A 144,179-nucleotide genomic window follows, 5' to 3' on the forward strand; every position below is an offset into this window, starting at 1 on the left:
AAGCGCGAGGATGTTCGCGTGAGGATGTTCTGCATTTCCGCGTCCCCCAGCTAGTTGCTAGGAGACGCGTGAGGTTTCAAGGGAGCATAATGGAGCACAATGGGCATGCACAAGGCCCGTCGTCAAGCTGGCACGTACCCGCGTCTCTATGTTGCTAAGAGACGCGGGAAATCAAATACATGTGTCAGCGTTTCCGTCTTTTCATTTTCTCTTTTTTTTTTTATGAACAAGAGAAGCGCTTCTAAGCTTTTAGGGGTCCTCACTCAAGAGGTCTTCTCTCGATGCTTAGAAAGTGCTCAAATCAGTTACACAAGTCACTGTTAAAAAATATTAAAATACTTACCATGAATTAATTTCTCCTGATCTCATAAAGCAAACAGGAATGAAAGGCTAATCCCGACCATAAATTGGACTGGGAATGATATCTACAATGATGTTAAATTAAACAATATTAAAACAGACTCTAAAATAAATTGAAGTAAATAAGTAAACATTAGTTGTCTAATAGTAGTAGAGCCATAAAATACATCTAAAACATACCAAAATATCTATAAATAAAGTCAAGATGGTATGCTAGAAAAACTAGTACTTATCTGTGTCAGAGCAGCGAACAAAAGAGGAAGATAGGAGCCTGCTCAGCAGAGTTATTATGTTGTTAAAGTTCAATTTTATTGTGATGTAATGATATTCTTTAAAGGGCTGCATGTTTGGGCAGCAAATAAAAGTATTTGCATAATGGTAGCCTCCGGTCTTGTAATGAAAATGCCATGACCAGCGTTGCCGATTGGATGCGGTCCAGCTGCCTGAAGCTGACACGACAGAAGTGCTCATCTTTGGAAACAAATACCTCACCTTGGGATGAAACCTTGTGGCCCACCACACTCGGACCTACTCCCACTCCGCCAGACCACGCTCGCAACCTCAGCATCATCATTGAGAACCAACTCACCGTCAAGCGACAGATCAATGCAGTGTCCTCCTCTTGTGTCCACATCCTCTGCATGCTATGAAAGATTTTCAGTCTCATCCTAGACCTTCCCAAATGGACCAGCATCACCCGTCAACTAAGAACCCTCCACTGGCTCCCCATGCAAAAGAAATGCCAGCTCAAGGTAATGGCAGTCGCATACAAAGCCCTCCACAACATCAGAGCCAACCACATCAACCACCGCCTGACTTTTCACCATCCAGCCAGAGAAGTCTGCTCAACTTTCTTCACCCTCGCACACATTCCACGCAATTGAGGAAATTGCTGTTTAGGTTGTTCCTTCTCCTACCTCACTGTCAAGTCCAGGAACAACCTCCTCCTTCACCTGCGAACCACGTTCAGGAAAGTGGTTCCAGGAACTTTAGTGCATTCACTAATATAGTATTTCACAAGCTGGTGGAGGCTTCTAAGGACTTTAGGTATCACCAGTAATGTAAGTAGCATGCACTTAATAGTATTCCCCTGTAAGAAATCTAGATGGAATGCGAGGAACGCTGTACACGTTTTGTGATTTTGACAACCACGTAATGATTAAAAAAAGATGAATAAACTCATCTGAGACCCATTTTAGCTGACCCCCTCCCGCGGTAAATTCTCTGGTTCATTCATGCATTGAAGAAGTTGTTTTTATAACGCTCAAGTGCCACTTTCAGGCGCTGAAAATTATTGCCTGCCAGAACGTACATTGCATGCGGTAAGGTACAAGCGTTATTGAAATGAAAACAGCTGAAAGCAGATGTGTAAGACAACTGCTTGAAGGAGATGGCCTGTCTCATTTCGTTGTCACTAGAAACAATAGTGCCCCTGATTGACATAAAAATTCTGAAATTAAAGTCACTTTCGCGGGCTCGAATGTTCGGACGAGTTGACGGCTCCCTGCTGACATCTGCTGTGCCCAATAAAAAGGTGCCGACAGACAATCTGCCAAATAAAAAGGTGTCAAACAACAATCAGAGTATTGCGTGTGTTAATTAGACCCCCGCTATCACTTTAAGTCTGGCCTGTGAGACAGCTTTAACTGTCTCACCAGACTATTTTTTTTAGATACTTATATAATACAGATGAATACAGGGCCTTTTTAGGTCTCGCCTCTCAATGCGCATGCGCATTGAGCGAGACTATAGGGCCTTAAACAAGGTTTACCTAGACTGGCGATTTGATGCTGTGCCCGTGCGCTTTTAGGTCAATCCTCAAGCGCATTGACCTAAAATGCGCGTGCACATCATCAAATCGCCATCTGTTCCCCAGCAGCACTCCTCCCACTCCTTTGAAGTGAACATTAGCTTCACTTCAAAGGCCCCTGCTGCTTCACACTCGCCGCTCTCCCCGTTCCGCCCGTGTCGCATTTCTCCTCCCCCCTCCCCACAGCAATGCCCTCCGTCTTGTTTCCCTTTGCTGTTTTATCTAGCATAAACTCGATACAGAGGTGGGCGCTTTACATAAGCATCAGTTACATTACAGGAAGGCACATTCAGCCACATATAAGCTTGGCATGCATTCCTTACATTCTACAGAGGTAGAGTTTGGAAAGTGAGTGTAGGTATGTTATGCAAGTATGTCTCATGCCCACCCCTTTTTTCCCCTGATCCAACGAAAAACAAGCATTTGCAATGCAATAGGTCTCGCATTTATGCGAGCTTGAGCTATTGACATTACAAATGAACGTTCCCTTTTATTTATGTTTTGAAAACGAAAACAAAAATAAAAGGCATTGTCATTTGCAATGTCAGTAGCTCAAACTCGCATAAATGCGAGACCTATTGCATTGCAAATGCTTGTTCATGGTGCCTCCAGAAAGAGAGAGAAGTCGTGAGAAGCAAAGTTAGAGAAAGTTTGCCAGTTTGTATGCATTCATTGCCCCTAAAGAAACTTTGATAGTGGAACCATTCTATTGGCCTTAACTTGTCACCAACAGACTGAATTTTAATATAAGTTATTTATAACTTGACTAGAGTGGGCGCACGGCCTTCCGCCTCCCCCCGCCTTCCCCCTCCCTCGCACATGACACCCAGGGGAAGGACCTGCTTGCCTCAGTCGTGCAGGGATGGGCGGAGTAAACGTGTTTCACAGCCTGGGACTGCGGCGGCCAAAGCTGTGGAGTGGGCGGCACTGATCCCCTCTCCACAATCACACCACCCGTCACTGCCCTCCGATTGGAGAGGGGAAGGTGGCCAGGTGGGCAAAGCAGGGGCGGAGATGGGGTCGCATTGAGCAATCTTTGAGAGACTCAAAAACATGAACGGTGAGATAAGCGCCACATTGATGGAAAGTACCTATAGAGAGTCAAAGTTACACTGTACAAATGTTTGTGGTGCGAAGTTTTGTTCACAATTTCTGGCACTGATCATAGCACCTCCAAGCACCACCTCTGAACCGTACCCACACAGCGCTACACCCGTGAAATGAAAGCTACATTGAAGAATCAGGCTGTAGTGACAACAAATGGGCCCAGTGATGGAACAGAGTTAGAAAACAAATACTCTCAGACTCGTCAGAGGACCACTGTCCAAGAGCAGAGCTTCCTGTGTCTTCGGTCCATTTGGCCAACTCCTTACAAAGCTCCATGGCACATTTGACTGTTAATATTGTCTTAATTTTAACTACTGGCAGACTGGGAAGGTTCCTGCCTTATTGGGTTCTGGAACAATGGGACACTTTATAGATCAAGAATCCACCTGAAAACTAGAAGTTCTCTGTATTAAGAAAGTTCTTCCTTAGCCTGATAAGGCAGTGATGGCTCTGCCCTAATGTCAGGACCTGTGCACTAGTATACTGAAGTCATAGTTATAAAAGTAGGTAAGGGACATCTCAAACTCATCTAATTTGACCTTATTGATGCACGACAATTTAAACTCCTCTGGGGGACACCATTACATAATACTTTAGTATATTGGGCCTTTCGCTCATATGTCCAGTTATAAGCAAAGTTCTGTAACAAAAATTGTATGGTATTGTATCGTAATTGCATTTATATAGCGCTTACTACCCAATAAGAGGCGTTGAAGCGCTTTTCTGGCAAGTAGCAGGCTACTCCGGAACCCATAAAGGATTAGTGGTGAATTAGTATAGTGAAAATATCAAAGTAATTTGAGTGGTGGATAGGTTAGTCAGATATTTGGATTGAGAAGGATAGCAGAGGGATAGAAGAGGGAAAAAGGTTTGCATTTATATAGCACTTGCTACCCTTGATGGGGTGTTGAAGCGCTTCTCCGGCAAGTAGTACGCTACTTCGGAACCCATAAAGGATTAGTGGTAAATTAGTATAGTGAAATATGGAAGTAAATTGAGTGGTGGATATGTTAGTCAGTTATTTGGCTTGAAAATGATAGCGGAGGGATAGAAGGGAAGGATTGAGAATTTCTTTTTTTTGCCTCTCTGGAATTGCTTTGTCCAATCAGACTCAAGGTCCAGTAAAATTGCTTAGACATAAAGGGGCAGATGTAGGTAAATTTTATTTTACCACCTCTTAAATACCGCATCATACCGACTCGGTATTTCAGAGGTGGTAAAATAAAAGTACCGAGATGTAGGTAAATGCAGATGTGCAATTACCGAATCGGAAACTGTCGGTATTTTCCGATGCGGTAAATACCGACCAGTTAATGCCCATTCATTCCTATGGGCTTTGAAGCCCATAGGATTGATTGAGCATTTACCGGTCGGTATTTACCGCATCGGAAAATACCGACTGTTACAAGGGTGCAGGGGGTGTCACTTTGACACCCTCTGGCACCCCCAAAACAGGCTCGGGTGCCATGTGGCAGGCATACCTGCCCTAAGGGCAGGTCTGCCTGTCATATGGCACAGGTGTGCATGCACACATGTGCATGCACACCAGAACCGGTATTTTACCATCAAATAGTATTTGATGGTAAAATACCGATTTTGTAATGCTTGTGGGACTCAGAAGAGTCCCACCTACATACCAATTTTCCGGAATCCGTAATGATACCGACTCGGTATTTTACATACTCGGTAAATTTACCTATCGGTAAATTTACCGAGTCTGTAAAATACAGGGACCTACATATCAAATTGCTTTTACCGGTCGGTAACGGCCGAATTCGGCCGTTACCACCCGGTAAACGCCTACCTACATCTGGCCCAAAGTGTGCATGATCAGGTATGTTGTGTTGTAGCCTTACCACAATTTTATGCAGATAAGCAGGCTGTTTTTGATCAGCAAATGGCTACTAAGCTTCTGCCACATCACAATTAGGACTGCAGCACAGATTTACTACCAGGACCATCACGCCCTCTTCGCCAGTGATCCGAGGCGCAGCAATAACAAACTTCAAATGGCTCAGAATGCAGCAGCAAGAATACCGTTGGGCATCCCTAAATTGGCTTCAGTCTCCACAGCGTTAGTCTGTACCTGTAGCCAAGAGGATTCAATTTAAATCATTATGTATTGCTTTCAAATCTCTTAAAAACCCAGGCCTACACAGCTGATGAAATTTCTAAAGCCATACACTCCAGCCAGAGCACTCAGATCTGCCAAGCTGGGAAATTTAATTGTTCCTAGAGTGAACAAGGTTGGATGGGGGAGGCAAGAGTTTCTCGGCTACAACTGCCAGCCTTTGGAACACTTTGCCAACCATGCTGAAGAAATAATCCAATCTCCTCAAATTTAGAAACAGCCTAAAAAAGTGGTTGTTTACATCAGTGTTTCACCCCTTTGTTCCACTCTCTTCAGTATTTATCAAAGGCAGCGGCTAGACACCCCAGGGTATTTGTCGCGCTTTACAAATTTCTCATCATCATCATCATGAGCATCCGTCCCAGATAGCGCAGTTGGGCATAGGTGGCAACACTTCTGTGCATTGGACGACAGATTAGTGCATCTGTTACCTTTGCTGGTTGAAACATGTCCTAGTAGGTACCTGGCAAATTGCAAGCCCTAGTTACTACCAGGCCTGAGCAAAGACAGTGGTAAACAGGTGTTTACCACTATTTTGGACAGTTACAGTCTAGAAATTAGAGGAGAACCAAGAATTGAGAAAGGATTTGGGTATTGTATGTGGAGAAGTAGCAGATTTGTCACAAAACGGGAAGGCACAATCTGCTAGGGGAGTTACACTAAAACCCTGCACCCAATCCAACCTCCTCCAATTGTCTGGTCGGGGAATTCAACTACTGCTTGACCAATTTCAGGATCCTGTATTACCCCAGAGGGGCGCTGATTTTCTAGTCAATCCCGCGCACTCTCCAGTGTAAGTGTTAGCTCCAAATCACATGATTCAATTACCACAAATAACGTTAGCTGCCCACAAACACTTCACAATCTATCAACCATTGTAAATTACATTTACTGTGTAAACCAGCAGCATTTCCAAATGAGCAAATCAAGACAGCCGTTTTGTCTTATTTGGGAAGGAACACTGCTGTCAGGAAGCCAGTAAACATCTCGGTGAGGACACCTAAAATCCCTCCATACCCTCACTATTCATGAGCTGTCCTATGCATTGTTGGTAGCACTATCTGCTGAAAGGAGTGCTTATGCATCCCCTCCAGAACAAGCCCAACTGACTGCTACTCCTGAGAAGTTACAGTTATCATGTGACTGGCAGCTATTTCAGGCATAGGCAAACTATAAAAGGCCACACCCAACTCACTGCTGTACTCATACGAAAGGCTTGGCAGGAGAAGAAGCTCTGTGTCAAACCCTTATAGATCCTAACACCACACTTGCTAGAAAATCTTTACTGCATGACTCATCTGTTTTATTTGCAGATCCTAGATTCTCCTCAGTGAATTTGGTTGAAAAACCTGTAAGAAAAAAAGAATACAAAAGGAACTTGTAATCCCTTGCAGAAGGTAAGGCGCAGGTGCCCATTTGCATGTTCACTTAATACCAAGATTGTCATGTTACCGTCAAAGTCCTCCAAAAGGATCGCAGGTTCCAGGAGGTCTGTGGAAAGAAAAGACATGTGTGGTATCTTGATTTGTTTCAATGCATCCTCTCCTTGGTTTCCAGTTCCCTGCTGCTCAGTAAGTGTGAGTGTGATGTAATAGAATGTTGATGAGTGCCTGGTGGGAATGAATGTCAGTTGCTGTAAGTGGACTGAGTAGCAAGGATGATACTCCTGTTAGGGCTATGCATCTACCCTACCTGCAACCCAATATTATCCTCTACATTAAATCATACCTTTATTTTCTATATTACTGGTTGCATGATTACATGTTTACTAGTGATTATCTTTCGTTATTACACTGGAGGCGATCAGGAATTGTAACCACATGTGAGGAAAAAGGTGCAAGGTTATGGAAATCATGAATCTGCTGAAGAAACTTGGAGGAAAACTCTGAGGAAAAGAAATTAAAGCTTCAAGGGATCAGAAATGCTCTGGGAGCCCCACCATGTTGGATTGCATTTTAATGGTGTTCCCTGGATTGAAACGTGCATTTCTATAAGTTGGATTGCCACTCATTGTATGAGGAGTTCATGTGCTGCCTGGAGCTATGGGGGCATTTCTTGAAGTTGACCTACATGCTCAATGTTTTGGTGCATGCACTGTCTTACCATTTGCTAACTTTTGTGACAGGATGGTGCGCGGCGACCATTTGACAGCAGCACAGTACTTCCACTTGGATGTGCCTCCATGATACGTGGGGTCACTTGGTCTGGTTTGTGCTTTGTTACCTTTCTTTACTGAGTTTTTCTCATTGGTTGTAATTAACCGAGTAGCTCATTGGACCAAGCAATGAGCATTTCTATTGGATACACAAGGAAGAAGAAGGAGCAACACGTCCCTCAGCGTCGCCCAGTTTGCGGCATCAGTGAGCAATTTTGATCATTTGGGCACATTGCATTATTATGCTGCTGGAAGCTAGAGCATTCTAATTCTGGATTAGTTTATTACCAGTGACAGAACAAGAACGGTACTACATGAGAGACTTGAAAACACCACCTCTGTGCACCTTGGTCACTCTTTGTCTCACTGCCATTGGAACCAGAGATTTTTGCTTCACCCTTTTCAAGTCATCCAGCTTCCAGCAGAAAATATCTAGACTGCTTATTTGTTGTTTCAAAAGGAGTTTATTGAAATAAAGATTGCAATACATAAACTTATAATATGCTTAATACAAAAAGAAAAGCAATCAAGTCAAAGAAATAATAAACTGCAATATAGGGGGAAGAAAAAAGAGAAGAAAAAGAAGGGAAAAGAAAAAGAAGGAAAAAGAAAAAGAGGGAGAAACGGGAGAGGGAGAAATTAAAGAACAAACTTCTTATAAAAAATGCAGTAAGAGCATAAAACATGGAGGGATTCTACATAAACTGTCATAGAATAAAAAAGAAAACAGTCATGTAATATAGTAAACTGAAGGATATAACCAAATCATGGGGGTTTAGAGACTTGTTCACGAGAAGGGGTATGTAATAATAATAAAGGAGTTTGTAGAGCGCATGGGGACGCCATCCCGGCGTGTCCCCGCGCTGTGGAGAGAGAGGAAGCCGTGACCTGGGGACCAACTATAGGGTGAACAGATAGGTCTTTAACATTTTCTAAACTTAGTTTCAGTGTCCGCTAACCTGATGTTCACTAGAAGGGAGTTCCATTTGTTGGCCGCTAACACTCTGAAAGAGCGGCCTCCCATTCTGGCTTTTTTTACACAAGGAGTTATAAGTAGACCAGTTCCTCTAGAGCGGAGTGTTCTGCTAGGCTCATAGGAGAGGGCTAGGTCCGCCAAATAGAGAGGGGCTTTGTGCGATGTAATCCTGTAGCACATTAAGAGTGCTTTGAATAAGATCCTTTTTTTTATAGGTAACCAATGTAGAGCAGCCAGAGTTGGTTTGGAAGCTGCTCTTTTGGGTAGTCTAAGGACCAGTCATGCTGCAGTATTTTGGAGAACCTGTAGTCGCTTGATGTTTTTTTCCGTAGCTCCTAGGAATAGCACATTGCCGTAATCTATACGGGAAGTCACTAAGGCTTGGGTCATGGTTCGTCTGGCCTCTAAGGGTAGAAGGTCCAAGGTGCGATTGAGAGTCTTCAGTACCCCGAAGCATTTCCCCACTACTTTATGAATGTGGCCATCAAAAGATAGTTTGGGATCAATCCAGATACCCAAGTTCTTCGCTTCCTTACAGGGAGTAGGTAGAGGGCCAAGACAAGTTGGCCACCATTCTCTTGTCCAGCTTGCATCATTTCCTCCTATCACTAATACCTCCGTTTTGGAGCCATTAAGCTTCAGGCAGTGTTGATTCATCCAGCCAGCTAGATCCTGCAAACAGGCTTTAAAGTTGGCAGCTGCCGTGGTAGGATCTTGGGATAGGGAGATGAGCAGTTGGGTATCGTCGGCGTAGGATACTAGTTCAACACCGTACGATTGGACCACATCTGCCAGAGGGGCCATGTATAAGTTGAACAAAGTGGGGCTCAGGGCAGAGCCCTGAGGCACCCCCTGTTCTAAGGCTATGCTGTCTGAGGAGTAGGTTCCCCTCTGTACCTGAAAGCTACGGTCAGTAAGGAACGCTTTCAGCCAGCCCAGTGCCGATTTAGTGACCCCGGCTTTGTTTAGGCACTGTAGCAAGATGGAATGTGCTATAGTGTCAAACGCGGCACTGAGGACCAGCATAATGAGTGCCATAGTGTGACCCGCATCTGCTCCTAATCGTAGGGTTTCAGTCGCTCTCAGAAGGGCAGTCTCCGTGGAGTAACCCGACCGAAAGCCAGACTGAGAGTTGTGAAGAAGATTGTTGGTTTCCAGATGGGCCACTAGCTGATTGTTGGCTATTTTCTCCGCCACCTTCGCTAGATAGGGTAGCAGAGAAATGGGGCGTAGGTTTTCAAGGGTATCTTGGCTCACATTAGGTTTCTTTTTTATAGGGAGGACAATTGCTTTCTTCCATACTTCCGGAAGTCTGGCCGAGGCATAGGAGACTTGGAGCACATGTCTAAAGAATGGTTCCAGTACTGTCAGGCTCTCTCCTAGTACCTTAGGGGGAGCCGGATCACGGGGGGAACCTGACTTGATGTTTTTACATATGCTATTGAGTATTTCTGGAGAGGGGACCGAGAAACATTGTAAGCATGTCTCTGTGGAGCTAACTCCTTCCCTTTCTACAAAATCATGGCCAGATGTCATGTTACCAGAGAAAGTGGAGTAAATATCTTTTATCTTACCAGAAAAGTAGTTAGCGATTTATTACATGTTTCCACAGAATCAGTAATGGGTGAGAATGATGTGGAAAAGTAAATTTTGCCATGTTGTATGTGCCTACGTGTTCCACATCCTATGTTATGTGTGCATGATCGATATGCATGTATTCCCCTCTGATCGATTAAAGATGCAATTACAGTTGTGTCCATCTCTAGTATGCCAGTTTCCAGTCTTCGTGAAAACAACGAATATTAGGCCTATGTAAACCTACGTTACCACATTTCACAGTGTGCACGTTAATTTAGAATAATGTCCCCGTTTCTAGGCCTCAAAAGGGCCCGGACTCAGATTCAGCTCCTGTCTCCTGAACCCTCTTCGAGGAGCGATACAGCCCCCACCTGCATCCCTGACCCTTCGCTTACTTCATGCCTCGCAGTGCCCGGCCCGGCCTGGCTCTGCCTCCCAGTCTGCCAAGAGTATGTTATGCTTCTAGTTATCAGTCCAGCCCTCCTTCTCTGCATTCCTGAGCTACTGAATCGCATCAATAGTTTCCGTCATGGTCTAGCCTTTATGTCTCCATGTAAGAGAAATACTGTATTAATATTCATAGAATATTCCTCGCACACGCAATACATGTAGAATACTGCATGCACCAGCCTTAGAGTCAAGTAGCCTTTACCCTGATAACATTTGGATTCTATCAACATGTTCTCCAAACACCAGATACCAGATATGCCTTAGGTACATGTCGCTCTGACTCCGCAGACTTTAGTCTCCTCTTTTAGCGCAGAAGTCATAGCCCCCAGTTCTCCCTGGTAACACGTCATTGCCCGTTTGCGCGCACCACTAGGTTAGAGGTCCCGGCTGCTCAGGTAGCCCCCCTCCATGTTTCCGCCCCATTTATGACACTTCTGTTACGTTTACATCACATGTCTATGTACACGCCCTGTACACGCCTCTTGTTACACCTACTTTATGCCTTATCTTTCGCGACTGCTAATAGTCACGCCTACTGCTACGCCTACTGTATTGAATGTAATGCAATTGCTTTGATATATATATCATGTACTGTTAATGTGATGTTAGCGCTCATCCCTTATTCCCAGATCCGGCCCCCGGCAGCTGCCATCCGTTTGTCCCCATACAGGCTGTCCTGTTCCTGTCCCTTATGCCTGATTAAAGCCTGAAGACTCAAGATACCTCGAATCCTGACTCTTATTTATTGAGCTATCTGTTTATATGAGTATCCTGAAAAATAGTACTGGTAATTAATTATTTATTTACCACATAATGGCGCCCGAATAGGGACTTGCCCTTTCCCCACGCGCCGGAGAAGCCACGCAGGCCCCCTGATCCTCTGCAGCCGTGACGGAACCATACCGTGCACGTGCAGATATTTCTGCTTCAAGTATCCCTCAGGCCCACGGAGGAGACGGAGGTTGCGGTCCAGCGTCCAGACGAGGCGGTGGAGGAACGCGGCGAGTCCCGACCAGAGCCCAAGCCGAGAGTCCAAGGTCCGAGGTATCCGGAGGCCCACCTGTAACTGAAGTCCGAAATTCGTAGTCCGTCGTCGTAGCAGTCCAGTCCAGTCCGAGGCCTTCCGTTCTTGCTGCCCGGTGAGTACCGTTGCTGGGGTAGTATCTAGACAGGGTCAATTAATTTGTCTCTGGTCCGTGGGTTTGGGTACACAGATCCAACACGAAGTGTCCACCTAGGTGGATGCGGGTCCTGACGTGTCTCTTTATGGGACCGGTAAGTTTCGTACTGTTTTAGCAGTGCATCTAGTCATTCCAGTAAGTTCTGTTCTCGAGAAATTCATGTGTTCTCAGTACTCCAGGTAATATTCTGTCCGAACTGTTATTTTAAATGTTATTTCATGTGTTTTCAATGTCGTGGTATGAGTGATTTGTTTTTCAAGTTATTATTGTGTTTATTGTGTATTATATTGTGTCCAGATTCCAGCCTAAGTCATGCCTCTATTCTCGAAATTACGTCAGTTAAAAACCAGAAAAGGATTGCTAGAGGAAGCAGTTCCTGTCCCGCCTAGGGACAGTCCAGGACATTTTATGTATCATAAGCATGGCTTAAGTGCCATATTGTACTTAGACTTATGGGTCGAGTATACTAAAGATCTAGAAGAGAAATATAGATGGCCCGTATCAGGTACATGGGATGCCGAGTGCATCATGCGAGTAGAAGAAGCATTATGGAAAAAGAAATCCAGACAGTCCCAGAAAGATGCCATCGAGTTATGGCGCAAAGAATCTCATAAAAGAACCGAAAAAGAAATCAGAAAACCAGAATTAAGTAGGGAATCCTCAGAAAGAGCCCAAGAAAGGGAATTAATCGAAGTAGGTGAACGAGTTAAAGTCGAACAGTCAGACAGACAGAGAAATGCCCTTATTAAGGGTATGTATCCTCTTCTTGCCGAGGGCTTGCCAAAAGCAACCCCGGAAGCATCCAGTAATTTTCCGCCATCATTAGTTCCGATTAAGCTACGTCACAAACCGACCGCAGCTGATATTTTTCTCTCGTCCTATTTGGACGACACAGTCCCAGAATACGCCAATCCTGTTCCGCCAGCTCCCGTAAATAATGTAATTCCTGTTCCTCCAGCCACCGGGGCACCTGTTACGGCACCCCTGGTCCAGCCTACAGTACATGTGCCCGCTACATCAGTCACTCTCCCAGCCCGTACAATACCCGTCGACGATTCTAGTCAAGGGGCCTCGGGGGGAAGTCCTCCTGGAACCCCGCCTCAGCACAGACGTGTGACATTAATCGAGCTACATGCCCGAGCGTTACAGCGTTCGCCCAAGCATCAGTCGGTTGCCGATATCAAGCGAGCTCTTACTGAATGCCGTTATGATCCAGTCCCAGGTGATGATAATATGGTCATATATTCACTGCGTGTAAGACGGGTGACGAATATTTGGACACCCTGCCGAATATGAAAGGTTATCTAGACAGAATATATCGTTTCATCCGTACAGGAGCAGACCCAGGAAGTATTGGCGAGGCCCTGACTCAACGAAAAGTCGAGACTCAGCTCATGCTTTTAAAGTTCTTAATTAACTGTTTAATAAGAGAACAAGATTATCCAGGAAAAGATCCAGAAGAAATGAAAGTCCTGACCAGGTGGAGTGATCATATAGCCGAGGGAAGACACAAGACACAGAACTGTATAGAGAGTATGTACAAGAAAATCCGTAGGGAAATAATAAAGTTACACGAGAAACGAGAAGCAGCACAAGTTACCGAGAAAGAAGACGACTCTTCTACTGAAGAGGTAGACGACGAGAATCCCTCCAGAATAGCGTATGTAGGTAGAACTAGACTTCCCGACCGACATTCACGCCCAGAACACAAGAAAGTTTTCCCTCCTCCAGCACCAGAACAAGGTTCTCTCGAACAAGTATTTCAAGCTACCGATCACATTCTGAAATCACGAATCGGTTATAGTGAACTTAGTACCATGCATGAACAAGAACTAGTCCGATCAGCAGTTCGATGGACTACTGACTCTACCACTTTTCCAGACGAAAAAGTGGCACAAATGTTTCTGAAACTGCCCCCAGCCGAGCAGCGACTGATGGGTATGTATATGATCCAGCACCTCATTACACTGTATGAGGGACAACATTCTGATCCAGGTCCGTTACATGATGTTCTGAACGAGTTACTCCAGTATAGATGGAGAGGTCTAGGTACCGATTTAATTAGTGTCATTCTAGAACAGCGCCACAAATACCGAACGTTTCTGAATCCGCATTTTGTTCATGTCTCACCTCCAGAAAGAAAATCATTCTACATAGATAGACAGCATCCGTTACGAGAAGTACACCCAGTTAGAGGAACGGGTGGTGATCTAGAACGAGTATTTGTTTACACCCCTATTACAAAGATGGAACTCTTAGAGATGAAGAAGTTAATTCCCTGTCACGACAAAGATCCAGCAGGGTTCCATCGAGAATTAAAAGACATGCTCCGTATGGGAGAATACACGTATCCTGATATCATTAAAATGTTAAAGGTTCTGTTGCCCGCAGGGGTATATGAAAAACTCAAGGAAAAAGAATGGGAGGTGGGAGAGAAAAAGATAGATTGGACAGCTCTAGAAGCTGAAGATAATTCACGAGTACCAGGTACCGGTCTAGGGGGTAAAGTTAAAGAATTGCCAGAGTTATTGATACAGGTTTTGCCAAGATTACTAGTCATGAAAAAGGAAGATTGGGATGCCATCTCAGCTTGTAAACAGAAACTAGACGAAGACACTAGTGATTTCTATTCTAGATTTGAAAAATGTTTTATTATTAACAGTGGTCTGAAGACAGGTAGTGAATCGTACCCTCATCTTTTTGTTACCAAATTAGTCGAGAATTCAAGTCCACAAGTTAAAAATCGAGTTTTGAAAGTCGAAAGTAGTTGGCAAGCTAATACCCCGTCACAAATGTTACAGATGCTCCAGTATCACCAGAACAGAATCAGGGAAGAGCAAGAACACGAGAGGAGACGTATGAAAGACACGAAAATGAAAGTATTAGTTGCACAATCTGTTCCACAAGACAGTCAGAAGAGGGGTCCGAATCAAGCCAGTCATCCTGCAGCTCCCGTTAAAGGGGCTTGCAATTACTGTAAACAGCCAGGTCATTTTATAAACGAGTGTGCAGTTCTGAAACACAACATAGCTACTGGTAAGACTAAAGAAAGACCACGTCCGCCTAGACAAGAACAAGTTTCACAGACTTCTCAGTCACCACAGAATGCACAACAGACAGTTCCAGTGCCGCAGCCTATCGCTGCAACACAGCATGTTACACAGCAGATGTACCAGTATGCCCAGTCAGAGTATCCAGATTATCAACAGTATTCATGAAACAGCCTAGAGAGGGAGGTAGGCTTGCCTCTCATCGAGATACCTGTAGATCAAGAGGGTCCCTATGTACACAGTCAAGTATTAGGGAAAGACAGAAAGTTTTTGATTGATACAGGGGCAAGTAGGACTACTATCAGTCATGACGAGGTTCCAGGGGCTCCGCTCTCAGGCTCTAGAAATGTTTCCCTTGGATTTTCAGGAAAGCCGATTGTTAATGAAATTTCGAAAGCAGTTACTCTAGAAGTTGGTCCATTGTCCCGAACTACTGATTTGTTACTTACAAAATCTTGTCCAGAAAACTTGTTAGGCATTAAAACATTAAAAGAATTAGGTGCAGTGATATGTTATTCCCCAGAGGGGGTCCGATTGTTCCTTAGAGACTTTAAAGGTCATTATGTATTACGTGATTTTGATCCCAGGTTATTGAATGTACCACAGCATTTATGGGCGCAAGGTCCAACTGATGTAGGTTGTATGCAGATCACACCCCATCGTGTGACTCTAAAGCAAGGTGTAGTTTTGCCACGAATCAGACAGTACAAATTGCCACCTGAGGCTGTAGCAGCCTTATCCAAAATTATTGACGAGCTCATTGCTCAAGGAGTGGTTGTAGAAACTGACTCCAATGTATGTAATTCTCCTATCATTCCAATTCTGAAACGTACTGATCCTAATGCACCTCCAGTATATCGATTAGTGATTGATCTTCGAGAACTTAATAAATGTATTATTCCTCAGTACCCAGTAGTCCCAGATATTTCATCCCTACTGACAGCCATTGATTCTGAAGCTACGTTCTTCACTGTTATCGATCTCAAGAACGCATTTTTCAGTGTCCCCATTCATCCAGACAGCCAGTACCTTTTCGGTTTCTGTTTAAATGGAAGAAGCTATAAATTCACACGAGCTCCTCAAGGTTTCACAGAAAGTCCTAGCATTTACAGTCAAGCACTTAAGAGACAACTAGACAATATTCACATGCCAACTGACACTGCCCTGCTCCAGTATGTCGATGATCTACTGATCACAGCCCGTTCTGAACGTGACTGCGAGCGAGCGTCACTTACTGTTCTGTATTTTCTGGCCGAGCAGGGGCACAAGGTGTCTCCTTCCAAATTACAATTCTGTGTCCAGCAAGTGGTATACTTAGGACACTTACTGTCCAAGTGGGGTAGGCAGTTGACACCAGACCGTATCCAGCTAATAGCGAGTCTTCCACAGCCCAAGACACAGAAGGAGGTACGAGCTTTTATCGGCCTTACTTCTTACTGCAGACAATGGATTCCTCAGTATGCATTTCTAGCCAAGCCACTGATACAGTTAACGACACAGGAGGCAGCCGTATCGACTGTCCTCCCTTGGACCCAGGAACATACACTTGTTTTTAATGAATTAAAGAAAGCCTTATGCCAAGCATCTGCTGTTCTAGCAACACCGAACTATAGTAAGCCTTTTACACTTTTTGTCACAGAACGTGATGGTACTGCATTATCTGTTCTCACACAAGATCAAGCAGGACAATACAAGCCTTGTGCTTATTTTTCGAGCACATTAGATCCAGTAGCCCAGGCTTTGCCTGCGTGCCTCAAGTCAGTTGCAGCCACAGCTCTAGCTATCAGACAAAGTGATTCCATAGTGTTGGGACACTCCCTGACAGTACAAGTTCCACACTCCGTGGAAGTTCTTTTAAACCGTACACAGACTCAGTACTTGACAATTGCACGTTTAACAGGTTATGAACTGACACTATTCCAGCCACACATAGAAATCAGACGCTGCAACATTCTAAATCCCGCTACACTGTTACCGTCAGTTACTTCAAATCCTGCCACACATGACTGTGTGGAAGTAGTTAACACTATGACCAAGCCAAGACAAGACCTGACAGACATTGCATTACCTAATCCCGACCTGACACTTTATGTGGATGGTTCATGTATGAGAACAAGTACAGGAGAACTAGTAGCCGCGTATGCAGTGACTACTGAAACTGAAGTTATAGAAACACATCGTATTGACACCCTGTCTGCTCAAGCAGCAGAGCTAGTCGCTCTGACCCAAGCCTGCATACGTGCCAAGAACCTGAAGGTAAACATATATACAGATTCACGTTACGCATTCGGAGTCGTACACGACTTTGGAGTGCTCTGGCAGGAGAGAGGTTTTATGACTTCTCATGGAACCAAGATTCAGCATGGTCTCCTTATTCAGGCTCTGTTAGTTGCAATACATTTACCGACAGCTATCGCTATCATGAAGTGCAAGGCACATACGAAAGTTACTGACATTATTTCCCAAGGTAACGATCTAGCAGATCGAACAGCCAAGCTTACAGCTCAGACCCCAGACATTCCAGTTAACATGACACAGACACTCACTCCAGATCCGACTACTTGTATGACAGTTAAGGACCCTACACAAGATGTCATAGACATACAGTCACATGCTACTCCCGAAGAGATCAAGAAATGGTCCGAACAAGGAGGGGTCCAGACAGATCAAGGATGGTTGACGAAGGGAAAAGCCACATGGTTTCTCCCCGACTCTATGGTTCAAGTCATTATCAATACCGCACATAGTCCAGCACATCTAGGAGAAAAAGCTATGTTAGACAGTATTCAGAACCTTTGGTTCAACAAGCATTTACGAGCTGCAGCCAAGCAGAAAGTCCGCACCTGTATGATATGTTGTCAGTTCAATCCAGGTAAAAGTGTCCCGGTGGAACAAGGGGGATTCCAACCTCCTGACCACCCTTTTGAAGTCCTCCAGATGGATTACATTCAGATGGAGCGATGTCGAGGTTTCAAGTATGTCCTCGTAGTTGTATGCGCTTTGTCCAGGTGGACAGAAGCATATCCAGTCCCAGATTACACAGCCGCGACCACTGCCAGGCAGTTGGTTCGTGAATTCTTTCCCCGCTATGGACTCCCTAGGGTCGTGTATTCAGATAACGGCCAGCCATTCTCATCTGAGCTTATGAAGCATGTTTCCCTTCTATTGGGGTACCAGTGGAAGTTCCATTGTGTACGCCATCCTGAAGCAGCCGGTCTCGTAGAGAGACATAATCAGACGTTGAAAATCCGCCTTGCAAAAATATGTAAAGAGAAAGGTGTAGACTGGCTAGTTGCCCTGCCAGTTGCTTTATTTTACATGAGGATGGTTGCACATTCCAGATCAGGTCTGTCCCTGTATGAGGTCGTATTCGGCCGCCCCCCAAACATGTGGGGTACACCTAGACCCCGCAGTATTACAGATGTTTCCAGTAATATGCTGACAGATTACCTAGCTTCCTTGATGTCTGCCCTACACTCTTGTCGTTCACAGGTTGCTGCCGCATTTCCAGACAACACCGAGGTGAAACCGCATGAAGTCATTCCAGGAAGCCTGGTGTTTTGATGCGGAATTTTGATCGTTCAAGTCCGCTGGAGCCCCGCTGGAAGGAGCCCCGCCTGGTGTTGCTAACAACAAGGACCGCAGTCAAGCTAGAGGGAAGAAAAGGATGGGTCCATCTGAGCCATATAAAGAAGTTCCATGGACTACGTGAAAAGACATTTGTTAAGGAAAAGACTTTTCCTAAAGACTGCCTAAAAACAGACTCTGAATTTAAAGTTCCCCTGTTAGAGAAAACTCCGCAACAGGAGTATAAAAAGAAACTCCGGTCTAGTAAAATAAGTCAGCCAGTTTAATTGTCTAAGTCCCTCTCGGGTGAAACGGTTAGACAGGTTCCTGACATGTATGAGATAGACCCCCATAGTGAGAGAGTTAGTCAAAACTCTAAAATATGTATTATTGTTCTAAGTTTTTTGTTGTTTTTGAGTCTAATGGATACCTGCACAAGTTATGCTTTATATTTATGTTTTCCAATTCCACATGTAAATATGTTTTCTAATGCTACAGTAGAGCACACATTTAGTGATCTGCCTCCTCACGAGTTATCCTATCGTCTTGCTATGCGTAATAACACATTTATCCGAATGTTACACTATTCACACCAGACCAGCAATGCCACTAATTGTTGGGTGTGTGGTCGACTCCCCCCTTTCCAGACACCGAAGGGAGTTCTGCCACTCTTTCCTTATCCGTTTTCACATAATGGTTCATGTGGAGCATGGTCCACGTTAACGTCATCTTCAACTGATATGTCCCTTCTTAATAGAACATGTTTCCCAGACAAGCAAGGTCTTTCCTATAGAACAGGGTTAGATCTAGAAAATGAAGTATATGATTTAGGTAATTATTCTTCGAATTTTATGGTCCTGAATGTTCAGTCCGATACTACTCCAGATTTGCCTGCTATTTCAGTACTACCAGTCAAAGGCGAATTATGTGTCAGAAAGAATGGTTCCGCACATGTAGGACATAGTGATTGTACTACTATGGTCGAGTATAGTGACAGTGGGAAGTCTATTTTTAAAGCCTCACGTCATTCGTATTTTGTGTGTGGTCAGACCGCATATGTACGTCTGCCCCAAGATTGGGATGGAACATGTTATATTGCCTTCCTACTGCCACCAGTTTTCCTAGCCCCATCTGATTATCATAGAAACACACATTTAGTACACGTTAGACATAGAAGGGAGATCGAGTCCCCGATTGTCGATCAAACTGAAACTACTCTAGAACAATATCAAGATTTCAATAAAGGTTTCTTCTTCTTTATAGGACCTATCCAGAATAGTAAGTTAATACGTAGACTTACCAGAACCCTTGAAGCAGTAGTGAATGAGACTACTTCTGCTCTAGGTAACCTAACTGAAGAGCAATCCGCTATGAGATTTGTCGTGCTCCAAAATCGTCTCGTCCTTGACGTCATACTGGCCGATAGAGGAGGAGCATGTAGAGTCATCGGATCTAGTTGTTGCATTTTCATTCCTAATAACGGGCCATCTGTTTATTCAGCTATAACCAGACTTCATAAAATTGCCCATCAGTTACACCAGAATCCAGGCACCTGGACATGGTCCGGTTGGCTCTGGAGTATCATATCTGCCTGGGAATGGAAAGTATTGTCATTCCTAGGTATTGCAGTAATGATCATATTCAGTTGCTGCCTCTGTATACAATGTGGCCCTGCGATTTGCGGCATTTGTGCTACCTCTTGTATTCCTAGTCCTAAATCCCATTCCAAGACAATTCGAGACGAGCAAATGATGCTATATGAAATGATAGATGGTATCATGAATATTGATGTTTCCTGATGGAAACGTAGGGCACAAGGAGGGAATGTGGAAAAGTAAATTTTGCCATGTTGTATGTGCCTACGTGTTTCACATCCTATGTTATGTGTGCATGATCGATATGCATGTATTCCCCTCTGATCGATTAAAGATGCAATTACAGTTGTGTCCATCTCTAGTATGCCAGTTTCCAGTCTTCGTGAAAACAACGAATATCAGGCCTATGTAAACCTACGTTACCACATTTCACAGTGTGCACGTTAATTTAGAATAATGTCCCCGTTTCTAGGCCTCAAAAGGGCCCGGACTCAGATTCAGCTCCTGTCTCCTGAACCCTCTTCGAGGAGCGATACAGCCCCCACCTGCATCCCTGACCCTTCGCTTACTTCATGCCTCGCAGTGCCCGGCCCGGCCTGGCTCTGCCTCCCAGTCTGCCAAGAGTATGTTATGCTTCTAGTTATCAGTCCAGCCCTCCTTCTCTGCATTCCTGAGCTACTGAATCGCATCAATAGTTTCCGTCATGGTCTAGCCTTTATGTCTCCATGTAAGAGAAATACTGTATTAATATTCATAGAATATTCCTCGCACACGCAATACATGTAGAATACTGCATGCACCAGCCTTAGAGTCAAGTAGCCTTTACCCTGATAACATTTGGATTCTATCAACATGTTCTCCAAACACCAGATACCAGATATGCCTTAGGTACATGTCGCTCTGACTCCGCAGACTTTAGTCTCCTCTTCTAGCACAGAAGTCATAGCCCCCAGTTCTCCCTGGTAACACGTCATTGCCCGTTTGCGCGCACCACTAGGTTAGAGGTCCCGGCTGCTCAGGTAGCCCCCCTCCATGTTTCCGCCCCATTTATGACACTTCTGTTACGTTTACATCACATGTCTATGTACACGCCCTGTACACGCCTCTTGTTACACCTACTTTATGCCTTATCTTTCGCGACTGCTAATAGTCACGCCTACTGCTACGCCTACTGTATTGAATGTAATGCAATTGCTTTGATATATATATCATGTACTGTTAATGTGATGTTAGCGCTCATCCCTTATTCCCAGATCCGGCCCCCGGCAGCTGCCATCCGTTTGTCCCCATACAGGCTGTCCTGTTCCTGTCCCTTATGCCTGATTAAAGCCTGAAGACTCAAGATACCTCAAATCCTGACTCTTATTTATTGAGCTATCTGTTTATATGAGTATCCTGAAAAATAGTACCGGTAATTAATTATTTATTTACCACAATGAGCAGATACATCTAAAAACTCAGTAACTGGTAAACATACTAAATCTCGTTTGATAGCAATTTGAACGGGATATACATATGCTCTGTCAAGTCTATGATTGTAGCAGACACCATACCACCAAGCTTGAAAAGAGACATTTGATGCATTCTTCCATGACTTAGTGATCTGCTGAAAAGCCACCGCTAAAAGAAGGTCAATAATGGGAATATTGGAAGTGTGGGAAGACCATATGTCAGATAAACTACCTAGAAAAATGTGGGTATGGAAAAACGGAAAATGAGTAGAAAAAATAGAATTAATTTGTTCCCAAACTTTGGACCAAAAAAGATGAATCAAAGGACATGTGAAAAGCATGTGTTTGAGATCAGCGTGTGTATGAGGACAGGACCAACAGGTTGAGGGGATAGATGGATCGATAATATGTAATTTGGAAGGGGTGATAAGAATTCTGTTATAAACAAAAAATAACGTTTGGGTGGTATTGGCTGCTCTAGAGGATTTCCTTAGTTTATTCCATATATTGTGCCATAAAGGGATATCGAAAGAAACGTCTAAATCAGATTCCCAATCTTGTTCTGTTTTAGATTTATCACGAAGAGGAGAAACAGTCTGCAATTGTGTATAGATTTGAGAGGCTGAAGAAGAAGATATGAAAGAGGGAATAGTAAGAGAGGAAGGTAAATTAGGGGTAGAAGAAGTAGAAAAAGAGTTATAACTAGATTGAATAGCCACACACAATAGGTTGTATTTGGGAAGAAAGGAGTCAGGAAGAAAGAAACGAGATTGGAGAGACGAAAAAGGAAGACAAAGACCATCCTGAAGGAATTGATGAATCCAAAAGAGACCAAGAGAGTGCCAATCTTTCCAGAAAATCTTTTTATTGTTCATCTTATCAGCGGATTGTACCAAATGGGAGATTGTAAAAAACGAGTTCGGTCATTAAGACCATTGAGAAAAAGAGAAAGAAAGAGTCTCCTAGACTTTTTAAAAATAGGAAGAGACAACTTCGGAGGAATATGTGGCAAAGAGATAAATTCCTTAAAGGTAGAGGGTTGAAAGAAAGAGGATTCAATTGCAACCCATAAAGGAAAAGAGGAAATATCAGCAGTAGAGTTTAGTAAAAAGGAAACGGAATGAGAAAGAAAAAATGAAGTATGAGAAGAAGAAAAATCTGGAAAATTAACTCCACCTAAAATTTAGGACGTTTGAGTTTGGCAAAGGACATCCTAGCTTTTTTGTTTTGCCAAAGACTTTTGAAAGGATAGAGTAAATGGATTTATAACAAGATTTAGGAAGATTAACAGGAAGATTAGAAAGGAAAAATAAAATTATTGGAACCAACATCATTTTGATAGAGTCTAATCTACCCCACCATGATAGAAATAAAGGGTGCCATCTAGTAGTGGATTCTGTTAAAGTGGTCTGCAGATTTTTAATATTTAATACAACCGAGTCTTTAATGGAAGGAGTAAACCAGAGACCTAAGTATTTTATTTTAGAGGGACTCCAGTGAAATGATGAAATCATAAAATCAGCATGAAAACAATAATTAATAAGAGGGAGAATTTCACACTTAAGTTTATAGCCGGAAACTGCTGCATAGGAAGATACTTCGGATAAAAAGGCTGGGACAGAGGTTTGAGGCTGGGAGATAAATAAAAGAATATCATCTGCGTAAGCAGACAACTTTAAATGGTTTTCCCCATACGGAAAACCAGATATATCATTGTTTAATCCAATCCGAGACAAAAATGGTTCTCAAGCTAAAATAAAAAGAAGAGGAGAAAGAGGACAACCCTGCCGGACTCCTCCAAGAGGAGGGAAGGAGGAAGAGACAAGACCGTTAGCAAAAATGAAAGACCTAGGAAAGGAATACAATAAAGATATATAAGAAAGGAATTTGGGACCAAAACCAAACCAAGATAAAGTAGAAAGCATAAAAGACCAGTTGACTCTATCGAAAGCTTTCTCAGCATCTAGTGCGATAGCAGCTAAGGAGTGAGAGAAGGAAGGGGATTTCCTGAGAACATTAAAGAAAAGGCGAGTATTGTCCGAAAGATGGCGACCCTTTATGAAACCACATTGTTCTCGACCAATGAGTTGGGGAAGAATTTTATCTAAACGTAAAGCTAAAATTTTGGCAAAAATTTTATAATCTAAGTTGATTAAAGAAATAGGCCTATAGTTTTTGCATAAAGTGTGATCTTTATTATCTTTGGGAAGAAGACAGATTAATGCTTCTTGAAACGAACCTTCGGATTTCTGTGAGGATATAAAATACGAAAATAACTGATAAAGTTTAGGGACTAGAAAAGAAGAGAAACAGGAATAAAATTCGATCAAAACTCCGTCCGGGCCAGGGGCCTTGCCTCTTTTAAGAACTTGGATGGCCTCTAAGATGTGTTTAGGAAGAATATCTTTGTCTAGGGGTGAAAAGTCTACATCTGACACTGAGGGGGGAGGGATAGAGGAGAGGTAAGTATCAATGTGAGAAGGTAAGGGAGGAGATTCAGGGGTATAAAGATTTTGATAGAAGTTAGTAAATTCTTCTAAAATATCTTCATCTTTATGGAGAATGATATTACAAGAAGACAGAATTGAATCAATTTTCGTACGCTCTTTTTTAACATTAAGATAATTAGCAAGAACATTACCTGCCTTATTTTGCGAAGAATAGAACTTAGCACTAGATTTAAGTAAGACTAAGTTGGCAGAATTAGTACATAATTTATTAAATTAAAGTTTTGCGTTAATGAGTTGAGTAAGGACAGAAGGCGATTTGGATGAAAAATAAGAATGTTCAAGTTGTTTAATTTGAGAAGTTAAAGAGGATAACGATTTGTGAGCAAGACGGCATTTCTTGGCAACATAGGAAATAATGAAATCTCTAGAAGCAGCTTTGAAAGTGTCCCAAATTAATTGAAGAGATGTGTGGGAAGTTTCATTTGCTGTAAAAAAGCGTGGAGCAAAATCTTGGAAAGCAGAAGTGAAAAATGGATCCAGAAGGAGAGAATTGTTAAATCTCCATCGTCGTGTACCTTTAACAGGAGGGAGTAAATCAAGACCTAAGGATACAGGAGCATGGTCGGAAATTAGAATAGAGCCAATGTCTGAGTGAGTAATTTGTTGTGTCAAAGCCTTGGAAATAAAGAGATAGTCAAGTCGTGATTGGGAACAGTGAACGGGAGAGAAAAATGTGTATTCTTGTAAAGTAGTATTGCAAAGCCTCCAGGAATCAACTAGAGACCGTTGAGAAATAGTGTTTGTAAATTGAGTTTGAACCTGAGAAGGAGAAAAACGGGAGGAAGATTTCTTATCTAGAAACGGGTCCATAATCATGTTGCAATCCCCACCAAGAATAAAATAGTCATCAGTATATTGCATGGAGGAGGAAAGGATTTGGGGCCAAAATAATTTGTCTGGTGCAGTGGGAGCATAAATATTAAAAATAGTGAGAGGAATCCTGTTAACCAATTATTAAACAACTACCCATTGACCTTCAGTATCGGTGTTTTGAGATATAAGCTGAACATTCAAGCGTTTATGGCACAAAACTGCAACCCTATTATGCTTACCCGAACCAGGAGAAGCGAAAACATGGCCTACCCAGTTACGTCGCAATTCAGGGATTTCAACATCTTTAACATGAATTTCCTGTAATAATACTATATCCGCTTTCAAATGAGCTAAATGAGAAAGAACACGTTGTCTCTTAATAGGAGACCCCAAGCCTCTAACATTCCAGGAAATTACATTAATCGACATCTAAAGGCTTTGAACAATATTTAAAAATGCAAGAACAATAAAACAATAACATGAGTATATAATAAAAACTTATCCAAAATAAGTAGAAACAATACAACCAAAATAGAGAAATAAAGATATTGGAAGTAAGGGAAAGAAAAAGCTGATGGAAAAGGTTAGAGATGACTGCAAAATCAGAAAAGTGAGAAGAGAGAGAAACCGAAAAAGGAGAAAGGGGAGGAAGAAAATAGGAAAGAAGAAAACAAAGAAAGAAATGTAAATGTAAATGTAGGCGTATTTATAGAGCGCACTGATACTGAGGAGTATCCTGGCGCTGTACTCATACCGCTAGGGAACCCATCCTGGCTTTTCCCCGTGAAATGTCCACTCATGGGCATCCCCGGGGTGCAACCAGGCATCCCCAGCGCTGTAGGGGGCCGATGTGGAGACTAAGCAAGCTATTGCCCAGAGTTGCAGCGTGGGACTCGTGCTCAGAGTAGGCACCGAGGCGAGAAATCAGGTCCGAGGAATTATGAGCCCAAGAACCGCCGAGATCACCGAGATCATCCGAGGCGGGATTTGAACCCTGGTCCCGGGCCAGGTCTCTACACCAGGGACTGCCGCTCTAAGCAATGAGCCACACTTCTCCACGAAAAGGGGGAATAGAAATAGAGAGAGGATAGAACATAATAGAAAATAACAAAATAAGAGCAATATGCGATGAAGAAATAATACAACAAAAGACATACCACAAGAAAACGGAGAGAACAGGGGTGGTGAAGCCACATAAGGGAAACGGAACGCTGAACAGGAGACTCCAAAGTGAGATCGTGAGGAGAAGAACAACTCCCAGGAGAGACATATGAGGTACAAAGTGATGAGGGACCACAAAACTGCTACCTAAAAAAAAAATGAGGGAAACATAAAGATATGAGCAATAAAACACACAAAGCAATAAATAACAGAAAAAATCAATAAAAGACGGTACAAAAAATCACCATACATTACGAACGAAGGAAGAGAAACATTAATAAAACACAACAGAATCCTCAAAGAAGAAATATTAAGCCATCATGGTCAAGGAACTTCCATGAATTCTCCATTGCAACTGTACAAAAATTTCTGAAGCAGTGCAGGGTCTTCGTAGGTGGTCGTCTTGTTATTATAAGTCACTCTGAAAAGGCAAGGATGGAACAAGCCATATCTAGCATTCAAACTGCGCAGAGCAGGTCTCATCTCCAAAAATCTTTTCCGACGATCTGCAGTTACTTTAGCGTAGTCTTGGGCAAAAAAGAGATTAGAACCGTTCCAAATTATTTTTTCACGTTGTTTAGCAGCATGAAGAACTTTGAGTAACTCCGTGTATTCCAGAAAATACAGGATAACACCTCTGGGTTTTGAAGAAGACGAAGTTGAGTGAGAAATCGAGCCAAGACGATGGGCACATTGAATATTCAGAGGTGGAGCATCAGGAAGACCCAGAAGAGTTGGTAAGAATGTCTGAAAAAAGGATATTGGATTTGATCCTTCAAGACCTTCAAACAAACCGTAAATACGTAGATTATTGCGTCTATTACGGTATTCTAACTGCTCAATCTGCTGTTTGAGGAGAGATATCTCCTTAGACATGAGAGGGACCTGATTAGCAAGTCCTTGAACTAAGTCCATACGACTTTCCAAATCTCCAACTCTCTGCTCAGTGAGGGACCATAAGGACTCCAAATTTTGTAGGCGGGCATTTGTCTCGTCCATATGTGGCTTAAGAGCACGAATTTCCTCAAGAAGAAGCTCCATAGAATTTGAGGAAGACGAATTAGTGGGAGAAGGCGGGTTAACTTTCACTCTTTTGCCAGAGGCAGTTGTTGACGTCGAGGGTACTTTAGCGGTTTGCTTTGAGTTGGTGCGAGAACCAGAAGAAGATGCAGAACCTTTAGATGCATTAGAATCATTGTTAGAATCGTCCACAGGTTCCTGTAGAACATTGAACGGATTAAAGTCCTCTGAACCAGCTTGTTTAGAATGAAGTGACCCACCACGGTTATTTCGAGACGTTGCCATGAAAAGCCGTACAAATAGAAGCCCGTCAGGGAAATTATGAGGAGAGACGTAGAGTATGAGGTAAAAACTGAAAAGTCTGTCAGCAGAGAACAAAGTAAATAAATAAACGTAGTGAAAAAGGGTCAGAGGTACCCAATAGTGAAGGAAACTATTTCATTGCACACAGAAAGAGCGAAAATCATCAGGAGCGCCGAAAAACAAAATGGCGGCAGCGACGCTACGCTGAGGGGCAACAAATTGAAGAGAATAAAGTCGCTGGGCTCACTATGAGCGCAGATTTTCGCTGCATTAGAAGCAGCTCTGGTTCCGACGTCCGATGAGGAGAAAATTCTGGTCCGGACCAAAGAAATACATCCTGGAGCCGATCCGAGCCCTCGCGTCTTCACGGAGCTCCCAAGAACCGTGGCCATTTCCGAAGGCTCCGAAGCAACGCCCCCTGCTTATCTGTTGTAATGAGTAATTTGGGGAGAGATGTCGCTCACCGAGGACTTTGAATCTTATGTTTGAATTTTTGTAATACCATATTGAATTTGTTGATGCCAGTATGTGTCTGCCAACTTATGGCGAACAAACCGATAGAAAACGGGGGGGGGGGGGTATGCTCAGACGTGAGTCCCTTGCTCACTTTGCCACTGGATTCAAGCAAGCCTGGCTGAAGACGGCTGAAATGCCAGAAACCGGTCCTAGGAAGCAGTGGCGTAACGAAACTTGAGGGGGCCCCGCTGCAAACTACATGGAGGGGGCCCCCCTCTCATCCTCCGTGCCAGTCTAGAGCACTCAGGCCAGCGACTCGCCATACTGCAGGGGATGCAGGGCGATTGTTACGCCACTGTCACCAATCCAGCCGTTATAAGTAACACTGGATGGGGGAGTTAAAGGTTGGGCGTAGTCTGCCAGCAGGCTATCATAGGTGGTGGTCCATTCATTACAGGGTCCCTGCCATCAGTACGCCGGGGAAGTTTGCCCGATTTTAGGTGGGTTTCCTGATGCAGACTCCTGTCATGATATACAACATCGGGCCCACTCATCGTTCAGTTTTGACAAAAGTGCATCCACTGCTCCTTCTCCTTTCCGTTTTAAAACATTAGACAAAGAGACAATGCAGTATTTCAAAAGCAGATGTAACTACAAAGAGCAGATTTTGATAATACATTTTTATTAGTAGACAATAATAATCTTAAGAGGCATTGCATAGCTTCATACACACTTTGACCCCAATTCCAGCACAGTCTCTCTCTCTCTCTCTCTCAGTCTGTCAGTCTCTCTCTCTCAGTCAATCAGTCTCTCTCTCTCTCAGTCAATCAGTCTCTCTCTCTCAGTCAGTCAGTCTCTCTCTCTGTCATTCAGTCTCTCTCAGTCAGTCAGTCAGTCTGCCAGTCTCTCTCTCTCTCTCTCTCTCTCTCTCTCTCTCTCTCTGTCAGTCTATCAGTTAGTCGGTCGGTCTCTCTCTCTCTCTGTCAGTCTCTCTATCTCTCTCTTTCTGTCAGTCAGTCTCTCTCAGTCAGCCAGTCTCTCTCTCTCTCTGTCAGTTTCTCAGCCAGTCAGTTTATCCGTCAGTCAGTATTCAGTCTCTGAGTCAGTCATTCTCTACTCTCTCTCCACTCCATCTCTCTCCCTCTCCATTTTCTCTCTCAACTCTGTCCACTCTATCTCCACTGTCTCTCTCTCCACTCTCTTTCCACTGTCTCTCCTTCCACTGTCTCTCCCTCCACTGTCTCTCCCTCCACTGTCTCTCTCTCTCCACTGTCTCTCTCTCCACTCTCTCTCTCTCCACTCTCTTTCCACTGTCTCTCCTTCCACTGTCTCTCCCTCCACTGTCTCTCTCTCTCTCCACTGTCTCTCTCTTCACTGTCTCTCCACTGTCTCTCCCTCTCTCCACTCTCTCGCCACTGCCTCCCTCCACTCTCTCTCTCCCTTCTCTCTCTCTTCTCTCTCTCTACTCTCTCTACTCTCTCTCTCTCTCCACTCTCTCTCTCTCCACTCTCTCTCTCTCTCCACTCTCTCTCTCTCCACTCTCTCTCTCCACTCTCTCTCTCTCCACTGTCTCTCTCTCCACTGTCTCTCTCTCCACTGTCTCTCTCTCCATTGTCTCTCCACTGCCTCTCACTCTCTCTACACACTCTCTCTCTCTCTACTCTGTCTCTCTCTCCACTCTCTCCACTCTCTCGACTCTCTCTCCACTCTCTCTCCACTCTCTCTCCACTCTCTCTCCACTCTCTCTCCACTGTCTCTCTCTCCACTGTCTCTCTCTCCACTGCCTCTCTCTCAACTGGCTCTCTCTCCACTGCCTCTCACTCTCTCCACTCTCTCCACTATCTCCACTCTCTCTACTCTCTCCACTCTCTCCCTCTCTCCACTTTCCCTCTCTCCACTCTCTCTCTCCACTCTCTCTCCACTCCCTCTCTCTCCACTCCCTCTCTCTCCACTCCCTCTCTCTCCACTCCCTCTCTCTCCACTCTCTCTCTCTCTCCACTGTTTCTCACTCTCTCTACTCTCTCCACTCCCTCTCCACTCTCTCTCCACTCTTTCTCTACTCTCTCTCCACTCTCTCTCCACTCTCTCTCTCTTTCTCTCCACTCTCTCTCTCTCCACTCACTCTCTCTCTCTCTCTCTCTCCACTCTCTCTCTCTCTCCACTCTCTCTCTCCACTCTCTCTCCCCACTCTCTCTCTCTCCACTCTCTCTCTCTCTCCGCTCTCTCTCTCCACTCTCTCTCCACTCTCTCTCTCTCTCCTCCCTCTCCCTCCACTCTCTCTCTCCACTCTCTCTCTCTCTCTCCCCCCTCTCTCTCCACTCTCTCTCACCCCACTCTCTCTCACTCCACTCTCTCTCACTCCACTCTCTCTCACTCCACTCTCTCTCACTCCACTCTCTCTCACTCCACTTTCTCTCTCACCCCACTTTCTCCCTCACCCCACTTTCTCTCTCACTCCACTTTCTCTCTCACTCCACTCTCTCTCACAAAGTAGTGTGCGTTGCCATGGGCGTCCGCAGAAATGTTTCCGGGGGGGCGCATTCTTAACTTCATCACCATGCTCCTTGCACTCTTCTCCCCTCTGCCTTGCACCCTTCTCGCCCTCCCCCTTGCACCCTTTTCTCCATCCCCCTTGCACCCTTCTCCACCTCTGCCTTGCACCCATCTCCCCTCTGCCTTCCACCCTACTCCACCTCCGCCTTGCACCCTTTTCTACCTCTCACCATTCTCCCCTCTGCCTTGCCCCATTCTCCACTCCCCCTTGCACCCTACTCCTCTCCGCCTTGCACCCTTCTCCCCTCTGCCTTGCACCCTTCTCCTCTCCGCCGTGCACCCTTCTCCCCTCTGCCTTGCACCCTTCTCCCCTTTGCCTTGCACCCTTCTCCCCTCTGCCTTGCACCCTTCTCCCCTCCGCCTTGCACCCTTCTCCCCTCCGCCTTGCACCCTTCTCCTCTCCGCCTTGCACCCTTCTCCCCTCTGCCTTGCACCCTTCTCCCCTTTGCCTTGCACCCTTCTCCCCTCTGCCTTGCACCCTTCTCCCCTCCGCCTTGCACCGTTCTCCCCTCCGCCTTGCACCCTTCTCCTCTCCGCCTTGCACTCTTCTCCCCTCTGCCTTGCACCCTTCTCCCCTCCGCCTTGCACCCTTCATTTACCAAAGAGAGTGCTTCCCCACTCCGGGGGCGTTTGTTACGCCCCTATCTGTGGCTCGTTAATGACCAGACCTTACCGTTTGGAAGGGTAGAGAAGTTCAGAATTATTGTAATTATGGAGGAATTGTTTTATCTTTTTTTTTTATATTTTATTGGTTTTTCTTCCCCCCCCCCCCCCATTTTCTATATAACATTAGCAGGGCACATTAATTACAATCCATTTGCAACAAAGAATTAAACATAATATTACAGACAGAGAACAAAATCAATCAGTAAGCGAACTATTCCTCCCCCCCTGAGGTCCTAGGCCTACCTTCCATCGAATGAAGGGTTCCCAAATTTGTATTCCCATTTTCTTACCATTTTTCCCCCTTCTGGCGTATATAGCTGTTTCTAACTTTTGTATAGACATTACTTTGCCTAACCATTGATGATATGTTGGAGGGTTAGGATCTAACCAAGCCGATGCCACAATCAACCTCAAGATTGCCATTGCAACAAACAGAAAGTACTTGCAAGTCGGTTGCTCACCAATACTTATCCCCAATAACATAACAGCTGGTGTTAATTCTATATTCGAGGTCATAGCAATCTGAAAAAAATTCGCAATATCTTGTTTCAATTTATCCAATTGGGGGCAGCTTGCAAAGATATGTAACAGATCTGCATCTACGTTTCCACATCTAAAACAGGTATTTCCAGTCATACCACTCCACTGAGCAATCTTAGCGGGGGTATAATACAAATGATATAGTATCTTATAATGCTGAGCTTGGAGGGACGATGAACACAGCGCTGTCCTGCCCATTTCCATTGATTCAGTGAAGATGTCCCTTCCCGCATCTATATCCAAATTTAAATCCATAGACCATTTGTCTCCCCATTTCTCTAAATCATCCTTCTTTATTTTCGTCATCTCTAAATAAAATCTTTTAATCGTGCAGTCTATACCTTTTTCCATAAGATCCATTATTGCATTTCTTTCAAAGCCCAGTGCGCCCCCTTGCTTATTAATGAGACAGCTTCTTATTTGAAGATATTTAAAAAAATGTTTAGTGTCCAAGTTAAACCTCTTTTGCAATTCCGTAAATTGTATTATGCCATGGGGGCCAAACATATCTCCGATTTTTCTTATCCCCCGCCTGTCCCATTCTTGGAATACGTTATCCGAAAAGACCTCACTAGAAAGCGAGGGGTTGTTTTTTAATCTGGTGTAGAAACTATACTTCCCAATTCCCACCTTTTTAGATATTCCTTTCCAGATATTATGTGCAGCTATCACAGTCTTGAAATGTGTTCTTTTAAAATAACTGCCCTCAGAGAATCTCAAAAAGACGTTTTCAGCATTCATACCGAGAGCCAGACCATAAATAACCAGTGATCCAAAATCATGCCAATCCTCCTCTTCTGCTCCTCCAATTAAACCCGCCATAGATTGTAATGCCGCTGCCCAATAATAGAGTTTTAAATCAGGTAATGACCAACCCCCTCTTTCCCGCGGGAGCGACATAAACCTCAGGGCCCTCCGTGTCTTGCCTCTTGCCCAGACAAAGCGGTTAATCATTTGTTCGCAAATTTTGAACCACTTGTTATCGAATAGTAGTGGAATTGCTCTAAAGATATATAAAAATGTAGGCAATACCAGCATTTTAGTAATATTCACACGACCTACTAATGATAAGTGCAGATTTTCGTAACGGTCTAGGTCTTTCTTAACTTTCCCTATGATTGGAGCTATGTTTTTTTCCACCAAGTTGTCTAAATCCGCTGAGATGTTGATTCCTAAATAAATCCCTTCATGTACAACACGATTATCATTACAGCTAGCCATAGAGTTCTTAATAATCTGAGTCTTTAAGGTATTCAACGCATAACCAGATACCTGTCCAAACTTACGGGCCTCCCCCTCTATCGTAGCGATTGCCTCTGTGGGGTTTGGTGTTATCACCGCCACATCATCGGCATAAGCAAGTATCTTACAAGATCCCAGCATTGTGTTCAATGGAATGATGTCTGAACATAGCTCTATCCTGCGGATTAGGGGGTCCATATACATGGCAAATAGCAGGGGCGAGCAAGGGCACCACTGCCGTGTGCCTCTCTTAATTGAGAATTGATCCGTAGTGCCCCCGTTGACTCTTAAAGCTGCTACTGGATCCCTATATAATGTTTTTAGGGCTTTAACAAATCCCTCCTTCATCCCAGTCCTTATTAAAATGTGCCACAAGAAGTCCCAGGAGACCCGATCAAATGCTTTTTCAGCATCAAGCAACATTACAGCCATCGGGTCCCCTGTGACTTCTGCGGTATCAAACATGGTTATGACTTTTCGGGTGTGGTGTGTCGTCCCTCTACCAGGAATAAAGCCGTGTTGATTACTACTAACCAAAGGAGATATAATAGCTGCTAATCTTGTTGCCAGTGCTTTTGAGTATATTTTGGTGTCACTGTTCATCAGCGTGATTGGTCTATAAGACCCTGGGTCAGTTTCTATCTTCCCTTTTTTTAATATTAAAACAATGTCTGCGCCACTCCAGGATTTAGGAATAGATTCCCCAGTTTGTGCAGTTTGTATAGTCCTAATTAGATCTTGCCCTAAACTCTGCCAGAAGATCTTATAGAACTCAAGAGGCAGTTGGTCCGGGCCAGCAGCCTTTCCAGAGGGCAAGTTAGCCATGGCTTCTTTAACTTCATTAGGCTCCAACACTTTCTCGAGATCTTCTGCATCCTCACTAGGTACCCTGACCACCGGGATGCCCTGAAGATATTCCCTTATCTCTACAATATTGCTAGGATATTGCTCATCGTACAGTATCTGGTAATATTTCCTGAATACCTGCCTAATTTCCTGTGAGCCTGAATGTAATTTCACAAATTCATCCCTAATCTCCCTAACTGTCCCCGTTACTGCTATCTGTCTGGTGCGCATGGCGAGTACATGTCCAACCTTTTCGCTAAACTCATAGCATCTCTCCCTTTTTAATAGTGAAATTCTGAGCTGCCTTGTTCGCCATATCTTCTTCCGCTTCACTTTTTGCTTTCATTAATTCTATACTAGCCTCTTCAATCAATTCACCCCTTATTAAAGATTCGTAGAGATGTTCCTCCGCCTCTAAAACAGCCCTCTCAATTTCACTATCTCTAATTCGTGCTACTTTCCTTTTATGAGCGCTAAAACTGCATGTCTCACCCCGCGCTCCAGCCTTAAAGGCATCCCATACTACTCCTACTGGGGCACTACCTCTATTGTTCTCAAAGAACTCGCAGATCCATTTAGACATATGCTGTATGTAGTTATTATCCAGGAGAAGTCCTCTTTCAAAGGTCCAATTCGTACTTGCTCTATTTCTCTCTCCCAGCTTCATTGTTAATATTAAAGGGTTATGGTCACTTAAAATACGAGGAAGCCTATCAATTTCTAATCTATTCAGTAGATCTGTTGTAACTAAAAAATAATCTAATCGAACACAGAGATGATGGGGTGCTGAGTAATATGTAAACCCTGTTTGACCTGATTTAGTGCTACCCCAAACATCTTGCAGAAGGTTATTCTCTAAAAGATTGATAAGGGCTTTGTATACTTTTTTCTTCCTCCCTTTATAGGGCCCTGTTAACCCTACCCCTAACCCGTCTTCCCCGTTGATGTTTAAATCTCCTCCTATAATTATTTGAGATGGCCAGCCCGCTAATTCTGAATCCAGGAATTGCAGGACTTCTGGGTCATCCTGAGTTGAGCCGTATACTGCTACTAAAGTTGTCCATACACCATCTATTAATGTCTCAGCCATAGCCCATCTACCCCACTGATCCTCTAATTTTCTACCAATCACCACACTTTTACTCCGTGAGAGGATAGCTACCCCTCTATTTTTAGCACCTAGCTTTGATCTTGCTATCAGGTGAAATCCTAATTGGTTAAGACAGAACTCCTGGGTATTCATTACATGTGTCTCCTGTAAAAATACATAGTCTACATTCATCTGCCGGAGACGAACTGCTATCTTTTGTCTCTTTTTTAAGTCGTTCAATCCACAAACGTTCCATGTTACAAATCTGACTGTCATTTCTGTATGCTAAAAGAACAGCCTACTAACTGCACAGTGCTGACACTCGGGTTAGGTGGTCTATTCTTTCCAACTTTTATCACAAGGTCTAACTTAACACGTTCATACCTTTCATTACATAGTTTATAATGACAGTTCCCGTCTGAATCATATTCTTCCTCTTCAATGCTCTTGTGCCCTGCCCCTTCCCCATCCCTCCCCCTCCCCTGACCGCCCTCCCCCAGGTTCCCACCCCCCCTACAGGCAAATAGGTCAACCAGACCTATATCTGACCTACGGTGCCGACGGGATGTCGCCCCCTCACCCCCCCGATGCTCATAATAAACTCAACAAGTGATGCCCCTCTGATATTGTCACTCGCTCACACCTCAACTACCCCTCAAGTCTTCCCCAACCCCAAAACAGAAAAAAATACGAAAACCCCCTGAACCAGTGTATATCCACCCCTATTCCCTAATCTTCAATTATACTGGAAATCCCATTCAAGATCTTGAGATTACAGTAAGACATTGAAGTGAAATAAGCTAAGATAAACATCACATCTAACATTACATTTCTGTCTCTTTGCTCTGCGCATTTTTACTATTATTGACTTTTTATTTCTACTTCTTCCGAGAAATTTCTCTAACAGCTACCAGGTGTGATCCACGCTCTTCAAGTTCCTTTTGTTGACCCTTTTGTTTGTCTCTAGATTCACGTAAAAAACTTAGGTACTCTTGTGCCATAATTTCAGAGTGGAAGATCTTAAAGTTTCCATTCAGCCCAACTTTCAGTCTTGCTGAAAAGAGAAGATAAACTTCGCACCCAATGTTCTGGAAAGGGGTGATCATTTGCCGCATCCGCCAACGCCTCTCCACGGTGACATGGCAAAAGTCAGGGCGAGCAAAAAATACTACGTCCTTATATGTACACTTCGCATGTGGCTTTGCCTTGTTAATTATTTCTTCGCGCAATAGGTAGTTACCTACATAGATCAATATTGCACGAGGTTTGCCCTGAGTTTCTTTCCTCATCATCGGGAATCGGTGTGCCCGTTGAATCTCATGCTCCCAAACCCATGATGTAATTTCGGGAAAGGCGCCCTTCAATAGTTCGATCACAAATCCTCGCACATCTCCCCCCTCCTTTCCTTCCTGTACTCCAAGTAATCTAACGTTATTGCGTCTTTGCCTATTTTCTGTCTCTTCCAGTTTCCAAAGCACATCATTTGTGGTCTTCTCCTGATCCCTCTTAGTGTCCTGTAATTTCACCATGTCATCTTCCAGTTTGCCTGTTCTTTCCTCCACCTCGGTGATTCTCCCAACCACCTCTTCATACATTTTACTGATTTTATGGAGTGAAGATTGGATTTTTTTATTAGCGTGCCTAGCTCTTCTCTTAGCGTTTTGGCTCTCAATGCGGGCCTCATCCTGCATTTGCTTTAAAGTGGATAGTAATACTTCAAAATTAGAGGGGTTCCCATCCACATCCATGTCCACATGCTGTGTGTTAGCTTGCAGGGTACCAGCACTTATATTATCAGGTTCCCCTGTGGACATCACCCGACTTTCCAAAGTGTTTTCCCACTCAAGTCTTTTGGCTACTGACTTTACTGGAGTCACGTGATGTTCCCTAGCCGGGATCTTATGTCTAGGGCTACGTCTTCTACTCTTGCTCTTAGTCTTACTCTTACTCTTACTATTACTTTTACACTCGGTTTTGTTTACTAGTGCAGATTTGCTCTTTTCTGTGAGAACGGGATTTAACGCTTTCTTGGGGCCTTTCTGTACTGTATCATGTTGTATGACGATACGTTCTGCCTCGCTATCAATAGAGGTTGAGGTGCTATCATATTCCAACTCTCTATCATTATCTGAACCAGTATCAGATACCGACCCAACAGAAGTTTCCAGCTCAGAATCCGACAATGAGTCTGGGTCCGGGTCACTGTCCACACTCTCATCCTCATCATCTGCCTCATCGTTTTCGGTAAAAAAGACATCCTCACTGGGCGAGGCTGGGATTGATACTAGCATACCCAAATCATCTCTATTAGCCGCACTCTCAGGGACTGACTTACATGCCACTGTGTTCACTGTTCCAAAAACCACAACCTTACCCTCACTCCCTTGGGGTAAGCCCAGAGGCGTTGTGTCTGCACCATCTGTTATGGGTATCTCCTTATAGGCTCCTTCCTGGGGTTGCAGGGTGCCAGCCGCTTTACCTGCAATATCTGTTATTGGCGCTAGCTCTGTGCCTTTAACTGCAGACTCAGTCCAGCTATTATCATTGTTTTCAGCCATAGGATCCGCCTCTGTGTTAGCCCCGCCCCCTACTCCGCCTCCTGCTGAATCCATTGATAGACTCAGCTGTCGTACGGGCTCTGTAACTTCGGCAGAGTCATTCACCAGGGCTACTCGGTAAGTCAGACCCTTCATTGCTCCCATCGCGCTCTTCTCCTGCTGCTCTGCCATGCATTTCTACCGCTTCTCTGCCGCCGCACTGCACAAAGTTTTAAGCGGCGGAACAATGAATCCTCGAGCAGGCTGCTGAGATTGTTGAGCGCATGGGGTGGGGGAAAACGTCTCCACAATGGTAGTTTGCCGCAGCGAGGTCTCTCTTACTGTTATCTCACCGTCTGCAATCTGTGCATCGTTACGCTTTACTACCAGCATCTTTTTCCTTGCCTCGATTTCCTTCTCACGGATCTTGCGGAGCTTGCATTCTTTGGCTGCCTCTCGTCTCTGTTGTACTTTCACTCGTGCTTTCCCTCTCAGATTAGAGGCCGGGACTCCGAGACTGTCCGAATTCACATCTTCGTTGTCGCCTTCGTCGCCCGTTTGAACTGTGGCTCCCTGTTCTTTCTGGGTGATCGCATTATCTTAGGTGCCATCTTACTTAGCAGACACCTCCAGTCGATCCGCCCAGACTGCGTCAGGCGTGCCAAAAAAGAAAAACCGGCTGTAAGAGGGTTTTTTAATTTAGCCTGCGAGATAGCATCAAGTCGTAACGGCCAAAGGTGAAAGGCTCCCAGCATTGCCTCCGTCAGCTACACCCTTGCGTTCTATCCAATGATAGTTGTTTTCACTACCATATAGATTAGTGGAGCAGTAGTAAAAGTAATAGGCAGTCCATGTAAAATAGTGTACTTCCAGAGACAATCCGTTAATCCAATCCGTTAATCCATTTAAAACTCGTTTCCATAGAGGGTAGCCATCATCATGATAAAATACTTCCTAGCATCGGGAGGAAGGTCTGATGCGACTGATCCCTACAGCCTCACGGCGGCCATCTTGCCCCCACGAGGAAATAATTGTAAAGGACAAAAATCGGAGGAATTGTTTTATCAATAGAAAGGTTGTGGCTATAAACATTTTCAGAGTTGAGTTTTTTTTTTTTTTTAAAACATATTAATGGAGAAATAGTAAGCTATGGCCAAGCCTGAACACAAGAGACTTCATTTAAGGCACTGTGTGACACAAAGTATAAAGTGGAAAATAGTTTACTTTTAACATGAGTACATTAACTTATAGCAGGCGATGTGTGAGATTTGTTTAATGTGTATCCTGTTTATTGAAGGGATGACATTTTAAGCCTTTCATTCATTCTATCTGTGCAGAAGGGTTTTAATTTTGGCACATTCTGTACATTCCACATATGTTGAATATCTGTATCTATTTATATAAAAAGTATTTGTATTTGAGTAGCATATGTTTGGCTGATGAGAGATGTAGTTAATATATGGTCTTCTGACTCACTAAAAACACTGGTAATAACTCACGTTGAATTCTATTCCGTCGTTTTTAGCTCCATCTGTGCCATAACACACAAGGATTAGTCGTACAGAAATCAGCCTTGCCCCGCCCGAATGGGGCATTTCAACCCAATCTGCCCAGCCATGTCCCCTCAAACTGGAAGAATAAGAAATCCCAGTTTTTTTTGGCCTGCTTGTCCGAATTGGCTGGAAGAGGTTTTGTAAAATACCTGCAGAGATTTAAAATTTTTGGGACTTAAAACCCACAGACATCCTTCGAGTATTCACCCTGTCCCCAAATTCTTGCAGATGGCTTTTATCCACAGTGATCTGTGGGGAATGCTCTCCGGGGGCCCCCACTCCCACCCTTGTCAGGGCCCTGAGCAGTGCTCGGACTGCCTCCTGCTCTCTGGGGCCCCCACCCCACCCTCTCTCCGGGCCTGGCACCTCCGACTGAAGAGAAACAATGTAAGTTGATATTTTGTTTCTCTTCAGTCAGAGGGAGGGGGCGAGGGGCGAGGAGCAGGCTGCAGCCTGCTCCTGCTTCAGACGAGACAGAGAGAGGCTTGCTTCTGCGCAAGCCTCTCTCACAGCCCTCAGAGCTGAGGGGGACCGGGCCCCCTTTATTTAATGAAGGGAGTGAGGCCCCCCCCGCACTGCGGGGGCTGCAGGGGCGTTTGTTACGCCCCTGCTAGGAAGCTTGTTTACGGTCCTGGGAAGGCATGGCTTGGCAGTTCGGGCTGGACTGTTCCCATGAGGCACAGGGTCAGACTGATTTGCATATGGCCATGTCTGAACTGGGGTGGCAGAGTGGGCTAAAGAATGGTGATGGATTAAACCCAGATCTGTTGACTGGGTGTGAGTGTTTGATTGGTTCGGATGCTCCGTCCATCACCACCCCCTTTTGTACCGCTTTGTTCGCCATAAGTTGGCAGGGTATGCTCAGACGTGAGTCTCTTGCTCACTTTGCAACTGGATTCAAGCAAGCATGGCTGAAGACGGCTGAAATGCCAGAAACCTGTCCTAGGAAGCTTGTTTCCGGTCCAGGGAAGGCATGGCTTGGCAGTTCGGGCCGGACTGTTCCCATGAGGCAAAAGGTCAGACTGATTTGCATATGGCCATGTCTGAACTGGGGTGGCAGAGTGGGGTAAGGAACGGTGATGGATTAAACCCAGATCTGTTGACTGGGTGTGAGTGTTTGATTGGTTCTGATGAACCGTCCATCATCAACCCCCTTTTGTACTGCTTTGTTCGCCATAAGTTGGCAGGGTATGCTCAGACGCGAGTCCCTTGCTCACTTTGCCACTGGATTCAAGCAAGCCTGGCTGAAGACGGATGAAATGCCAGAAACCGGTCCTAGGAAGCTTATTTCCAGGCCAGGGAAGGCATGGCTTGGCAGCTCGGGCTGAACTGTTCCCATGAGGGACAGGGTCAGACTGCTTTGCATATGGCCATGTCTGAACTGGGGTAGTAGAGTGGGCTAAAGATTGGTGATGGATTAAACCAAGATCTGTTGACTGGGTGTGAGTGTTTGATTGGTTCAGATGCTCCGTCCATCACCACCCCCTTTTGTACCGCTTTGTTCACCTTAAGTTGGCAGGGAATGCTCAGAGGTGAGTATCTAGCTCATTTTGCCACTGGATTCAAGCAAGCCTGGCTGAAGACGGATGAAATGCCAGAAACAGGTCCTAGGAAGCTTGTTTCCAGTCCACGGAAGGCATGGCTTGGCAGTTCGGGCTGGACTGTTCCCATGAGGCACAGGGTCAGACTGATTTGCATATGGCCATGTCTGAACTGGGGTGGCAGAGTGGGCTAAAGAAAGGTGATGGATTAAACCCATATCTGTTGACTGGGTGTGAGTGTTTGATCGGTTCAAATGCTCCGTCCATCATCACCCCGTTTTGTACCGCTTTGTTTGCCATAAGTTGGCAGGGTATGCTCAGACGTGAGTCCCTTGCTCACTTTGCAACTGGATTCAAGCAAGCCTGGCTGAAGACGGCTGAAATGCCAGAAACTGGTCCTATAAAGCTTGTTTCGAGTCCAGGGAAAGCATGGCTTGGCAGTTTAGGCTGGACAGTTCCCATGAGGCACAGGGTCAGACTGATTTGCATATGGCCATGTCTGAACTGGGGTGGCAGAGTGGGCTAAAGGATGGTGATGGATTAAACCCAGATCTGTTGACTGGGTGTGAGTGTTTGATTGGTTGGGATGCTCCGTCAATCACCACCCCCTTTTGTACCGCTTTGTTCGCCATAAGTTGGCAGGGTATGCTCAGACGTGAGTCCCTTGCTCACTTTGCAACTGGATTCAAGCAAGCATGGCTGAAGACGGCTGAAATGCCAGAAACCTGTCCTAGGAAGCTTGTTTCCGGTCCAGGGAAGGCATGGCTTGGCAGTTCGGGCCGGACTGTTCCCATGAGGCAAAAGGTCAGACTGATTTGCATATGGCCATGTCTGAACTGGGGTGGCAGAGTGGGCTAAAGAATGGTGATGGATTAAACCAAGATTTGTTGACTGGGTGTGAGTGTTTGATTGGTTCAGATGCTCCGTCCATCACCACCCCCTTTTGTACCGCTTTGTTCACCTTAAGTTGGCAGGGTATGCTCAGGGGTGAGTATGTAGCTCATTTTGCCACTGGATTCAAGCAAGCCTGGCTGAAGACGGATGAAATGCCAGAAACGGGTCCTAGGAAGCTTGTTTCCAGTCCACGGAAGGCATGGCTTGGCAGTTCAGGCTGGACTGTTCCCATGAGGCAAAGGGTCAGACTGATTTGCATATGGCCATGTCTGAACTGGGGTGGCAGAGTGGGCTAAAGAACGGTAATGGATTAACCCCAAATCTGTTGACTGGGTGTGAGTGTTTGATTGGTTCAAATGCTCCGTCCATCATCACCCCGTTTTGTACCGCTTTGTTTGCCATAAGTTGGCAGGGTATGCTCAGACGTGAGTCCCTTGCTCACTTTGCAACTGGATTCAAGCAAGCCTGGCTGAAGACGGCTGAAATGCCAGAAACCGGTCCTATGAAGCTTGTTTCGGGTCCAGGGAAAGCATGGCTTGGCAGTTTAGGCTGGACAGTTCCCATGAGGCACAGGGTCAGACTGATTTGCATATGGCCATGTCTGAACTGGGGTGGCAGAGTGGGCTAAAGAATGGTGATGGATTAAACCCAGATCTGTTGACTGGGTGTGAGTGTTTGATTGGTTGGGATGCTCCGTCAATCGCCACCCCCTTTTGTACCGCTTTGTTCGCCATAAGTTGGCAGGGTATGCTCAGACGTGAGTCCCTTGCTCACTTTGCAACTGGATTCAAGCAAGCATGGCTGAAGACGGCTGAAATGCCAGAAACCTGTCCTAGGAAGCTTGTTTCCGGTCCAGGGAAGGCATGGCTTGGCAGTTCGGGCCGGACTGTTCCCATGAGGCAAAAGGTCAGACTGATTTGCATATGGTCATGTCTGAACTGGGGTGGCAGAGTGGGCTAAAGAATGGGGATGGATTAAACCCAGATCTGTTGACTGGGTGTGAGTGTTTGATTGGTTCGGATGCTCCGTCCATCACCACCGCCTTTTGTACCGCTTTGTTCGCCATAAGTTGGCAGGGTATGCTCAGACATGAGTCTCTTGCTCACTTTGCCACTGGATTCAAGCAAGCCTGGCTGAAGACGGCTGAAATGCCAGAAACTGGTCCTATAAAGCTTGTTTCGGGTCCAGGGAAAGCATGGCTTGGCAGTTTAGGCTGGACAGTTCCCATGAGGCACAGGGTCAGACTGATTTGCATATGGCCATGTCTGAACTGGGGTGGCAGAGTGGGCTAAAGGATGGTGATGGATTAAGCCCAGATCTGTTGACTGGGTGTGAGTGTTTGATTGGTTGGGATGCTCCGTCAATCACCACCCCCTTTTGTACCGCTTTGTTCGCCATAAGTTTGCAGGGTATGCTCAGACGTGAGTCCCTTGCTCACTTTGCAACTGGATTCAAGCAAGCATGGCTGAAGACGGCTGAAATGCCAGAAACCTGTCCTAGGAAGCTTGTTTCCGGTCCAGGGAAGGCATGGCTTGGCAGTTCGGGCCGGACTGTTCCCATGAGGCAAAAGGTCAGACTGATTTGCATATGGCCATGTCTGAACTGGGGTGGCAGAGTGGGCTAAAGAACGGTAATGGATTAACCCCAAATCTGTTGACTGGGTGTGAGTGTTTGATTGGTTCAAATGCTCCGTCCATCATCACCCCGTTTTGTACCGCTTTGTTTGCCATAAGTTGGCAGGGTATGCTCAGACGTGAGTCCCTTGCTCACTTTGCAACTGGATTCAAGCAAGCCTGGCTGAAGACGGCTGAAATGCCAGAAACCGGTCCTATGAAGCTTGTTTCGGGTCCAGGGAAAGCATGGCTTGGCAGTTTAGGCTGGACAGTTCCCATGAGGCACAGGGTCAGACTGATTTGCATATGGCCATGTCTGAACTGGGGTGGCAGAGTGGGCTAAAGAATGGTGATGGATTAAACCCAGATCTGTAGACTGGGTGTGAGTGTTTGATTGGTTGGGATGCTCCGTCAATCACCACCCCCTTTTGTACCGCTTTGTTCGCCATAAGTTGGCAGGGTATGCTCAGACGTGAGTCCCTTGCTCACTTTGCAACTGGATTCAAGCAAGCATGGCTGAAGACGGCTGAAATGCCAGAAACCTGTCCTAGGAAGCTTGTTTCCGGTCCAGGGAAGGCATGGCTTCGCAGTTCGGGCCGGACTGTTCCCATGAGGCAAAAGGTCAGACTGATTTGCATATGGTCATGTCTGAACTGGGGTGGCAGAGTGGGCTAAAGAATGGGGATGGATTAAACCCAGATCTGTTGACTGGGTGTGAGTGTTTGATTGGTTCGGATGCTCCGTCCATCACCACCCCCTTTTGTACCGCTTTGTTCGCCATAAGTTGGCAGGGTATGCTCAGACATGAGTCTCTTGCTCACTTTGCCACTGGATTCAAGCAAGCCTGGCTGAAGACGGCTGAAATGCCAGAAACTGGTCCTATAAAGCTTGTTTCGGGTCCAGGGAAAGCATGGCTTGGCAGTTTAGGCTGGACAGTTCCCATGAGGCACAGGGTCAGACTGATTTGCATATGGCCATGTCTGAACTGGGGTGGCAGAGTGGGCTAAAGGATGGTGATGGATTAAACCCAGATCTGTTGACTGGGTGTGAGTGTTTGATTGGTTGGGATGCTCCGTCAATCACCACCCCCTTTTGTACCGCTTTGTTCGCCATAAGTTTGCAGGGTATGCTCAGACGTGAGTCCCTTGCTCACTTTGCAACTGGATTCAAGCAAGCATGGCTGAAGACGGCTGAAATGCCAGAAACCTGTCCTAGGAAGCTTGTTTCCGGTCCAGGGAAGGCATGGCTTGGCAGTTCGGGCCGGACTGTTCCCATGAGGCAAAAGGTCAGACTGATTTGCATATGGCCATGTCTGAACTGGGGTGGCAGAGTGGGCTAAAGAATGGTGATGGATTAAACCAAGATCTGTTGACTGGGTGTGAGTGTTTGATTGGTTCAGATGCTCCGTCCATCACCACCCCCTTTTGTACCGCTTTGTTCACCTTAAGTTGGCAGGGTATGCTCAGGGGTGAGTATCTAGCTCATTTTGCCACTGGATTCAAGCAAGCCTGGCTGAAGACGGATGAAATGCCAGAAACGGGTCCTAGGAAGCTTGTTTCCAGTCCACGGAAGGCATGGCTTGGCAGTTCAGGCTGGACTGTTCCCATGAGGCAAAGGGTCAGACTGATTTGCATATGGCCATGTCTGAACTGGGGTGGCAGAGTGGGCTAAAGAACGGTAATGGATTAACCTCAAATCTGTTGACTGGGTGTGAGTGTTTGATTGGTTCAAATGCTCCGTCCATCATCACCCCGTTTTGTACCGCTTTGTTTGCCATAAGTTGGCAGGGTATGCTCAGACGTGAGTCCCTTGCTCACTTTGCAACTGGATTCAAGCAAGCATGGCTGAAGACGGCTGAAATGCCAGAAACCTGTCCTAGGAAGCTTGTTTCCGGTCCAGGGAAGGCATGGCTTGGCAGTTCGGGCCGGACTGTTCCCATGAGGCAAAAGGTCAGACTGATTTGCATATGGTCATGTCTGAACTGGGGTGGCAGAGTGGGCTAAAGAATGGGGATGGATTAAACCCAGATCTGTTGACTGGGTGTGAGTGTTTGATTGGTTCGGATGCTCCGTCCATCACCACCCCCTTTTGTACCGCTTTGTTCGCCATAAGTTGGCAGGGTATGCTCAGACGTGAGTCCCTTGCTCACTTTGCCACTGGATTCAAGCAAGCCTGGCTGAAGACGGATGAAATGTCAGAAACCGGTCCTAGGAAGCTTATTTCCAGGCCAGGGAAGGCATGGCTTGGCAGTTCGGGCTGAACTGTTCCCATGAGGCACAGGGTCAGACTGATTTGCATATGGCCATGTCTGAACTGGCGTAGCAGAGTGGGCTAAAGAACGGTGATGGATTAAACCAAGATCTGTTGACTGGGTGTGAGTGTTTGATTGGTTCAGATGCGACGTCCATCACCACCCCCTTTTGTACCGCTTTGTTCACCTTAAGTTGGCAGGGTATGCTCAGAGGTGAGTATCTAGCTCATTTTGCCACTGGATTCAAGCAAGCCTGGCTGAAGACGGATGAAATGCCAGAAACAGGTCCTAGGAAGCTTGTTTCCAGTCCACGGAAGGCATGGCTTGGCAGTTCGGGCTGGACTGTTCCCATGAGGCACAGGGTCAGACTGATTTGCATATGGCCATGTCTGAACTGGGGTGGCAGAGTGGGCTAAAGAAAGGTGATGGATTAAACCCATATCTGTTGACTGGGTGTGAGTGTTTGATCGGTTCAAATGCTCCGTCCATCATCACCCCGTTTTGTACCGCTTTGTTTGCCATAAGTTGGCAGGGTATGCTCAGACATGAATCTCTTGCTCACTTTGCCACTGGATTCAAGCAAGCCTGGCTGAAGACGGCTGAAATGCCAGAAACCGGTCCTAGAAAGGTTGTTTCCGGTCCAGGGAAGGCATTGCTTGGCAGTTCGGGTTGAAATGTTCCCATGAGGCACAGAGTCCGACTGATTTAGATATGGCCATGTCTGAACTGGAATGGCAGAGTGGGATAAAGAACGGTGATGGATTAAACCCAGATCTGTTGACTGGGTGTGAGTGTTTGATTGGTTCAGATGCTCCGTCCATCACCATCCCCTTTTGTACCGCTTTGTTCGCCATGAGTTGGCAGGGTATGCTCAGACGTGAGTCCCTTGCTTACCTTTCCACTGGATTCAAGCAAGCCTGGCTGAAGATGGCTGAAATGCCACAAACCTGTCCTAGGAAGCTTGTTTCCGGTCCAGGGAAGGCATGGCTTGGCAGTTCGGGCTGGACTGTTCCCATGAGGCAAAGGGTCAGACTGATTTGCATATGGCCATGTCTGAACTGGGGTGGCAGAGTGGGCTAAAGAACGGTAATGGATTAACCCCAAATCAGTGTACTGGGTGTGAGTGTTTGATTGGTTCAGATGCTCCGTCCATCACCACCCCCTTTTGTACTGCTTTGCTCGCCATAGGTTTGCAGGGTATGCTCAGATGTGAGTCCCTTGCTCACTTTGCCACTGGATTCAAGGAAGCCTGGCTGAAGACGGCTGAAATGTCAGAAACCGGTCCTAGGAAGGTTGTTTCCGGTCCAGGGAAGGCATGGCTTGGCCGTTCGGGCTGAAATGTTCCCATGAGGCACAGGGTCTGACTGACTTAGATATGGCCATGTCTGAACTGGGGTGGCTGAATGGGCTACAGAACGGTGATGGATTAAACCCAGATCTGTTGATGGGGTGTGAGTGTTTGATTGGATCAGATGCTTCGTCCATCACCATCCCCTTTTGTACCGCTTTGTTCACCATAAGTTGGCAGGGTATGCTCAGACGTAAGTCCCTTCCTCACTTTTCCACTGGATTCGAGCAAGCCTGGCTGAAGACGGCTGAAATGCCAGAAACCGGTCCTAGGAAGCTTGGTTCCGGTCCAGCGAAGGCATGGCTTGGCAGTTCGGGCTGGACTTTTCCCATGAGCCACAGGGTCAGACTGATTTGCATATGGCCATGTCTGAACTGGGGTGGCAGAGTGGGCTAAAGAACGGTGATGGATTATACCCAGATCTGTTGACTGGGTGTGAGTGTTTGATTGGATCAGATGCTCCGTCCATCACCACCCCCATTTGTACCGCTTTGTTCGCCATAAGTTGGCAGGGTATGCTCAGACGTGTGTCCCTTGCTCATTTTGCCACTGGATTTAAGCAAGCCTGGCTGAAGACGGCTGGAATGCCAGAACCCGGTCCTAGGAAGCTTGTTTCCAGTCCAGGGAAGGCATGGCTTGGCAGTTCGGGCTGGACTGTTCCCTTGAGGCACAGGGTCAGACTGATTTGCATATGGCCATGTCTGAACTGGGGTGGCAGAGTGGGCTAAAGAAAGGTGATGGATTAAACCCAGATCTGTTGACTGGGTGTGAGCGTTTCATTGGTTCAGATGCTCCTCCCATCACCACCCCCTTTTGTACCGCATTGTTAGCCATAAGTTGGCAGGGTATGCTCAGACGTGAATCCCTTGCTCAGTTTGCCACTGGATTCAAGCAAGCCTGGCTGAAGACAGCAGAAATGCCAGAAACCTGTCCTAGGAAGCTTGTTTCCGGTCCAGGGAAGGCATGGCTTGGCAGTTCGGGCTGGACTGTTCCCATGAGGCAAAGGGTCAGACTGATTTGCGTATGGCCATGTTTGAACTGGGGTGGCAGAGTGGGCTAAAGAACGGTGATGGATTAAACCCAGATCTGTTGACTGGGTGTGAGTGTTTGATTGGTTCAGATGCTCTGTCCATCACCACCACCTTTTGTACAGCTTTGTTTGCCATACGTTGGCAGGGTATGCTCAGACATGAGTCCCTTGCTCACTTTGCCACTGGATTCAAGCAAGCCTGGCTGAAGACGGCTTAAATGCCAGAAACCGGTCCTAGGAAGGTTGTTTCCGGTCCAGGGAAGGCATTGCTTGGCAGTACGGGCTGAAATATTCCCATGAGGCACAGGGTCCGACTGATTTAGATATGGCCATGTCTGAACTGGGGTGGCAGAGTGAGCTAAAGAACGGTGATGGATTAAACACAGATCTGTTGACTGGGTGCAAGTGTTTGATTAGTTCAGATGCTCCGTCCATCACCATCCCCTTTTGTACCGCTTTGTTCGCCATGAGTTGGCAGGGTGTGCTCAGACGTAAGTCCCTTGCTCACTTTTCCACTGGATTCCAGCAAGCCTGGCTGAAGATGGCTGAAATGCCAGAAACCGGTCCTAGGAAGCTTGTTTCCGGTCCTGGGAAGGCATGGCTTGGCAGTTTGGGCTGTACTGTTCCCATGAGGCACAGGGTCAGACTGATTTGCATATGGCCATGTCTGAACTGGGGTGGCAGAGTGGGCTAAAGAACGGTGATGGTATAAACCCAGATCTGTTGACCGGGTGTGAGTGTTTGATTGGTTCAGATGCTCCGTCCATCACCACCCCCTTTTGTACCGCATTGTTAGCCATAAGTTGGCAGGGTATGCTTAGACGTGAGTCCCTTGCTCCACTTTGCCACCGGATTCAAGCAAGCCTGGCTGAAGATGGCTGAAATGCCAGAAACTGGTCCTAGGAAGCTTGTTTCCGGTCCAGGGAAGGCATGGATTGGCAGTTCGGGCTGGACTGTTCCCATGAGACACAGGGTCAGACTGATTTGCTTATGGCCATGTCTGAAACTGGGGTGGCAGAGTGGACTAAAGAACGGTGATGGATTAAACCCAGATCTGTTGACTGGGTGTGAGTGTTTGATTGGTTCAGATGCTCCGTCCATCACCACCATCTTTTGTACCGCTTTGTTTGCCATAAGTTGGCAGGGTATGCTCAGAAGTGAGTCCCTTGCTCACTTTGCCACTGGATTCAAGCAACCCTGGCTGAAAACGGCTGAAATGCCAGAAATTGGTCCTAGGAAACTTGTTTCTGGTCCAGGGAAGGCATCGCTTGGCAGTTCGGGCTGGACAGTTCCCATGAGGCACAGGGTCAGACTGATGTGCATATGGCCATGTCAGAACTGCGGTGGCAGAGTGGGCTAAAGAATTGTGATGGATTAAACCCAGATCTGTTGACTGGGTGTGAGTGTTTGATCGGTTCAAATGCTCCGTCCATCATCACCCCGTTTTGTACCGCTTTGTTTGCCATAAGTTGGCAGGGTATGCTCAGACATGAGTCTCTTGCTCACTTTGCCACTGGATTCAAGCAAGCCTGGCTGAAGACGGCTGAAATGCCAGAAACCGGTCCTAGAAAGGTTGTTTCCGGTCCAGGGAAGGCATTGCTTGGCAGTTCGGGCTGAAATGTTCCCATGAGGCACAGGGTCCGACTGATTTAGATATGGCCATGTCTGAACTGGGGTGGCAGAGTGGGCTAAAGAACGGTAATGGATTAACCCCAAATCTGTTGACTGGGTGTGAGTGTTTGATTGGTTCAGATGCTCCATCCATCACCACCCCCATTTGTACTGCTTTGTTCGCCATAGGTTTGCAGGGTATGCTCAGACGTGAGTCCCTTGCTCACTTTGCCACCGGATTCAAGCAAGCCTGGCTGAAGATGGCTGAAATGCCAGAAACTGGTCCTAGGAAGCTTGTTTCCGGTCCAGGGAAGGCATGGATTGGCAGTTCGGGCTGGACTGTTCCCATGAGACACAGGGTCAGACTGATTTGCTTATGGCCATGTCTGAAACTGGGGTGGCAGAGTGGACTAAAGAACGGTGATGGATTAAACCCAGATCTGTTGACTGGGTGTGAGTGTTTGATTGGTTCAGATGCTCCGTCCATCACCACCATCTTTTGTACCGCTTTGTTTGCCATAAGTTGGCAGGGTATGCTCAGAAGTGAGTCCCTTGCTCACTTTGCCACTGGATTCAAGCAACCCTGGCTGAAGACGGCTGAAATGCCAGAAATTGGTCCTAGGAAACTTGTTTCTGGTCCAGGGAAGGCATCGCTTGGCAGTTCGGGCTGGACAGTTCCCATGAGGCACAGGGTCAGACTGATTTGCATATGGCCATGTCAGAACTGCGGTGGCAGAGTGGGCTAAAGAATTGTGATGGATTAAACCCAGATCTGTTGACTGGGTGTGAGTGTTTGATTGGTTCGGATGCTCCGTCCATCACCACCCCCTTTTGTACCGCTTTGTTCGCCATAAGTTGGCAGGGTATGCTCAGACGTGAGTCCCTTGCTCACTTTGCAAGTGGATTCAAGCAAGCATGGCTGAAGACGGCTGAAATTCCAGAAACCTGTCCTAGGAAGCTTGTTTCCGGTCCAGAGAAGGCATGGCTTGGCAGTTCGGGCCGGACTGTTCCCATGAGGCAAAAGGTCAGACTGATTTGCATATGGCCATGTCTGAACTGGGGTGGCAGAGTGGGCTAAAGAATGGTGATGGATTAAACCCAGATCTGTTGACTGGGTGTGAGTGTTTGATTGGTTCGGATGCTCCGTCCATCACCACCATCTTTTGTACCGCTTTGTTTGCCATAAGTTGGCAGGGTATGCTCAGAAGTGAGTCCCTTGCTCACTTTGCCACTGGATTCAAGCAACCCTGGCTGAAAACGGCTGAAATGCCAGAAATTGGTCCTAGGAAACTTGTTTCTGGTCCAGGGAAGGCATCGCTTGGCAGTTCGGGCTGGACAGTTCCCATGAGGCACAGGGTCAGACTGATGTGCATATGGCCATGTCAGAACTGCGGTGGCAGAGTGGGCTAAAGAATTGTGATGGATTAAACCCAGATCTGTTGACTGGGTGTGAGTGTTTGATCGGTTCAAATGCTCCGTCCATCATCACCCCGTTTTGTACCGCTTTGTTTGCCATAAGTTGGCAGGGTATGCTCAGACATGAGTCTCTTGCTCACTTTGCCACTGGATTCAAGCAAGCCTGGCTGAAGACGGCTGAAATGCCAGAAACCGGTCCTAGAAAGGTTGTTTCCGGTCCAGGGAAGGCATTGCTTGGCAGTTCGGGCTGAAATGTTCCCATGAGGCACAGGGTCTGACTGATTTAGATATGGCCATGTCTGAACTGGGGTGGCAGAGTGGGCTAAAGAACGGTAATGGATTAACCCCAAATCTGTTGACTGGGTGTGAGTGTTTGATTGGTTCAGATGCTCCATCCATCACCACCCCCATTTGTACTGCTTTGTTCGCCATAGGTTTGCAGGGTATGCTCAGACGTGAGTCCCTTGCTCACTTTGCCACCGGATTCAAGCAAGCCTGGCTGAAGATGGCTGAAATGCCAGAAACTGGTCCTAGGAAGCTTGTTTCCGGTCCAGGGAAGGCATGGATTGGCAGTTCGGGCTGGACTGTTCCCATGAGACACAGGGTCAGACTGATTTGCTTATGGCCATGTCTGAAACTGGGGTGGCAGAGTGGACTAAAGAACGGTGATGGATTAAACCCAGATCTGTTGACTGGGTGTGAGTGTTTGATTGGTTCAGATGCTCCGTCCATCACCACCATCTTTTGTACCGCTTTGTTTGCCATAAGTTGGCAGGGTATGCTCAGAAGTGAGTCCCTTGCTCACTTTGCCACTGGATTCAAGCAACCCTGGCTGAAGACGGCTGAAATGCCAGAAATTGGTCCTAGGAAACTTGTTTCTGGTCCAGGGAAGGCATCGCTTGGCAGTTCGGGCTGGACAGTTCCCATGAGGCACAGGGTCAGACTGATTTGCATATGGCCATGTCAGAACTGCGGTGGCAGAGTGGGCTAAAGAATTGTGATGGATTAAACCCAGATCTGTTGACTGGGTGTGAGTGTTTGATTGGTTCGGATGCTCCGTCCATCACCACCCCCTTTTGTACCGCTTTGTTCGCCATAAGTTGGCAGGGTATGCTCAGACGTGAGTCCCTTGCTCACTTTGCAAGTGGATTCAAGCAAGCATGGCTGAAGACGGCTGAAATTCCAGAAACCTGTCCTAGGAAGCTTGTTTCCGGTCCAGAGAAGGCATGGCTTGGCAGTTCGGGCCGGACTGTTCCCATGAGGCAAAAGGTCAGACTGATTTGCATATGGCCATGTCTGAACTGGGGTGGCAGAGTGGGCTAAAGAATGGTGATGGATTAAACCCAGATCTGTTGACTGGGTGTGAGTGTTTGATTGGTTCGGATGCTCCGTCCACCACCACCCCCTTTTGTACCGCTTTGTTCGCCATAAGTTGGCAGGGTATGCTCAGACGTGAGTCCCTTGCTCACTTTGCAACTGGATTCAAGCAAGCATGGCTTAAGATGGCTGAAATGCCAGAAACCTGTCCTAGGAAGCTTGTTTCCGGTCCAGGGAAGGCATGGCTTGGCAGTTCGGGCCGGACTGTTCCCATGAGGCAAAAGGTCAGACTGATTTGCATATGGCCATGTCTGAACTGGGGTGGCAGAGTGGGGTAAAGAACGGTGATGGATTAAACCCAGATCTGTTGACTGGATGTGAGTGTTTGATTGGTTCAGATGAACCGTCCATCATCACCCCCTTTTGTACTGCTTTGTTCGCCATAAGTTGGCATGGTATGCTCAGACGTGAGTCCCTTGCTCACTTTGCCACTGGATTCAAGCAAGCCTGGCTGAAGACGGATGAAATGCCAGAAACCGGTCCTAGGAAGCTTATTTCCAGGCCAGGGAAGGCATGACTTGGCAGTTCGGGCTGGACTGTTCCCATGAGGCACAGGGTCAGGCTGATTTGCATATGGCCATGTCTGAACTGGGGTAGCAGAGTGGGCTAAAGAACGGTGATGGATTAAACCAAGATCTGTTGACTGGGTGTGAGTGTTTGATTGGTTCAGATGCTCCGTCCATCACCACCCCCTTTTGTGCCGCTTTGTTTACCTTAAGTTGGCAGGGTATGCTCAGAGGTGAGTATCTTGCTCATTTTGCCACTGGATTCAAGCAAGCCTGGCTGAAGACGGATGAAATGCCAGAAACAGGTCCTAGGAAGCTTGTTTCCAGTCCACGGAAGGCATGGCTTGGCAGTTCGGGCTGGACTGTTCCCATGAGGCACAAGGTCAGACTGATTTGCATATGGCCATGTCTGAACTGGGGTGGCGGAGTGGGCTAAAGAAAGGTGATGGATTAAACCCATATCTGTTGACTGGGTGTGAGTGTTTGATTGGTTTAGATGCTCCGGCCATCACCAACCCCTTTTGTACCGCATTGTTAGCCATAGATTGGCAGGGTATGCTCAGGCGTGAGTCCCTTGCTCACTTTGCCACTGGATTCAAGCAAGCCTGGCTGAAGACAGCTGAAATGCCAGAAACCTGTCCTAGGAAGCTTGTTTCCGGTCCAGGGAAGGCATGGCTTGGCAGTTCGGGCTGGACTGTTCCCATGAGGCAAAGGGTCAGACTGATTTACATATGGCCATCTCTGAACTGAGGTGGCAGAGTGGGCTAAAGAACGGTGATGGATTAAACCCAGATCTGTTGACTGGGTGTGAGTGTTTGATCGGTTCAAATGCTCCGTCCATCATCACCCCGTTTTGTACCGCTTTGTTTGCCTTAAGTTGGCAGGGTATGCTCAGACATGAGTCTCTTGCTCACTTTGCCACTGGATTCAAGCAAGCCTGGCTGAAGACGGCTGAAATGCCAGAAACCGGTCCTAGAAAGGTTGTCTCCGGTCCAGGGAAGGCATTGCTTGGCAGTTCGGGCTGAAATGTTCCCATGAGGCACAGGGTCCGACTGATTTAGATATGGCCATGTCTGAACTGGGGTGGCAGAGTGGGCTAAAGAACGGTAATGGATTAACCCCAAATCTGTTGACTGGGTGTGAGTGTTTGATTGGTTCAGATGCTCCATCCATCACCACCCCCATTTGTACTGCTTTGTTCGCCATAGGTTTGCAGGGTATGCTCAGACGTGAGTCCCTTGCTCACTTTGCCACTGGATTCAAGGAAGCCTGGCTGAAGAAGGCTGAAGTGTCAGAAACCGGTCCTAGGAAGGTTGTTTCTGGTCCAGGGAAGGCATGGCTTGGCAGTTCGGGCTGAAATGTTCCCATGAGGCACAGAGTCCGACTGATTTAGATATGGCCATGTCTGAACTGGGGTGGCAGAATGGGCTACAGAACGGTGATGGATTAAACCCAGAGCTGTTGACTTTGGTGTGAGTGTTTGATTGGTTCAGATGCTCCGTCTATCACCACCCCCTTTTGTACCGCTTTGTTCGCCATAAGTTGGCAGGGTATGCTCAGACGTAAGTCCCTTGCTCACTTTGCCACTGGATTCAAGCAAGCCTGGCTGAAAACGGCTGAAATGCCAGAAACCGGTCCTAGGAAGCTTGTTTCCGGTCCAGGGAAGGCATGGCTTGGCAGTTCGGGCTGGACTGTTCCCGTGAGGCACAGGGTCAGACTGATTTGCATAAGGCCATGTCTGAACTGAGGTGGCAGAGTGGGCTAAAGAACGGTGATGGATTAAACCCAGAGCTGTTGACTGGGTGTGAGTGTTTGATTGGTTCAGATGCTCCGTCCATCACCACCCCCTTTTGTACTGCTTTGTTCGCCATAAGTTGGCAGGGTATGCTCAGACGTGAGTCCTTTGCTCACTTTGCCACTGGATTCAAGCAAGCCTGGCTGAAGACGGCTGAAATGCCAGAAACCGGTCCTAGGAAGCTTGTTTCAGGTCCAGGGAAGGCATGGCTTGGCAGTTCGGGCTGGACTTTTCCCATGAGGCATAGAGTCAGACTGATTTGCATAAGGCCATGTCTGAAGTGGGGTGGCAGAGTGGGCTAAAGAACGGTGATGGATTAAACCCAGAGCTGTTGACTGGGTGCGAGTGTTTGATCGGTTCAGATGCTCTGTCATTCACCACTCCCTTTTGTACCGCTTTGTTCGCCATAAGTTGGCAGGGTATGCTCAGACGTGAGTCCCTTGCTCACTTTGCCACTGGATTCAAGCAAGCCTGGCTGAAGACGGCTGAAATGCCAGAAACCGGTCCTAGGAAGCTTGTTTCCGGTCCAGGGAAGGCATGCTTGGCAGTTCGGGCTGGACTGTTCCCATGAGGCACAGGGTCAGACTGACTTGCATATGGCCATGTCTGAACTGGGGTGGCAGAGTGGGATAAAGAACGGTGATGGATTAAACCCAGATCTGTTGACTGGGTGTGAGTGTTTGATTGGTTCAGATGCTCCGTCCATCACCATCCCCTTTTGTACCACTTTGTTCGCCATAAGTTGGCAGGGTATGCTCAGAAGTGAGTCCCTTGCTCACCTTTCCACTGGATTCAAGCAAGCCTGGCTGAAGACGGCTGAAATGCCACAAACCTGTCCTTGGAAGCTTGTTTCCGGTCCAGGGAAGGCATGGCTTGGCAGTTCGCGCTGGAGTGTTCCCATGATGCAAAGGGTCAGACTGATTTGCATATGGCCATGTCTGAACTGGGGTGGCAAAGTGGGCTAAAGAACGGTAATGGATTAACCCCAAATCTGTTGACTGGGTGTGAGTGTTTGATTGGTTCAGATGCTCCGTCCATCACCACCCCCATTTGTACTGCTTTGTTCGCCATAGGTTTGCAGGGTATGCTCAGACGTGAGTCCCTTGCTCACTTTTCCACTGGATTCGAGCAAGCCTGGCTGAAGACGGCTGAAATGCCAGAAACCGGTCCTAGGAAGCTTGTTTCCGGTCCAGGAAAGGCATGGCTTGGCAGTTCGGGCTGGACTGTTCCCATGAGGCACAGGGTCAGACTGATTTGCATATGGCCATGTTTGAACTGGGGTAGCAGAGTGGGCTAAAGAAGGGTGATGGATTAAACCCAGATCTGTTGACTGGGTGCGACTGTTTGATTGGTTCAGATGCTCCGTCCATCACCACCCCCTTTTGTACCGCTTTGTTCGCCATAAGTTGGCAGGGTATGCTCAGACGTGTGTCCCTTGCTCATTTTGCCACTGGATTCAAGCAAGCCTGGCTGAAGACGGCTGGAATGCCAGAACCCGGTCCTAGGAAGCTTGTTTCCGGTCCAGGGAAGGCATGGCTTGGCAGTTCGGGCTGGACTGTTCCCATGAGGCACAGGGTCAGACTGATTTGCATATGGCCATGTCTGAACTGGGGTCGCAGAGTGGGATAAAGAAAGGTGATGGATTAAACCCAGATCTGTTGACTGGGTGTGAGTGTTTCATTGGTTCAGATGCTCCGTCCATCACCACACCCTATTGTACCGCATTGCTAGCCATAAGTTGGCTGGGTATGCTCAGACGTGAATCCCTTGCTCAGTTTGCCACTGGATTCAAGCAAGCCTGGCTGAAGACAGCAGAAATGCCAGAAACCTGTCCTAGGAAGCTTGTTTCCGGTCCAGGGAAGGCATGGCTTGGCAGTTCGGGCTGGACTGTTCCCATGAGGAAAGGGTCAGACTGATTTGCGTATGGCCATGTCTGAACTGGGGTGGCAGAGTGGGCTAATGAACGGTGATGGATTAAACCCAGATCTGTTGACTGGGTGTGAGTGTTTGATTGGTTCAGATGCTCCGTCCATCACCACCACCTTTTGTACAGCTTTGTTTGCCATACGTTGGCAGGGTATGCTGAGACATGAGTCCCTTGCTCACTTTGCCACTGGATTCAAGCAAGCCTGGCTGAAGACGGCTTAAATGCCAGAAACCGGTCCTAGGAAGGTTGTTTCCGGTCCAGGGAAGGCATTGCTTGGCAGTTCGGGCTGAAATGTTCCCATGAGGCACAGGGTCCGACTGATTTAGATATGGCCATGTCTGAACTGGGGTGGCAGAGTGGGCTAAAGAACGGTGATCGATTAAACACAGATCTGTTGACTGGGTGCGAGTGTTTGATTGGTTCAGATGCTCCGTCCATCACCATCCCCTTTTGTACCGCTTTGTTCGCCATGAGTTGGCAGGGTATGCTCAGACGTGAGTCCCTTGCTCACTTTTCCACTGGATTCAAGCAAGCCTGGCTGAAAATGGCTGAAATGCCAGAAACCGGTCCTAGGAAGCTTGTTTCCGGTCCTGGGAAGGCATGGCTTGGCAGTTTGGGCTGTACTGTTCCCATGAGGCACAGGGTCAGACTGATTTGCATATGGCCATGTCTGAACTGGGGTGGCAGAGTGGGCTAAAGAACGGTGATGGTATAAACCCAGATCTGTGGACTGGGTGTGAGTGTTTGATTGGTTCAGATGCTCCGTCCATCACCATCCCCTTTTGTACCGCATTGTTAGCCATAAGTTGGCAGGGTATGCTCAGACGTGAGTCCCTTGCTCACTTTGCCACCGGATTCAAGCAAGCCTGGCTGAAGATGGCTGAAATGCCAGAAACCGGTCCTAGGAAGCTTGTTTCCGGTCTTGGGAAGGCATGGCTTGGCAGTTTGGGCTGTACTGTTCCCATGAGGCACAGGGTCAGACTGATTTGCATATGGCCATGTCTGAACTGGGGTGGCAGAGTGGGCTAAAGAACGGTGATAGTATAAACCCAGATCTGTTGACTGGGTGTGAGTGTTTGATATTGGTTCAGATGCTCCGTCCATCACCACCCCCTTTTGTACCGCATTGTTAGCCATAAGTTGGCAGGGTTTGCTCAGACGTGAGTCCCTTGCTCACTTTGCCACCGGATTCAAGCAAGCCTGGCTGAAGATGGCTGAAAAGCCTGAAACTGGTCCAAGGAAGCTTGTTTCCGGTCCAGGGAAGGCATGTATTGGCAGTTCGGGCTGGACTGATCCCATGACACACAGGGTCAGACTGATTTGCTTATGGCCATGTCTGAAACTGGGGTGGCAGAGTGGACTAAAGAACGGTGATGGATTAAACCCAGATCTGTTGACTGGGTGTGAGTGTTTGATTGGTTCAGATGCTCCGTCCATCACCACCATCTTTTGTTCTGCTTTGTTCGCCATAAGTTGGCAGGGTATGCTCAGACGTGAGTCCCTTGCTCACTTTGCCACTGGATTCAAGCAACCCTGGCTGAAGACGGCTGAAATGCCAGAAACCGGTCCTAGGAAACTTGTTTCCGGTCCAGGGAAGGCATCGCTTGGCAGTTTGGGCTGGACAGTTCCCATGAGGCACAGGGTCAGACTGACTGGCATTTGGCCATGTCTGAACTGGGGTGGCAGAGTGGGCTAAAGAACGGTGATGGATTAAACCCAGATCTGTAGACTGGGTGTGAGTGTTTGATTGGTTCAGATGCTCCGTCCATCACCACCCCCTTTTGTACTGCTTTGTTTGCCATAAGTTGGCAGGGTATGCTCAGACGTCAGTCCCTTGCTCACTTTGCCACTGGATTCAAGCAAGCCTGGCTGAAGACGGCTGAAATGTCAGAAACCGGTCGAAGGAAGGTTGTTTCCGGTCAAGGGAAGGCATGGCTTGGCAGTTCAGGCTGAAATGTTCCCATGAGGCACAGGGTCCGACTGATTTAGATATGGCCATGTCTGAACTGGGGTAGCAGAGTGGGCTAAAGAACGGTGATGGATTAAACCCAGATCTGTTGACTGGGTGTGAGTGTTTGATTGGTTCAAATGCTCCGTCCATCACCACCCCCTTTTGTACCGCTTTGTTCGCCATAAGTTGGCAGGGTATGCTCAGACATGAGTCCCTTGCTCATTTTGCCACTGGATTCAAGCAAGCCTGGCTGAAGACGGCTGAAATGTCAGAAACCGGTCCTAGGAAGCTTGTTTCTGGTCCAGGGAAGGCATGGCTTGGTAGTTCGGGCTGGAATGTGCCCATGAGGCACATGGTCAGACTGTTTTGCATATGGCCATGTCTGAACTGGGGTGGCAGAGTGGGCTAAAGAACGGTGATGGATTAAACCCAGATCTGTTGGCTGGGCATGAGTGTTTGATTGGTTCAGATGCTCCGTCCATCACCACCCCCTTTTGTACCGCTTTGTTCGACATAAGTTGTCAGGGTATGCTCAGACGTGAGTCCCTTGCTCACTTTGACACTGGATTCAATCAAGCCTGGCTGAAAACGGCAGGAATGCTAGAAACTGTTCCTAGGAAGCATGTTTCTGGTCTAGGGAAGGCATGGATTGGCAGTTCAGGCTGGACTGTTCCCATGAGGCACAGGGTCAGACTGATTTGCATATGGCCATGTCTGAAACTGGGGTAGCAGAGTGGGCTAAAGAACGGTGATGGATTAAACCCAGATCTGTTGACTGGGTGTGAGTGATTGATTGGTTCAGATGCTCCGTCCATCACCGCCACCTTTTGTACCGCTTTGTTCGCCATAAGTTGGCAGGGTATGCTCAGACGTGAGTCCTTTGCTCACTTTGCCACTGGATTCAAGCCAGCATGGCTGAAGACGGCTGAAATGCCAGAAACCGGTCCTAGGAAGCTTCTTTCAGGTCTAGGGAAGGCATGGCTTGGCAGTTCGGGCTGGACTGTTCCCATGAGGCACAGGGTCAGACTGATTTGCATATGGCCATGTCTGAACTGGGGTGGCAGAGTGGGCTAAAGAACTGTGATGGATTAAACCCAGATCTGTTGACTGGGTGTGAGTGTTTGATTGGTTCAGATGCTCCGTCCATCACCACCCCCTTTTGTACCACTTTGCTCGCCATAAGTTTGCAGGGTATGCTCAGACGTGAGTCCCTTGCTCACTTTGCCACTGGATTCAATCAAGCCTGGCTGAAAACGGCAGGAATGCCAGAAACTGGTCCTAGGAAGCATGTTTCTGGTCCAGGGAAGGCATGGATTGGCAGTTCAGGCTGGACTGTTCCCATGAGGCACAGGGTCAGACTGACTTGCATATGGCCATGTATGAATTTGGGTGGCAGAGTGGGCTAAAGAACGGTGATGGATTAAACCCAGATATGTTGACTGGGTGTGAGTGTTTGATTAGTTTAGATGCTCCGTCCATCACCACCCCCTTTTGTACTGCTTTGTTTGCCATAAGTTGGCAGGGTATGCTCAGACGTGAGTCCTTTGCTCACTTTGCCACTGGATTCAAGCCAGTGTGGCTGAAGACGGCTGAAATGCCAGAAACCGGTCCTAGGAAGCTTCTTTCAGGTCTAGGGAAGGCATGGCTTGGCAGTTCGGGCTGGACTGTTCCCATGAGGCACAGGGTCAGACTGATTTGCATATGGCCATGTCTGAACTGGGGTGGCAGAGTGGGCTAAAGAACTGTGATGGATTAAACCCAGATCTGTTGACTGGGTGTGAGTGTTTGATTGGTTCAGATGCTCCGTCCATCACCACCCCCTTTTGTACCACTTTGTTCGCCATAAGTTTGCAGGGTATGCTCAGACGTGAGTCCCTTGCTCACTTTGCCACTGGATTCAAGCCAGCGTGGCTGAAGACGGCTGAAATGCCAGAAACCGGTCCTAGGAAGCTTCTTTCAGGTCTAGGGAAGGCATGGCTTGGCAGTTCGGGCTGGACTGTTCCCATGAGGCACAGGGTCAGACTGATTTGCATATGGCCATGTCTGAACTGGGGTGGCAGAGTGGGCTAAAGATCTGTGATGGATTAAACCCAGATCTGTTGACTGGGTGTGAGTGTTTGATTGGTTCAGATGCTCCGTCCATCACCACCCCCTTTTGTACCACTTTGTTCGCCATAAGTTTGCAGGGTATGCTCAGACGTGAGTCCCTTGCTCACTTTGCCACTGGATTCAATCAAGCCTGGCTGAAAACGGCAGGAATGCCAGAAACTGGTCCTAGGAAGCATGTTTCTGGTCCAGGGAAGGCATGGATTGGCAGTTCAGGCTGGACCGTTCCCATGAGGCACAGGGTCAGACTGACTTGCATATGGCCATGTATGAATTTGGGTGGCAGAGTGGGCTAAAGAACGGTGATGGATTAAACCCAGATATGTTGACTGGGTGTGAGTGTTTGATTAGTTCAGATGCTCCGTCCATCACCACCCCCTTTTGTACTGCTTTGTTTGCCATAAGTTGGCAGGGTATGCTCAGACGTGAGTCCTTTGCTCACTTTGCCACTGGATTCAAGCCAGCGTGGCTGAAGACGGCTGAAATGCCAGAAACCGGTCCTAGGAAGCTTCTTTCAGGTCTAGGGAAGGCATGGCTTGGCAGTTCGGGCTGGACTGTTCCCATGAGGCACAGGGTCAGACTGATTTGCATATGGCCATGTCTGAACTGGGGTGGCAGAGTGGGCTAAAGAACTGTGATGGATTAAACCCAGATCTGTTGACTGGGTGTGAGTGTTTGATTGGTTCAGATGCTCCGTCCATCACCACCCCCTTTTGTACCACTTTGTTCGCCATAAGTTTGCAGGGTATGCACAGACGTGAGTCCCTTGCTCACTTTGCCACTGGATTCAAACAAGCCTGGCTAAAGACAGCTGAAATGCCAGAAACCGGTCCTAGGAAGCTTGTTTCCAGTCCAGGGAAGGCATGGCTTGGCAGTTAGCGCTGGACTGGTCCCATGGGGCACAGGGTCAGACTGATTTGCATATGGCCATGTCTGAATTGGGGTGGGGGAGTGGGCTAAAGAACGGTGATGGATTAAACCCAGATCTGTTGACTGGGTGTGAGTGTTTGATTGGTTCAGATGCTCCGTCCATCACCACTCCCTTTTGTACCGCTTTGTTCGCAATAAGTTGGCAGGGTATGCTCAGACGTGAGTCCCTTGCTCACTTTGCCACTGGATTCAAGCAAGCCTGGCTGAAGACGGCTGAAATGCCAGAAACCGGTCATAGGAAGCTTGTTTCCGGTCCAGGGAAGGCATGGCTTGGCAGTTTGGGCTGGACTGTTCCCATGAGGCACAGGGTCAGACTGATTTGCATAAGGCCATGTCTGAACTGAGGTGGCAGAGTGGGCTAAAGAACGGTGATGGATTGAACCTAGAGCTGTTGACTGGGTGTGAGTGTTTGATTGGTTCAGATGCTCCGTCTATCACCACCCCCTTTTGTACCACTTTGTTCGCCATAAGTTGGCAGGGTATGCTCAGACGTGAGTCCCTTGCTCACTTTGCCACTGGATTCAAGCAAGCCTGGCTGAAAACGGCTGAAATGCCAGAAACCGGTCCTAGGAAGCTTGTTTCCGGTCCAGGGAAGGCATGGCTTGGCAGTTCGGGCTGGACTGTTCCCGTGAGGCACAGGGTCAGACTGATTTGCATAAGGCCATGTCTGAACTGAGGTGGCAGAGTGGGCTAAAGAACGGCGATGGATTAAACCCAGAGCTGTTGACTGGGTGTGAGTGTCTGATTGGTTCAGATGCTCCGTCCATCACCACCCCCTTTTGTACTGCTTTGTTCGCCATAAGTTGGCAGGGTATGCTCAGACATGAGTCCCTTGCTCACTTTTCCACTGGATTCAAGCAAGCCTGACTGAAGATGGCTGAAATGCCAGAAACCGGTCCTCGGAAGCTTGTTTCCGGTCCAGGGAAGGCATGGCTTGGCAGTTCGGGCTGGACTGTTCCCATGAGGCACAGGGTCAGACTGATTTGCATAAGGCCATGTCTGAACTGAGGTGGCAGAGTGGGCTAAAGAACGGTGATGGATCAAACCCAGAGCTGTTGACTGGGTGTGAGTGTTTGAGTGGTTCAGATGCTCCGTACATCACCACCCCCTTTTGTACCGCTTTGTTCGCCATAAGTTGGCAGTGTATGCTCAGACTTGAGTCCCTTGCTCAATTTGCCACTGGATTCAAGCAAGCCTGGCTGAAGACGGCTGAAATGCCAGAAACTGGTCCTAGGAAGCTTGTTTCCGGTCCAGGGAAGGCATGGCTTGGCAGTTCGGGCTGGACTGTTCCCATGAGGCACAGGGTCAGACTGATTTGCATATGGCCATGTCTGAATTGGGGTGGCAGAGTGGGCTAAAGAACGGTGATGGAATAAACCCAGATCTGTTGACTGGGTGTGAGTGTTTGATTGGTTCAGATGCTCCGTCCATCACCACCCCCTTTTGTACCGCATTGTTAGCCATAAGTTGGCAGGGTATGCTCAGACGTGAGTCCCTTGCTCACTTTGCCACCGGATTCAAGCAAGCCTGGCTGAAGATGGCTGAAATGCCAGAAACTGGTCCTAGGAAGCTTGTTTCCGGTCCAGGGAAGGCATGGATTGGCAGTTCGGGCTGGACTGTTCCCATGAGGCACAGGGTCCGACTGATTTAGATATGGCCATGTCTGAACTGGGGTAGCAGAGTGGGCTAAAGAACGGTGATGGATTAAACCCAGATCTGTTGACTGGGTGTGAGTGTTTGATTGGTTCAAATGCTCCGTCCATCACCACCCCCTTTTGTACCGCTTTGTTCGCCATAAGTTGGCAGGGTATGCTCAGACATGAGTCCCTTGCTCATTTTGCCACTGGATTCAAGCAAGCCTGGCTGAAGACGGCTGAAATGTCAGAAACCGGTCCTAGGAAGCTTGTTTCTGGTCCAGGGAAGGCATGGCTTGGTAGTTCGGGCTGGAATGTGCCCATGAGGCACATGGTCAGACTGTTTTGCATATGGCCATGTCTGAACTGGGGTGGCAGAGTGGGCTAAAGAACGGTGATGGATTAAACCCAGATCTGTTGGCTGGGCGTGAGTGTTTGATTGGTTCAGATGCTCCGTCCATCACCACCCCCTTTTGTACCGCTTTGTTCGACATAAGTTGTCAGGGTATGCTCAGACGTGAGTCCCTTGCTCACTTTGACACTGGATTCAATCAAGCCTGGCTGAAAACGGCAGGAATGCTAGAAACTGTTCCTAGGAAGCATGTTTCTGGTCTAGGGAAGGCATGGATTGGCAGTTCAGGCTGGACTGTTCCCATGAGGCACAGGGTCAGACTGATTTGCATATGGCCATGTCTGAAACTGGGGTAGCAGAGTGGGCTAAAGAACGGTGATGGATTAAACCCAGATCTGTTGACTGGGTGTGAGTGATTGATTGGTTCAGATGCTCCGTCCATCACCGCCACCTTTTGTACCGCTTTGTTCGCCATAAGTTGGCAGGGTATGCTCAGACGTGAGTCCTTTGCTCACTTTGCCACTGGATTCAAGCCAGCATGGCTGAAGACGGCTGAAATGCCAGAAACCGGTCCTAGGAAGCTTCTTTCAGGTCTAGGGAAGGCATGGCTTGGCAGTTCGGGCTGGACTGTTCCCATGAGGCACAGGGTCAGACTGATTTGCATATGGCCATGTCTGAACTGGGGTGGCAGAGTGGGCTAAAGAACTGTGATGGATTAAACCCAGATCTGTTGACTGGGTGTGAGTGTTTGATTGGTTCAGATGCTCCGTCCATCACCACCCCCTTTTGTACCACTTTGCTCGCCATAAGTTTGCAGGGTATGCTCAGACGTGAGTCCCTTGCTCACTTTGCCACTGGATTCAATCAAGCCTGGCTGAAAACGGCAGGAATGCCAGAAACTGGTCCTAGGAAGCATGTTTCTGGTCCAGGGAAGGCATGGATTGGCAGTTCAGGCTGGACTGTTCCCATGAGGCACAGGGTCAGACTGACTTGCATATGGCCATGTATGAATTTGGGTGGCAGAGTGGGCTAAAGAACGGTGATGGATTAAACCCAGATATGTTGACTGGGTGTGAGTGTTTGATTAGTTCAGATGCTCCGTCCATCACCACCCCCTTTTGTACTGCTTTGTTTGCCATAAGTTGGCAGGGTATGCTCAGACGTGAGTCCTTTGCTCACTTTGCCACTGGATTCAAGCCAGTGTGGCTGAAGACGGCTGAAATGCCAGAAACCGGTCCTAGGAAGCTTCTTTCAGGTCTAGGGAAGGCATGGCTTGGCAGTTCGGGCTGGACTGTTCCCATGAGGCACAGGGTCAGACTGATTTGCATATGGCCATGTCTGAACTGGGGTGGCAGAGTGGGCTAAAGAACTGTGATGGATTAAACCCAGATCTGTTGACTGGGTGTGAGTGTTTGATTGGTTCAGATGCTCCGTCCATCACCACCCCCTTTTGTACCACTTTGTTCGCCATAAGTTTGCAGGGTATGCTCAGACGTGAGTCCCTTGCTCACTTTGCCACTGGATTCAAGCCAGCGTGGCTGAAGACGGCTGAAATGCCAGAAACCGGTCCTAGGAAGCTTCTTTCAGGTCTAGGGAAGGCATGGCTTGGCAGTTCGGGCTGGACTGTTCCCATGAGGCACAGGGTCAGACTGATTTGCATATGGCCATGTCTGAACTGGGGTGGCAGAGTGGGCTAAAGATCTGTGATGGATTAAACCCAGATCTGTTGACTGGGTGTGAGTGTTTGATTGGTTCAGATGCTCCGTCCATCACCACCCCCTTTTGTACCACTTTGTTCGCCATAAGTTTGCAGGGTATGCTCAGACGTGAGTCCCTTGCTCACTTTGCCACTGGATTCAATCAAGCCTGGCTGAAAACGGCAGGAATGCCAGAAACTGGTCCTAGGAAGCATGTTTCTGGTCCAGGGAAGGCATGGATTGGCAGTTCAGGCTGGACCGTTCCCATGAGGCACAGGGTCAGACTGACTTGCATATGGCCATGTATGAATTTGGGTGGCAGAGTGGGCTAGAGAACGGTGATGGATTAAACCCAGATATGTTGACTGGGTGTGAGTGTTTGATTAGTTCAGATGCTCCGTCCATCACCACCCCCTTTTGTACTGCTTTGTTTGCCATAAGTTGGCAGGGTATGCTCAGACGTGAGTCCTTTGCTCACTTTGCCACTGGATTCAAGCCAGCGTGGCTGAAGACGGCTGAAATGCCAGAAACCGGTCCTAGGAAGCTTCTTTCAGGTCTAGGGAAGGCATGGCTTGGCAGTTCGGGCTGGACTGTTCCCATGAGGCACAGGGTCAGACTGATTTGCATATGGCCATGTCTGAACTGGGGTGGCAGAGTGGGCTAAAGAACTGTGATGGATTAAACCCAGATCTGTTGACTGGGTGTGAGTGTTTGATTGGTTCAGATGCTCCGTCCATCACCACCCCCTTTTGTACCACTTTGTTCGCCATAAGTTTGCAGGGTATGCTCAGACGTGAGTCCCTTGCTCACTTTGCCACTGGATTCAAACAAGCCTGGCTAAAGACAGCTGAAATGCCAGAAACCGGTCCTAGGAAGCTTGTTTCCAGTCCAGGGAAGGCATGGCTTGGCAGTTAGCGCTGGACTGGTCCCATGGGGCACAGGGTCAGACTGATTTGCATATGGCCATGTCTGAATTGGGGTGGGGGAGTGGGCTAAAGAACGGTGATGGATTAAACCCAGATCTGTTGACTGGGTGTGAGTGTTTGATTGGTTCAGATGCTCCGTCCATCACCACTCCCTTTTGTACCGCTTTGTTCGCAATAAGTTGGCAGGGTATGCTCAGACGTGAGTCCCTTGCTCACTTTGCCACTGGATTCAAGCAAGCCTGGCTGAAGACGGCTGAAATGCCAGAAACCGGTCATAGGAAGCTTGTTTCCGGTCCAGGGAAGGCATGGCTTGGCAGTTTGGGCTGGACTGTTCCCATGAGGCACAGGGTCAGACTGATTTGCATAAGGCCATGGGTGAACTGAGGTGGCAGAGTGGGCTAAAGAACGGTGATGGATTGAACCCAGAGCTGTTGACTGGGTGTGAGTGTTTGATTGGTTCAGATGCTCCGTCTATCACCACCCCCTTTTGTACCACTTTGTTCGCCATAAGTTGGCAGGGTATGCTCAGACGTGAGTCCCTTGCTCACTTTGCCACTGGATTCAAGCAAGCCTGGCTGAAAACGGCTGAAATGCCAGAAACCGGTCCTAGGAAGCTTGTTTCCGGTCCAGGGAAGGCATGGCTTGGCAGTTCGGGCTGGACTGTTCCCGTGAGGCACAGGGTCAGACTGATTTGCATAAGGCCATGTCTGAACTGAGGTGGCAGAGTGGGCTAAAGAACGGCGATGGATTAAACCCAGAGCTGTTGACTGGGTGTGAGTGTTTGATTGGTTCAGATGCTCCGTCCATCACCACCCCCTTTTGTACTGCTTTGTTCGCCATAAGTTGGCAGGGTATGCTCAGACATGAGTCCCTTGCTCACTTTTCCACTGGATTCAAGCAAGCCTGACTGAAGATGGCTGAAATGCCAGAAACCGGTCCTCGGAAGCTTGTTTCCGGTCCAGGGAAGGCATGGCTTGGCAGTTCGGGCTGGACTGTTCCCATGAGGCACAGGGTCAGACTGATTTGCATAAGGCCATGTCTGAACTGAGGTGGCAGAGTGGGCTAAAGAACGGTGATGGATCAAACCCAGAGCTGTTGACTGGGTGTGAGTGTTTGAGTGGTTCAGATGCTCTGTACATCACCACCCCCTTTTGTACCGCTTTGTTCGCCATAAGTTGGCAGTGTATGCTCAGACTTGAGTCCCTTGCTCAATTTGCCACTGGATTCAAGCAAGCCTGGCTGAAGACGGCTGAAATGCCAGAAACTGGTCCTAGGAAGCTTGTTTCCGGTCCAGGGAAGGCATGGCTTGGCAGTTCGGGCTGGACTGTTCCCATGAGGCACAGGGTCAGACTGATTTGCATATGGCCATGTCTGAATTGGGGTGGCAGAGTGGGCTAAAGAACGGTGATGGAATAAACCCAGATCTGTTGACTGGGTGTGAGTGTTTGATTGGTTCAGATGCTCCGTCCATCACCACCCCCTTTTGTACCGCATTGTTAGCCATAAGTTGGCAGGGTATGCTCAGACGTGAGTCCCTTGCTCACTTTGCCACCGGATTCAAGCAAGCCTGGCTGAAGATGGCTGAAATGCCAGAAACTGGTCCTAGGAAGCTTGTTTCCGGTCCAGGGAAGGCATGGATTGGCAGTTCGGGCTGGACTGTTCCCATGAGACACAGGGTCAGACTGATTTGCTTATGGCCATGTCTGAAACTGGGGTGGCAGAGTGGACTAAAGAACGGTGATGGATTAAACCCAGATCTGTTGACTGGGTGTGAGTGTTTGATTGGTTCAGATGCTCCGTCCATCACCACCATCTTTTTTACCGCTTTGTTCGCCATAAGTTGGCAGGGTATGCTCAGACGTGAGTCCCTTGCTCACTTTGCCACTGGATTCAAGCAAGCTTGGCTGAAGACGGCTGAAATGTCAGAAACCGGTCGTAGGAAGGTTGTTTCCGGTCCAGGGAAGGCATGGCTTGGCAGTTCGGGCTGAAATGTTCCCATGATGCACAGGGTCCGACTGATTTAGATATGGCCATGTCTGAACTGGGGTAGCAGAGTGGGCTAAAGAACGGTGATGGATTAAACCCAGATCTGGTGACTGGGTGTGATTTTTTGATTGGTTCAGATGCTCCATCCATCACCACCCCATTTGTACCGCTTTGTTCGCCATAAGTTGGCAGGGTATGCTCAGACATGAGTCCCTTGCTCATTTTGCCACTGGATTCAAGCAAGCCTGGCTGAAGACGACTGAAATGTCAGAAACCGGTCCTAGGAAGCTTGTTTCCGGTCCAGGGAAGGCATGGCTTGGCAGTTCGGGCTGGACTGTGCCCATGAGGCACATGGTCAGACTGATTTGCATATGGCTATGTCTGAACTGGGGTGGCAGAGTGGGCTAAAGAACGGTGATGGATTAAACCCAGATCTGTTGACTGGGCGTGAGTGTTTGATTGGTTCAGATGCTCCGTCCATCACCACCCCCTTTTGTACCGCTTTGTTCGCCATAAGTTGTCAGGGTATGCTCAGACGTGAGTCCCTTGCTCACTTTGCCACTGGATTCAAGCAAGCCTGGCTGAAGACGGCTGAAATGCCAGAAACCGGTCCTAGGAAACTTGTTTCCGGTCCAGGGAAGGTATCGCTTGGCAGTTCGGGCTGGACAGTTCCCATGAGGCACAGGGTCAGACTGACTGGCATATGGCCATGTCTGAACTGGGGTGGCAGAGTGGGCTAAAGAACGGTGATGGATTAAACCCAGATCTGTTGGCTGGGCGTGAGTGTTTGATTGGTTCAGATGCTCCGTCCATCACCACCCCCTTTTGTACCGCTTTGTTCGACATAAGTTGTCAGGGTATGCTCAGACGTGAGTCCCTTGCTCACTTTGCCACTGGATTCAATCAAGCCTGGCTGAAAACGGCAGGAATGCCAGAAACTGTTCCTAGGAAGCATGTTTCTGGTCCAGGGAAGGCATGGATTGGCAGTTCAGGCTGGACTGTTCCCATGAGGCACAGGGTCAGACTGATTTGCATATGGCCATGTCTGAAACTGGGGTAGCAGAGTGGGCTAAAGAACGGTGATGGATTAAACCCAGATCTGTTGACTGGGTGTGAGTGATTGATTGGTTCAGATGCTCCGTCCATCACCGCCACCTTTTGTACCGCTTTGTTCGCCATAAGTACGCAGGGTATGCTCAGACGTGAGTCCTTTGCTCACTTTGCCACTGGATTCAAGCCAGCGTGGCTGAAGACGGCTGAAATGCCAGAAACCAGTCCTAGGAAGCTTCTTTCAGGTCTAGGGAAGGCATGGCTTGGCAGTTCGGGCTGGACTGTTCCCATGAGGCACAGGGTCAGACTGATTTGCATATGGCCATGTCTGAACTGGGGTGGCAGAGTGGGCTAAAGAACTGTGATGGATTAAACCCAGATCTGTTGACTGGGTGTGAGTGTTTGATTGGTTCAGATGCTCCGTCCATCACCACCCCCTTTTGTACCACTTTGTTGGCCATAAGTTTGCAGGGTATGCTCAGACGTGAGTCCCTTGCTCACTTTGCCACTGGATTCAATCAAGCCTGGCTGAAAACGGCAGGAATGCCAGAAACTGGTCCTAGGAAGCATGTTTCTGGTCCAGGGAAGGCATGGATTGGCAGTTCAGGCTGGACTGTTCCCATGAGGCACAGGGTCAGACTGACTTGCATATGGCCATGTATGAATTTGGGTGGCAGAGTGGGCTAAAGAACGGTGATGGATTAAACCCAGATATGTTGACTGGGTGTGAGTGTTTGATTAGTTCAGATGCTCCGTCCATCACCACCCCCTTTTGTACTGCTTTGTTTGCCATAAGTTGGCAGGGTATGCTCAGACGTGAGTCCTTTGCTCACTTTGCCACTGGATTCAAGCCAGTGTGGCTGAAGACGGCTGAAATGCCAGAAACCGGTCCTAGGAAGCTTCTTTCAGGTCTAGGGAAGGCATGGCTTGGCAGTTCGGGCTGGACTGTTCCCATGAGGCACAGGGTCAGACTGATTTGCATATGGCCATGTCTGAACTGGGGTGGCAGAGTGGGCTAAAGAACTGTGATGGATTAAACCCAGATCTGTTGACTGGGTGTGAGTGTTTGATTGGTTCAGATGCTCCGTCCATCACCACCCCCTTTTGTACCACTTTGTTCGCCATAAGTTTGCAGGGTATGCTCAGACGTGAGTCCCTTGCTCACTTTGCCACTGGATTCAAGCCAGCGTGGCTGAAGACGGCTGAAATGCCAGAAACCGGTCCAAGGAAGCTTCTTTCAGGTCTAGGGAAGGCATGGCTTGGCAGTTCGGGCTGGACTGTTCCCATGAGGCACAGGGTCAGACTGATTTGCATATGGCCATGTCTGAACTGGGGTGGCAGAGTGGGCTAAAGATCTGTGATGGATTAAACCCTGATCTGTTGACTGGGTGTGAGTGTTTGATTGGTTCAGATGCTCCGTCCATCACCACCCCCTTTTGTACCACTTTGTTCGCCATAAGTTTGCAGGGTATGCTCAGACGTGAGTCCCTTGCTCACTTTGCCACTGGATTCAATCAAGCCTGGCTGAAAACGGCAGGAATGCCAGAAACTGGTCCTAGGAAGCATGTTTCTGGTCCAGGGAAGGCATGGATTGGCAGTTCAGGCTGGACTGTTCCCATGAGGCACAGGGTCAGACTGACTTGCATATGGCCATGTATGAATTTGGGTGGCAGAGTGGGCTAAAGAACGGTGATGGATTAAACCCAGATATGTTGACTGGGTGTGAGTGTTTGATTAGTTCAGATGCTCCGTCCATCACCACCCCCTTTTGTACTGCTTTGTCTGCCATCAGTTGGCAGGGTATGCTCAGACGTGAGTCCTTTGCTCACTTTGCCACTGGATTCAAGCCAGCGTGGCTGAAGACGGCTGAAATGCCAGAAACCGGTCCTAGGAAGCTTCTTTCAGGTCTAGGGAAGGCATGGCTTGGCAGTTCGGGCTGGACTGTTCCCATGAGGCACAGGGTCAGACTGATTTGCATATGGCCATGTCTGAACTGGGGTGGCAGAGTGGGCTAAAGAACTGTGATGGATTAAACCCAGATCTGTTGACTGGGTGTGAGTGTTTGATTGGTTCAGATGCTCCGTCCATCACCACCCCCTTTTGTACCACTTTGTTCGCCATAAGTTTGCAGGGTATGCTCAGACGTGAGTCCCTTGCTCACTTTGCCACTGGATTCAATCAAGCCTGGCTAAAGACAGCTGAAATGCCAGAAACCGGTCCTAGGAAGCTTGTTTCCAGTCCAGGGAAGGCATGGCTTGGCATTTAGCGCTGGACTGGTCCCATGGGGCACAGGGTCAGATTGATTTGCATATGGCCATGTCTGAATTGGGGTGGGGGAGTGGGCTAAAGAACGGTGATGGATTAAACCCAGATCTGTTGACTGGGTGTGAGTGTTTGATTGGTTCAGATGCTCCGTCCATCACCACTCCCTTTTGTACCGCTTTGTTCGCAATAAGTTGGCAGGGTATGCTCAGACGTGAGTCCCTTGCTCACTTTGCCACTGGATTCAAGCAAGCCTGGCTGAAGACGGCTGAAATGCCAGAAACCGGTCATAGGAAGCTTGTTTCCGGTCCAGGGAAGGCATGGCTTGGCAGTTTGGGCTGGACTGTTCCCATGAGGCACAGGGTCAGACTGATTTGCATAAGGCCATGTCTGAACTGAGGTGGCAGAGTGGGCTAAAGAACGGTGATGGATTGAACCCAGAGCTGTTGACTGGGTGTGAGTGTTTGATTGGTTCAGATGCTCCGTCTATCACCACCCCCTTTTGTACCACTTTGCTCGCCATAAGTTGGCAGGGTATGCTCAGACGTGAGTCCCTTGCTCACTTTGCCACTGGATTCAAGCAAGCCTGGCTGAAAACGGCTGAAATGCCAGAAACCGGTCCTAGGAAGCTTGTTTCCGGTCCAGGGAAGGCATGGCTTGGCAGTTCGGGCTGGACTGTTCCCGTGAGGCACAGGGTCAGACTGATTTGCATAAGGCCATGTCTGAACTGAGGTGGCAGAGTGGGCTAAAGAACGGCGATGGATTAAACCCAGAGCTGTTGACTGGGTGTGAGTGTTTGATTGGTTCAGATGCTCCGTCCATCACCACCCCCTTTTGTACTGCTTTGTTCGCCATAAGTTGGCAGGGTATGCTCAGACGTGAGTCCCTTGCTCACTTTGCCACTGGATTCAAGCAAGCCTGGCTGAAGACGGCTGCAATGCCAGAAACCGGTCCTAGGAAGCTTGTTTCCGGTCCAGGGAAGGCATGCTTGGCAGTTCGGGCTGGACTGTTCCCATGAGGCACAGGGTCAGACTGACTTGCATATGGCCATGTCTGAACTGGGGTAGCAGAGTGGGCTGAAGAACGGTGATGGATTAAACCCAGATCTGTTGACTGGGTGTGAGTGTTTGATTGGTTCAGGTGCTAAGTCCATTACCACCCCCTTTGGTACCGCTTTGTTCGCCATAAGTTGGCAGGGTATGCTCAGACGTGAGTCCCTTGCTCACTTTGCCACTTGATTCAAGCAAGCCTGGCTGAAGACGGCTGAAATGCCAGAAACCAGTCCTAGGAAGGTTGTTTCCGGTCCAGGGAAGGCATTGCTTGGCAGTTCTGGCTGAAATGTTCCCATGAGGCACAGGGTCCGATTGATTTTGATATGGCCATGTCTGAACTGGGGTGGCAGAGTGGGCTAAAGAACGGTGATGGATTAAACCCAGATCTGTTGACTGGGTGTGAGTGTTTGATTGGTTCAGATGCTCCGTCCATCACCATCCCCTTTTGTACCGCTTTGTTCGCCATAAGTTGGCAGCTTATGCTCAGACGTGAGTCCCTTGCTCACTTTTCCACTGGATTCAAGCAAGCCTGGCTGAAGACGGCTGAAATGCCAGAAACCGGTCCTAGGAAACTTGTTTCCGGTCCAGGGAAGGCATGGCTTTGCAGTTCGGACTGGACAGTTCCCATGAGGCACAGGGTCAGACTGATTTGCATATGGCCATGTATGATCTTGGGTGGCAGAGTGGGCTAAAGAACGGTGATGGATTAAACCCAGATATGTTGACTGGATGTGAGTGTTTGATTGGTTCAGATGCTCCGTCCATCACCACCCCCTTTTGTACTGCTTTGTTCGCCATAAGTTGGCAGGGTATGCTCAGACGTGAGTCCTTTGCTCACTTTGCCACTGGATTCAAGCAGCCTGGCTGAAGACGGCTGAAATGCCAGAAACCGGTCCTAGGAAGCTTCTTTCAGGTCTAGGAAAGACATGGCTTGGCAGTTCGGGCTGGACTGTTCCCTTGAGCCACAGGGTCAGACTGATTTGCATATGGCCATGTCTGAACTGGGGTGGCAGAGTGGGCTAAAGAACGTTGATGGATTAAACCCAGATCTGTTGACTGGGTGTGAGTGTTTGATTGGTTCAGATGCTCCGTCCATCAACACCCCCTTTCTTACCGCTTTGTTCACCATAAGTTGGCAGGGTATGCTCAGACGTGAGTCCCTTGCTCACTTTGCCACTGGATTCAAGCAATCCTGGCTGAATACAGCTGAAATGCCAGAAACCGGTCCTAGGAAGGTTGTTTCCGGTCCAGGGGAGGCATTGCTTGGCAGTTCTGGCTGAAATGTTCCCATGAGGCACAGGGTCCGACTGATTTAGATATGGCCATGTCTGAACTGGGGTGGCAGAGTGGGCTAAAGAACTGTGATGGATTAAACCCAGATCTGTTGACTGGGTGTGAGTGTTTGATTGGTTCAGATGCTCCGTCCATCACCACCCCCTTTTGTTCCACTTTGTTCGCCATAAGTTCGCAGGGTATGCTCAGACGTGAGTCCCTTGCTCACTTTGCCACTGGATTCAAGCAAGCCTGGCTAAAGACAGCTGAAATGCCAGAAACCGGTCCTAGGAAGCTGTTTCCAGTCCAGGGAAGGCATGGCTTGGCAGTTAGCGCTGGACTGGTCCCATGGGGCACAGGGTCAGACTGATTTGCATATGGCCACGTCTGAATTGGGGTGGGAGAGTGGGCTAAAGAACGGTGATGGATTAAACCCAGATCTGTTGACTGGGTGTGAGTGTTTGATTGGTTCAGATGCTCCGTCCATCAACACCCCCTTTCTTACCGCTTTGTTCACCATAAGTTGGCAGGGTATGCTCAGACGTGAGTTCCTTGCTCACTTTGCCACTGGATTCAAGCAAGCCTGGCTGAAGACGGCTGAAATGCCAGAAACTGGTCCTAGGAAGGTTGTTTCCGGTCCAGGGAAGGCATTGCTCGGCAGTTCGGGCTGAAATGTTCCCATGAGGCACAGGGTCCGACTGATTTAGATATGGCCATGTCTGAACTGGGGTGGCAGAGTGGGCTAAAGAACGGTGATGGATTAAACGCAGATCTGTTGACTGGGTGCGAGTGTTTGATTGGTTCAGATGCTCCGTCCATCACCATCCCCTTTTGTACCGCTTTGTTCGCCATAAGTTGGCAGAGTATGCTCAGACATGAGTCCCTTGCTCACTTTTCCACTGGATTCAAGCAAGCCTGACTGAAGATGGCTGAAATGCCAGAAACCGGTCCTCGGAAGCTTGTTTCCGGTCCAGGGAAGCCATGGCTTGGCAGTTCGGGCTGGACTGTTCCCATGAGGCACAGGGTCAGACTGATTTGCATAAGGCCATGTCTGAACTGAGGTGGCAGAGTGGGCTAAAGAACGGTGATGGATCAAACCCAGAGCTGTTGACTGGGTGTGAGTGTTTGAGTGGTTCAGATGCTCCGTACATCACCACCCCCTTTTGTACCGCTTTGTTCGCCATAAGTTGGCAGTGTATGCTCAGACTTGAGTCCCTTGCTCAATTTGCCACTGGATTCAAGCAAGCCTGGCTGAAGACGGCTGAAATGCCAGAAACTGGTCCTAGGAAGCTTGTTTCCGGTCCAGGGAAGGCATGGCTTGGCAGTTCGGGCTGGACTGTTCCCATGAGGCACAGGGTCAGACTGATTTGCATATGGCCATGTCTGAATTGGGGTGGCAGAGTGGGCTAAAGAACGGTGATGGAATAAACCCAGATCTGTTGACTGGGTGTGAGTGTTTGATTGGTTCAGATGCTCCGTCCATCACCACCCCCTTTTGTACCGCATTGTTAGCCATAAGTTGGCAGGGTATGCTCAGACGTGAGTCCCTTGCTCACTTTGCCACCGGATTCAAGCAAGCCTGGCTGAAGATGGCTGAAATGCCAGAAACTGGTCCTAGGAAGCTTGTTTCCGGTCCAGGGAAGGCATGGATTGGCAGTTCGGGCTGGACTGTTCCCATGAGACACAGGGTCAGACTGATTTGCTTATGGCCATGTCTGAAACTGGGGTGGCAGAGTGGACTAAAGAACGGTGATGGATTAAACCCAGATCTGTTGACTGGGTGTGAGTGTTTGATTGGTTCAGATGCTCCGTCCATCACCACCATCTTTTGTACCGCTTTGTTCGCCATAAGTTGGCAGGGTATGCTCAGACGTGAGTCCCTTGCTCACTTTGCCACTGGATTCAAGCAAGCCTGGCTGAAGACGGCTGAAATGTCAGAAACCGGTCGTAGGAAGGTCATTTCCGGTCCAGGGAAGGCATGGCTTGGCAGTTCGGGCTGAAATGTTCCCATGATGCACAGGGTCCGACTGATTTAGATATGGCCATGTCTGAACTGGGGTAGCAGAGTGGGCTAAAGAACGGTGATGGATTAAACCCAGATCTGGTGACTGGGTGTGATTTTTTGATTGGTTCAGATGCTCCATCCATCACCACCCCATTTGTACCGCTTTGTTCGCCATAAGTTGGCAGGGTATGCTCAGACATGAGTCCCTTGCTCATTTTGCCACTGGATTCAAGCAAGCCTGGCTGAAGACGACTGAAATGTCAGAAACCGGTCCTAGGAAGCTTGTTTCCGGTCCAGGGAAGGCATGGCTTGGCAGTTCGGGCTGGACTGTGCCCATGAGGCATATGGTCAGACTGATTTGCATATGGCTATGTCTGAACTGGGGTGGCAGAGTGGGCTAAAGAACGGTGATGGATTAAACCCAGATCTGTTGACTGGGCGTGAGTGTTTGATTGGTTCAGATGCTCCGTCCATCACCACCCCCTTTTGTACCGCTTTGTTCACCATAAGTTGTCAGGGTATGCTCAGACGTGAGTCCCTTGCTCACTTTGCCACTGGATTCAAGCAAGCCTGGCTGAAGACGGCTGAAATGCCAGAAACCGGTCCTAGGAAACTTGTTTCCGGTCCAGGGAAGGTATCGCTTGGCAGTTCGGGCTGGACAGTTCCCATGAGGCACAGGGTCAGACTGACTGGCATATGGCCATGTCTGAACTGGGGTGGCAGAGTGGGCTAAAGAACGGTGATGGATTAAACCCAGATCTGTTGACTGGGTGTGAGTGTTTGATTGGTTCAGATGCTCCGTCCATCACCACCCCCTTTTGTACCACTTTGTTCGCCATAAGTTTGCAGGGTATGCTCAGACGTGAGTCCCTTGCTCACTTTGCCACTGGATTCAATCAAGCCTGGCTGAAAACGGCAGGAATGCCAGAAACTGGTCCTAGGAAGCATGTTTCTGGTCCAGGGAAGGCATGGATTGGCAGTTCAGGCTGGACTGTTCCCATGAGGCACAGGGTCAGACTGACTTGCATATGGCCATGTATGAATTTGGGTGGCAGAGTGGGCTAAAGAACGGTGATGGATTAAACCCAGATATGTTGACTGGGTGTGAGTGTTTGATTAGTTCAGATGCTCCGTCCATCACCACCCCCTTTTGTACTGCTTTGTTTGCCATAAGTTGGCAGGGTATGCTCAGACGTGAGTCCTTTGCTCACTTTGCCACTGGATTCAAGCCAGCGTGGCTGAAGACGGCTGAAATGCCAGAAACCGGTCCTAGGAAGCTTCTTTCAGGTCTAGGGAAGGCATGGCTTGGCAGTTCGGGCTGGACTGTTCCCATGAGGCACAGGGTCAGACTGATTTGCATATGGCCATGTCTGAACTGGGGTGGCAGAGTGGGCTAAAGAACTGTGATGGATTAAACCCAGATCTGTTGACTGGGTGTGATTGTTTGATTGGTTCAGATGCTCCGTCCATCACCACCCCCTTTTGTACCACTTTGTTCGCCATAAGTTTGCAGGGTATGCTCAGACGTGAGTCCCTTGCTCACTTTGCCACTGGATTCAAGCCAGCGTGGCTGAAGACGGCTGAAATGCCAGAAACCGGTCCTAGGAAGCTTCTTTCAGGTCTAGGGAAGGCATGGCTTGGCAGTTCGAGCTGGACTGTTCCCATGAGGCACAGGGTCAGACTGATTTGCATATGGCCATGTCTGAACTGGGGTGGCAGAGTGGGCTAAAGATCTGTGATGGATTAAACCCTGATCTGTTGACTGGGTGTGAGTGTTTGATTGGTTCAGATGCTCCGTCCATCACCACCCCCTTTTGTACCACTTTGTTCGCCATAAGTTTGCAGGGTATGCTCAGACGTGAGTCCCTTGCTCACTTTGCCACTGGATTCAATCAAGCCTGGCTGAAAACGGCAGGAATGCCAGAAACTGGTCCTAGGAAGCATGTTTCTGGTCCAGGGAAGGCATGGATTGGCAGTTCAGGCTGGACTGTTCCCATGAGGCACAGGGTCAGACTGACTTGCATATGGCCATGTATGAATTTGGGTGGCAGAGTGGGCTAAAGAACGGTGATGGATTAAACCCAGATATGTTGACTGGGTGTGAGTGTTTGATTAGTTCAGATGCTCCGTCCATCACCACCCCCTTTTGTACTGCTTTGTTTGCCATACGTTGGCAGGGTATGCTCAGACGTGAGTCCTTTGCTCACTTTGCCACTGGATTCAAGCCAGCGTGGCTGAAGACGGCTGAAATGCCAGAAACCGGTCCTAGGAAGCTTCTTTCAGGTCTAGGGAAGGCATGGCTTGGCAGTTCGGGCTGGACTGTTCCCATGAGGCACAGGGTCAGACTGATTTGCATATGGCCATGTCTGAACTGGGGTGGCAGAGTGGGCTAAAGAACTGTGATGGATTAAACCCAGATCTGTTGACTGGGTGTGAGTGTTTGATTGGTTCAGATGCTCCGTCCATCACCACCCCCTTTTGTACCACTTTGTTCGCCATAAGTTTGCAGGGTATGCTCAGACGTGAGTCCCTTGCTCACTTTGCCACTGGATTCAATCAAGCCTGGCTAAAGACAGCTGAAATGCCAGAAACCGGTCCTAGGAAGCTTGTTTCCAGTCCAGGGAAGGCATGGCTTGGCAGTTAGCGCTGGACTGGTCCCATGGGGCACAGGGTCAGACTGATTTGCATATGGCCATGTCTGAATTGGGGTGGGGGAGTGGGCTAAAGAACGGTGATGGATTAAACCCAGATCTGTTGACTGGGTGTGAGTGTTTGATTGGTTCAGATGCTCCGTCCATCACCACTCCCTTTTGTACCGCTTTGTTCGCAATAAGTTGGCAGGGTATGCTCAGACGTGAGTCCCTTGCTCACTTTGCCACTGGATTCAAGCAAGCCTGGCTGAAGACGGCTGAAATGCCAGAAACCGGTCATAGGAAGCTTGTTTCCGGTCCAGGGAAGGCATGGCTTGGCAGTTTGGGCTGGACTGTTCCCATGAGGCACAGGGTCAGACTGATTTGCATAAGGCCATGTCTGAACTGAGGTGGCAGAGTGGGCTAAAGAACGGTGATGGATTGAACCCAGAGCTGTTGACTGGGTGTGAGTGTTTGATTGGTTCAGATGCTCCGTCTATCACCACCCCCTTTTGTACCACTTTGTTCGCCATAAGTTGGCAGGGTATGCTCAGACATGAGTCCCTTGCTCACTTTGCCACTGGATTCAAGCAAGCCTGGCTGAAAACGGCTGAAATGCCAGAAACCGGTCCTAGGAAGCTTGTTTCCGGTCCAGGGAAGGCATGGCTTGGCAGTTCGGGCTGGACTGTTCCCGTGAGGCACAGGGTCAGACTGATTTGCATAAGGCCATGTCTGAACTGAGGTGGCAGAGTGGGCTAAAGAACGGCGATGGATTAAACCCAGAGCTGTTGACTGGGTGTGAGTGTTTGATTGGTTCAGATGCTCCGTCCATCACCACCCCCTTTTGTACTGCTTTGTTCGCCATAAGTTGGCAGGGTATGCTCAGACGTGAGTCCCTTGCTCACTTTGCCACTGGATTCAAGCAAGCCTGGCTGAAGACGGCTGCAATGCCAGAAACCGGTCCTAGGAAGCTTGTTTCCGGTCCAGGGAAGGCATGCTTGGCAGTTCGGGCTGGACTGTTCCCATGAGGCACAGGGTCAGACTGACTTGCATATGGCCATGTCTGAACTGGGGTAGCAGAGTGGGCTGAAGAACGGTGATGGATTAAACCCAGATCTGTTGACTGGGTGTGAGTGTTTGATTGGTTCAGGTGCTAAGTCCATCACCACCCCCTTTGGTACCGCTTTGTTCGCCATAAGTTGGCAGGGTATGCTCAGACGTGAGTCCCTTGCTCACTTTGCCACTTGATTCAAGCAAGCCTGGCTGAAGACGGCTGAAATGCCAGAAACCAGTCCTAGGAAGGTTGTTTCCGGTCCAGGGAAGGCATTGCTTGGCAGTTCTGGCTGAAATGTTCCCATGAGGCACAGGGTCCGATTGATTTTGATATGGCCATGTCTGAACTGGGGTGGCAGAGTGGGCTAAAGAACGGTGATGGATTAAACCCAGATCTGTTGACTGGGTGTGAGTGTTTGATTGGTTCAGATGCTCCGTCCATCACCATCCCCTTTTGTACCGCTTTGTTCGCCATAAGTTGGCAGCTTATGCTCAGACGTGAGTCCCTTGCTCACTTTTCCACTGGATTCAAGCAAGCCTGGCTGAAGACGGCTGAAATGCCAGAAACCGGTCCTAGGAAACTTGTTTCCGGTCCAGGGAAGGCATGGCTTTGCAGTTCGGACTGGACAGTTCCCATGAGGCATAGGGTCAGACTGATTTGCATATGGCCATGTATGAACTTGGGTGGCAGAGTGGGCTAAAGAACGGTGATGGATTAAACCCAGATATGTTGACTTGATGTGAGTGTTTGATTGGTTCAGATGCTCCGTCCATCACCACCCCCTTTTGTACTGCTTTGTTCGCCATAAGTTGGCAGGGTATGCTCAGACGTGAGTCCTTTGCTCACTTTGCCACTGGATTCAAGCAAGCCTGGCTGAAGACGGCTGAAATGCCAGAAACCGGTCCTAGGAAGCTTCTTTCAGGTCTAGGAAAGACATGGCTTGGCAGTTCGGGCTGGACTGTTCCCTTGAGCCACAGGGTCAGACTGATTTGCATATGGCCATGTCTGAACTGGGGTGGCAGAGTGGGCTAAAGAACGTTGATGGATTAAACCCAGATCTGTTGACTGGGTGTGAGTGTTTGATTGGTTCAGATGCTCCGTCCATCAACACCCCCTTTCTTACCGCTTTGTTCACCATAAGTTGGCAGGGTATGCTCAGACGTGAGTCCCTTGCTCACTTTGCCACTGGATTCAAGCAATCCTGGCTGAAGACAGCTGAAATGCCAGAAACCGGTCCTAGGAAGGTTGTTTCCGGTCCAGGGGAGGCATTGCTTGGCAGTTCTGGCTGAAATGTTCCCATGAGGCACAGGGTCCGACTGATTTAGATATGGCCATGTCTGAACTGGGGTGGCAGAGTGGGCTAAAGAACTGTGATGGATTAAACCTAGATCTGTTGACTGGGTGTGAGTGTTTGATTGGTTCAGATGCTCCGTCCATCACCACCCCCTTTTGTTCCACTTTGTTCGCCATAAGTTCGCAGGGTATGCTCAGACGTGAGTCCCTTGCTCACTTTGCCACTGGATTCAAGCAAGCCTGGCTAAAGACAGCTGAAATGCCAGAAACCGGTCCTAGGAAGCTGTTTCCAGTCCAGGGAAGGCATGGCTTGGCAGTTAGCGCTGGACTGGTCCCATGGGGCACAGGGTCAGACTGATTTGTATATGGCCATGTCTGAATTGGGGTGGGAGAGTGGGCTAAAGAACGGTGATGGATTAAACCCAGATCTGTTGACTGGGTGTGAGTGTTTGAGTGGTTCAGATGCTCCGTCCATCAACACCCCCTTTTGTACCGCTTTGTTCGCAATAAGTTGGCAGGGTATGCTCAGATGTGAGTCCCTTGCTCACTTTGCCACTGGATTCAAGCAAGCCTGGCTGAAGACGGCTGAAATGCCTGAAACCGGTCATAGGAAGCTTGTTTCCGGTCCAGGGAAGGCATGGCTTGGCAGTTCGGGCTGGACTGTTCCCGTGAGGCACAGGGTCAGACTGATTTGCATAAGGCCATGTCTGAACTGAGGTGGCAGAGTGGGCTAAAGATCGGTGATGGATTAAACCCAGAGCTTTTGACTGGGTGTGAGTGTTTGATTGGTTCAGATGCTCCGTCCATCACCACCCCCTTTTGTACCGCATTGTTAGCCATAAGTTGGCAGGGTATGCTCAGACGTGAGTCCCTTGCTCACTTTGCCACCGGATTCAGGCAAGCCTGGCTGAAGATGGCTGAAATGCCAGAAACTGGTCCTAGGAAGCTTGTTTCCGGTCCAGGGAAGGCATGGATTGGCAGTTCGGGCTGGACTGTTCCCATGAGACACAGGGTCAGACTGATTTGCTTATGGCCATGTCTGAAACTGGGGTGGCAGAGTGGACTAAAGAACGGTGATGGATTAAACCCAGATCTGTTGACTGGGTGTGAGTGTTTGATTGGTTCAGATGCTCCGTCCATCACCACCATCTTTTGTACCGCTTTGTTCGCCATAAGTTGGCAGGGTATGCTCAGACGTGAGTCCCTTGCTCACTTTGCCACTGGATTCAAGCAAGCCTGGCTGAAGACGGCTGAAATGTCAGAAACCGGTCGTAGGAAGGTTGTTTCCGGTCCAGGGAAGGCATGGCTTGGCAGTTCGGGCTGAAATGTTCCCATGATGCACAGGGTCCGACTGATTTAGATATGGCCATGTCTGAACTGGGGTAGCAGAGTGGGCTAAAGAACGGTGATGGATTAAACCCAGATCTGGTGACTGGGTGTGATTTTTTGATTGGTTCAGATGCTCCATCCATCACCACCCCATTTGTACCGCTTTGTTCGCCATAAGTTGGCAGGGTATGCTCAGACATGAGTCCCTTGCTCATTTTCCCACTGGATTCAAGCAAGCCTGGCTGAAGACGACTGAAATGTCAGAAACCGGTCCTAGGAAGCTTGTTTCCGGTCCAGGGAAGGCATGGCTTGGCAGTTCGGGCTGGACTGTGCCCATGAGGCACATGGTCAGACTGATTTGCATATGGCTATGTCTGAACTGGGGTGGCAGAGTGGGCTAAAGAACGGTGATGGATTAAACCCAGATCTGTTGACTGGGCGTGAGTGTTTGATTGGTTCAGATGCTCTGTCCATCACCACCCCCTTTTGTACCGCTTTGTTCGCCATAAGTTGTCAGAGTATGCTCAGACGTGAGTCCCTTGCTCACTTTGCCACTGGATTCAAGCAAGCCTGGCTGAAGACGGCTGAAATGCCAGAAACCGGTCCTAGGAAACTTGTTTCCGGTCCAGGGAAGGTATCGCTTGGCAGTTCGGGCTGGACAGTTCCCATGAGGCACAGAGTCAGACTGACTGGCATATGGCCATGTCTGAACTGGGGTGGCAGAGTGGGCTAAAGAACGGTGATGGATTAAACCCAGATCTGTTGACTGGGTGTGAGTGTTTGATTGGTTCAGATGATCCGTCCATCACCACCCCCTTTTGTGCTGCTTTGTTCGCCATAAGTTGGCAGGGTATGCTCAGACGTGAGTCCCTTGCTCACTTTGCCACTGGATTCAAGCAAGCCTGGCTGAAGATGGCTGAAATGTCAGAAACCGGTCGTAGGAAGGTTGTTTCCGGTCGAGGGAAGGCATGGCTTGGCAGTTCGGGCTGAAATGTTCCCATGAGGCACAGGGTCAGACTGATTTGCATATGGCCACGTCTGAACTGGGGTGGAAGAGTGGGTTAAAGAACGGTGATGGATTAAACCCAGATCTGTTGACTGGGTGTGAGTGTTTGATTGGTTCAGATGCTCCGTTCATCATCACCCTTTTTTGTACCGCTTTGTTCGCCACAAGTTGGCAGGGTATGCTCAGACGTGAGTTCCTTGCTCACTTTGCCACTGGATTCAAGCAAGCCTGGTTGAAGATGGCTGAAATGTCAGAAACCGGTCGTAGGAAGGTTGTTTCCGGTCGAAGGAAGGCATGGCTTGGCAGTTCGGGCTGAAATGTTCCCATGAGGCACAGGGTCGGACTGATTTAGATATGGCCATGTCTGAACTGGGGTAGCAGAGTGGGCTAAAGAACGGTGATGGATTAAACCCAGATCTGTTGACTGGGTGTGAGTGTTTGATTGGTTCAGATGCTCCATCCATCACCACCCCCTTCTGTACCGCTTTGTTCGCCATAAGTTGGAAGGGTATGCTCAGACATGAGTCCCTTGCTCATTTTGCCACTGGATTCAAGCAAGCCTGGCTGAAGACGGCTGAAATGTCAGAAACCGGTCCTAGGAAGCTTGTTTCCGGTCCAGGGAAGGCATGGCTTGGCAGTTCGGGCTGGACTGTGCCCATGAGGCACATGGTCAGACTGATTTGCATATGGCCATGTCTGAACTGGGGTGGCAGAGTGGGCTAAAGAACGGTGATGGATTAAACCCAGATCTGTTGACTGGGCGTGAGTGTTTGATTGGTTCAGATGCTCCGTCCATCACCACCCCCTTTTGTACCGCTTCGTTCGCCATAAGTTGTCAGGGTATGCTCAGACGTGAGTCACTTGCTCACTTTGCCACTGGATTCAAGCAAGCCTGACTGAAAACGGCTGGAATGCCAGAAACTGGTCCTAGGAAGCATGTTTCTGGTCCAGGGAAGGCATGGATTGGCAGTTCAGGCTGGACTGTTCCCATGAGGCACAGGGTCAGACTGATTTGCATATGGTCATGTCTGAAACTGGGGTAGCAGAGTGGGCTAAAGAACGGTGATGGATTAAACCCAGATCTGTTGACTGGGTGTGAGTGTTTGATTGGTTCAGATGCTCCGTCCATCACCGCCATCTTTTGTACCGCTTTGTTCGCCATAAGTTGGCAGGGTATGCTCAGACATGAGTCCCTTGCTCACTTTGCCACTGGATTCAAGCAAGCCTGGCTGAAGACCGCGGAAATGCCAGAAACCGGTCCTAGGAAACTTGTTTCCGGTCCAGGGAAGGCATGGCTTGGCTGGACAGTTCCCATGAGGCACAGGGTCAGACTGATTTGCATATGGCCATGTCTGAACTGGGGTGGCAGAGTGGGCAAAAGAACGGTGATGGATTAAACCCAGATCTGTTGACTGGGTGTGAGTGTTTGATTGGTTCAGATGCTCCGTCCATCACCACCCCCTTTTGTACTTCTTTGTTCGCCATAAGTTGGCAGGGTATGCTCAGACGTGAGTCCTTTGCTCACTTTGCCACTGTATTCAAGCAAGCCTGGCTGAAGACGGCTGCAATGCCAGAAACCGGTCCTAGGAAGCTTGTTTCCGGTCCAGGGAAGGCATGCTTGGCAGTTCGGGCTGGACTGTTCCCATGAGGCACAGGGTCAGACTGATTTGCATATGGCCATGTCTGAACTGGGGTGGCAGAGTGGGCTAAAGAACGGTAATGGATCAAACCCAGATCTGTTGACTGGGTGTGAGTGTTTGATTGGTTCAGATGCTCCGTCCATCACCACCCCCTTTCTTACCGCTTTGTTCGCTATAAGTTGGCAGGGTATGCTCAGACATGAGTCCCTTGCTCACTTTGCCACTGGATTCAAGCAAGCCTGGCTGAAGACAGCTGAAATGCCAGAAACCGGTCCTAGGAAGGTTGTTTCCGGTCCAGGGGAGGCATTGCTTGGCAGTTCTGGCTGAAATGTTCCCATGAGGCACAGGGTCCGACTGATTTAGATATGGCCATGTCTGAACTGGGGTGGCAGAGTGGGCTAAAGAACTGTGATGGATTAAACCCAGATCTGTTGACTGGGTGTGAGTGTTTGATTGGTTCAGATGCTCCGTCCATCACCACCCCCTTTTGTACCACTTTGTTCGCCATAAGTTCGCAGGGTATGCTCAGACGTGAGTCCCTTGCTTACTTTGCCACTGTATTCAAGCAAGCCTGGCTGAAGACCGCGGAAATGCCAGAAACCGGTCCTAGGAAGCTTGTTTCCAGACTAGGGAAGGCATGGCTTGGCAGTTAGCGCTGGACAGTTCCCATGAGGCACAGGGTCAGACTGATTTGCATATGGCCATGTCTGAACTGGGGTGGCAAAGTGGGTAAAAGAACGGTGATGGATTAAACCCAGGTCTGTTGACTGGGTGTGAGTGTTTGATTGGTTCAGATGCTCCGTCCATCACCACCCCCTTTTGTACCGCTTTGTTCGCAATAAGTTGGCAGGGTATGCTCAGACGTGAGTCCCTTGCTCACTTTGCCACTGGATTCAATCAAGCCTGGCTGAAGATGGCTGAAATGCCAGAAACCGGTCCTAGGAAACTTGTTTCCGGTCTAGGGAAGGCATGGCTTGGCAGATCGGGCTGGACAGTTCCCATGAGGCACAGGGTCCGACTGATTTGCATATGGCCATGTCTGAACTGGGGTGGCAAAGTGGGCAAAAGAACGGTGATGGATTAAACCCAGATCTGTTGACTGGGTGTGAGTGTTTGATTGGTTCAGATGCTCCGTCCATCACCACCCCCTTTTGTACTGCTTTGTTCACCATAAGTTGGCAGGGTATGCTCAGACGTGAGTCCTTTGCTCACTTTGCCACTGGATTCAAGCAAGCCTGGCTGAAGACGGCTGAAATGCCAGAAACCGGTCCTAGGAAGCTTGTTTCAGGTCCAGGGAAGGCATGGCTTGGCAGTTCGGGCTGGACTTTTCCCATGAGGCATAGGGTCAGACTGATTTGCATAAGGCCATGTCTGAAGTGGGGTGGCAGAGTAAGCTAAAGAACGGTTATGGATTAAACCCAGAGCTTTTGACTGGGTGCGAGTGTTTGATCGGTTCAGATGCTCTGTCATTCACCACTCCCTTTTGTACCGCTTTGTTCGCCATAAGTTGGCAGTGTATGCTCAGACGCGAGTCCCTTGCTCACTTTGCCACTGGATTCAAGCAAGCCTGGCTGAAGACGGCTGAAATGCCAGAAACCGGTCCTAAGAAGCTTGTTTCCGGTCCAGGGAAGGCATGCTTGGCAGTTCGGGTTGGACTGTTCCCATGAGGCACAGGGTCAGACTGACTTGCATATGGCCATGTCTGAACTGGGGTGGCAGAGTGGGCTAAAGAACGGTGATGGATTAAACCCAGATCTGTTGACTGGGTGTGAGTGTTTGATTGGTTCAGATGCTCCGTCCATCACCACCCCCTTTGGTACCGCTTTGTTCGCCATAAGTTGGCAGGGTATGCTCAGACGTGAGTCCCTTGCTCTCTTTGCCACTGGATTCAAGCAAGCCTGGCTGAAGACGGCTGAAATGCCAGAAACCGGTCCTAGGAAGGTTGTTTCCGGTCCAGGGAAGGCATTGCTTGGCAGTTCTGGCTGAAATGTTCCCATGAGGCACAGGGTCCGATTGATTTTGATATGGCAATGTCTGAACTGGGGTGGCAGAGTGGGCTAAAGAACGGTGATGGATTAAACCCAGATCTGTTGACTGGGTGTGAGTGTTTGATTGGTTCAGATGCTCCGTCCATCACCATCCCCTTTTGTACCGCTTTGTTCGCCATAAGTTGGCAGGGTATGCTCAGACGTGAGTCCCTTGCTCACTTTTCCACTGGATTCAAGCAAGCCTGGCTGAAGACGGCTGAAATGCCAGAAACCGGTCCTAGGAAACTTGTTTCCGGTCCAGGGAAGGCATGGCTTGGCAGTTCGGACTGGACAGTTCCCATGAGACACAGGGTCAGACTGATTTGCATATGGCCATGTATGAACTTGGGTGGCAGATTGGGCAAAAGAACGGTGATGGATTAAACCCAGATATGTTGACTGGGTGTGAGTGTTTGATTGGTTCAGATGCTCCGTCCATCACCACCCCCTTTTGTACTGCTTTGTTCGCCATAAGTTGGCAGGGTATGCTCAGACGTGAGTCCTTTGCTCACTTTGCCACTGGATTCAAGCAAGCCTGGTTGAAGACGGCTGAAATGCCAGAAACCGGTCCTAGGAAGCTTGTTTCAGGTCCAGGGAAGGCATGGCTTGGCAGTTCGGGCTGGACTTTTCCCATGAGGCATAGGGTCAGACTGATTTGCATAAGGCCATGTCTGAAGTGGGGTGGCAGAGTGGGCTCAAGAACGGTGATGGATTAAATCCAGAGCTGTTGACTGGGTGCGAGTGTTTGATCGGTTCAGATGCTCTGTCATTCACCACTCCCTTTTGTACCGCTTTGTTCGCCATAAGTTGGCAGTGTATGCTCAGACGTGAGTCCCTTGCTCACTTTGCCACTGGATTCAAGCAAGCCTGGCTGAAGACGGCTGCAATGCCAGAAACCGGTCCTAGGAAGCTTGTTTCCGGTCCAGGGAAGGCATGCTTGGCAGTTCGGGCTGGACTGTTCCCATGAGGCACAGGGTCAGACTGACTTGCATATGGCCATGTCTGAACTGGGGTGGCAGAGTGGGCTAAAGAAAGGTGATGGATTAAACCCAGATCTGTTGACTGGGTGTGAGTGTTTGATTGGTTCAGGTGCTCCGTCCATCACCACCCCTTTTGGTACCGCTTTGTTTGCCATAAGTTGGCAGGGTATGCTCAGACATGAGTCCCTTGCTCACTTTGCCACTGGATTCAAGCAAGCCTGGCTGAAGACGGCTGAAATGCCAGAAACCAGTCCTAGGAAGGTTGTTTCCGGTCCAGGGAAGGCATTGCTTGGCAGTTCTGGCTGAAATGTTCCCATGAGGCACAGGGTCCGATTGATTTTGATATGGCCATGTCTGAACTGGGGTGGCAGAGTGGGCTAAAGAACGGTGATGGATTAAACCCAGATCTGTTGACTGGGTGTGAGTGTTTGATTGGTTCAGATGCTCCGTCCATCACCATCCCCTTTTGTACCGCTTTGTTCGCCATAAGTTGGCAGCTTATGCTCAGACGTGAGTCCCTTGCTCACTTTTCCACTGGATTCAAGCAAGCCTGGCTGAAGACGGCTGAAATGCCAGAAACCGGTCCTAGGAAACTTGTTTCCGGTCCAGGGAAGGCATGGCTTGGCAGTTCGGACTGGACAGTTCCCATGAGGCACAGGGTCAGACTGATTTGCATATGGCCATGTATGAACTTGGGTGGCAGAGTGGGCTAAAGAACGGTGATGGATTAAACCCAGATATGTTGACTGGATGTGAGTGTTTGATTGGTTCAGATGCTCCGTCCATCACCACCCCCTTTTGTACTGCTTTGTTCGCTATAAGTTGGCAGGGTATGCTCAGACGTGAGTCCCTTGCTCACTTTGCCACTGGATTCAAGCAAGCCTGGCTGAAGACAGCTGAAATGCCAGAAACCGGTCCTAGGAAGGTTGTTTCCGGTCCAGGGGAGGCATTGCTTGGCAGTTCTGGCTGAAATGTTCCCATGAGGCACAGGGTCCGACTGATTTAGATATGGCCATGTCTGAACTGGGGTGGCAGAGTGGGCTAAAGAACTGTGATGGATTAAACCCAGATCTGTTGACTGGGTGTGAGTGTTTGATTGGTTCAGATGCTCCGTCCATCACCACCCCCTTTTGTACCACTTTGTTCGCCATAAGTTCGCAGGGTATGCTCAGACGTGAGTCCCTTGCTCACTTTGCCACTGGATTCAAGCAAGCCTGGCTAAAGACAGCTGAAATTCCAGAAACTGGTCCTAGGAAGCTTGTTTCCAGTCCAGGGGAGGCATGGCTTGGCAGTTAGCGCTGGAAAGGTCCCATGGGGCACAGGGTCAGACTGATTTGCATGTGGCCATGTCTGAATTGGGGTGGGAGAGTGGGCTAAAGAACGGTGATGGATTAAACCCAGATCTGTTGACTGGGTGTGAGTGTTTGATTGGTTCAGATGCTCCGTCCATCACCACCCCCTTTTGTACCGCTTTGTTCGCAATAAGTTGGCAGGGTATGCTCAGACGTGAGTCCCTTGCTCACTTTGCCACGGGATTCAAGCAAGCCTGGCTGAAGACGGCTGAAATGCCTGAAACCGGTCATAGGAAGCTTGTTTCCGGTCCAGGGAAGGCATGGCTTGGCAGTTCGGGCTGGACTGTTCCCGTGAGGCACAGGGTCAGACTGATTTGCATAAGGCCATGTCTGAACTGAGGTGGCAGAGTGGGCTAAAGATCGGTGATGGATTAAACCCAGAGCTGTTGACTGGGTGTGAGTGTTTGATTGGTTCAGATGCTCCGTCCATCACCACCCCCTTTTGTACCGCTTTGTTCGCCATAAGTTGGCAGGGTATGCTCAGACTTGAGTCCCTTGCTCACTTTGCCACTGGATTCAAGCAAGCCTGGCTGAAGACGGCTGAAATGCGAGAAACTGGTCCTAGGAAGCTTGTTTCCGGTCCAGGGAAGGCATGGCTTGGCAGTTCGGGCTGGACTGTTCCCATGAGGCACAGGGTCAGACTGATTTGCATATGGCCACGTCTGAACTTGGGTGGAAGAGTGGGTTAAAGAACGGTGATGGATTAAACCCAGATCTGTTGACTGGGTGTGAGTGTTTGATTGGTTCAGATGCTCCGTTCATCATCACCCCCTTTTGTACTGCTTTGTTCGCCACAAGTTGGCAGGGTATGCTCAGACGTGAGTTCCTTGCTCACTTTGCCACTGGATTCAAGCAAGCCTGGCTGAAGACGGCTGAAATGCCAGAAACCGGTCCTAGGAAGGTTGTTTCCGGTCCAGGGAAGGCATTGCTTGGCAGTTCGGGCTGAAATGTTCCCATGAGGCACAGGGTCCGACTGATTGAGATATGGCCATGTCTGAACTGGGGTGGCAGAGTGGGCTAAAGAACGGTGATGGATTAAACGCAGATCTGTTGACTGGGTGTGAGTGTTTGATTGGTTCAGATGCTCCGTCCATCACCATCCCCTTTTGTACCGCATTGTTAGCCATAAGTTGGCAGGGTATGCTCAGACGTGAGTCCCTTGCTCACTTTGCCACCGGATTCAAGCAAGCCTGGCTGAAGATGGCTGAAATGCCAGAAACTGGTCCTAGGAAGCTTGTTTCCGGTCCAGGGAAGGCATGGATTGGCAGTTCGGGCTGGACTGTTCCCATGAGACACAGGGTCAGACTGATTTGCTTATGGCCATGTCTGAAACTGGGGTGGCAGAGTGGACTAAAGAACGGTGATGGATTAAACCCAGATCTGTTGACTGGGTGTGAGTGTTTGATTGGTTCAGATGCTCCGTCCATCACCACCATCTTTTGTACCGCTTTGTTCGCCATAAGTTGGCAGGGTATGCTCAGACGTCAGTCCCTTGTTCACTTTGCCACTGGATTCAAGCAAGCCTGGCTGAAGACGGCTGAAATGCCAGAAACCGGTCCTAGGAAACTTGTTTCCGGTCCAGGGAAGGTATCGCTTGGCAGTTCGGGCTGGACAGTTCCCATGAGGCACAGGGTCAGACTGACTGGCATATGGCTATGTCTGAACTGGGGTGGCAGAGTGGGCTAAAGAACGTTGATGGATTAAACCCAGATCTGTTGACTGGGTGTGAGTGTTTGATTGGTTCAGATGCTCCGTCCATCACCACCCCCTTTTGTACTGCTTTGTTCGCCATAAGTTGGCAGGGTATGCTCAGACGTGAGTCCCTTGCTTACTTTGCCACTGGATTCAAGCAAGCCTGGCTGAAGACGGCTAAAATGTCTGAAACCGGTCGTAGGAAGGTTGTTTCCGGTCCAGGGAAGGCATGGCTTGGCAGTTCGGGCTGAAATGTTCCCATGATGCACAGTGTCCGACTGATTTAGATATGGCCATGTCTGAACTGGGGTAGCAGAGTGGGCTAAAGAACGGTGATGGATTAAACCCAGATCTGGTGACTGGGTGTGAGTTTTTGATTGGTTCAGATGCTCCGTCCATCACCACCCCTTTTGTACCACTTTGTTCGCCATAAGTTCGCAGGGTATGCTCAGACGTGAGTCCCTTGCTCACTTTGCCACTGGATTCAAGCAAGCCTGGCTAAAGACAGCTGAAATGCCAGAAACTGGTCCTAGGAAGCTTGTTTCCAGTCCAGGGGAGGCATGGCTTGGCAGTTAGCGCTGGAAAGGTCCCATGGGGCACAGGGTCAGACTGATTTGCATGTGGCCATGTCTGAATTGGGGTGGGAGAGTGGGCTAAAGAACGGTGATGGATTAAACCCAGATCTGTTGACTGGGTGTGAGTGTTTGATTGGTTCAGATGCTCCGTCCATCACCACCCCCTTTTGTACCGCTTTGTTCGCAATAAGTTGGCAGGGTATGCTCAGACGTGAGTCCCTTGCTCACTTTGCCACGGGATTCAAGCAAGCCTGGCTGAAGACGGCTGAAATGCCTGAAACCGGTCATAGGAAGCTTGTTTCCGGTCCAGGGAAGGCATGGCTTGGCAGTTCGGGCTGGACTGTTCCCGTGAGGCACAGGGTCAGACTGATTTGCATAAGGCCATGTCTGAACTGAGGTGGCAGAGTGGGCTAAAGATCGGTGATGGATTAAACCCAGAGCTGTTGACTGGGTGTGAGTGTTTGATTGGTTCAGATGCTCCGTCCATCACCACCCCCTTTTGTACCGCTTTGTTCGCCATAAGTTGGCAGGGTATGCTCAGACTTGAGTCCCTTGCTCACTTTGCCACTGGATTCAAGCAAGCCTGGCTGAAGACGGCTGAAATGCCAGAAACTGGTCCTAGGAAGCTTGTTTCCGGTCCAGGGAAGGCATGGCTTGGCAGTTCGGGCTGGACTGTTCCCATGAGGCACAGGGTCAGACTGATTTGCATATGGCCACGTCTGAACTTGGGTGGAAGAGTGGGTTAAAGAACGGTGATGGATTAAACCCAGATCTGTTGACTGGGTGTGAGTGTTTGATTGGTTCAGATGCTCCGTTCATCATCACCCCCTTTTGTACTGCTTTGTTCGCCACAAGTTGGCAGGGTATGCTCAGACGTGAGTTCCTTGCTCACTTTGCCACTGGATTCAAGCAAGCCTGGCTGAAGACGGCTGAAATGCCAGAAACCGGTCCTAGGAAGGTTGTTTCCGGTCCAGGGAAGGCATTGCTTGGCAGTTCGGGCTGAAATGTTCCCATGAGGCACAGGGTCCGACTGATTGAGATATGGCCATGTCTGAACTGGGGTGGCAGAGTGGGCTAAAGAACGGTGATGGATTAAACGCAGATCTGTTGACTGGGTGTGAGTGTTTGATTGGTTCAGATGCTCCGTCCATCACCATCCCCTTTTGTACCGCTTTGTTCGCCATAAGTTGGCAGAGTATGCTCAGACATGAGTCCCTTGCTCACTTTTCCACTGGATTCAAGCAAGCCTGACTGAAGATGGCTGAAATGCCAGAAACCGGTCCTCGGAAGCTTGTTTCCGGTCCAGGGAAGGCATGGCTTGGCAGTTCGGGCTGGACTGTTCCCATGAGGCACAGGGTCAGACTGATTTGCATAAGGCCATGTCTGAACTGAGGTGGCAGAGTGGGCTAAAGAACGGTGATGGATCAAACCCAGAGCTGTTGACTGGGTGTGAGTGTTTGAGTGGTTCAGATGCTCCGTCCATCACCACCCCCTTTTGAACCGCTTTGTTCGCCATAAGTTGGCAGTGTATGCTCAGACTTGAGTCCCTTGCTCAATTTGCCACTGGATTCAAGCAAGCCTGGCTGAAGACGGCTGAAATGCCAGAAACTGGTCCTAGGAAGCTTGTTTCCGGTCCAGGGAAGGCATGGCTTGGCAGTTCGGGCTGGACTGTTCCCATGAGGCACAGGGTCAGACTGATTTGCATACGGCCATGTCTGAACTGGGGTGGCAGAGTGGGCTAAAGAACGGTGATGGAATAAACCCAGATCTGTTGACTGGGTGTGAGTGTTTGATTGGTTCAGATGCTCCGTCCATCACCACCCCCTTTTGTACCGCATTGTTAGCAATAAGTTGGCAGGGTATGCTCAGACGTGAGTCCCTTGCTCACTTTGCCACCGGATTCAAGCAAGCCTGGCTGAAGATGGCTGAAATGCCAGAAACTGGTCCTAGGAAGCTTGTTTCCGGTCCAGGGAAGGCATGGATTGGCAGTTCGGGCTGGACTGTTCCCATGAGACACAGGGTCAGACTGATTTGCTTATGGCCATGTCTGAAACTGGGGTGGCAGAGTGGACTAAAGAACGGTGATGGATTAAACCCAGATCTGTTGACTGGGTGTGAGTGTTTGATTGGTTCAGATGCTCCGTCCATCACCACCATCTTTTGTACCGCTTTGTTCGCCATAAGTTGGCAGGGTATGCTCAGACGTCAGTCCCTTGTTCACTTTGCCACTGGATTCAAGCAAGCCTGGCTGAAGACGGCTGAAATGCCAGAAACCGGTCCTAGGAAACTTGTTTCCGGTCCAGGGAAGGTATCGCTTGGCAGTTCGGGCTGGACAGTTCCCATGAGGCACAGGGTCAGACTGACTGGCATATGGCTATGTCTGAACTGGGGTGGCAGAGTGGGCTAAAGAACGTTGATAGATTAAATCCAGATCTGTTGACTGGGTGTGAGTGTTTGATTGGTTCAGATGCTCCGTCCATCACCACCCCCTTTTGTACTGCTTTGTTCGCCATAAGTTGGCAGGGTATGCTCAGACGTGAGTCCCTTGCTTACTTTGCCACTGGATTCAAGCAAGCCTGGCTGAAGACGGCTAAAATGTCTGAAACCGGTCGTAGGAAGGTTGTTTCCGGTCCAGGGAAGGCATGGCTTGGCAGTTCGGGCTGAAATGTTCCCATGATGCCCAGGGTCCGACTGATTTAGATATGGCCATGTCTGAACTGGGGTAGCAGAGTGGGCTAATGAACGGTGATGGATTAAACCCAGATCTGGTGACTGGGTGTGAGTTTTTGATTGGTTCAGATGCTCCATCCATCACCACCCCATTTGTACCGCTTTGTTCGCCATAAGTTGGCAGGGTATGCTCAGACATGAGTCCCTTGCTCATTTTGCCACTGGATTCAAGCAAGCCTGGCTGAAGACGACTGAAATGTCAGAAACCGGTCCTAGGAAGCTTGTTTCCGGTCCAGGGAAGGCATGGCTTGGCAGTTCGGGCTGGACTGTTCCCATGAGGCACAGGGTCAGACTGATTTGCATACGGCCATGTCTGAACTGGAGTGGCAGAGTGGGCTAAAGAACGGTGATGGAATAAACCCAGATCTGTTGACTGGGTGTGAGTGTTTGATTGGTTCAGATGCTCCGTCCATCACCACCCCCTTTTGTACCGCATTGTTAGCAATAAGTTGGCAGGGTATGCTCAGACGTGAGTCCCTTGCTCACTTTGCCACCGGATTCAAGCAAGCCTGGCTGAAGATGGCTGAAATGCCAGAAACTGGTCCTAGGAAGCTTGTTTCCGGTCCAGGGAAGGCATGGATTGGCAGTTCGGGCTGGACTGTTCCCATGAGACACAGGGTCAGACTGATTTGCTTATGGCCATGTCTGAAACTGGGGTGGCAGAGTGGACTAAAGAACGGTGATGGATTAAACCCAGATCTGTTGACTGGGTGTGAGTGTTTGATTGGTTCAGATGCTCCGTCCATCACCACCATCTTTTGTACCGCTTTGTTCGCCATAAGTTGGCAGGGTATGCTCAGACGTCAGTCCCTTGTTCACTTTGCCACTGGATTCAAGCAAGCCTGGCTGAAGACGGCTGAAATGCCAGAAACCGGTCCTAGGAAACTTGTTTCCGGTCCAGGGAAGGTATCGCTTGGCAGTTCGGGCTGGACAGTTCCCATGAGGCACAGGGTCAGACTGACTGGCATATGGCTATGTCTGAACTGGGGTGGCAGAGTGGGCTAAAGAACGTTGATAGATTAAACCCAGATCTGTTGACTGGGTGTGAGTGTTTGATTGGTTCAGATGCTCCGTCCATCACCACCCCCTTTTGTACTGCTTTGTTCGCCATAAGTTGGCAGGGTATGCTCAGACGTGAGTCCCTTGCTTACTTTGCCACTGGATTCAAGCAAGCCTGGCTGAAGACGGCTAAAATGTCTGAAACCGGTCGTAGGAAGGTTGTTTCCGGTCCAGGGAAGGCATGGCTTGGCAGTTCGGGCTGAAATGTTCCCATGATGCCCAGGGTCCGACTGATTTAGATATGGCCATGTCTGAACTGGGGTAGCAGAGTGGGCTAATGAACGGTGATGGATTAAACCCAGATCTGGTGACTGGTTGTGAGTTTTTGATTGGTTCAGATGCTCCATCCATCACCACCCCATTTGTACCGCTTTGTTCGCCATAAGTTGGCAGGGTATGCTCAGACATGAGTCCCTTGCTCATTTTGCCACTGGATTCAAGCAAGCCTGGCTGAAGACGACTGAAATGTCAGAAACCGGTCCTAGGAAGCTTGTTTCCGGTCCAGGGAAGGCATGGCTTGGCAGTTCGGGCTGGACTGTGCCCATGAGGCACATGGTCAGACTGATTTGCATATGGCTATGTCTGAACTGGGGTGGCAGAGTGGGCTAAAGAACGGTGATGGATTAAACCCAGATCTGTTGACTGGGCGTGAGTGTTTGATTGGTTCAGATGCTCCGTCCATCACCTACCCTTTTGTACCGCTTTGTTCGCCATAAGTTGTCAGGGTATGCTCAGACGTGAGTCCCTTGCCCACTTTGCCACTGGATTCAAGCAAGCCTGGCTGAAAATGGCTGGAATGCCAGAAACTGGTCCTAGGAAGCATGTTTCTGGTCCAGGGAAGGCATGGCTTGGCAGTTCAGGCTGGACTGTTCCCATGAGGCACAGGGTCAGACTGATTTGCATATGGCCATGTCTGAAACTGGGGTAGCAGAGTGGGCTAAAGAACGGTGATGGATTAAACCCAGATCTGTTGACTGGGCGTGAGTGTTTGATTGGTTCAGATGCTCCGTCCATCACCACCCCCTTTTGTACCGCTTTGTTCGCCATAAGTTGGCAGGGTATGCTCAGACGTGAGTCCCTTGCTCACTTTGCCACTGGATTCAAGCAAGCCTGGCTGAAGACCGCGGAAATGCCAGAAACCGGTCCTAGGAAACTTGTTTCCGGTCCAGGGAAGGCATGGCTTGGCAGTTCGGGCTGGACAGTTCCCATGAGGCACAGGGTCAGACTGATTTGCATATGGCCATGTATGAACTGGGGTGGCAGAGTGGGCAAAAGAACGGTTATGGATTAAACCCAGATCTGTTGACTGGGTGTGAGTGTTTGATTGGTTCAGATGCTCCGTCCATCACCACCCCCTTTTGTACTGCTTTGTTCGCCATAAGTTGGCAGGGTATGCTCAGACGTGAGTCCTTTGCTCACTTTGCCACTGGATTCAAGCAAGCCTGGTTGAAGACGGCTGAAATGCCAGAAACCGGTCCTAGGAAGCTTGTTTCAGGTCCAGGGAAGGCATGGCTTGGCAGTTCGGGCTGGACTTTTCCCATGAGGCATAGGGTCAGACTGATTTGCATAAGGCCATGTCTGAAGTGGGGTGGCAGAGTGGGCTAAAGAACGGTGATGGATTAAACCCAGAGATGTTGACTGGGTGCGAGTGTTTGATCGGTTCAGATGCTCTGTCATTCACCACTCCCTTTTGTACCGCTTTGTTCGCCATAAGTTGGCAGTGTATGCTCAGACGTGAGTCCCTTGCTCACTTTGCCACTGTATTCAAGCAAGCCTGGCTGAAGACGGCTGCAATGCCAGAAACCGGTCCTAGGAAGCTTGTTTCCGGTCCAGGGAAGGCATGCTTGGCAGTTCGGGCTGGACTGTTCCCATGAGGCACAGGGTCAGACTGATTTGTATATGGCCATGTCTGAACTGGGGTGGCAGAGTGGGCTAAAGAACGGTAATGGATTAAACCCAGATCTGTTGACTGGGTGTGAGTGTTTGATTGGTTCAGATGCTCCGTCCATCACCACCCCCTTTCTTACCGCTTTGTTCGCTATAAGTTGGCAGGGTATGCTCAGACATGAGTCCCTTGCTCACTTTGCCACTGGATTCAAGCAAGCCTGGCTGAAGACCGCGGAAATGCCAGAAACCGGTCCTAGGAAGCTTGTTTCCAGACTAGGGAAGGCATGGCTTGGCAGTTAGCGCTGGACAGTTCCCATGAGGCACAGGGTCAGACTGATTTGCATATGGCCATGTCTGAACTGGGGTGGCAAAGTGGGTAAAAGAACGGTGATGGATTAAACCCAGGTCTGTTGACTGGGTGTGAGTGTTTGATTGGTTCAGATGCTCCGTCCATCACCACCCCCTTTTGTACCACTTTGTTCGCCATAAGTTCGCAGGGTATGCTCAGACGTGAGTCCCTTGCTTACTTTGCCACTGTATTCAAGCAAGCCTGGCTGAAGACCGCGGAAATGCCAGAAACCGGTCCTAGGAAGCTTGTTTCCAGACTAGGGAAGGCATGGCTTGGCAGTTAGCGCTGGACAGTTCCCATGAGGCACAGGGTCAGACTGATTTGCATATGGCCATGTCTGAACTGGGGTGGCAAAGTGGGTAAAAGAACGGTGATGGATTAAACCCAGGTCTGTTGACTGGGTGTGAGTGTTTGATTGGTTCAGATGCTCCGTCCATCACCACCCCCTTTTGTACCGCTTTGTTCGCAATAAGTTGGCAGGGTATGCTCAGACGTGAGTCCCTTGCTCACTTTGCCACTGGATTCAAGCAAGCCCGGCTGAAGATGGCTGAAATGCCAGAAACCGGTCCTAGGAAACTTGTTTCCGGTCTAGGGAAGGCATGGCTTGGCAGATCGGGCTGGACAGTTCCCATGAGGCACAGGGTCCGACTGATTTGCATATGGCCATGTCTGAACTGGGGTGGCAAAGTGGGCAAAAGAACGGTGATGGATTAAACCCAGATCTGTTGACTGGGTGTGAGTGTTTGATTGGTTCAGATGCTCCGTCCATCACCACCCCCTTTTGTACTGCTTTGTTCACCATAAGTTGGCAGGGTATGCTCAGACGTGAGTCCTTTGCTCACTTTGCCACTGGATTCAAGCAAGCCTGGCTGAAGACGGCTGAAATGCCAGAAACCGGTCCTAGGAAGCTTGTTTCAGGTCCAGGGAAGGCATGGCTTGGCAGTTCGGGCTGGACTTTTCCCATGAGGCATAGGGTCAGACTGATTTGCATAAGGCCATGTCTGAAGTGGGGTGGCAGAGTAAGCTAAAGAACGGTTATGGATTAAACCCAGAGCTGTTGACTGGGTGTGAGTGTTTGATTGGTTCAGATGCTCTGTCATTCACCACTCCCTTTTGTACCGCTTTGTTCGCCATAAGTTGGCAGTGTATGCTCAGACGCGAGTCCCTTGCTCCCTTTGCCACTGGATTCAAGCAAGCCTGGCTGAAGACGGCCGAAATGCCAGAAACCGGTCCTAAGAAGCTTGTTTCCGGTCCAGGGAAGGCATGCTTGGCAGTTCGGGTTGGACTGTTCCCATGAGGCACAGGGTCAGACTGACTTGCATATGGCCATGTCTGAACTGGGGTGGCAGAGTGGGCTAAAGAACGGTGATGGATTAAACCCAGATCTGTTGACTGGGTGTGAGTGTTTGATTGGTTCAGATGCTCCGTCCATCACCATCCCCTTTTGTACCGCTTTGTTCGCCATAAGTTGGCAGGGTATGCTCAGACGTGAGTCCCTTGCTCACTTTTCCACTGGATTCAAGCAAGCCTGGCTGAAGACGGCTGAAATGCCAGAAACCGGTCCTAGGAAACTTGTTTCCGGTCCAGGGAAGGCATGGCTTGGCAGTTCGGACTGGACAGTTCCCATGAGAGACAGGGTCAGACTGATTTGCATATGGCCATGTATGAACTTGGGTGGCAGAGTGGGCAAAAGAACGGTGATGGATTAAACCCAGATATGTTGACTGGGTGTGAGTGTTTGATTGGTTCAGATGCTCCGTCCATCACCACCCCCTTTTGTACTGCTTTGTTCGCCATAAGTTGGCAGGGTATGCTCAGACGTGAGTCCTTTGCTCACTTTGCCACTGGATTCAAGCAAGCCTGGTTGAAGATGGCTGAAATGCCAGAAACCGGTCCTAGGAAGCTTGTTTCAGGTCCAGGGAAGGCATGGCTTGGCAGTTCGGGCTGGACTTTTCCCATGAGGCATAGGGTCAGACTGATTTGCATAAGGCCATGTCTGAAGTGGGGTGGCAGAGTGGGCTAAAGAACGGTGATGGATTAAATCCAGAGCTGTTGACTGGGTGCGAGTGTTTGATCGGTTCAGATGCTCTGTCATTCACCACTCCCTTTTGTACCGCTTTGTTCGCCATAAGTTGGCAGTGTATGCTCAGACGTGAGTCCCTTGCTCACTTTGCCACTGGATTCAAGCAAGCCTGGCTGAAGACGGCTGCAATGCCAGAAACCGGTCCTAGGAAGCTTGTTTCCGGTCCAGGGAAGGCATGCTTGGCAGTTCGGGCTGGACTGTTCCCATGAGGCACAGGGTCAGACTGACTTGCATATGGCCACGTCTGAACTGGGGTGGCAGAGTGGGCTAAAGAAAGGTGATGGATTAAACCCAGATCTGTTGACTGGGTGTGAGTGTTTGATTGGTTCAGGTGCTCCGTCCATCACCACCCCTTTTGGTACCGCTTTGTTTGCCATAAGTTGGCAGGGTATGCTCAGACGTGAGTCCCTTGCTCACTTTGCCACTGGATTCAAGCAAGCCTGGCTAAAGACGGCTGAAATGCCAGAAACCAGTCCTAGGAAGGTTGTTTCCGGTCCAGGGAAGGCATTGCTTGGCAGTTCTGGCTGAAATGTTCCCATGAGGCACAGGGTCCGATTGATTTTGATATGGCCATGTCTGAACTGGGGTGGCAGAGTGGGCTAAAGAACGGTGATGGATTAAACCCAGATCTGTTGACTGGGTGTGAGTGTTTGATTGGTTCAGATGCTCCGTCCATCACCATCCCCTTTTGTACCGCTTTGTTCGCCATAAGTTGGCAGCTTATGCTCAGACGTGAGTCCCTTGCTCACTTTTCCACTGGATTCAAGCAAGCCTGGCTGAAGACGGCTGAAATGCCAGAAACCGGTCCTAGGAAACTTGTTTCCGGTCCAGGGAAGGCATGGCTTGGCAGTTCGGACTGGACAGTTCCCATGAGGCACAGGGTCAGACTGATTTGCATATGGCCATGTATGAACTTGGGTGGCAGAGTGGGCTAAAGAACGGTGATGGATTAAACCCAGATATGTTGACTGGATGTGAGTGTTTGATTGGTTCAGATGCTCCGTCCATCACCATCCCCTTTTGTACCGCTTTGTTCGCCATAAGTTGGCAGCTTATGCTCAGACGTGAGTCCCTTGCTAGCTTTTCCACTGGATTCAAGCAAGCCTGGCTGAAGACGGCTGAAATGCCAGAAACCGGTCCTAGGAAACTTGTTTCCGGTCCAGGGAAGGCATGGCTTGGCAGTTCGGACTGGACAGTTCCCATGAGGCACAGGGTCAGACTGATTTGCATATGGCCATGTATGAACTTGGGTGGCAGAGTGGGCTAAAGAACGGTGATGGATTAAACCCAGATATGTTGACTGGATGTGAGTGTTTGATTGGTTCAGATGCTCCGTCCATCACCACCCCCTTTTGTACTGCTTTGTTCGCCATAAGTTGGCAGGGTATGCTCAGACGTGAGTCCCTTGCTCACTTTTCCACTGGATTCAAGCAAGCCTGGCTGAAGACGGCTGAAATGCCAGAAACCGGTCCTAGGAAACTTGTTTCCGGTCCAGGGAAGGCATGGCTTGGCAGTTCGGACTGGACAGTTCCCATGAGGCACAGGGTCAGACTGATTTGCATATGGCCATGTCTGAACTGGGGTGGCAGAGTGGGCTAAAGAACGGTGATGGATTAAACCCAGATCTGTTGACTGGGTGTGAGTGTTTGATTGGTTCAGATGCTCCATCCATCACCACCCCCTTTCTTACCGATTTGTTCGCTATAAGTTGGCAGGGTATGCTCAGACGTGAGTCCCTTGCTCACTTTGCCACTGGATTCAAGCAAGCCTGGCTGAAGACAGCTGAAATGCCAGAAACCGGTCCTAGGAAGGTTGTTTCCGGTCCAGGGGAGGCATTGCTTGGCAGTTCTGGCTGAAATGTTCCCATGAGGCACAGGGTCCGACTGATTTAGATATGGCCATGTCTGAACTGGGGTGGCAGAGTGGGCTAAAGAACTGTGATGGATTAAACCCAGATCTGTTGACTGGGTGTGAGTGTTTGATTGGTTCAGATGCTCCGTCCATCACCACCCCCTTTTGTACCACTTTGTTCGCCATAAGTTCGCAGGGTATGCTCAGACGTGAGTCCCTTGCTCACTTTGCCACTGGATTCAAGCAAGCCTGGCTAAAGACAGCTGAAATTCCAGAAACTGGTCCTAGGAAGCTTGTTTCCAGTCCAGGGGAGGCATGGCTTGGCAGTTAGCGCTGGAAAGGTCCCATGGGGCACAGGGTCAGACTGATTTGCATGTGGCCATGTCTGAATTGGGGTGGGAGAGTGGGCTAAAGAACGGTGATGGATTAAACCCAGATCTGTTGACTGGGTGTGAGTGTTTGATTGGTTCAGATGCTCCGTCCATCACCACCCCCTTTTGTACCGCTTTGTTCGCAATAAGTTGGCAGGGTATGCTCAGACGTGAGTCCCTTGCTCACTTTGCCACGGGATTCAAGCAAGCCTGGCTGAAGACGGCTGAAATGCCTGAAACCGGTCATAGGAAGCTTGTTTCCGGTCCAGAGAAGGCATGGCTTGGCAGTTCGGGCTGGACTGTTCCCGTGAGGCACAGGGTCAGACTGATTTGCATAAGGCCATGTCTGAACTGAGGTGGCAGAGTGGGCTAAAGATCGGTGATGGATTAAACCCAGAGCTGTTGACTGGGTGTGAGTGTTTGATTGGTTCAGATGCTCCGTCCATCACCACCCCCTTTTGTACCGCTTTGTTCGCCATAAGTTGGCAGGGTATGCTCAGACTTGAGTCCCTTGCTCACTTTACCACTGGATTCAAGCAAGCCTGGCTGAAGACGGCTGAAATGCCAGAAACTGGTCCTAGGAAGCTTGTTTCCGGTCCAGGGAAGGCATGGCTTGGCAGTTCGGGCTGGACTGTTCCCATGAGGCACAGGGTCAGACCGATTTGCATATGGCCACGTCTGAACTTGGGTGGAAGAGTGGGTTAAAGAACGGTGATGGATTAAACCCAGATCTGTTGACTGGGTGTGAGTGTTTGATTGGTTCAGATGCTCCGTTCATCATCACCCCCTTTTGTACTGCTTTGTTCGCCACAAGTTGGCAGGGTATGCTCAGACGTGAGTTCCTTGCTCACTTTGCCACTGGATTCAAGCAAGCCTGGCTGAAGACGGCTGAAATGCCAGAAACCGGTCCTAGGAAGGTTGTTTCCGGTCCAGGGAAGGCATTGCTTGGCAGTTCGGGCTGAAATGTTCCCATGAGGCACAGGGTCCGACTGATTGAGATATGGCCATGTCTGAACTGGGGTGGCAGAGTGGGCTAAAGAACGGTGATGGATTAAAAGCAGATCTGTTGACTGGGTGTGAGTGTTTGATTGGTTCAGATGCTCCGTCCATCACCATCCCCTTTTGTACCGCTTTGTTCGCCATAAGTTGGCAGAGTATGCTCAGACATGAGTCCCTTGCTCACTTTTCCACTGGATTCAAGCAAGCCTGACTGAAGATGGCTGAAATGCCAGAAACCGGTCCTCGGAAGCTTGTTTCCGGTCCAGGGAAGGCATGGCTTGGCAGTTCGGGCTGGACTGTTCCCATGAGGCACAGGGTCAGACTGATTTGCATAAGGCCATGTCTGAACTGAGGTGGCAGAGTGGGCTAAAGAACGGTGATGGATCAAACCCAGAGCTGTTGACTGGGTGTGAGTGTTTGAGTGGTTCAGATGCTCCGTCCATCACCACCCCCTTTTGTACCGCTTTGTTCGCCATAAGTTGGCAGTGTATGCTCAGACTTGAGTCCCTTGCTCAATTTGCCACTGGATTCAAGCAAGCCTGGCTGAAGATGGCTGAAATGCCAGAAACTGGTCCTAGGAAGCTTGTTTCCGGTCCAGGGAAGGCATGGCTTGGCAGTTCGGGCTGGACTGTTCCCATGAGGCACAGGGTCAGACTGATTTGCATACGGCCATGTCTGAACTAGGGTGGCAGAGTGGGCTAAAGAACGGTGATGGAATAAACCCAGATCTGTTGACTGGGTGTGAGTGTTTGATTGGTTCAGATGCTCCGTCCATCACCACCCCCTTTTGTACCGCATTGTTAGCCATAAGTTGGCAGGGTATGCTCAGACGTGAGTCCCTTGCTCACTTTGCCACCGGATTCAAGCAAGCCTGGCTGAAGATGGCTGAAATGCCAGAAACTGGTCCTAGGAAGCTTGTTTCCGGTCCAGGGAAGGCATGGATTGGCAGTTCGGGCTGGACTGTTCCCATGAGACACAGGGTCAGACTGATTTGCTTATGGCCATGTCTGAAACTGGGGTGGCAGAGTGGACTAAAGAACGGTGATGGATTAAACCCAGATCTGTTGACTGGGTGTGAGTGTTTGATTGGTTCAGATGCTCCGTCCATCACCACCATCTTTTGTACCGCTTTGTTCGCCATAAGTTGGCAGGGTATGCTCAGACGTCAGTCCCTTGTTCACTTTGCCACTGGATTCAAGCAAGCCTGGCTGAAGACGGCTGAAATGCCAGAAACCGGTCCTAGGAAACTTGTTTCCGGTCCAGGGAAGGTATCGCTTGGCAGTTCGGGCTGGACAGTTCCCATGAGGCACAGGGTCAGACTGACTGGCATATGGCTATGTCTGAACTGGGGTGGCAGAGTGGGCTAAAGAACGTTGATGGATTAAACCCAGATCTGTTGACTGGGTGTGAGTGTTTGATTGGTTCAGATGCTCCGTCCATCACCACCCCCTTTTGTACTGCTTTGTTCGCCATAAATTGGCAGGGTATGCTCAGACGTGAGTCCCTTGCTTACTTTGCCACTGGATTCAAGCAAGCCTGGCTGAAGACGGCTAAAATGTCTGAAACCGGTCGTAGGAAGGTTGTTTCCGGTCCAGGGAAGGCATGGCTTGGCAGTTCGGGCTGAAATGTTCCCATGATGCACAGGGTCCGACTGATTTAGATATGGCCATGTCTGAACTGGGGTAGCAGAGTGGGCTAAAGAACGGTGATGGATTAAACCCAGATCTGGTGACTGGGTGTGAGTTTTTGATTGGTTCAGATGCTCCATCCATCACCACCCCATTTGTACCGCTTTGTTCGCCATAAGTTGGCAGGGTATGCTCAGACATGAGTCCCTTGCTCATTTTGCCACTGGATTCAAGCAAGCCTGGCTGAAGACGACTGAAATGTCAGAAACCGGTCCTAGGAAGCTTGTTTCCGGTCCAGGGAAGGCATGGCTTGGCAGTTCGGGCTGGACTGTGCCCATGAGGCACATGGTCAGACTGATTTGCATATGGCTATGTCTGAACTGGGGTGGCAGAGTGGGCTAAAGAACGGTGATGGATTAAACCCAGATCTGTTGACTGGGCGTGAGTGTTTGATTGGTTCAGATGCTCCGTCCATCACCACCCCCTTTTGTACCGCTTTGTTCGCCATAAGTTGTCAGGGTATGCTCAGACGTGAGTCCCTTGCCCACTTTGCCACTGGATTCAAGCAAGCCTGGCTGAAAACGGCTGGAATGCCAGAAAATGGTCCTAGGAAGCATGTTTCTGGTCCAGGGAAGGCATGGATTGGCAGTTCAGGCTGGACTGTTCCCATGAGGCACAGGGTCAGACTGATTTGCATATGGCCATGTCTGAAACTGGGGTAGCAGAGTGGGCTAAAGAACGGTGATGGATTAAACCCAGATCTGTTGACTGGGTGTGAGTGTTTGATTGGTTCAGATGCTCCGTCCATCACCGCCACCTTTTGTACCGCTTGGTTCGCCATAAGTTGGCAGGGTATGCTCAGACGTGAGTCCCTTGCTCACTTTGCCACTGGATTCAAGCAAGCCTGGCTGAAGACCGCTGAAATGCCAGAAACCGGTCCTAGGAAGCTTGTTTCCAGTGCAGGGAAGGCATGGCTTGGCAGTTAGCGCTGGACTGGTCCCATGGGGCACAGGGTCAGACTGATTTGCATATGGCCATGTCTGAATTGATTGGGGTGGGAGAGTGGGCTAAAGAACGGTGATGGATTAAACCCAGATCTGTTGACTGGGTGTGAGTGTTTGATTGGTTCAGATGCTCCGTCCATCACCACCCCCTTTTGTACCGCTTTGTTCGCAATAAGTTGGCAGGGTATGCTCAGACGTGAGTCCCTTGCTCACTTTGCCACTGGATTCAAGCAAGCCTGGCTGAAAACGGCTGGAATGCCAGAAACCGGTCCTCGGAAGCTTGTTTCCGGTCCAGGGAAGGCATGGCTTGGCAGTTCGGGCTGGACTGTTCCCATGAGGCACAGGGTCAGACTGATTTGCATAAGGCCATGTCTGAACTGAGGTGGCAGAGTGGGCTAAAGAACGGTGATGGAGCAAACCCAGAGCTGTTGACTGGGTGTGAGTGTTTGAGTGGTTCAGATGCTCCGTCCATCACCACCCCCTTTTGTACCGCTTTGTTCGCCATAAGTTGGCAGTGTATGCTCAGACTTGAGTCCCTTGCTCAATTTGCCACTGGATTCAAGCAAGCCTGGCTGAAGACGGCTTAAATGCCAGAAACTGGTCCTAGGAAGCTTGTTTCCGGTCCAGGGAAGGCATGGCTTGGCAGTTCGGGCTGGACTGTTCCCATGAGGCACAGGGTCAGACTGATTTGCATACGGCTATGTCTGAACTGGGGTGGCAGAGTGGGCTAAAGAACGGTGATGGAATAAACCCAGATCTGTTGACTGGGTGTGAGTGTTTGATTGGTTCAGATGCTCCGTCCATCACCACCCCCTTTTGTACCGCATTGTTAGCCATAAGTTGGCAGGGTATGCTCAGACGTGAGTCCCTTGCTCACTTTGCCACCGGATTCAAGCAAGCCTGGCTGAAGATGGCTGAAATGCCAGAAACTGGTCCTAGGAAGCTTGTTTCCGGTCCAGGGAAGGCATGGATTGGCAGTTCGGGCTGGACTGTTCCCATGAGACACAGGGTCAGACTGATTTGCTTATGGCCATGTCTGAAACTGGGGTGGCAGAGTGGACTAAAGAACGGTGATGGATTAAACCCAGATCTGTTGACTGGGTGTGAGTGTTTGATTGGTTCAGATGCTCCGTCCATCACCACCATCTTTTGTACCGCTTTGTTCACCATAAGTTGGCAGGGTATGCTCAGACGTCAGTCCCTTGTTCACTTTGCCACTGGATTCAAGCAAGCCTGGCTGAAGACGGCTGAAATGCCAGAAACCGGTCCTAGGAAACTTGTTTCCGGTCCAGGGAAGGTATCGCTTGGCAGTTCGGGCTGGACAGTTCCCATGAGGCACAGGGTCAGACTGACTGGCATATGGCTATGTCTGAACTGGGGTGGCAGAGTGGGCTAAAGAACGTTGATGGATTAAACCCAGATCTGTTGACTGGGTGTGAGTGTTTGATTGGTTCAGATGCTCCGTCCATCACCACCCCCTTTTGTACTGCTTTGTTCGCCATAAGTTGGCAGGGTATGCTCAGACGTGAGTCCCTTGCTTACTTTGCCACTGGATTCAAGCAAGCCTGGCTGAAGACGGCTAAAATGTCTGAAACCGGTCGTAGGAAGGATGTTTCCGGTCCAGGGAAGGCATGGCTTGGCAGTTCGGGCTGAAATGTTCCCCTGATGCACAGGGTCCGACTGATTTAGATATGGCCATGTCTGAACTGGGGTAGCAGAGTGGGCTAAAGAACGGTGATGGATTAAACCCAGATCTGGTGACTGGGTGTGAGTTTTTGATTGGTTCAGATGCTCCATCCATCACCACCCCATTTGTACCGCTTTGTTCGCCATAAGTTGGCAGGGTATGCTCAGACATGAGTCCCTTGCTCATTTTGCCACTGGATTCAAGCAAGCCTGGCTGAAGACGACTGAAATGTCAGAAACCGGTCCTAGGAAGCTTGTTTCCGGTCCAGGGAAGGCATGGCTTGGCAGTTCGGGCTGGACTGTGCCCATGAGGCACATGGTCAGACTGATTTGCATATGGCTATGTCTGAACTGGGGTGGCAGAGTGGGCTAAAGAACGGTGATGGATTAAACCCAGATCTGTTGACTGGGCGTGAGTGTTTGATTGGTTCAGATGCTCCGTCCATCACCGCCACCTTTTGTACCGCTTGGTTCGCCATAAGTTGGCAGGGTATGCTCAGACGTGAGTCCCTTGCTCACTTTGCCACTGGATTCAAGCAAGCCTGGCTGAAGACCGCTGAAATGCCAGAAACCGGTCCTAGGAAGCTTGTTTCCAGTGCAGGGAAGGCATGGCTTGGCAGTTAGCGCTGGACTGGTCCCATGGGGCACAGGGTCAGACTGATTTGCATATGGCCATGTCTGAATTGATTGGGGTGGGAGAGTGGGCTAAAGAACGGTGATGGATTAAACCCAGATCTGTTGACTGGGTGTGAGTGTTTGATTGGTTCAGATGCTCCGTCCATCACCACCCCCTTTTGTACCGCTTTGTTCGCAATAAGTTGGCAGGGTATGCTCAGACGTGAGTCCCTTGCTCACTTTGCCACTGGATTCAAGCAAGCCTGGCTGAAAACGGCTGGAATGCCAGAAACCGGTCCTCGGAAGCTTGTTTCCGGTCCAGGGAAGGCATGGCTTGGCAGTTCGGGCTGGACTGTTCCCATGAGGCACAGGGTCAGACTGATTTGCATAAGGCCATGTCTGAACTGAGGTGGCAGAGTGGGCTAAAGAACGGTGATGGATCAAACCCAGAGCTGTTGACTGGGTGTGAGTGTTTGAGTGGTTCAGATGCTCCGTCCATCACCACCCCCTTTTGTACCGCTTTGTTCGCCATAAGTTGGCAGTGTATGCTCAGACTTGAGTCCCTTGCTCAATTTGCCACTGGATTCAAGCAAGCCTGGCTGAAGACGGCTGAAATGCCAGAAACTGGTCCTAGGAAGCTTGTTTCCGGTCCAGGGAAGGCATGGCTTGGCAGTTCGGGCTGGACTGTTCCCATGAGGCACAGGGTCAGACTGATTTGCATACGGCCATGTCTGAACTGGGGTGGCAGAGTGGGCTAAAGAACGGTGATGGAATAAACCCAGATCTGTTGACTGGGTGTGAGTGTTTGATTGGTTCAGATGCTCCGTCCATCACCACCCCCTTTTGTACCGCATTGTTAGCCATAAGTTGGCAGGGTATGCTCAGACGTGAGTCCCTTGCTCACTTTGCCACCGGATTCAAGCAAGCCTGGCTGAAGATGGCTGAAATGCCAGAAACTGGTCCTAGGAAGCTTGTTTCCGGTCCAGGGAAGGCATGGATTGGCAGTTCGGGCTGGACTGTTCCCATGAGACACAGGGTCAGACTGATTTGCTTATGGCCATGTCTGAAACTGGGGTGGCAGAGTGGACTAAAGAACGGTGATGGATTAAACCCAGATCTGTTGACTGGGTGTGAGTGTTTGATTGGTTCAGATGCTCCGTCCATCACCACCATCTTTTGTACCGCTTTGTTCACCATAAGTTGGCAGGGTATGCTCAGACGTCAGTCCCTTGTTCACTTTGCCACTGGATTCAAGCAAGCCTGGCTGAAGACGGCTGAAATGCCAGAAACCGGTCCTAGGAAACTTGTTTCCGGTCCAGGGAAGGTATCGCTTGGCAGTTCGGGCTGGACAGTTCCCATGAGGCACAGGGTCAGACTGACTGGCATATGGCTATGTCTGAACTGGGGTGGCAGAGTGGGCTAAAGAACGTTGATGGATTAAACCCAGATCTGTTGACTGGGTGTGAGTGTTTGATTGGTTCAGATGCTCCGTCCATCACCACCCCCTTTTGTACTGCTTTGTTCACCATAAGTTGGCAGGGTATGCTCAGACGTCAGTCCCTTGTTCACTTTGCCACTGGATTCAAGCAAGCCTGGCTGAAAACGGCTGGAATGACAGAAACTGGTCCTAGGAAGCATGTTTCTGGTCCAGGGAAGGCATGGATTGGCAGTTCAGGCTGGACTGTTCCCATGAGGCACAGGGTCAGACTGATTTGCATATGGCCATGTCTGAAACTGGGGTAGCAGAGTGGGCTAAAGAACGGTGATGGATTAAACCCAGATCTGTTGACTGGGTGTGAGTGTTTGATTGGTTCAGATGCTCCGTCCATCACCGCCACCTTTTGTACCGCTTGGTTCGCCATAAGTTGGCAGGGTATGCTCAGACGTGAGTCCCTTGCTCACTTTGCCACTGGATTCAAGCAAGCCTGGCTGAAGACCGCTGAAATGCCAGAAACCGGTCCTAGGAAGCTTGTTTCCAGTGCAGGGAAGGCATGGCTTGGCAGTTAGCGCTGGACTGGTCCCATGGGGCACAGGGTCAGACTGATTTGCATATGGCTATGTCTGAATTGATTGGGGTGGGAGAGTGGGCTAAAGAACGGTGATGGATTAAACCCAGATCTGTTGACTGGGTGTGAGTGTTTGATTGGTTCAGATGCTCCGTCCATCACCACCCCCTTTTGTACCGCTTTGTTCGCAATAAGTTGGCAGGGTATGCTCAGACGTGAGTCCCTTGCTCACTTTGCCACTGGATTCAAGCAAGCCTGGCTGAAGACGGCTGAAATGCCAGAAACCGGTCATAGGAAGGTTGTTTCCGGTCCAGGGAAGGCATGGCTTGGCAGTTCGGGCTGGACTGTTCCCATGAGGCACAGGGTCCAACTAATTTAGATATGGCCATGTCTGAACTGGGGTGGCAGAGTGGGCTAAAGAACGGTGATGGATTAAACCCACATCTGTTGACTGGGTGTGAGTGTTTGATTGGTTCAGATGCTCCGTCCATCACCACCACCTTTTGTACAGCTTTGTTTGCCATACGTTGGCAGGGTATGCTCAGACATGAGTCCCTTGCTCACTTTGCCACTGGATTCAAGCAAGCCTGGTTGAAGACGGCTTAAATGCCAGAAACCGGTCCTAGGAAGGTTGTTTCCGGTCCAGGGAAGGCATTGCTTGGCAGTTCGGGCTGAAATGTTCCCATGAGGCACAGGGTCCAACTGATTTAGATATGACCATGTCTGAACTGGGGTGGCAGAGTGGGCTAAAGAACGGTGATGGATTAAACACAGATCTGTTGTCTGGGTGCGAGTGTTTGATTGGTTCAGATGCTCCGTCCATCACCATCCCCTTTTGTACCGCTTTGTTCGCCATGAGTTGGCAGGGTATGCTCAGACGTGAGTCCCTTGCTCACTTTTCCACTGGATTCAAGCAAGCCTGGCTGAAGATGGCTGAAATGCCAGAAACCGGTCCTAGGAAGCTTGTTTCCGGTCCTGGGAAGGCATGGCTTGGCAGTTTGGGCTGGACTGTTCCCATGAGGCACAGGGTCAGACTGATTTGTATATGGCCATGTCTGAACTGGGGTGGCAGAGTGGGCTAAAGAACGGTGATGGATTAAACCCAGATCTGTTGACTGGGTGTGAGTGTTTGATTGGTTCAGATGCTCCGTCCATCACCGCCACCTTTTGTACCGCTTTGTTCGCCATAAGTTGGCAAGGTATGCTCAGACGTGAGTCCCTTGCTCACTTTGCCACTGGATTCAAGCAAGCGTGGCTGAAGACGGCTGAAATGCCAGAAACCGGTCCTAGGAAGCTTCTTTCAGGTCTAGGGAAGGCATGGCTTGGCAGTTCAGGCTGGACTGTTCCCATGAGGCACAGGGTCAGAATGATTTGCATATGGTCATGTCCGAACTGGGGTGGCAGAGTGGGCTAAAGAACGGTGATGGATTAAACCCAGATCTGTTGACTGGGTGTGAGTGTTTGATTGGTTAAGATGCTCCGTCCATCACCACCCCCTTTTGTACCGCATTGTTAGCCATAAGTTGGCAGGGTATGCTCAGACGTGAGTCCCTTGCTCACTTTGCCACCGGATTCAAGCAAGCCTGGCTGAAGATGGCTGAAATGCCAGAAACTGGTCCTAGGAAGCTTCTTTCCGGTCCAGGGAAGGCATGGTTTGGCAGTTCGGGCTGGACTGTTCCCATGAGACACAGGGTCAGACTGATTTGCTTATGGCCATGTCTGAAACTGGGGTGGCAGAGTGGACTAAAGAACGGTGATGGATTAAACCCAGATCTGTTGACTGGGTGTGAGTGTTTGATTGGTTCAGATGCTCGGTCCATCACCACCATCTTTTGTACCGCTTTGTTCGCCATAAGTTGGCAGGGTATGCTCAGACGTGAGTCCCTTGCTCACTTTGCCACTGGATTCAAGCAAGCCTGGCTGAAGACGGCTGACATGCCAGAAACCGGTCCTAGGAAGCTTGTTTCCAGTGCAGGGAAGGCATGGCTTGGCAGTTAGCGCTGGACTGGTCCCATGGGGCACAGGGTCAGACTGATTTGCATATGGCCATGTCTGAATTGATTGGGGTGGGAGAGTGGGCTAAAGAACGGTGATGGATTAAACCCAGATCTGTTGACTGGGTGTGAGTGTTTGATTGGTTCAGATGCTCCGTCCATCACCACCCCCTTTTGTACTGCTTTGTTCGCCATAAGTTGGCAGGGTATGCTCAGCCGTGAGTCCTTTGCTCACTTTGCCACTGGATTCAAGCAAGCGTCTCTGAAGACAGCTGAAATGCCAGAAACCGGTCCTAGGAAGCTTCTTTCAGGTCTAGGGAAGGCATGGCTTGGCAGTTCGGGCTGGACTGTTCCCATGAGGCACAGGGTCAGACTGATTTGCATATGGCCATGTCCGAACTGGGGTGGCAGAGTGGGCTAAAGAACGGTGATGGATTAAACCCAGATCTGTTGACTGGGTGTGAGTGTTTGATTGGTTCAGATGCTCCGTCCATCACCACCCCCTTTTGTACAACTTTGTTCGCCATAAGTTTGCAGGGTATGCTCAGACGTGAGTCCCTTGCTCACTTTGCCACTGGATTCAAGCAAGCCTGGCTAAAGACAGCTGACATGCCAGAAACCGGTCCTAGGAAGCTTGTTTCCAGTGCAGGGAAGGCATGGCTTGGCAGTTAGCGCTGGACTGGTCCCATGGGGCACAGGGTCAGACTGATTTGCATATGGCCATGTCTGAATTGATTGGGGTGGGAGAGTGGGCTAAAGAACGGTGATGGATTAAACCCAGATCTGTTGACTGGGTGTGAGTGTTTGATTGGTTCAGATGCTCCGTCCATCACCACCACCTTTTGTACAGCTTTGTTTGCCATACGTTGGCAGGGTATGCTCAGACATGAGTCCCTTGCTCACTTTGCCACTGGATTCAAGCAAGCCTGGTTGAAGACGGCTTAAATGCCAGAAACCGGTCCTAGGAAGGTTGTTTCCGGTCCAGGGAAGGCATTGCTTGGCAGTTCGGGCTGAAATGTTCCCATGAGGCACAGGGTCCAACTGATTTAGATATGACCATGTCTGAACTGGGGTGGCAGAGTGGGCTAAAGAACGGTGATGGATTAAACACAGATCTGTTGTCTGGGTGCGAGTGTTTGATTGGTTCAGATGCTCCGTCCATCACCATCCCCTTTTGTACCGCTTTGTTCGCCATGAGTTGGCAGGGTATGCTCAGACGTGAGTCCCTTGCTCACTTTTCCACTGGATTCAAGCAAGCCTGGCTGAAGATGGCTGAAATGCCAGAAACCGGTCCTAGGAAGCTTGTTTCCGGTCCTGGGAAGGCATGGCTTGGCAGTTTGGGCTGGACTGTTCCCATGAGGCACAGGGTCAGACTGATTTGTATATGGCCATGTCTGAACTGGGGTGGCAGAGTGGGCTAAAGAACGGTGATGGATTAAACCCAGATCTGTTGACTGGGTGTGAGTGTTTGATTGGTTCAGATGCTCCGTCCATCACCGCCACCTTTTGTACCGCTTTGTTCGCCATAAGTTGGCAAGGTATGCTCAGACGTGAGTCCCTTGCTCACTTTGCCACTGGATTCAAGCAAGCGTGGCTGAAGACGGCTGAAATGCCAGAAACCGGCCCTAGGAAGCTTCTTTCAGGTCTAGGGAAGGCATGGCTTGGCAGTTCAGGCTGGACTGTTCCCATGAGGCACAGGGTCAGACTGATTTGCATATGGTCATGTCCGAACTGGGGTGGCAGAGTGGGCTAAAGAACGGTGATGGATTAAACCCAGATCTGTTGACTGGGTGTGAGTGTTTGATTGGTTAAGATGCTCCGTCCATCACCACCCCCTTTTGTACCGCATTGTTAGCCATAAGTTGGCAGGGTATGCTCAGACGTGAGTCCCTTGCTCACTTTGCCACCGGATTCAAGCAAGCCTGGCTGAAGATGGCTGAAATGCCAGAAACTGGTCCTAGGAAGCTTGTTTCCGGTCCAGGGAAGGCATGGTTTGGCAGTTCGGGCTGGACTGTTCCCATGAGACACAGGGTCAGACTGATTTGCTTATGGCCATGTCTGAAACTGGGGTGGCAGAGTGGACTAAAGAACGGTGATGGATTAAACCCAGATCTGTTGACTGGGTGTGAGTGTTTGATTGGTTCAGATGCTCGGTCCATCACCATCATCTTTTGTACCGCTTTGTTCGCCATAAGTTGGCAGGGTATGCTCAGACGTGAGTCCCTTGCTCACTTTGCCACTGGATTCAAGCAAGCCTGGCTGAAGACGGCTGACATGCCAGAAACCGGTCCTAGGAAGCTTGTTTCCAGTGCAGGGAACGCATGGCTTGGCAGTTAGCGCTGGACTGGTCCCATGGGGCACAGGGTCAGACTGATTTGCATATGGCCATGTCTGAATTGATTGGGGTGGGAGAGTGGGCTAAAGAACGGTGATGGATTAAACCCAGATCTGTTGACTGGGTGTGAGTGTTTGATTGGTTCAGATGCTCCGTCCATCACCACCCCCTTTTGTACTGCTTTGTTCGCCATAAGTTGGCAGGGTATGCTCAGCCGTGAGTCCTTTGCTCACTTTGCCACTGGATTCAAGCAAGCGTCTCTGAAGACAGCTGAAATGCCAGAAACCGGTCCTAGGAAGCTTCTTTCAGGTCTAGGGAAGGCATGGCTTGGCAGTTCGGGCTGGACTGTTCCCATGAGGCACAGGGTCAGACTGATTTGCATATGGCCATGTCCGAACTGGGGTGGCAGAGTGGGCTAAAGAACGGTGATGGATTAAACCCAGATCTGTTGACTGGGTGTGAGTGTTTGATTGGTTAAGATGCTCCGTCCATCACCACCCCCTTTTGTACCGCTTTGTTCGCTATATGTTGGCAGGGTATGCTCAGACGTGAGTCCCTTGCTCGCTTTGCCACTGGATTCAAGCAAGCCTGGCTGAAGACAGCTGAAATGCCAGAAACCGGTCCTAGGAAGGTTGTTTCTGGTCCAGGGAAGGCATTCCTTGGCAGTTCTGGCTGAAATGTTCCCATGAGGCACAGGGTCCGACTGATTTAGATATGGCCATGTCTGAACTGGGGTGGCAGAGTGGGCTAAAGAACTGTGATGGATTAAACCCAGATCTGTTGACTGGGTGTGAGTGTTTGATTGGTTCAGATGCTCCGTCCATCACCACCCCCTTTTGTACAACTTTGTTCGCCATAAGTTCGCAGGGTATGCTCAGACGTGAGTCCCTTGCTCACTTTGCCACTGGATTCAAGCAAGCCTGGCTAAAGACAGCTGACATGCCAGAAACCGGTCCTAGGAAGCTTGTTTCCAGTGCAGGGAAGGCATGGCTTGGCAGTTAGCGCTGGACTGGTCCCATGGGGCACAGGGTCAGACTGATTTGCATATGGCCATGTCTGAATTGATTGGGGTGGGAGAGTGGGCTAAAGAACGGTGATGGATTAAACCCAGATCTGTTGACTGGGTGTGAGTGTTTGATTGGTTCAGATGCTCCGTCCATCACCACCCCCTTTTGTACCGCTTTGTTGGCAATAAGTTGGCAGGGTATGCTCAGACGTGAGTCCCTTGCTCACTTTGCCACTGGATTCAAGCAAGCCTGGCTGAAGACGGCTGAAATGCCAGAAACCGGTCATAGGAAGCTTGTTTCCGGTCCAGGGAAGGCATGGCTTGGCAGTTCGGGCTGAAATGTTCCCCTGATGCACAGGGTCCGACTGATTTAGATATGGCCATGTCTGAACTGGGGTAGCAGAGTGGGCTAAAGAACGGTGATGGATTAAACCCAGATCTGGTGACTGGGTGTGAGTTTTTGATTGGTTCAGATGCTCCATCCATCACCACCCCATTTGTACCGCTTTGTTCGCCATAAGTTGGCAGGGTATGCTCAGACATGAGTCCCTTGCTCATTTTGCCACTGGATTCAAGCAAGCCTGGCTGAAGACGACTGAAATGTCAGAAACCGGTCCTAGGAAGCTTGTTTCCGGTCCAGGGAAGGCATGGCTTGGCAGTTCGGGCTGGACTGTGCCCATGAGGCACATGGTCAGACTGATTTGCATATGGCTATGTCTGAACTGGGGTGGCAGAGTGGGCTAAAGAACGGTGATGGATTAAACCCAGATCTGTTGACTGGGCGTGAGTGTTTGATTGGTTCAGATGCTCCGTCCATCACCGCCACCTTTTGTACCGCTTGGTTCGCCATAAGTTGGCAGGGTATGCTCAGACGTGAGTCCCTTGCTCACTTTGCCACTGGATTCAAGCAAGCCTGGCTGAAGACCGCTGAAATGCCAGAAACCGGTCCTAGGAAGCTTGTTTCCAGTGCAGGGAAGGCATGGCTTGGCAGTTAGCGCTGGACTGGTCCCATGGGGCACAGGGTCAGACTGATTTGCATATGGCCATGTCTGAATTGATTGGGGTGGGAGAGTGGGCTAAAGAACGGTGATGGATTAAACCCAGATCTGTTGACTGGGTGTGAGTGTTTGATTGGTTCAGATGCTCCGTCCATCACCACCCCCTTTTGTACCGCTTTGTTCGCAATAAGTTGGCAGGGTATGCTCAGACGTGAGTCCCTTGCTCACTTTGCCACTGGATTCAAGCAAGCCTGGCTGAAAACGGCTGGAATGCCAGAAACCGGTCCTCGGAAGCTTGTTTCCGGTCCAGGGAAGGCATGGCTTGGCAGTTCGGGCTGGACTGTTCCCATGAGGCACAGGGTCAGACTGATTTGCATAAGGCCATGTCTGAACTGAGGTGGCAGAGTGGGCTAAAGAACGGTGATGGATCAAACCCAGAGCTGTTGACTGGGTGTGAGTGTTTGAGTGGTTCAGATGCTCCGTCCATCACCACCCCCTTTTGTACCGCTTTGTTCGCCATAAGTTGGCAGTGTATGCTCAGACTTGAGTCCCTTGCTCAATTTGCCACTGGATTCAAGCAAGCCTGGCTGAAGACGGCTGAAATGCCAGAAACTGGTCCTAGGAAGCTTGTTTCCGGTCCAGGGAAGGCATGGCTTGGCAGTTCGGGCTGGACTGTTCCCATGAGGCACAGGGTCAGACTGATTTGCATACGGCCATGTCTGAACTGGGGTGGCAGAGTGGGCTAAAGAACGGTGATGGAATAAACCCAGATCTGTTGACTGGGTGTGAGTGTTTGATTGGTTCAGATGCTCCGTCCATCACCACCCCCTTTTGTACCGCATTGTTAGCCATAAGTTGGCAGGGTATGCTCAGACGTGAGTCCCTTGCTCACTTTGCCACCGGATTCAAGCAAGCCTGGCTGAAGATGGCTGAAATGCCAGAAACTGGTCCTAGGAAGCTTGTTTCCGGTCCAGGGAAGGCATGGATTGGCAGTTCGGGCTGGACTGTTCCCATGAGACACAGGGTCAGACTGATTTGCTTATGGCCATGTCTGAAACTGGGGTGGCAGAGTGGACTAAAGAACGGTGATGGATTAAACCCAGATCTGTTGACTGGGTGTGAGTGTTTGATTGGTTCAGATGCTCCGTCCATCACCACCATCTTTTGTACCGCTTTGTTCACCATAAGTTGGCAGGGTATGCTCAGACGTCAGTCCCTTGTTCACTTTGCCACTGGATTCAAGCAAGCCTGGCTGAAGACGGCTGAAATGCCAGAAACCGGTCCTAGGAAACTTGTTTCCGGTCCAGGGAAGGTATCGCTTGGCAGTTCGGGCTGGACAGTTCCCATGAGGCACAGGGTCAGACTGACTGGCATATGGCTATGTCTGAACTGGGGTGGCAGAGTGGGCTAAAGAACGTTGATGGATTAAACCCAGATCTGTTGACTGGGTGTGAGTGTTTGATTGGTTCAGATGCTCCGTCCATCACCACCCCCTTTTGTACTGCTTTGTTCACCATAAGTTGGCAGGGTATGCTCAGACGTCAGTCCCTTGTTCACTTTGCCACTGGATTCAAGCAAGCCTGGCTGAAAACGGCTGGAATGACAGAAACTGGTCCTAGGAAGCATGTTTCTGGTCCAGGGAAGGCATGGATTGGCAGTTCAGGCTGGACTGTTCCCATGAGGCACAGGGTCAGACTGATTTGCATATGGCCATGTCTGAAACTGGGGTAGCAGAGTGGGCTAAAGAACGGTGATGGATTAAACCCAGATCTGTTGACTGGGTGTGAGTGTTTGATTGGTTCAGATGCTCCGTCCATCACCGCCACCTTTTGTACCGCTTGGTTCGCCATAAGTTGGCAGGGTATGCTCAGACGTGAGTCCCTTGCTCACTTTGCCACTGGATTCAAGCAAGCCTGGCTGAAGACCGCTGAAATGCCAGAAACCGGTCCTAGGAAGCTTGTTTCCAGTGCAGGGAAGGCATGGCTTGGCAGTTAGCGCTGGACTGGTCCCATGGGGCACAGGGTCAGACTGATTTGCATATGGCCATGTCTGAATTGATTGGGGTGGGAGAGTGGGCTAAAGAACGGTGATGGATTAAACCCAGATCTGTTGACTGGGTGTGAGTGTTTGATTGGTTCAGATGCTCCGTCCATCACCACCCCCTTTTGTACCGCTTTGTTCGCAATAAGTTGGCAGGGTATGCTCAGACGTGAGTCCCTTGCTCACTTTGCCACTGGATTCAAGCAAGCCTGGCTGAAGACGGCTGAAATGCCAGAAACCGGTCATAGGAAGGTTGTTTCCGGTCCAGGGAAGGCATGGCTTGGCAGTTCGGGCTGGACTGTTCCCATGAGGCACAGGGTCCAACTAATTTAGATATGGCCATGTCTGAACTGGGGTGGCAGAGTGGGCTAAAGAACGGTGATGGATTAAACCCACATCTGTTGACTGGGTGTGAGTGTTTGATTGGTTCAGATGCTCCGTCCATCACCACCACCTTTTGTACAGCTTTGTTTGCCATACGTTGGCAGGGTATGCTCAGACATGAGTCCCTTGCTCACTTTGCCACTGGATTCAAGCAAGCCTGGTTGAAGACGGCTTAAATGCCAGAAACCGGTCCTAGGAAGGTTGTTTCCGGTCCAGGGAAGGCATTGCTTGGCAGTTCGGGCTGAAATGTTCCCATGAGGCACAGGGTCCAACTGATTTAGATATGACCATGTCTGAACTGGGGTGGCAGAGTGGGCTAAAGAACGGTGATGGATTAAACACAGATCTGTTGTCTGGGTGCGAGTGTTTGATTGGTTCAGATGCTCCGTCCATCACCATCCCCTTTTGTACCGCTTTGTTCGCCATGAGTTGGCAGGGTATGCTCAGACGTGAGTCCCTTGCTCACTTTTCCACTGGATTCAAGCAAGCCTGGCTGAAGATGGCTGAAATGCCAGAAACCGGTCCTAGGAAGCTTGTTTCCGGTCCTGGGAAGGCATGGCTTGGCAGTTTGGGCTGGACTGTTCCCATGAGGCACAGGGTCAGACTGATTTGTATATGGCCATGTCTGAACTGGGGTGGCAGAGTGGGCTAAAGAACGGTGATGGATTAAACCCAGATCTGTTGACTGGGTGTGAGTGTTTGATTGGTTCAGATGCTCCGTCCATCACCGCCACCTTTTGTACCGCTTTGTTCGCCATAAGTTGGCAAGGTATGCTCAGACGTGAGTCCCTTGCTCACTTTGCCACTGGATTCAAGCAAGCGTGGCTGAAGACGGCTGAAATGCCAGAAACCGGTCCTAGGAAGCTTCTTTCAGGTCTAGGGAAGGCATGGCTTGGCAGTTCAGGCTGGACTGTTCCCATGAGGCACAGGGTCAGAATGATTTGCATATGGTCATGTCCGAACTGGGGTGGCAGAGTGGGCTAAAGAACGGTGATGGATTAAACCCAGATCTGTTGACTGGGTGTGAGTGTTTGATTGGTTAAGATGCTCCGTCCATCACCACCCCCTTTTGTACCGCATTGTTAGCCATAAGTTGGCAGGGTATGCTCAGACGTGAGTCCCTTGCTCACTTTGCCACCGGATTCAAGCAAGCCTGGCTGAAGATGGCTGAAATGCCAGAAACTGGTCCTAGGAAGCTTCTTTCCGGTCCAGGGAAGGCATGGTTTGGCAGTTCGGGCTGGACTGTTCCCATGAGACACAGGGTCAGACTGATTTGCTTATGGCCATGTCTGAAACTGGGGTGGCAGAGTGGACTAAAGAACGGTGATGGATTAAACCCAGATCTGTTGACTGGGTGTGAGTGTTTGATTGGTTCAGATGCTCGGTCCATCACCACCATCTTTTGTACCGCTTTGTTCGCCATAAGTTGGCAGGGTATGCTCAGACGTGAGTCCCTTGCTCACTTTGCCACTGGATTCAAGCAAGCCTGGCTGAAGACGGCTGACATGCCAGAAACCGGTCCTAGGAAGCTTGTTTCCAGTGCAGGGAAGGCATGGCTTGGCAGTTAGCGCTGGACTGGTCCCATGGGGCACAGGGTCAGACTGATTTGCATATGGCCATGTCTGAATTGATTGGGGTGGGAGAGTGGGCTAAAGAACGGTGATGGATTAAACCCAGATCTGTTGACTGGGTGTGAGTGTTTGATTGGTTCAGATGCTCCGTCCATCACCACCCCCTTTTGTACTGCTTTGTTCGCCATAAGTTGGCAGGGTATGCTCAGCCGTGAGTCCTTTGCTCACTTTGCCACTGGATTCAAGCAAGCGTCTCTGAAGACAGCTGAAATGCCAGAAACCGGTCCTAGGAAGCTTCTTTCAGGTCTAGGGAAGGCATGGCTTGGCAGTTCGGGCTGGACTGTTCCCATGAGGCACAGGGTCAGACTGATTTGCATATGGCCATGTCCGAACTGGGGTGGCAGAGTGGGCTAAAGAACGGTGATGGATTAAACCCAGATCTGTTGACTGGGTGTGAGTGTTTGATTGGTTCAGATGCTCCGTCCATCACCACCCCCTTTTGTACAACTTTGTTCGCCATAAGTTTGCAGGGTATGCTCAGACGTGAGTCCCTTGCTCACTTTGCCACTGGATTCAAGCAAGCCTGGCTAAAGACAGCTGACATGCCAGAAACCGGTCCTAGGAAGCTTGTTTCCAGTGCAGGGAAGGCATGGCTTGGCAGTTAGCGCTGGACTGGTCCCATGGGGCACAGGGTCAGACTGATTTGCATATGGCCATGTCTGAATTGATTGGGGTGGGAGAGTGGGCTAAAGAACGGTGATGGATTAAACCCAGATCTGTTGACTGGGTGTGAGTGTTTGATTGGTTCAGATGCTCCGTCCATCACCACCACCTTTTGTACAGCTTTGTTTGCCATACGTTGGCAGGGTATGCTCAGACATGAGTCCCTTGCTCACTTTGCCACTGGATTCAAGCAAGCCTGGTTGAAGACGGCTTAAATGCCAGAAACCGGTCCTAGGAAGGTTGTTTCCGGTCCAGGGAAGGCATTGCTTGGCAGTTCGGGCTGAAATGTTCCCATGAGGCACAGGGTCCAACTGATTTAGATATGACCATGTCTGAACTGGGGTGGCAGAGTGGGCTAAAGAACGGTGATGGATTAAACACAGATCTGTTGTCTGGGTGCGAGTGTTTGATTGGTTCAGATGCTCCGTCCATCACCATCCCCTTTTGTACCGCTTTGTTCGCCATGAGTTGGCAGGGTATGCTCAGACGTGAGTCCCTTGCTCACTTTTCCACTGGATTCAAGCAAGCCTGGCTGAAGATGGCTGAAATGCCAGAAACCGGTCCTAGGAAGCTTGTTTCCGGTCCTGGGAAGGCATGGCTTGGCAGTTTGGGCTGGACTGTTCCCATGAGGCACAGGGTCAGACTGATTTGTATATGGCCATGTCTGAACTGGGGTGGCAGAGTGGGCTAAAGAACGGTGATGGATTAAACCCAGATCTGTTGACTGGGTGTGAGTGTTTGATTGGTTCAGATGCTCCGTCCATCACCGCCACCTTTTGTACCGCTTTGTTCGCCATAAGTTGGCAAGGTATGCTCAGACGTGAGTCCCTTGCTCACTTTGCCACTGGATTCAAGCAAGCGTGGCTGAAGACGGCTGAAATGCCAGAAACCGGCCCTAGGAAGCTTCTTTCAGGTCTAGGGAAGGCATGGCTTGGCAGTTCAGGCTGGACTGTTCCCATGAGGCACAGGGTCAGACTGATTTGCATATGGTCATGTCCGAACTGGGGTGGCAGAGTGGGCTAAAGAACGGTGATGGATTAAACCCAGATCTGTTGACTGGGTGTGAGTGTTTGATTGGTTAAGATGCTCCGTCCATCACCACCCCCTTTTGTACCGCATTGTTAGCCATAAGTTGGCAGGGTATGCTCAGACGTGAGTCCCTTGCTCACTTTGCCACCGGATTCAAGCAAGCCTGGCTGAAGATGGCTGAAATGCCAGAAACTGGTCCTAGGAAGCTTGTTTCCGGTCCAGGGAAGGCATGGTTTGGCAGTTCGGGCTGGACTGTTCCCATGAGACACAGGGTCAGACTGATTTGCTTATGGCCATGTCTGAAACTGGGGTGGCAGAGTGGACTAAAGAACGGTGATGGATTAAACCCAGATCTGTTGACTGGGTGTGAGTGTTTGATTGGTTCAGATGCTCGGTCCATCACCATCATCTTTTGTACCGCTTTGTTCGCCATAAGTTGGCAGGGTATGCTCAGACGTGAGTCCCTTGCTCACTTTGCCACTGGATTCAAGCAAGCCTGGCTGAAGACGGCTGACATGCCAGAAACCGGTCCTAGGAAGCTTGTTTCCAGTGCAGGGAACGCATGGCTTGGCAGTTAGCGCTGGACTGGTCCCATGGGGCACAGGGTCAGACTGATTTGCATATGGCCATGTCTGAATTGATTGGGGTGGGAGAGTGGGCTAAAGAACGGTGATGGATTAAACCCAGATCTGTTGACTGGGTGTGAGTGTTTGATTGGTTCACATGCTCCGTCCATCACCACCCCCTTTTGTACTGCTTTGTTCGCCATAAGTTGGCAGGGTATGCTCAGCCGTGAGTCCTTTGCTCACTTTGCCACTGGATTCAAGCAAGCGTCTCTGAAGACAGCTGAAATGCCAGAAACCGGTCCTAGGAAGCTTCTTTCAGGTCTAGGGAAGGCATGGCTTGGCAGTTCGGGCTGGACTGTTCCCATGAGGCACAGGGTCAGACTGATTTGCATATGGCCATGTCCGAACTGGGGTGGCAGAGTGGGCTAAAGAACGGTGATGGATTAAACCCAGATCTGTTGACTGGGTGTGAGTGTTTGATTGGTTAAGATGCTCCGTCCATCACCACCCCCTTTTGTACCGCTTTGTTCGCTATATGTTGGCAGGGTATGCTCAGACGTGAGTCCCTTGCTCGCTTTGCCACTGGATTCAAGCAAGCCTGTCTGAAGACAGCTGAAATGCCAGAAACCGGTCCTAGGAAGGTTGTTTCTGGTCCAGGGAAGGCATTCCTTGGCAGTTCTGGCTGAAATGTTCCCATGAGGCACAGGGTCCGACTGATTTAGATATGGCCATGTCTGAACTGGGGTGGCAGAGTGGGCTAAAGAACTGTGATGGATTAAACCCAGATCTGTTGACTGGGTGTGAGTGTTTGATTGGTTCAGATGCTCCGTCCATCACCACCCCCTTTTGTACAACTTTGTTCGCCATAAGTTCGCAGGGTATGCTCAGACGTGAGTCCCTTGCTCACTTTGCCACTGGATTCAAGCAAGCCTGGCTAAAGACAGCTGACATGCCAGAAACCGGTCCTAGGAAGCTTGTTTCCAGTGCAGGGAAGGCATGGCTTGGCAGTTAGCGCTGGACTGGTCCCATGGGGCACAGGGTCAGACTGATTTGCATATGGCCATGTCTGAATTGATTGGGGTGGGAGAGTGGGCTAAAGAACGGTGATGGATTAAACCCAGATCTGTTGACTGGGTGTGAGTGTTTGATTGGTTCAGATGCTCCGTCCATCACCACCCCCTTTTGTACCGCTTTGTTGGCAATAAGTTGGCAGGGTATGCTCAGACGTGAGTCCCTTGCTCACTTTGCCACTGGATTCAAGCAAGCCTGGCTGAAGACGGCTGAAATGCCAGAAACCGGTCATAGGAAGCTTGTTTCCGGTCCAGGGAAGGCATGGCTTGGCAGTTCGGGCTGGACTGTTCCCACGAGGCACAGGGTCAGACTGATTTGCATAAGGCCATGTCTGCACTGAGGTAGCAGAGTGGGCTAAAGAACGGTGATGGATTAAACCCAGATCTGTTGACTGGGTGTGAGTGTTTGATTGGTTAAGATGCTCCGTCCATCACCACCCCCTTTTGTACCGCTTTGTTCGCTATATGTTGGCAGGGTATGCTCAGACGTGAGTCCCTTGCTCGCTTTGCCACTGGATTCAAGCAAGCCTGGCTGAAGACAGCTGAAATGCCAGAAACCGGTCCTAGGAAGGTTGTTTCTGGTCCAGGGAAGGCATTGCTTGGCAGTTCTGGCTGAAATGTTCCCATGAGGCACAGGGTCCGACTGATTTAGATATGGCCATGTCTGAACTGGGGTGGCAGAGTGGGCTAAAGAACTGTGATGGATTAAACCCAGATCTGTTGACTGGGTGTGAGTGTTTGATTGGTTCAGATGCTCCGTCCATCACCACCCCCTTTTGTACAACTTTGTTCGCCATAAGTTCGCAGGGTATGCTCAGACGTGAGTCCCTTGCTCACTTTGCCACTGGATTCAAGCAAGCCTGGCTAAAGACAGCTGATATGCCAGAAACCGGTCCTAGGAAGCTTGTTTCCAGTGCAGGGAAGGCATGGCTTGGCAGTTAGCGCTGGACTGGTCCCATGGGGCACAGGGTCAGACTGATTTGCATATGGCCATGTCTGAATTGATTGGGGTGGGAGAGTGGGCTAAAGAACGGTGATGGATTAAACCCAGATCTGTTGACTGGGTGTGAGTGTTTGATTGGTTCAGATGCTCCGTCCATCACCACCCCCTTTTGTACCGCTTTGTTGGCAATAAGTTGGCAGGGTATGCTCAGACGTGAGTCCCTTGCTCACTTTGCCACTGGATTCAAGCAATCCTGGCTGAAGACTGCTGAAATGCCAGAAACCGGTCATAGGAAGCTTGTTTCCGGTCCAGGGAAGGCATGGCTTGGCAGTTCGGGCTGGACTGTTCCCATGAGGCACAGGGTCAGACTGATTTGCATAAGGCCATGTCTGCACTGAGGTGGCAGAGTGGGCTAAAGAACGGTGATGGATTAAACCCAGAGCTGTTGACTGGGTGGGAGTGTTTGATTGGTTCAGATGCTCCGTCTATCACCACCCCCTTTTGTACCGCTTTGTTCGCCATGAGTTGGCAGGGTATGCTCAGACGTGAGTCCCTTGCTCACTTTTCCACTGGATTCAAGCAAGCCTGGCTGAAGATGGCTGAAATGCCAGAAACCGGTCCTAGGAAGGTTGTTTCTGGTCCAGGGAAGGCATTCCTTGGCAGTTCTGGCTGAAATGTTCCCATGAGGCACAGGGTCCGACTGATTTAGATATGGCCATGTCTGAACTGGGGTGGCAGAGTGGGCTAAAGAACTGTGATGGATTAAACCCAGATCTGTTGACTGGGTGTGAGTGTTTGATTGGTTCAGATGCTCCGTCCATCACCACCCCCTTTTGTACAACTTTGTTCGCCATAAGTTCGCAGGGTATGCTCAGACGTGAGTCCCTTGCTCACTTTGCCACTGGATTCAAGCAAGCCTGGCTAAAGACAGCTGACATGCCAGAAACCGGTCCTAGGAAGCTTGTTTCCAGTGCAGGGAAGGCATGGCTTGGCAGTTAGCGCTGGACTGGTCCCATGGGGCACAGGGTCAGACTGATTTGCATATGGCCATGTCTGAATTGATTGGGGTGGGAGAGTGGGCTAAAGAACGGTGATGGATTAAACCCAGATCTGTTGACTGGGTGTGAGTGTTTGATTGGTTCAGATGCTCCGTCCATCACCACCCCCTTTTGTACCGCTTTGTTGGCAATAAGTTGGCAGGGTATGCTCAGACGTGAGTCCCTTGCTCACTTTGCCACTGGATTCAAGCAAGCCTGGCTGAAGACGGCTGAAATGCCAGAAACCGGTCATAGGAAGCTTGTTTCCGGTCCAGGGAAGGCATGGCTTGGCAGTTCGGGCTGGACTGTTCCCACGAGGCACAGGGTCAGACTGATTTGCATAAGGCCATGTCTGCACTGAGGTAGCAGAGTGGGCTAAAGAACGGTGATGGATTAAACCCAGATCTGTTGACTGGGTGTGAGTGTTTGATTGGTTAAGATGCTCCGTCCATCACCACCCCCTTTTGTACCGCTTTGTTCGCTATATGTTGGCAGGGTATGCTCAGACGTGAGTCCCTTGCTCGCTTTGCCACTGGATTCAAGCAAGCCTGGCTGAAGACAGCTGAAATGCCAGAAACCGGTCCTAGGAAGGTTGTTTCTGGTCCAGGGAAGGCATTGCTTGGCAGTTCTGGCTGAAATGTTCCCATGAGGCACAGGGTCCGACTGATTTAGATATGGCCATGTCTGAACTGGGGTGGCAGAGTGGGCTAAAGAACTGTGATGGATTAAACCCAGATCTGTTGACTGGGTGTGAGTGTTTGATTGGTTCAGATGCTCCGTCCATCACCACCCCCTTTTGTACAACTTTGTTCGCCATAAGTTCGCAGGGTATGCTCAGACGTGAGTCCCTTGCTCACTTTGCCACTGGATTCAAGCAAGCCTGGCTAAAGACAGCTGATATGCCAGAAACCGGTCCTAGGAAGCTTGTTTCCAGTGCAGGGAAGGCATGGCTTGGCAGTTAGCGCTGGACTGGTCCCATGGGGCACAGGGTCAGACTGATTTGCATATGGCCATGTCTGAATTGATTGGGGTGGGAGAGTGGGCTAAAGAACGGTGATGGATTAAACCCAGATCTGTTGACTGGGTGTGAGTGTTTGATTGGTTCAGATGCTCCGTCCATCACCACCCCCTTTTGTACCGCTTTGTTGGCAATAAGTTGGCAGGGTATGCTCAGACGTGAGTCCCTTGCTCACTTTGCCACTGGATTCAAGCAATCCTGGCTGAAGACTGCTGAAATGCCAGAAACCGGTCATAGGAAGCTTGTTTCCGGTCCAGGGAAGGCATGGCTTGGCAGTTCGGGCTGGACTGTTCCCATGAGGCACAGGGTCAGACTGATTTGCATAAGGCCATGTCTGCACTGAGGTGGCAGAGTGGGCTAAAGAACGGTGATGGATTAAACCCAGAGCTGTTGACTGGGTGGGAGTGTTTGATTGGTTCAGATGCTCCGTCTATCACCACCCCCTTTTGTACCGCTTTGTTCGCCATAAGTTGGCAGGGAATGCTCAGACGTGAGTCCCTTGCTCACTTTGCCACTGATTTCAAGCAAGCCGGGCTGAAAACGGCTGAAATGCCAGAAACCGGTCCTAGGAAGCTTGTTTCCGGTCCAGGGAAGGCATGGCTTGGCAGTTCGGGCTGGACTGTTCCCGTGAGGCACAGGGTCAGACTGATTTGCATAAGGCCATGTCTGAACTGAGGTGGCAGAGTGGGCTAAAGAACGGTGATGGATTAAACCCAGAGCTGTTGACTGGGTGTGAGTGTTTGATTGGTTCAGATGCTCCGTCCATCACCACCCCCTTTTGTACCGCTTTGTTCACCATAAGTTGGCAGGGTATGCTCAGACTTGAGTCCCTTGCTCACTATCCCACTGGATTCAAGCAAGCCTGGCTGAAGACGGCTGAAATGCCAGAAACTGGTCCTAGGAAGCTTGTTTCCGGCCCAGGGAAGGCATGGCTTGGCAGTTCGGGCTGGACTGTTCCCATGAGGCACAGGGTCAGACTGATTTGCATATGGCCATGTCTGAACTGGGGTGGCAGAGTGGGTTAAAGAACGGTGATGGATTAAACCCAGATCTGTTGACTGGGTGTGAGTGTTTGATTGGTTCAGATGCTCCGTTCATCATCACCCCCTTTTGTACCGCTTTGTTCGCCATAAGTTGGCACGGTATGCTCAGACGTGAGTCCCTTGCTCACTTTGCCACAGGATTCAAGCAAGCCTGGCTGAAGACAGCTGAAATGCCAGAAAACGGTCCTACGAAACTTGTTTCCGGTCCAGGGAAGGCATGACTTGGCAGTTCGGGCTGGACAGTTCCCATGAGGCACAGGGTCAGACTGATTTGCATATGGCCATGTCTGAATTGGGGTGGGAGAGTGGGCTAAAGAACGGTGATGGATTAAACCCAGATCTGTTGACTGGGTGTGAGTGTTTGATTGGTTCAGATGCTCCGTCCATCACCACCCCCTTTTGTACCGCTTTGTTCGCAATAAGTTGGCAGGGTATGCTCAGACGTGAGTCCCTTGCTCACTTTGCCACTGGATTCAAGCAAGCCTGGCTGAAGACAGCTGAAATGCCAGAAACCGGTCATAGGAAGCTGGTTTACGGTCCAGGGAAGGCATGGCTTGGCAGTTCGGGCTGGACAGTTCCCATGAGGCACAGGGTCAGACTGACTGGCATATGGCTATGTCTGAACTGGGGTGGCAGAGTGAGCTAAAGAACGGTGATGGATTAAACCCAGATCTGTTGACTGGGTGTGAGTGTTTGATTGGTTCAGATGCTCCGTCCATCACCACCCCCTTTAGTACTGCTTTGTTCGCCATAAGTTGACAGGGTATGCTCAGACGTGAGTCCCTTGCTCACTTTGCCACTGGATTCAAGCAAGCCTGGCTGAAGACGGCTGAAATGTCAGAAACCGGTCGTAGGAAGGTTGTTTCCGGTCCAGGGAAGGCATGGCTTGGCAGTTCGGGCTGAAATGTTCCCATGATGCACAGGGTCCGACTGATTTAGATATGGCCATGTCTGAACTGGGGTAGCAGAGTGGGCTAAAGAACGGTGATGGATTAAACCCAGATCTGGTGACTGGGTGTGAGTTTTTGATTGGTTCAGATGCTCCATCCATCACCACCCCATTTGTACCGCTTTGTTCGCCATAAGTTGGCAGGGTATGCTCAGACATGAGTCCCTTGCTCATTTTGCCACTGGATTCAAGCAAGCCTGGCTGAAGACGACTGAAATGTCAGAAACCGGTCCTAGGAAGCTTGTTTCCGGTCCAGGGAAGGCATGGCTTGGCAGTTCGGGCTGGACTGTGCCCATGAGGCACATGGTCAGACTGATTTGCATATGGCTATGTCTGAACTGGGGTGGCAGAGTGGGCTAAAGAACGGTGATGGATTAAACCCAGATCTGTTGACTGGGTGTGAGTGTTTGATTGGTTCAGATGCTCCGTCCATCACCGCCACCTTTTGTACCGCTTTGTTCGCCATAAGTTGGCAGGGTATGCTCAGACGTGAGTCCCTTGCTCACTTTGCCACTGGATTCAAGCAAGCCTGGCTGAAGACCGCGGAAATGCCAGAAACCGGTCCTTGGAAACTTGTTTCCGGTCCAGGGAAGGCATGGCTTGGCAGTTCGGGCTGGACAGTTCCCATGAGGCACAGGGTCAGACTGATTTGCATATGGCCATGTCTGAACTGGGGTGGCAGAGTGGGCAAAAGAACGGTGATGGATTAAACCCAGATCTGTTGACTGGGTGTGAGTGTTTGATTGGTTCAGATGCTCCGTCCATCACCAACCCCTTTTGTACTGCTTTGTTCGCCATAAGTTGGCAGGGTATGCTCAGACGTGAGTCCTTTGCTCACTTTGCCACTGGATTCAAGCAAGCCTGGCTGAAGACGGCTGAAATGCCAGAAACCGGTCCTAGGAAGCTTGTTTCAGGTCCAGGGAAGGCAAGGCTTGGCAGTTCGGGCTGGACTTTTCCCATGAGGCATAGGGTCAGACTGATTTGCATAAGGCCATGTCTGAAGTGGGGTGGCAGAGTGGGCTAAAGAACGGTGATGGATTAAACCCAGAGCTGTTGACTGGGTGCGAGTGTTTGATCGGTTCAGATGCTCTGTCATTCACCACTCCCTTTTGTACCGCTTTGTTCGCCATAAGTTGGCAGTGTATGCTCAGACGTGAGTCCCTTGCTCACTTTGCCACTGTATTCAAGCAAGCCTGGCTGAAGACGGCTGCAATGCCAGAAACCGGTCCTAGGAAGCTTGTTTCCGGTCCAGGGAAGGCATGCTTGGCAGTTCGGGCTGGACTGTTCCCATGAGGCACAGGGTCAGACTGACTTGCATATGGCCATGTCTGAACTGGGGTGGCAGAGTGGGCTAAAGAAAGGTGATGGATTAAACCCAGATCTGTTGACTGGGTGTGAGTGTTTGATTGGTTCAGGTGCTCCGTCCATCACCACCCCCTTTGGTACCGCTTTGTTCGCCATAAGTTGGCAGGGTATGCTCAGACGTGAGTCCCTTGCTCACTTTGCCACTGGATTCAAGCAAGCCTGGCTGAAGACGGCTGAAATGCCAGAAACCGGTCCTAGGAAACTTGTTTCCGGTCCAGGGAAGGCATGGCTTGTCAGTTCGGACTGGACTGTTCCCATGAGGCACAGGGTCAGACTGACTTGCATATGGCCATGTCTGAACTGGGGTGGCAGAGTGGGCTAAAGAAAGGTGATGGATTAAACCCAGATCTGTTGACTGGGTGTGAATGTTTGATTGGTTCAGGTGCTCCGTCCATCACCACCCCCTTTGGTACCGCTTTGTTCGCCATAAGTTGGCAGGGTATGCTCAGACGTGAGTCCCTTGCTCACTTTGCCACTGGATTCAAGCAAGCCTGGCTGAAGACGGCTGAAATGCCAGAAACCGGTCCTAGGAAACTTGTTTCCGGTCCAGGGAAGGCATGGCTTGTCAGTTCGGACTGGACTGTTCCCATGAGGCACAGGGTCAGACTGACTTGCATATGGCCATGTCTGAACTGGGGTGGCAGAGTGGGCTAAAGAAAGGTGATGGATTAAACCCAGATCTGTTGACTGGGTGTGAGTGTTTGATTGGTTCAGGTGCTCCGTCCATCACCACCCCCTTTGGTACCGCTTTGTTCGCCATAAGTTGGCAGGGTATGCTCAGACGTGAGTCCCTTGCTCACTTTGCCACTGGATTCAAGCAAGCCTGGCTGAAGACGGCTGAAATGCCAGAAACCGGTCCTAGGAAGGTTGTTTCCGGTCCAGGGAAGCCATTGCTTGGCAGTTCTGGCTGAAATGTTCCCATGAGGCACAGGGTCCGATTGATTTTGATATGGCCATGTCTGAACTGGGGTGGCAGAGTGGGCTAAAGAACGGTGATGGATTAAACCCAGATCTGTTGACTGGGTGTGAGTGTTTGATTGGTTCAGATGCTCCGTCCATCACCATCCTCTTTTGTACCGCTTTGTTCGCCATAAGTTGGCAGCTTATGCTCAGACGTGAGTCCCTTGCTCACTTTTCCACTGGATTCAAGAAAGCCTGGCTGAAGACGGCTGAAATGCCAGAAACCGGTCCTAGGAAACTTGTTTCCGGTCCAGGGAAGGCATGGCTTGTCAGTTCGGACTGGACAGTTCCCATGAGGCACAGGGTCAGACTGATTTGCATATGGCCATGTATGAACTTGGGTGGCAGAGTGGGCTAAAGAACGGTGATGGATTAAACCCAGATATGTTGACTGGATGTGAGTTTTTGATTGGTTCAGATGCTCCGTCCATCACCACCCCCTTTTGTACTGCTTTGTTCGCCATAAGTTGGCAGGGTATGCTCAGACGTGAGTCCCTTGCTCACTTTGCCACTGGATTCAAGCAAGCCTGGCTGAAGACGGCTGAAATGCCAGAAACCGGTCCTAGGAAAATTGTTTCCGGTCCAGGGAAGGCATGGCTTGTCAGTTCGGACTGGACTGTTCCCATGAGGCACAGGGTCAGACTGACTTGCATATGGCCATGTCTGAACTGGGGTGGCAGAGTGGGCTAAAGAAAGGTGATGGATTAAACCCAGATCTGTTGACTGGGTGTGAGTGTTTGATTGGTTCAGGTGCTCCGTCCATCACCACCCCCTTTGGTACCGCTTTGTTCGCCATAAGTTGGCAGGGTATGCTCAGACGTGAGTCCCTTGCTCACTTTGCCACTGGATTCAAGCAAGCCTGGCTGAAGACGGCTAAAATGCCAGAAACCGGTCCTCGGAAGGTTGTTTCCGGTCCAGGGAAGCCATTGCTTGCCAGTTCTGGCTGAAATGTTCCCATGAGGCACAGGGTCCGATTGATTTTGATATGGCCATGTCTGAACTGGGGTGGCAGAGTGGGCTAAAGAACGGTGATGGATTAAACCCAGATCTGTTGACTGGGTGTGAGTGTTTGATTGGTTCAGATGCTCCGTCCATCACCATCCTCTTTTGTACCACTTTGTTCGCCATAAGTTGGCAGCTTATGCTCAGACGTGAGTCCCTTGCTCACTTTTCCACTGGATTCAAGAAAGCCTGGCTGAAGACGGCTGAAATGCCAGAAACCGGTCCTAGGAAACTTTTTTCCGGTCCAGGGAAGGCATGGCTTGTCAGTTCGGACTGGACAGTTCCCATGAGGCACAGGGTCAGACTGATTTGCATATGGCCATGTATGAACTTGGGTGGCAGAGTGGGCTAAAGAACGGTGATGGATTAAACCCAGATATGTTGACTGGATGTGAGTTTTTGATTGGTTCAGATGCTCCGTCCATCACCACCCCCTTTAGTACTGCTTTGTTCGCCATAAGTTGACAGGGTATGCTCAGACGTGAGTCCCTTGCTCACTTTGCCACTGGATTCAAGCAAGCCTGGCTGAAGACGGCTGAAATGTCAGAAACCGGACATAGGAAGGTTGTTTCCGGTCCAGGGAAGGCATGGCTTGGCAGTTCGGGCTGAAATGTTCCCATGATGCACAGGGTCCGACTGATTTAGATATGGCCATGTCTGAACTGGGGTAGCAGAGTGGGCTAAAGAACGGTGATGGATTAAACCCAGATCTGGTGACTGGGTGTGAGTTTTTGATTGGTTCAGATGCTCCATCCATCACCACCCCATTTGTACCGCTTTGTTCGCCATAAGTTGGCAGGGTATGCTCAGACATGAGTCCCTTGCTCATTTTGCCACTGGATTCAAGCAAGCCTGGCTGAAGACGACTGAAATGTCAGAAACCGGTCCTAGGAAGCTTGTTTCCGGTCCAGGGAAGGCATGGCTTGGCAGTTCGGGCTGGACTGTGCCCATGAGGCACATGGTCAGACTGATTTGCATATGGCTATGTCTGAACTGGGGTGGCAGAGTGGGCTAAAGAACGGTGATGGATTAAACCCAGATCTGTTGACTGGGCGTGAGTGTTTGATTGGTTCAGATGCTCCGTCCATCACCACCCCCTTTTGTACCGCTTTGTTCGCCATAAGTTGTCAGGGTATGCTCAGACGTGAGTCCCTTGCTCACTTTGCCACTGGATTCAAGCAAGCCTGGCTGAAGACGGCTGAAATGCCAGAAACCGGTCCTAGGAAACTTGTTTCCGGTCCAGGGAAGGTATCGCTTGGCAGTTCGGGCTGGACAGTTCCCATGACGCACAGGGTCAGACTGACTGGCATATGGCCATGTCTGAACTGGGGTGGCAGAGTTGGCTAAAGAACGGTGATGGATTAAACCCAGATCTGTTGACTGGGTGTGAGTGTTTGATTGGTTCAGATGATCCGTCCATCACCACCCCCTTTTGTACTGCTTTGTTCGCCATAAGTTGGCAGGGTATGCTCAGACGTGAGTCCCTTGCTCACTTTGCCACTGGATTCAAGCAAGCCTGGCTGAAGATGGCTGAAATGTCAGAAACCTGTCGTAGGAAGGTTGTTTCCGGTCCAGGGAAGGCATGGCTTGGCAGTTCGGGCTGAAATGTTCCCATGAGGCACAGGGTCCGACTGATTTAGATATGGCCATGTCTGAACTGGGGTAGCAGAGTGGGCTAAAGAACGGTGATGGATTAAACCCAGATCTGTTGACTGGGCGTGAGTGTTTGATTGGTTCAGATGCTCCGTCCATCACCACCCCCTTTTGTACCGCTTCGTTCGCCATAAGTTGTCAGGGTATGCTCAGACGTGAGTCCCTTGCTCACTTTGCCACTGGATTCAAGCAAGCCTGGCTGAAAACGGCTGGAATGCCAGAAACTGGTCCTAGGAAGCATGTTTCTGGTCCAGGGAAGGCATGGATTGGCAGTTCAGGCTGGACTGTTCCCATGAGGCACAGGGTCAGACTGATTTGCATATGGTCATGTCTGAAACTGGGGTAGCAGAGTGGGCTAAAGAACGGTGATGGATTAAACCCAGATCTGTTGACTGGGTGTGAGTGTTTGATTGGTTCAGATGCTCCGTCCATCACCGCCACCTTTTGTACCGCTTTGTTCGCCATAAGTTGGCAGGGTATGCTCAGACGTGAGTCCCTTGCTCACTTTGCCACTGGATTCAAGCAAGCCTGGCTGAAGACCGCGGAAATGCCAGAAACCGGTCCTAGGAAACTTGTTTCCGGTCCAGGGAAGGCATGGCTTGGCAGTTCGAGCTGGACAGTTCCCATGAGGCACAGGGTCAGACTGATTTGCATATGGCCATGTCTGAACTGGGGTGGCAGAGTGGGCAAAAGAACGGTGATGGATTAAACCCAGATCTGTTGACTGGGTGTGAGTGTTTGATTGGTTCAGATGCTCCGTCCATCACCACCCCCTTTTGTACTGCTTTGTTCGCCATAAGTTGGCAGGGTATGCTCAGACGTGAGTACTTTGCTCACTTTGCCACTGGATTCAAGCAAGCCTGGCTGAAGACGGCTGAAATGCCAGAAACCGGTCCTAGGAAGCTTGTTTCAGGTCCAGGGAAGGCATGGCTTGGCAGTTCGGGCTGGACTTTTCCCATGAGGCATAGGGTCAGACTGATTTGCATAAGGCCATGTCTGAAGTGGGGTGGCAGAGTGGGCTAAAGAACGGTGATGGATTAAACCCAGAGCTGTTGACTGGGTGCGAGTGTTTGATCGGTTCAGATGCTCTGTCATTCACCACTCCCTTTTGTACCGCTTTGTTCGCCATAAATTGGCAGTGTATGCTCAGACGTGAGTCCCTTGCTCACTTTGCCACTGTATTCAAGCAAGCCTGGCTGAAGACGGCTGCAATGCCAGAAACCGGTCCTAGGAAGCTTGTTTCCGGTCCAGGGAAGGCATGCTTGGCAGTTCGGGCTGGACTGTTCCCATGAGGCACAGGGTCAGACTGACTTGCATATGGCCATGTCTGAACTGGGGTGGCAGAGTGGGCTAAAGAAAGGTGATGGATTAAACCCAGATCTGTTGACTGGGTGTGAGTGTTTGATTGGTTCAGGTGCTCCGTCCATCACCACCCCCTTTGGTACCGCTTTGTTCGCCATAAGTTGGCAGGGTATGCTCAGACGTGAGTCCCTTGCTCACTTTGCCACTGGATTCAAGCAAGCCTGGCTGAAGACGGCTGAAATGCCAGAAACCGGTCCTAGGAAACTTGTTTCCGGTCCAGGGAAGGCATGGCTTGTCAGTTCGGACTGGACTGTTCCCATGAGGCACAGGGTCAGACTGACTTGCATATGGCCATGTCTGAACTGGGGTGGCAGAGTGGGCTAAAGAAAGGTGATGGATTAAACCCAGATCTGTTGACTGGGTGTGAGTGTTTGATTGGTTCAGGTGCTCCGTCCATCACCACCCCCTTTGGTACCGCTTTGTTCGCCATAAGTTGGCAGGGTATGCTCAGACGTGAGTCCCTTGCTCACTTTGCCACTGGATTCAAGCAAGCCTGGCTGAAGACGGCTGAAATGCCAGAAACCGGTCCTAGGAAGGTTGTTTCCGGTCCAGGGAAGCCATTGCTTGGCAGTTCTGGCTGAAATGTTCCCATGAGGCACAGGGTCCGATTGATTTTGGAATGGCCATGTGTGAACTGGGGTGGCAGAGTGGGCTAAAGAACGGTGATGGATTAAACCCAGATCTGTTGACTGGATGTGAGTGTTTGATTGGTTCAGACGCTCCGTCCATCACCATCCTCTTTTGTACCGCTTTGTTCGCCATAAGTTGGCAGCTTATGCTCAGACGTGAGTCCCTTGCTCACTTTTCCACTGGATTCAAGAAAGCCTGGCTGAAGACGGCTGAAATGCCAGAAACCGGTCCTAGGAAACTTGTTTCCGGTCCAGGGAAGGCATGGCTTGTCAGTTCGGACTGGACAGTTCCCATGAGGCACAGGGTCAGACTGATTTGCATATGGCCATGTATGAACTTGGGTGGCAGAGTGGGCTAAAGAACGGTGATGGATTAAACCCAGATATGTTGACTGGATGTGAGTTTTTGATTGGTTCAGATGCTCCGTCCATCACCACCCCCTTTTGTACTGCTTTGTTCGCCATAAGTTGGCAGGGTATGCTCAGACGTGAGTCCCTTGCTCACTTTGCCACTGGATTCAAGCAAGCCTGGCTGAAGACGGCTGAAATGCCAGGAACCGGTCCTAGGAAAATTGTTTCCGGTCCAGGGAAGGCATGGCTTGTCAGTTCGGACTGGACTGTTCCCATGAGGCACAGGGTCAGACTGACTTGCATATGGCCATGTCTGAACTGGGGTGGCAGAGTGGGCTAAAGAAAGGTGATGGATTAAACCCAGATCTGTTGACTGGGTGTGAGTGTTTGATTGGTTCAGGTGCTCCGTCCATCACCACCCCCTTTGGTACCGCTTTGTTCGCCATAAGTTGGCAGGGTATGCTCAGACGTGAGTCCCTTGCTCACTTTGCCACTGGATTCAAGCAAGCCTGGCTGAAGACGGCTAAAATGCCAGAAACCGGTCCTAGGAAGGTTGTTTCCGGTCCAGGGAAGCCATTGCTTGGCAGTTCTGGCTGAAATGTTCCCATGAGGCACAGGGTCCGATTGATTTTGATATGGCCATGTCTGAACAGGGGTGGCAGAGTGGGCTAAAGAACGGTGATGGATTAAACCCAGATCTGTTGACTGGGTGTGAGTGTTTGATTGGTTCAGATGCTCCGTCCATCACCATCCTCTTTTGTACCGCTTTGTTCGCCATAAGTTGGCAGCTTATGCTCAGACGTGAGTCCCTTGCTCACTTTTCCACTGGATTCAAGAAAGCCTGGCTGAAGACGGCTGAAATGCCAGAAACCGGTCCTAGGGAACTTGTTTCCGGTCCAGGGAAGGCATGGCTTGTCAGTTCGGACTAGACAGTTCCCATGAGGCACAGGGTCAGACTGATTTGCATATGGCCATGTATGAACTTGGGTGGCAGAGTGGGCTAAAGAACGGTGATGGATTAAACCCAGATATGTTGACTGGATGTGAGTTTTTGATTGGTTCAGATGCTCCGTCCATCACCACCCCCTTTTGTACTGCTTTGTTCGCCGTAAGTTGGCAGGGTATGCTCAGACGTGAGTCCTTTGCTCACTTTGCCACTGGATTCAAGCAAGCCTGGCTGAAGACGGCTGAAATGCCAGAAACCGGTCCTAGGAAGCTTCTTTCAGGTCTAGGAAAGGCTTGGCTTGGCAGTTCGGGCTGGACTGTTACCTTGAGCCACAGGGTCAGACTGATTTGCATATGGCCATGTCTGAACTGGGGTGGCAGAGTGGGCTAAAGAACGGTGATGGATTAAACCCAGATCTGTTGACTGGGTGTGAGTGTTTGATTGGTTCAGATGCTCCGTCCATCACCACCCCCTTTCTTACCGCTTTGTTCGCTATTAGTTGGCAGGGTATGCTCAGACATGAGTCCCTTGCTCACTTTGCCACTGGATTCAAGCAAGCCTGGCTGAAGACAGCTGAAATGCCAGAAACCGGTCCTAGGAAGGTTGTTTCCGGTCCAGGGGAGGCATTGCTTGGCAGTTCTGGCTGAAATGTTCCCATGAGGCACAGGGTCCGACTGATTTAGATATGGCCATGTCTGAACTGGGGTGGCAGAGTGGGCTAAAGAACTGTGATGGATTAAACCCAGATCTGTTGACTGGGTGTGAGTGTTTGATTGGTTCAGATGCTCCGTCCATCACCACCCCCTTTTGTACCACTTTGTTCGCCATAAGTTCGCAGGGTATGCTCAGACGTGAGTCCCTTGCTCACTTTGCCACTGGATTCAAGCAAGCCTGGCTAAAGACAGCTGAAATGCCAGAAACCGGTCCTAGGAAGCTTGTTTCCAGTCCAGGGAAGGCATGGCTTGGCAGTTAGCGCTGGACTGGTCCCATAGGGCACAGGGTCAGACTGATTTGCATGTGGCCATGTCTGAATTGGGGTGGGAGAGTGGGCTAAAGAACGGTGATGGATTAAACCCAGATCTGTTGACTGGGTGTGAGTGTTTGATTGGTTCAGATGCTCCGTCCATCACCACCCCCTTTTGTACCGCTTTGTTCGCAATAAGTTGGCAGGGTATGCTCAGACGTGAGTCCCTTGCTCACTTTGCCACTGGATTCAAGCAAGGTTGGCTGAAGACGGCTGAAATGCCTGAAACCGGTCATAGGAAGCTTGTTTCCGGTCCAGGGAAGGCATGGCTTGGCAGTTCGGGCTGGACTGTTCCCGTGAGGCACAGGGTCAGACTGATTTGCATAAGGCCATGTCTGAACTGAGGTGGCAGAGTGGGCTAAAGATCGGTGATGGATTAAACCCAGAGCTGTTGACTGGGTGTGAGTGTTTGATTGGTTCAGATGCTCCGTCCATCACCACCCCCTTTTGTACCGCTTTGTTCGCCATAAGTTGGCAGGGTATGCTCAGACTTGACTCCCTTGCTCACTTTGCCACTGGATTCAAGCAAGCCTGGCTGAAGACGGCTGAAATGCCAGAAACTGGTCCTAGGAAGCTTGTTTCCGGTCCAGGGAAGGCATGGCTTGGCAGTTCGGGCTGGACTGTTCCCATGAGGCACAGGGTCAGACTGATTTGCATATGGCCACGTCTGAACTGGGGTGGAAGAGTGGGTTAAAGAACGGTGATGGATTAAAACCAGATCTGTTGACTGGGTGGGAGTGTTTGATTGGTTCAGATGCTCCGTTCATCATCACCCTTTTTTGTACCGCTTTGTTCGCCACAAGTTGGCAGGGTATGCTCAGACGTGAGTTCCTTGCTCACTTTGCCACTGGATTCAAGAAAGCCTGGCTGAAGATGGCTGAAATGCCAGAAACCTGTCCTCGGAAGCTTGTTTCCGGTGCAGGGAAGGCATGGCTTGGCAGTTCGGGCTGGACTGTTCCCATGAGGCACAGGGTCAGACTGATTTGCATAAGGCCATGTCTGAACTGAGGTGGCAGAGTGGGCTAAAGAACGGCGATGGATCAAACCCAGAGCTGTTGACTGGGTGTGAGTGTTTGATTGGTTCAGATGCTCCATCCATCACCACCCCCTTTTGTACCGCTTTGTTCGCCATAAGTTGGCAGGGTATGCTCAGACATGAGTCCCTTGCTCATTTTGCCACTGGATTCAAGCAAGCCTGGCTGAAGACGGCTGAAATGTCAGAAACCGGTCCTAGGAAGCTTGCTTCTGGTCCAGGGAAGGCATGCTTGGCAGTTCGGGCTGGACTGTTCCCATGAGGCACAGGGTCAGACTGACTTGCATATGGCCATGTCTGAACTGGGGTGGCAGAGTGGGCTAAATAAAGGTGAAGGATTAAACCCAGATCTGTTGACTGGGTGTGAGTGTTTGATTGGTTCAGGTGCTCCGTCCATCACCACCCCCTTTGGTACCGCTTTGTTCGCCATAAGTTGGCAGGGTATGCTCAGACGTGAGTCCCTTGCTCACTTTGCCACTGGATTCAAGCAAGCCTGGCTGAAGACGGCTGAAATGCCGGAAACCAGTCCTAGGAAGGTTGTTTCCGGTCCAGGGAAGGCATTGCTTGGCAGTTCTGGCTGAAATGTTCCCATGAGGCACAGGGTCCGATTGATTTTGATATGGCCATGTCTGAACTGGGGTGGCAGAGTGGGCTAAAGAACGGTGATGGATTAAACCCAGATCTGTTGACTGGGTGTGAGTGTTTGATTGGTTCAGATGCTCCGTCCATCACCATCCCCTTTTGTACCGCTTTGTTCTGTAGTGTAGTTCCTATCATCCCAATAGGCTCTGCGCATTGGAATAATACCTTCAATAGTATAGGCCTAGACCAGACGTTAACTAGGTCTACTACTGTCGATATTAGACTTAAAGTTTTGGGTTTGCCAGCTTAGCTCAGAGTTCACTAGAAACTTTCTCGAATGTTCAGGAAAGAATTAACTCCCCTGATTAGACAAGAAGGGATTTAGTTTCTGACAACCATAGAACATGACAACTTTGCTCTACCCTAATCAAGAGTATATCTCAAGAGTCGTGTGAACAAAAGGCAATTTATTTTACTCAGTCAGTACGTGCATTCTTAGTCTCATCAGATTGTAGAGAAAAGGAAGAGACGGGCGTGTTCAATAAAAGATGTTATTTATTGATCAGTCTCTTTTCTCATACAAGAGAAATGGATCGATATTATTGCAATACTTATGGTTAAGTAAAGTGCATACATTAAAAGCAGAAGTATAAAATAATACTGTAAAAACATTTATATGGTTTCTAAGCCATATGAAGGTTTAAAATGATTAAAATATATTACACACATATATACATTTGACTAAACGTACTCAACTGGTGTTTCTAAATACGCCTACCCCGTGTACCTGACCTAAGCCTACGTGGGCGGGAATAGAAAGTTACAGTTTAAGTTAAGTTTGTTTTGCCAAGTGACTGACTAAAGAATTCTCTGTGAGGGGTTATTCAGTTCTGTACCTGGAAGTTAGGATGAATGAGGGATGGTATCTCTCTCTCTGCTCTCGATATTCCAGGCTGCCTGCGAGGGCTACCCGGAAGCGCCGGTGCTGGATTTCTCGGCAGGAGAAAGCAGCGCGTCTCGCTCTCAGCGCGTCAGGAAGGCGGGGCTGCGCCAGCGGGGTCCGCTCTGCTCTGGGCTTCGGCAAGTATGGCTGCTCCGTCTCGTCACCACCGCGTGTGTTTGCATAGCGCAATATCGGTAATATTTATACCTTTAAGGTGCCGAGATTGACATAAGGATGGACATAGATACGTCAATAAGGATGTCATACGACTTGGTCGTTAGCACATTCTTTTGCTGAAGTTCTCGGTGAAATCAAAACAATGGCCGCAGGGTTTTTCCCAGTTTGTCATAGGTTTGATTTGTTATGAGAACTCCGTAATGCCTTATCAGGGGCTGGAGGAATATCGCTTGTCTAATTAGATCGCAAGCGTTATGACCTAATCAGATAACACGTTCCTGTGCCGTAGTGTGGCTTTGTCAGATAACGGTATCTGCATCATGGGGGTTTGCTGCCTCATGGGCTGACTGCTAGTTAACTTGTTGGTTTGTTAACCAGAATAGGGTCAGGAATAGGGGGATCGATTCAGAACCTATAGGAATACATCACACCCACTCCACGCTAACTATGGACATATTTACTAATCTAGGCATAGTAAAACATAGTACAACATACTATAGAGTAGTGTGTATACCTTACCACCCCAAAATACATAAATGCATTTTGAAATTTTCAAATATACGGAAAAATTGCAGTCATATGTATTGTATGCACTCAAGCTGTAGAATAATGCCAAAGTAATCACGCATTTGTATACATTATTGCTATTTGGTATATGAGAATTACACATGAAATGGCTCTTAATACAGAAAAAAGGTTCGAGACCATTCCATCACAGAATAAAATATTAATGAACATACCAGCGGGCAGCTAATGTCTATAAGCTATCTAAAATTTAGAAACCTTAGTTCTCTAAGAATAGTTCTTACTTTAAGCAGAAGATAAGTGTCCCGAAAAATATGCAAAAATATTTTGGGGCTGCTGAAAAAACTGCTGTCCGTGAACTGGAGGGAAAATTGTTCATGGTATTCTGTTATTAAAGTTGAAGGCCAAATTCAGGGAACGCCGTGTGCGAGCTTGCTCAAAAGTCTCTATTTCTGCTCTGGTGAGAACATCATATCATTTAGGCTTTCGAAAAAGCTGTCAACAGCTTCCTGGGAAAGTTCCACTAACTCGGAAAAAGGTGTAACCATGCATTCGTGCACATGATTGTCTCCATTGACATTCTGATTTGCATTGCTGACAGAAGGTCGTACCTGTTCGATGCTGCTTTCATCTTGAACTTCACTACCCCTCAATCGTAGTGGTGAAGCTTCCACGAATGCCGTCATCAGGATTGGTAGCCTTTGAGGGCAGCACAAAGCATGAACCTTGATCGGGCTCAACAATGTTTCTGCATCCATTGGCGCATCCGATTGTAGCGTCAGACAGGTGTCTAACACGCATTCTTCTCCGCATAGCAGGCACCTTAATACAGGTAAAACACATCGTTGCCACATTGGTCGAAATGATAGAAACCAAGTCATGTTCAGGTCTCTAAGCCGGGAGAGTCCCAGGATTTTTGATATCCGGTCCCGGTATCCAATGGCTAGGATTGTTTCTTCCCTTGTCGCAGGTGTTCTGTCTGTGACATGGTTTGCCATAACGAAAAATAAGGACTAGGAATAGGATTCCTGCAATTAGTCCCAAGATCAGGGGAAGTCCGCCAAAAATCGAATGGACGAAATCTGGAAAAATACCCAGTATGGCTTTGAATGGTGTTAATGCCATCGAAAATACTGTCTTAAATACCTTTGAGACCCCATTGGTATCAGAAATATTTAAGATTTCGTTTAGTATTTCTGCGAAATGTATGGGGGAATTAGTTGATAATAATGAATGTATCTCTGCAGTCGTCCTTGCGACTTGTAGATCATACGTTTCCTTTGATGACGTGAGCCTGGTAGGCGTCTGAAGAAGCACTGTTTTCATTCTGCTTAAAGTATCTATTCGAATAGAAGTAATTTTCAAGTTGGACCATGCCCTTGCCTCCCTGTCTGGAAAGGAGCTGGGGAACAATGAGTGTCCACAGCACTTGACCTTCGCAGTCGTAGTTACGAGATAAGGAGTCCCGGGCATAAGACTACAACATCTGCGGTCTACAATTAGAATGTAACTCCCATTATAGAGTCTTTGAAAGAATGGTTCTATCTCTGTTGCAGGTGCGCCTAGCTGGTGACATGAAAGGTTATTTGAGTTCCCTTCACAGGCTCCATGCAAACTAATTCCGTTACACAGAAGCGTGCCGCTTAGTGACATCGCACAATTATTGCCACTAAGAAACACTTTCTGTCCTTTATTACTGACACATGCATGTGAATAGGGCAGGTTCCATGTTGTTTTAATGTACCCCTTTCCCAATTTCTCGTACATGCCAGCCTGTATATATTTTTGGCAGTATTGAAACCTGAAGGTTGATATTGGAATATTAATTATCCCGTGTATTATCCATTCATTGACAGGTCGTTCTGACATTGTCACTGGTAATCTCTCAAGTTTCTCAATGCTCAGGATTGTATAATCAGCACCCTTTTGTGCCATACTGATTTGTCTATCAGTAAGGTTAAAGATTTGGAATAGTGACGTTGTGTTGATTAAACGCCAAGGCACATAGCCTGAACGCAGATTTTGTAACGTCCAGCCAAGCTGTACAATAGAACGCAATTGAGACTGACCGTGTTGTAACAACAGTAAGTCCTGCGATAATATGTCGATTGCTGAAGACACAATGCTGTCCAAAGAAAAAATTCTGGAGGACAGAGTCATTAACCCATTGTCCACTACAGAAAGTGATTTTTCCAAATTAATACGGTCAATTTCCCGTATTCTCTCTGCTGTCTCAATTTGAGTAACCTTCCAGGCCTCGTTGTATGCTGCATATACAGAGGCTGCTATGAAACGCTTTTGACGCTGTTTGCGTGGTCCCATAATGAAATCACGCAAGTCAGCACCATCAGTAAGTAAAGTAAGGTGTTGCTTAATTTCTGCCAGTGTGGAGGTTTGTAGCCATTGAAGGCATAATTTGCCCACACTGTAGGTTGTTATTATCCCTGGGTGATGTCTTTGGGGATATCTAGGGTCTGGCCTGGTCATTTTGAACCCCTGTGTTTTGTTCAGGAATCTGTCTTGACAGTTATTAGTATCTGTGGGCCAGATCAACCACTGTTTCCAATCAGGATGTGTTCTGTTTTGGTTTAATACATAGTTTACGTCTATCTCTTCATCTGTATCAGAGCTATTGCTGAACATTGTTGGCTTTGGAATAGATGGTTTATTTAAGTCTTTGATTTTGGCTAGGCCAAGACAGGTAGTTTGTTGGACAGTTTCATTTAAAAATATAATTTGTTCTGGGATCATGCAGGCTCTAAACAAAGATTCTATACCCTGTACTTGCCATTCTTTTGTACCCCAAACACTTTTCAATTCAACATTTTTGTCCCAATAATCAAAACCAAAAGTATTCATTTTTTCAAAGAATGAGTCTGAATATATCAATTTTGTGTTAGTTATCATGGTCTTAGTTCCTGTCTTATTTGACAATTTGAAATAAAATGCTTCAGCATTACTTGTGTTAAAACCTGAAAAGTATGAATATTTGTCATAAACGGTTCTTGAGCTTCCTTTTGGAGGTGTTGCACAATGTTCCCATTGATTATAATTTAAAACATTTCTAGGTTGTGCAGATTTATGTAAAAAATGGTTACCATAGTGGTTGTAGCAATACATACTATCATAATTTGTAGAACCCTGCCAATAATCATGTTTGGTAAATTTAGCAGACATCACTAAGTCATACATCATATTATTAATGCTTTCGAAGTCCCAATCATCAGCAAATGAGTTTGGTTTTACAAAGTCACTCAATGAGATCTTAATTTGGTGTGGATATTTCAGGATTTCAACCGGACCATAGATTTCGTAGTCAGTGTTGTCCCATGCTACCCCACCCGGTATAGGATTGGCTGTGAAGTTGACTGAAGAAAGTTCTCTTTTCTCGACGTGTGAAGATGTGTGTGGTTTGAGGATCAAGTTGATTTTCTGACTTGCTGTGTCCATTTTAGCATATTTTCCCTCAATGAAGCGTCCCAAAGTTAGTACCATGATGAGCCAAAGTATGAGGATAAATGCACCAAAGCCCACCCAAAATTCGATCCATGGAGAAATCAGATATGTTTCTTTCAGTTGTTTCAAAAGTTCTTTAGCTTTATCTTTAAAGGTTTTTGTTGATGGCTGTGTCTTTGATTCACTGAAGCCTTCAGAGGAATCATCGAAGTTTATGAAGTAGCCGGATGCAGTTCTGTCAATTGTTCCAATTGGTTCAGGATTACTGTTTCTTGCATTATCACTTGGTACTTCATTATAGATTGGTGTGTCTCTGCTAAAAGTTTTTATTTGGGTTTTCAGAGGTCTAAGTTCCATTGCATTGTTGCATAGTCCTTGTTGTTCTT

The sequence above is a fragment of the Lissotriton helveticus genome, chromosome 7, assembly GCF_964261635.1.
Source record: "Lissotriton helveticus chromosome 7, aLisHel1.1, whole genome shotgun sequence".
Taxonomy (NCBI): Eukaryota; Metazoa; Chordata; class Amphibia; order Caudata; family Salamandridae; genus Lissotriton; species Lissotriton helveticus.